This window comes from Chenopodium album, chromosome 3, assembly GCF_948465745.1.
Source record: "Chenopodium album chromosome 3, dcCheAlbu1.1, whole genome shotgun sequence".
Classification (NCBI taxonomy): Eukaryota; Viridiplantae; Streptophyta; class Magnoliopsida; order Caryophyllales; family Amaranthaceae; genus Chenopodium; species Chenopodium album.
This window is the reverse complement of record NC_137836.1, coordinates 81,766,147-81,885,773: the sequence shown is the minus strand read 5'-3', so window position 1 is coordinate 81,885,773 and position 119,627 is coordinate 81,766,147. Positions and strand designations below refer to the sequence as shown.

The 119,627-nt window shown below is 34.2% G+C and overlaps 14 protein-coding genes across 16 annotated transcripts; 7 read left to right on the top strand and 7 right to left on the bottom strand.

Moving 5' to 3' along the window:
* Positions 1-8,433: 8,433 nt before the first annotated feature.
* Positions 8,434-9,390, bottom strand: LOC145619675 (protein LIGHT-DEPENDENT SHORT HYPOCOTYLS 5-like). The gene has a single exon (XM_081674380.1). The coding sequence runs from the start codon at positions 9,349-9,351 to the stop codon at positions 8,590-8,592; it is 762 nt and encodes a 253-aa protein (XP_081530506.1). The 5' UTR covers positions 9,352-9,390; the 3' UTR covers positions 8,434-8,589.
* Positions 9,391-30,215: 20,825 nt separating this feature from the next.
* LOC145624499 (uncharacterized) lies at positions 30,216-43,067 on the bottom strand. 2 transcript variants are annotated; one of them, XM_081677544.1, is made up of 22 exons: positions 42,648-43,067; positions 42,497-42,540; positions 42,323-42,386; positions 41,997-42,111; positions 41,832-41,899; positions 41,630-41,727; positions 41,237-41,408; positions 40,927-41,152; positions 40,405-40,531; positions 39,848-39,957; positions 39,617-39,706; positions 37,405-37,533; positions 37,081-37,214; positions 36,871-36,960; positions 36,730-36,788; positions 33,947-34,106; positions 33,718-33,789; positions 32,813-32,852; positions 31,891-32,156; positions 31,463-31,640; positions 31,175-31,386; positions 30,216-30,686 (listed from the first exon to the last, which is right to left on the bottom strand). In XM_081677544.1, the coding sequence occupies exons 1-22, from the start codon at positions 42,690-42,692 to the stop codon at positions 30,390-30,392; spliced, it is 2,796 nt and encodes a 931-aa protein (XP_081533670.1). In that variant the 5' UTR covers positions 42,693-43,067; the 3' UTR covers positions 30,216-30,389. The 2 variants fall into 2 exon arrangements, with proteins under 2 accessions (XP_081533670.1, XP_081533671.1); XM_081677545.1 differs by having other exon boundaries at positions 40,927-41,137.
* A 1,455-nt stretch (positions 43,068-44,522) lies between these two features.
* On the top strand, positions 44,523-48,203 carry LOC145619666 (uncharacterized). Its single transcript, XM_081674373.1, has 3 exons — positions 44,523-45,079; positions 45,193-46,273; positions 47,626-48,203. The coding sequence occupies exons 1-3, from the start codon at positions 44,706-44,708 to the stop codon at positions 47,926-47,928; spliced, it is 1,758 nt and encodes a 585-aa protein (XP_081530499.1). The 5' UTR covers positions 44,523-44,705; the 3' UTR covers positions 47,929-48,203.
* A 2,093-nt stretch (positions 48,204-50,296) lies between these two features.
* On the top strand, positions 50,297-56,729 carry LOC145624494 (ubiquitin-activating enzyme E1 1-like). Its single transcript, XM_081677540.1, has 7 exons — positions 50,297-50,649; positions 50,931-51,280; positions 52,540-52,757; positions 53,026-53,820; positions 53,922-54,790; positions 54,865-55,297; positions 55,684-56,729. The coding sequence occupies exons 2-7, from the start codon at positions 50,944-50,946 to the stop codon at positions 56,278-56,280; spliced, it is 3,249 nt and encodes a 1,082-aa protein (XP_081533666.1). The 5' UTR covers positions 50,297-50,649; positions 50,931-50,943; the 3' UTR covers positions 56,281-56,729.
* Positions 56,730-57,195: 466 nt separating this feature from the next.
* On the bottom strand, positions 57,196-61,484 carry LOC145624498 (LRR repeats and ubiquitin-like domain-containing protein At2g30105). Its single transcript, XM_081677543.1, has 10 exons — positions 61,239-61,484; positions 61,067-61,161; positions 60,680-60,832; positions 59,397-59,519; positions 59,199-59,299; positions 58,662-58,799; positions 58,221-58,269; positions 57,920-57,985; positions 57,716-57,835; positions 57,196-57,637 (listed from the first exon to the last, which is right to left on the bottom strand). The coding sequence occupies exons 1-10, from the start codon at positions 61,384-61,386 to the stop codon at positions 57,527-57,529; spliced, it is 1,104 nt and encodes a 367-aa protein (XP_081533669.1). The 5' UTR covers positions 61,387-61,484; the 3' UTR covers positions 57,196-57,526.
* Positions 61,485-73,347: 11,863 nt separating this feature from the next.
* LOC145624495 (inactive receptor-like serine/threonine-protein kinase At2g40270) lies at positions 73,348-77,154 on the top strand. The gene is made up of 9 exons (XM_081677541.1): positions 73,348-73,744; positions 73,862-74,000; positions 74,367-74,438; positions 74,587-74,730; positions 74,858-74,998; positions 75,189-75,697; positions 75,779-75,969; positions 76,068-76,200; positions 76,313-77,154. Exons 1-9 carry the CDS (start codon positions 73,651-73,653, stop codon positions 76,909-76,911), a joined length of 2,022 nt encoding a protein of 673 aa, XP_081533667.1. The 5' UTR covers positions 73,348-73,650; the 3' UTR covers positions 76,912-77,154.
* Positions 77,155-78,246: 1,092 nt separating this feature from the next.
* Positions 78,247-81,081, bottom strand: LOC145624496 (pentatricopeptide repeat-containing protein At2g30100, chloroplastic-like). The gene is made up of 2 exons (XM_081677542.1): positions 79,920-81,081; positions 78,247-79,304 (listed from the first exon to the last, which is right to left on the bottom strand). The coding sequence occupies exons 1-2, from the start codon at positions 80,652-80,654 to the stop codon at positions 78,531-78,533; spliced, it is 1,509 nt and encodes a 502-aa protein (XP_081533668.1). The 5' UTR covers positions 80,655-81,081; the 3' UTR covers positions 78,247-78,530.
* Positions 81,082-85,160: 4,079 nt separating this feature from the next.
* LOC145624492 (mitochondrial hydrolase YKR070W-like) lies at positions 85,161-89,251 on the top strand. Of its 2 annotated transcripts, XM_081677538.1 has the most exons (12): positions 85,161-85,321; positions 85,407-85,510; positions 85,986-86,021; positions 86,302-86,375; positions 86,477-86,517; positions 86,680-86,751; positions 86,959-87,157; positions 87,277-87,372; positions 87,464-87,531; positions 88,043-88,235; positions 88,374-88,457; positions 88,962-89,251. In XM_081677538.1, exons 1-12 carry the CDS (start codon positions 85,221-85,223, stop codon positions 89,019-89,021), a joined length of 1,128 nt encoding a protein of 375 aa, XP_081533664.1. In that variant the 5' UTR covers positions 85,161-85,220; the 3' UTR covers positions 89,022-89,251. The 2 variants fall into 2 exon arrangements, 1 of the variants encoding a protein (XP_081533664.1); XR_014110435.1 differs by lacking the exon at positions 88,962-89,251 and having other exon boundaries at positions 88,026-88,235.
* Positions 89,252-89,776: 525 nt separating this feature from the next.
* Positions 89,777-93,425, bottom strand: LOC145624493 (enoyl-[acyl-carrier-protein] reductase, mitochondrial-like). The gene is made up of 10 exons (XM_081677539.1): positions 93,221-93,425; positions 93,037-93,134; positions 92,783-92,914; positions 92,107-92,250; positions 91,795-91,897; positions 91,618-91,717; positions 91,425-91,501; positions 91,264-91,342; positions 90,618-90,736; positions 89,777-90,129 (listed from the first exon to the last, which is right to left on the bottom strand). Exons 1-10 carry the CDS (start codon positions 93,397-93,399, stop codon positions 90,036-90,038), a joined length of 1,125 nt encoding a protein of 374 aa, XP_081533665.1. The 5' UTR covers positions 93,400-93,425; the 3' UTR covers positions 89,777-90,035.
* Positions 93,426-100,003: 6,578 nt separating this feature from the next.
* LOC145624490 (putative serine/threonine-protein kinase PBL7) lies at positions 100,004-104,037 on the top strand. The gene is made up of 5 exons (XM_081677536.1): positions 100,004-100,684; positions 101,391-101,671; positions 101,816-102,005; positions 102,114-102,505; positions 103,400-104,037. The coding sequence occupies exons 1-5, from the start codon at positions 100,552-100,554 to the stop codon at positions 103,715-103,717; spliced, it is 1,314 nt and encodes a 437-aa protein (XP_081533662.1). The 5' UTR covers positions 100,004-100,551; the 3' UTR covers positions 103,718-104,037.
* Positions 104,038-105,685: 1,648 nt separating this feature from the next.
* On the top strand, positions 105,686-111,274 carry LOC145624489 (uncharacterized). The gene is made up of 8 exons (XM_081677534.1): positions 105,686-105,843; positions 106,106-107,899; positions 107,996-108,185; positions 108,850-108,953; positions 109,050-109,152; positions 109,292-109,590; positions 110,157-110,462; positions 110,573-111,274. The coding sequence occupies exons 2-8, from the start codon at positions 106,115-106,117 to the stop codon at positions 111,014-111,016; spliced, it is 3,231 nt and encodes a 1,076-aa protein (XP_081533660.1). The 5' UTR covers positions 105,686-105,843; positions 106,106-106,114; the 3' UTR covers positions 111,017-111,274.
* Positions 111,275-111,566: 292 nt separating this feature from the next.
* Positions 111,567-113,541, top strand: LOC145624491 (uncharacterized). The gene is made up of 2 exons (XM_081677537.1): positions 111,567-112,169; positions 112,729-113,541. Exons 1-2 carry the CDS (start codon positions 111,809-111,811, stop codon positions 112,929-112,931), a joined length of 564 nt encoding a protein of 187 aa, XP_081533663.1. The 5' UTR covers positions 111,567-111,808; the 3' UTR covers positions 112,932-113,541.
* Positions 113,542-113,708: 167 nt separating this feature from the next.
* On the bottom strand, positions 113,709-115,854 carry LOC145625511 (uncharacterized). Its single transcript, XM_081678533.1, has 3 exons — positions 114,952-115,854; positions 114,036-114,581; positions 113,709-113,890 (listed from the first exon to the last, which is right to left on the bottom strand). Exons 1-3 carry the CDS (start codon positions 115,852-115,854, stop codon positions 113,786-113,788), a joined length of 1,554 nt encoding a protein of 517 aa, XP_081534659.1. The 3' UTR covers positions 113,709-113,785.
* A 1,222-nt stretch (positions 115,855-117,076) lies between these two features.
* LOC145619659 (glutathione S-transferase L3-like) lies at positions 117,077-119,254 on the bottom strand. The gene is made up of 10 exons (XM_081674367.1): positions 119,141-119,254; positions 118,973-119,047; positions 118,806-118,866; positions 118,529-118,612; positions 118,336-118,434; positions 118,111-118,216; positions 117,939-118,021; positions 117,680-117,787; positions 117,489-117,569; positions 117,077-117,390 (listed from the first exon to the last, which is right to left on the bottom strand). The coding sequence occupies exons 1-10, from the start codon at positions 119,149-119,151 to the stop codon at positions 117,379-117,381; spliced, it is 720 nt and encodes a 239-aa protein (XP_081530493.1). The 5' UTR covers positions 119,152-119,254; the 3' UTR covers positions 117,077-117,378.
* Positions 119,255-119,627: the final 373 nt, after the last annotated feature.

Here is a 119,627-nt window from a genome sequence, read left to right as displayed (position 1 = left end):
TAGTCTAATTTCATTGGTACATCTTCCGTTGTTTTGGGCTTTAATCCTCGAAGCTACCCTACGTTTTGGTCCCTGGACTAATTACTGTACGTATTTGATTTGCATCCATCAACTCCTTATCGAACAGAAGGCTGATAAGCTATGCCGTGTTTCACAAGGTGCGCCACCTTATGGTCTCGTTGAGATGCTCTTCTATTATGGGCCCAACCTCTTTTCCTATTAATTTCTCTTTTAATTGTCACATTACTCCTTCAAATTGATCCAAACCATAATAGACGGTATGTATTTTCCGTGTAAAATTTTGGTACGCATTAGAATTTGTTAGGACTTAGGAGCTATGCATATATTCAAATCATAACAAATTTGTGGTACGAATTGAACCGAAATGTGTACTCGTAACACTTTCACATTTCAAGCTTTTCTAGTCATTGGGTTAATGTCTCACTCGAACTCTATCCCTAACTCTTTTCATTCGAGCAGACCCTCTAGGACTATGATTGTTTCATAAAACTTTGTATTGTTTCATAAATCCTCTTCTTATAATTCGTGCTATTCTTTACGGAGTACGTTATTTTCTCGACTAGCCAATACATAAAATGTATAATACCCCCAAAGTTAAGAAAAAAAAAAAGTGGACGAAAATGTAGAAGCAAACAAAATAGTTTAATTGGAAGACCAAACGTCAATGACATAAGTGACAAGGCGAAAGAGAAGTTGGACATGACTACTCACTGCTCACTGCAGCTTATCCATTGCCCCACTGCTTCCTTCTTTGTCTCTTCTCTTTTTTCTATTTCTTAAACCTAATAGAGTATCTTATTAGTATTAACTTATAATACTAGGGATTTAGCCAATATAATACGGAGTTATTGTAATAATAATCCGTATTTTGTATTAAGGTTTTCAATTCCTACTAAGTTATTGCTATAATGATTGGACATATAGAAATTTCAATGTGTTTTTTTTTTTAAAAAAAAAAAATTCTTATTGATCTTAATAAATGAAATAGACCAATTACTTTGATTTTACCTTATAATAATAACAATGCATTAGAGCTAATTATCCGAAAAATGAAAGTGAATCGAACACATTCTTTCACTTATTAGAGTAAATAAATAAACTTGAAAAAAAAAAAAAAAGTGGTAACTAATAATGTTATTTGGCTGTAAAAAAAAATGTTATTTGTGTTCCAATGAAACTAAAACTATCTTAGAAAAGTTAAAGGGAATAATAGAGATTTGACACGTAGGTAATCCTAAAAATTGAAATAAGGTGTAAGAATTTCGACGTAGCTAAGGAACAATTTAGCCGTCAACCTTAAGATCCGTAAACAGCTAATGATTGGATCCCCAAAAATTACACCTAATTTAAAGCTACTCGTACTACCTAGAGTAGCTACTCCATCCAAATGTGGAGTACGACTAACATAATAAATAATCCACCGACAATTATTATTTAGCCACCCATTTAATTAAGTAACGAGTAGCCCGGGCGGTCGGGCGTTGCCTCGAGTTACTACTTTTATAGTTGTACAATTGCTAATTTTTAGAGCATCTAATAGTGTGTATGTAGTATGTGTCTTCAATTTCTTTATAGTATAATATTATTTATTGCGCAAGGTTAAAGCATAATTGACAATTAATCTAGATGGTTGAAGAATAACCTTTATTTAAATAGGTCAAGTGTTCGAACCTTCTCTTCCATATATTTTTTTTAATACAGTTGAGACGGCATAATAAGAAATTGAGTAAGTAACATGGCAAAATGAGGAAGTTTACGTGACACCTGGACGTTTTTAGTAACGTCTTTTAATATATTAGTATAGATAATATACATATACTTTTTGTCAAATTAAAAAATACATATAATAAGACTTTTGTTTAAAATCTTTAAATTAAGTTGTCTGCATTGAAGAATTCAGTGTTTCATTTCAGAAATGACTATAGTAATCTATTCGAGGTTCTAACATGCATATATAATTTGAAGATTTTTTTTTTTTTTTTTTTTTTTTTTTTTTTTTTTTTTACCATGCAATACTGCATATAAATATAAATAAAAAGACAGCAAAATTGTATTGATGAAGACAATGGAAATTCAAGTTTATCTAATACATTGCACAATTTACTCCTGCAATACTACCTCTGTAACAAATTATACGCAACTTTTGAATTTTTTATATCTCACAAATAATACTTAAAGGTTTCACATAATATGTAACGGTTGCAGTATACTGTAACAAATTATACGCAACTTTTGAATTTTTTATATCTCACAAATAATACTAAAAGGTTGCACATAATATGTAACGGATGCAGTATACTGTATACATGATTATGTTAGTTCTCAAACTAGTTTTCCACGTGTATAGTAGAATTGGGTTAATTGATGATAAGGGTATACGCCAACAATGGATATAGCCCATATAGATGCAAATTTGCTCCAATGCTCATGTCATACCAGTGATCAATATACATCCCATACACTATGAGCTTACTTAAAGTATTGCATACCCAATTTCCAAACAACAAAATCATAAAAATTTAAACACATTCCTATTATAATTACAATATTACTTTGCTTGCACAATTATTGCACAAAGATAGATAATGATATATTAGTGTGTGAAATTCACAATTTAATGATGATTTAACAATCTCCCGTCACACGTGAGACGCAATGTATAAGAATGTACGTACGTAGAATTATAGATTAGCCATTGTTGACTCTCTTGTAAAAAGGTACCAAAATAATGCATGCAAGTTAAAGGTGTATGAAAATAAAAGACCATGCATAACATGCCGAGTTTGCCGACCGCTCTGTATGTATGAGTGTATGACCATGCAAACATGTATGCGAACACTATAAAAAAAAAAAAAAATGTATTGATAATGTATTAGTACTTGTATATATTAAATTTTTAATCAAAATAATGCTCCATATACTTAACGTATTTTATTGTCGTTGTTAGTAGTAACACATTATGATTCTATGAATAACTTAGGTAAATACTTGTTTATACTTCGACTACGTAATCATAATTGAAATACTATACGGTAATTTGCGTTTTTCATGTTTTGCAAAATGTGATGGAAATGAAACTTTGATAAATGTGTAATAATCTATAAATGATTACAGTATATTAATAGTAATCCGTTTACTTGCATGTATATCATAATATCAAATTAGAATTTATTTCACCCAAACCACGTACAAGTCTACAATGTCACAATCTACTTAATAGAGGTCTCCTTAAACATTTAAAAATATATACGAAGTACTACATAATTTGTTATACTTAGCTAGTTTGGTTCAACATTTTAATATTATTTTTTTAATCATCAACACCAACAACATATTGATCTAGTAAAAAAAAAAAAGAAAAAAATGATTGTAAGATGAAACATTAATTAGGCTTATTACAAGTGGGCTAAATTTCCTCTTTTTTTTCAATGAATCCAGCCCAAACCTATTTTCAGTTATGAAGTCTATCACCATACTTTGTACAATCGTACCTAAGTGAAATCTATATCTATAATATTACCGCCATGTGTGATGGTCGCTTCAATATGATTTCACGTCACATAAACAGTATGTATCACCTTATGCGCCATCACTAATCACTATAACACTCTTCATATTGATCTATCTATAATATTATTAAAATTCAAAGTGACAATAATATTATTAAAATTCAAAGGGATAACTTCAATATAATTTGGCATCACATAAGCATTATGTGTCATCACTAATCACCCTAAAACTCTTCATATGTAAACTTCGTATTAAATTTTCCTATAAAATGTAATTCTTTAATAATTGCACAATAATCTACAATTCAATTTGTAAGACATTAATCACACACTAATGGTTTTTTATTCCTTGAATGCCACCCGTAATTTTCCAGATTTAATAATAGCCAAGCCATTATTAAAAGAAGAGAGCTAAATATATATTAAGACTAAATTAAAAACTTACACTGTTCTCAACTCTAGTGCCATACTTGTTTTTATTCCAATAATATTACAACAAGGATGAAATCATGCATCTCAAAACATATTTTATATGTTAAATATCTAATGTATAATTGTGTAACAGTAAAAATTATAAATATATTGACACTATATGAAAGTATTTTATAAGGAGAATATAACAAAACCCTACATGACTATATTTTGTTTAACATTTAAAACTTTAGATATAGATCATACTTCGTATTATAAGTTCAAATAAGGGTAATAAATAGTACAAAAATCTCACTGTTACAATATTATTGAAATGGAGAAAAAATATAATTTTAAAATACTACATATAATGAAACTTGTTAATGACGGGTGCAATCGAGACCCACACAATTCGTGCAATTCCCGTTTCTATATTGGGTGGAACAGAGACCCTGAATAAATAGAATCATGGACATAAGATCATTAAATTTAGAGCCTCCAATTTCAACTTTTTCATCACAAGTAGTAGGCAGCTAATACTACTAGGCTACTAGCATGGGGGAGGAGAGAGAAAGATAGCTTCTTCATGATACAGTACGACACTCACTACTCATCACTCAATACCACATTGAAGAAACCGCATTCATTCATTCATTCATTCACCAGATAATACAGTAATAATACAGCAATAGTACTAGTACGGTTTTTTTTTTTTTTTTTTTTTTTTTTTTTTTGTTTTTGTTTTTGGCATTTTCTTTGTCTCTCTTTCTATCTTGTTTTCAAGTATTTTTCTTGGTAATGTGCATAAAAATAAAGTGCATACGTGCAAGAAAACACTTGTATTGCTCATTTCCCTTGATTGTTATAAGGGTTAAAATAAACCAACAAAGTGAAATTTGGAAGCAACCTCAACTATTTAAATAATCTGTTTTATACTCCTTTTTTCCAACTTCGTTTTTTTTTTACCTTGTTTCATCACCATATATGGCTATGTGACAATTACTCCACCAACCCATCATTTTTAAAGATTAAAAATTGAAGAGGGAAATAAAAGGCTAATTATGCTTAGTGTATACTTCGTATGTAACTATGTAAGCTAACAAATTGCAAAAAACTTTTATGAGGCTATATTTGTATACAATTAACTTGTAAAGTGGAGGCTTGGAGAGAAATAAGGAGCTCAACCCCACAAGGAAACCTTAATAAAGCAGGATAAAACCAAGTTAATCGTGATACACCAACTAATATTTATAGATTTGCCATTGATTTCTCACAAATCTTTTTCGACGAGACATAATATTGGGCCTGAGTATACTAAGGATGAAACTATGACTATACGAGTGTTTATTTGTTTAAGTGGAGTATTATAGATGACTATTTATATATAATAATTAAATTAATTAAGGGTGATTTGATGCGTGTCACATCTTAGATTAATTGATAACAATATATCACTAGCTTTGTTATTTTTGATTGACATAAATTTAAAGATCGAAAAATGAATTAAAATAGAAAGATAATGACACGTACGTAGTATATGTATTAATGTATTATTCCTTATCTATGCTATGCTACTCCACTAATTTGTTTATTAATATAGCAACATTATTAATATTGCTATACCTATATAAATAGCTACTAACTACACATTATTGTACATTTTCGTAGAGAGGATAGTAGTACGAATAAGCAAAATAAATACCAATGATGCATGCATGATTTCATAGGAGATGAGGACTACTGAAGGGACAATTAATTATTAATTAATACTATAAGAAAATTAGTAATAAACATAGGGGATCTTTGGTGGGTCTTGCCACTAATCATTGTTGTATAAAATATTATGAACATAAAATCCATAAGATATTATTAACAGGAAAAATTCATAAAATTAAGCATATACTATTTGTAAGCAAACCAACGGTTGGCTATTGGTCCTTTTCAATGAGATGATGGTTTTCTCTCCTTTTTTTTTTTTTTTCTTTTTTCCACTAGAATAAATTTAAAGTAAGGACAAATAATCAAACGGAAAGATTATAATAAAATTAATTAATTAATTTATTTTCATTTATACTTTCTTTTTGTAAGTGCCTGCCCCTCTTTTGTTATCTTTCTCAGTTTCTCTTTAATTTCTTTGTGGTGTTGTTGTCATTGAAAAGATAGGGGGTAGGAAAGAGAAAGCAAATAGACTAGCGAGCAAATTCATATGCTATATTATACTATACCCTCTTGCACAAATTAAAGTGCCAAAAAGAAACCATTATCTTCACTCCAAACATGAGAAAACATAAATAACAATTGCTTTTGTTTTTATTGAAAGTCAATCATGTAAAAGAAATACCTCTTAATAAATTTTCAATCAAATTGAATGATGAACAAGAGTGTCCCCGGCCCATATTTCGTGTTAAAAACTTAAAACTAGTAAAATCTAAAACATGATTTTTTTTCTTTCTTTAACACTCAAACAAAAAAGGGTCCGTTAACTCAATTTCAAAGTCTTAGAGTGCTTACTAAGTTATCATTCCGACAATTTTAGGAAACTCAATTCTTGCAAATGATTAAAGGTTCAAAGGTAAAGATTTTCTTTTGCATCAATATTATTGTATACACCCAAAATTGTCTTTATAAAGTCATAAATTTTAAAACACCTGCAAAAGTAAAATTTGCACTCAATTACATGCCTAATGCACTAATCAAACACAGCGCCAATATTTGACAAATAAAGGAGAATCAAACTAGGTTAAGTTAAAAGGGAGATAAAAAGAAAAAACAAATCATCAAAAAAAAAAAAAAAAAAAAAGAGAGAGAAAAGAAAAGAAAAAAAGATGGCACCTGAAACTGAAGTAGTAGTAGTAAAGAGAGAAAAAATAAGCACACGTGTAGTAAATCATAGGAATTTTGGCATGAGCAAGTATTCCAATGGATGACTTTCTCACTCACTCACTCACTCACTTATTCACTCACTCATTCATCTGAAAATCTAATAACCTTGGGGACCATTTTCAAAGAAAGAGAAAGATTAATTAAGATGCTGAAAAAGGGGACATCTTTGATTTTAGATACACTCTAAAGCACCAACAAACACTAGATTTTTATACTTTCCTACTTACTAACTGTTTCCTCAACTTCCTTTCCTAGTTTATTCACTGTTTAGGAAATTTTAAACGTTTACGAGTTTATATATGTATGTTGTATACTTGTATGTAGTGTTAGGGCTCCCTCTTCTTTACGATAATTAAGTTGGGTTCGTCCTAGCTAATTCTAATATATTAAACGTAACAGTTGTTTTATCGATCATCTATATATGTGTATATTTTACGAGTATTTAATATATTTATATCATCCCACTTTAATGTTTGATCTAATTGCACACGGATCACTTCATGAGTTAAAGAGGCTAGGCAACAATTCACCTGCTGAAATTGACATTTGCTAAAAAGGGAAGACTTCAGGTTCTTCAAGTGATTACTCTTTTTTGGGTATGTCATGTAGCCTTAATTATCACTTATTTTACTCGTGTAAACTAACACTCCATCTATTTCTAACTACAACTAATCTTGTATACAAGTATATATATTCTTAATGGTCCATTTAATTACCTTTTACCAAACATATACGTAGTGTATATATATATATATATATTAAAAATAAAAAATAAAAAATAAAAAAAAAACCCTCAATTGTCAAGTTAATTTCTACTTCATACAATAAATCTATTACATTGCATTTCCAAGATCGACTATGGCCGGAAATTAAATAAAAGATACTGAGTACTTCGTAATAATATTAATAAATAAAAAATGAATCTAGCAACATAGGGAATTTTTTTTTATATATATGCAATATGAAAGTTGAATTATTGGTTTTGAGAATAAAATACAAGAAAGAAGACAAATACGGAGAAGTAATAGGTATATACTCTGTGTAACAGCAGTACATTTTTTATTGATTGACATAACAAGAAAAATAACAAGTTAGGAAATAATTGTATAATTATCATGTTTATTTATGGTAAATTGATAAGACTTACCGGGCACTCACGACGACAAAAGCTGCAAAATGTGAGAGAATTTCTTTGTCTAATGATAAAATAGAGCTTAATGACTCAGTTAATAACATACTAATAGCAGTAATTTAAAGAATTAATGGAATGATTTGGGTTTCTTGACGGCACCTAATTACTCTTTATTTTAACCATTACTTGCCTTAAATCACTGCTTAATAAAATAATGTTGCAAAACTTGTTGTTTAACATAATACAGTAAGAAATTAATTAGAAAACGCCTTCTTGATTAAATTAATTAACCCCCTAAATAATACAGTAATAAATAAAGGAAAACCCCCATAATACAAGTTATTAAGTGAACATGACTTGTTACCTGGATAATAAGATGATCATATGTTTGAATTTTGATGGAACTTCATCTTCTACAACAATGGTTGATCATAAAATAATAATAAGTATATACAATGATTAATTAATTAATTGATTAATATACGAGATTGGATTAGAAAATTAATATTATGCTTGCTTTCACATAATATATAATCACAATTTAATCCTCCAGCGTTGGACAATAATTGATCCTTGATAATAAAGTCAAATTAAAAATAATTATATATATAAAAAAAATAATAAAAATAAAAATTAGGTAGTAGTTGTAGGAGGACCTACACCAGCAGTACTAGCACCACCAGCGGCATCTCCACTTCCGCTACCACCATCCCCGGACCCACCAGTTCCGAGGACTCCACTACTACTGGCAGCTGCATCCACTGTTGTAGTGGCGGTGGGAGCGGAAGTGGAGGTAGTAGTGGTAGTAGAAGAAGAAGCACGTTTTCGCTTCTTCTTTTCGTAAGGGATACCACGGGCTTTAGCCTGGCTCTCCCTTACCTCACGAAGGTAAATCCTAACAGCGCGTGCACCAAACGGGTTGGATTCAGGTCGGCCACCATTCTCTTCGTAAGCAGCACGAAGACGGCCAATAAGAGCGTCGAGGCTACCCCAAGCCTGCTTAAGCGGGCAAGCACACGGGGCGGGTGGATTAGGGTGACCGAAATAAGGGCAACCAGTGATGTGTACCTTAGTTTTACCAAATTGGTCCAAATACTTGAGAAATTCTATTACATGTGCTCCACTGCACCTAGACAAAGATAAAGGAGGTTTGTGGTTTCTCAAGTATTGTAAGAAAGTATTCCAGTCTCGTCTTTTTTGCGACTCGTACCTGCTTGGTGGCGCTGCGGTTGTCGTTGATGTCGTAGTCGATACGACTAATTGAGACCCATCATCCACACCACCACCACCGCCGCCGCCGCCACTAGATGAGCCATGGGTGAGCTCTCCTCTTTGTCCTGATGATGATCCTTCGCCGCCTCCGGTTTCGGATGTTCCACCCCCAGTAGTATCCATAATAATATATGATCTATGTATAAATAATGGTTAATTTCCAATGATTTTAAATATTTGTGAAATTGGGGGTTTTTTTTTTTTTGGGGGGGGAGGGGGGGATTTATAAGTGATGGGACGTGAAAAGGAAGAAAAGATGAATGAATAAGACGAAGCTAAGTAGTAGTATGTCGTTGGCTCCGGAGAGAGAAAGAAAGAGCCAATCCCTAAAAGAGATGGATGCCACTATCAAGACTCTTGTGAGGAAGAAAAAGGAAAAAAAATTAAATTAAAATTATTTTATTTATTTTTATAAATTTAAAAATAAAATAAAAAGAAAAAAGGGAGGAATTTGAGAGAAAGAGAGGGAGGTAGGGAAGGTGAAGGAAAGAAGAAGAAAGAGAAGGGGGGTGGGATGAAGGGTGAGCTTATAAATCATCACGTGGCTTTGGCCCCCTCTAGAAGGGACATACCTATGCTCTGAACCTCTTTTTTTTTTTTTGGAAATTTTTTAAAAAACTAAATAAAAATTTACATCAATTTATTTTTGTGACAATTTTGAGTCTTGTGAGTGAGTTTTATTTTATTCATTGTCTTTTTATATGAAGTTTTACTAATTTAAGGAATGTATTTTGATTTGTTAGGTAAGGTAAGGATCTAATGGCTAATAGCTTACAAGGGTGATTGTCATCACTTTGTCTTGTGGAAATAAGGGGGTGTCAATATAGGAGTATTTGTAAGTGTAATAACAACTTGGGACTTTAATTTTCATGGTTGATTGAACTATGGAAGAGATTAGGTATAGGAAGGTGGTTGAGAATAGAGATGGTAGTGGGTTGTGTGTCGAGTTGATCAGATTAACGTGTTTTTTTAAGTTAATTTTGGTTTAAACTCAAACCATTTACACATCATCCAACCGTGACAATTATATCTTGTACTTAATTACTATGGCTTTTGTATCTCAACTATGGCCTAGTACTTCAATCATCATTGCATGAATGCATAAATTTTTTTTTAAATGAGAAATAATGTAGTTATTGAAATTTTTGAAATGTATGTGATGCTTAAACCATGAGGATTTTCTTGTGTATGTACTTGTGTGTATTGTTTGAGATAGGGTTTGTTCCAATTTACTGAAAACAACTGAACTGAACTAAAGGCCTATTCACTCCAGCTTAATTTCAGCTCAGTTTAGTTAAGCTCCTAATTTTTTTCTCTCATAAAATATTCATTTCAGCTCAGTTCAGTTCTAATCAGTTCAGTTCAGCTCAATTATATTAAGTAAATGTGATCGAACAAGCCTTCATTGGAGCTAAACTGAACCGAACGAAATAGAGCTGAAATGAATTGTTTATGAGAGAAGAACTTTAGAAACTGAATTGAATTGAACTGAACTGAACTGAAATTAAGCTTAGTATGTAGAACAAGCCCATAATCCTATGTCAATTATTATTGGCTTTGATTTTATTCAAGATACGTTAGAACTCTAATACTGTAGCATATTTATTTAGAAAATTAGTATAATCTTGTTTAATTTACATAATATATAGTTGTACATTTTATATGTTGATGAACAATCAAATATCTTTCATTAAATCAATCGAAACTCCAAACACATTTATTTCATTAAGATCAAAATGTCCTAATTTTTTTATTTTTTTTATTAGTAATATAAAAGGGTTGACATTGCTAACTTTGGTTCAACCATTGTATAACATTTAATCAATTCAACCTCATCTATCGCCCGTATGATGTATGCATGGCAATGTATCTCAATAAGAATTCCCTTCAACAAAGAAGCAAGTTTTTTTATTAGGCTATCAAACAGAAAGTGGAAAAGGCAAAGATTTAACACAAAATCTATTGTAAATAACTAAATATGTAATTCCTGTGCTCCAAAAATTTGTACAATACCTCAAGAAATTAAAATTTGCAAGTTCTTAATCTATACTCCGTACTTTATAGGATAAGTATCAAAATAAGATGATAACCTAATACGTAGTAATTAAGAATCCTCGAATTAATGTATAAGTAGGAACTTGTATAATTTAGAATTAAAGTTATTAGTACTAATTGATTCCTAGCTATAATTTCTATTGATGAGTTTTAAGAAGTGTGGAATTAAATTGTTTTGCCTATAATATATTTGGACCCACAATCAAAGCTGATGTGTCAAGATATTATTTGTTAAATGAAATTGTATGGCAAGTTGTCCCAATCTAATGCAAGTCTAAAAATGCCTCCCCCAGCCTCCAACCACTAAGTTTTATTTCTCCACTTATTTTATTTATTTTTGAAATGTCTACACTATTTAATCTAGAAGAACATCAATACTAGATTAGATTATATGTCTGACGTAGCATTGTTACTAGATTAATAATTCTAATTTATGGTTGCTTTTACAGGTTGATCGAGCATATACAATTATTCTTTTTCATTTTCCAGCAATGATAAATTATTGCTAAGTGATCAATGATATCATTATATTGTAAGTTGGTTATGCTTTTCAATTTTATTCAAATTTCTTTGAGTTGATTATGTACACTTTCTATTTAAAATATTACCAAGTATATGGTAAATAACTAAATATGTAACGCACTATTACACTTTTACTAGCTCAATTTTTACCTTATATGTAACGCTTTCTATTCTACTTTTCATCAAACTGTGTATTGTGATAATAGTAACTCAAAAGAATGGAGATTATAATCCGATCCCTCTATCTTTTAAAAGTTGTTTCCGTTTGTTTTTAGCACAAAAACTTCATTGCATACATAAATCGAAGCATTAGCAATTTAATATCTCAAATATCGGAATAAATTTAGAAATAGTTAACATTTGATAAGAACAATGTGAAAGAGGCTATAAAGAATGTATGATATGTGACAATTATCGTAACTTTGCTGAAATGATGTTTTTATTTGATATAATTGTCATGTATTTGTTTATTTTTTAGATATATATCTCTATGTAAATGTTGCATGCATGACTTTTTAATTTATGAATCAACCTTTATTTTTTATTTTTTTTTTTAAAAAAACACTTAGTTATATATTTTGATTTCTACTATATTTATATGTACAAAGTTTATGTACTGTATATATGTTCAAATGAAAATTTATTATTTCAACCAGTAACAATTTGAAGAAAAAGGAGGAGTAATGCTTTATGGAATATGACTATTGTCTTCTTTATAAAACAACCTCTTTCTAATTTTGTTCTTTATTTCTAGATCAACTAATCTATATGTTCTACTTCTCTTCACATCCTATTTTAAGCATGAAAAATTGTTATACGGAAGCTTGCTTATCGTTTTAAATTTTTTTAAAGAAGTTTGAAAAAAATACGAACTTTAGCCTTTTGTGTTTATTATAAATTGGGTAAGAATTAAAAAAAAAAAAAAAAAAAAAAAGGGGGGGGGGCATAAGGGCTGCGAAACCATTAGTATTTAGTACATGTTTTGAGTTTTCCCATTGTATCTTTAAATAGCCCAATAAACCAATAGAATGACCAAAAAGCCCTCCAAATAGGCTTAAACCCACTCCCCTCTCTTGATAAGTCCATTAAGACAACTACACTAATTTGATTAGTGGATTGATACAAGCATTAGAGAGAGTTTCCAACTCACCTCAACCTTTGTTTTTCCATGTGAGAACAAATTTGAATTTTTGATACATCAATTGCATTAGTCTATATTGTTTGACAAAATTACTTTTTCTTTTGATCTTATATTTTATATTGAAATCACACTTTTACCCGTATATACATAGATACACAAAACGAGCTAATAAAATAAGGGATGTAAAATTTTAAATTTTATGCTAGTGTTGTCAATTTTTTTTACTCTCGTGTGTCCAGCAGTTTGAACATTCTATTATCATTGCTTAGGTCATTGTGTGTTTAACGATTTTTCCTTGATAAACACGTTTCTCTGACTCCTCATAAAGTGATATGTAAAATTAAGGAAACAACAGTATTAAAATCAATAAACACAAATTAAAAACATGGACCAGCTAGTAATAACTAAGAAGGTTATAGTCAAAGGAAAAAGAATGGGTGATTGGGAACCCTCCGAGACTTTCGATCTTGTGCGCAAAATATAGGCCAGAAAAAGAATGGCCGTATAATTTGTACGTACATGCAAGCCACTATATGTTGTACTCATCATATTTATTGGCTTCATTCATGTGGTTTTCATTTGGAGTTTGACTAGATTGTCCACGTGGCACATCACCATTGGTTCATAGTAGAAATAGGGTGAAATTTTAATTTATTTTAAGGGACCTCTTCTCATTAATGTGTTGAAGCTATGGTCAAAAAAATTGTTTTGAGTTCTTTTGCACTTTGTTCTTTGGATGTGAGATGTCTAGTTCTTCATACAAAATCTAGATTCATAAACTATTTAGAAATTGTTAATTGTTGTAGTTGCGTATGAATTTGATAAACAATATTGTACGAAGTTTTTAATTTTTAATCAATAAGAGATATTGCATTGCTATCAAAGTGATTAATAGGAGAGAATATTACTATCTATATATAAGAGATTGTTATTGAAGATATTTTTATTGACAAATATAAATACTTTTAATAGACAAACAACAAACATCAAAAACATTATTTTTTATAATATGAGAAGTTAATATTTTTATCATCGATTGATTTTAGGATGGTACTTGTAGAACTGCCAAAAATTGGCCCGATCCGAAATACCACTCAAATCCGATTATTATCTGATCCGTCTGAACCCGAAAAAATGTTGACCCAAACCCAACCAACCCCGACCTGAAACCAACCCTAAACCTGAGTTGACCCGAGTATGTGAGACCCAAACCCGAACATGAACTGAACTAGAAAAAACCCGACCCGAATCTAACCCGTAAATTATTGACCTGAACCAAACCCGACTTGAACCGAAATTGACCCAAACCCATTTTACACCGTCAAAACCCGAATTTAACCCAACTTGTTACTAACCAAACCTGAGTTCAACCTGACCCGTTCCTAACCCGACCCGAATTTAACCCAACCTGTTACAAACCCGACCCGAAATCAACCCGACTAGTTATTGACCTGACCCAAATTCAACCCGCCTTGGTCTCAATATGACATATTGATTAAATAACAAGTCGGATTGAATTTGGGTCGGGTCAATAACAAGTCGGGTTGATTCGGGTCGGGTCTGTAACAGGTCGGGTTGAAATTCGAGTCGAGTTTGAAGCAGGTCGGGTTAAATTTGGGTCGGGTTGAATTTGGGTCAGGTTAGGAACAGGTCGGGTTGAATTCGGGTTTTAACGGGTTAAAACGGGTTTGGGTCAATTTCGGTTTAGGTCGGGTTCGGTTTAGGTCAATAATTTAAGGGTTACATTCGGGTCGGGTCGTCTCTAGGTCGGTTAATGTTCGGGTTCAGGTCTCAAATACTCGGGTCAACTCGGATATAGGGTTGGTTTTTGGTCGGGTTCGAATCACAATTTTTTTCGGGTTCAGACGGGTCAGTTAATAGGTTGGGCTAGGGTCAGTATTTCGAGTCGGGTCAGCTTTTGACAGCTCTATGTGAAACCATCCAATTTGCCTTTAAACGACCAATTTACCGTTTTACAACTTGCACTTAATTATTTCATTAACACAAGCCTACCACGAACATTTATGACAACAAATAATGATCATATATGGTTCCAAACGGCATTATATGATCCCGAGATATATCCCATAGAATTTCAAGACTTTTCGACACCGGGCCCAAAAACTCTAAAATTTCTCAACAAGTGTGGATATTAGCCTTCAAATTTGTTATTTTTTGACTTTTTTTCGCCCCGAAATAAAAATTGCTGAAATGTTTACCTTGGTTTCTTATACCCTCTGGGAGTCCAATTGGGTGGGTGGAACCATCCAATTTGCCTTTGAACGGCCAATTTACCAAATTACAACTTAGCTTGCACCGATTTCAATTCATTAATTCAAGCCTACCACGAAAATTTATGACAACATATAATGATCATATATGGTTCCAAACGGCATTATATGACCCCGAGATGTATCTCCTAAAATCTCCAGCCTTTTCAACACCGGGCCCCGAAACTTCAAAAATTTGTCAAAAAACGTTGATATTAGCCTTCAATTTTGGAATTTTTTGACTTTTATTCGCCCGAAAATAAAAATTGCCGAAATGTTTACCATGGCCCTTAACACCCTTTAGGAGTCCAATTGGGTGGGTGGAATATAATCATCCAATTTGCCTTTAAACAGCCAATTTACCGATTTATTACTTGCACCGATTGTATTCACTTAAGCATGCCACGAACATTTATGACAATATATAATGATCATTTATAGTTCCAAAAAGAATTATATGACACCGAGATGTATCTCTAAAATCTTATTTCTTTTCGACACCAAGACCCGAAACCTTCGAAATTTCTAAAAAAACATGGATATTAGCCTACAATTTTGGAAATTTTTGACTTTTTTTCGCATGGAAATTAAAATTGCTGAAATGTTTACCATGGTCCCTAATACCCCCCCCCCCCCCCCCGGGAGTCCAATTGGGTGGGTGGAACCATCCAATTTTCCTTTAAATGACAAATTTACCGGTTTACAACTTACACCGATTTCATTACCACGAACATTTATGACAACAAATAATGATCATATTTGGGTCCAAACAACATTATATGACCACGAGATGTATTCCCTAGAATTTCAAGACTTTTAGGCATCGGGCCTTGAAGACTCAAAAATTTCTCAAAAAACGTGGATATTAATCTTTAATTTTTGATTTTTTTTTTATTTTTTTCGTCCAAAAATAAAAATTGCCGAAAGGTTTACCATGGTTCCTAATACCCTCCGGGAGTCCAATTGGGTAGGTGGAACAAACCAATTTGCCTTTAAACAGCCAATTTACCGATTTACAACTTGCACCGATTTCATTAATTCAAGCCTACCATGAACATTTATGAAAACATATAATGATTATATATGGTTCCAAACGGAATAAATGACCCCGAGTTGTATCCCCTAAAATCTCGAGTCTTTTCGTGGGGGCACTGAAACCTCCAAAGTTTCTCAAAAAACGTGGATATTAGACTTCAATTTTGGAATTTTTTGACTTTTTTTCGCTCGGAAATAAAAATTAACAAAATGTATACCATGGTCCCTAATACCCTCCGAGAGTCCAATTGGGTGGGTGGAACCATCCAATTTGCATTTAAACGACCGGTTTACAACTTGCACCGATTTCATCAACTCAAGCCTACCACGAACATTTATGACAACAAATAATAATCATATATGGTTTCAAACGGCATTATATGATCCCGAGATATATCCCCTAGAATTTCAAGTCTTTTCGACACCGGGCCCCAAAACCTCTAAAATTTCTCAAAAAGTGTGGATATTAGACTTCATTTTTGGATTTTTTTGACTTTTTTCGCCCTGAAATAAAAATTGCTGAAATGTTTACCTTGGTCCCTTATAACCTCCGGGAGTCCAATTGGTGAATTGGGTGGTTGGAACCATCCAATTTGCCTTTAAACGGCCAATTTACCGAATTACAACTTGCACCGATTTCATTAACTCAAGCCTACCACGAACATTTATGACACCATATAATGATCATATATGGTTCTAAACGACATTATATGACCCCGAGATGTATCCCCTAAAATCTCAAGCCTTTTCAAAACCGGGCCCCGAATCTAAAAAAATTTGTCAAAAAGCGTGGATATTAGACTTCAATTTTGGAATTTTTTGACTTTTATTCGCCCAAAAATAAAAATTGCCGAAATGTTTACCATGGTCTCTAATACCCTCCAGGAGTCCAATTGGGTGTGTGGAATCATCCAATTTGCCTTTAAACGACCAATTGACTAGTTTTTTACTTGCACCGATTTCATTCACTCAAGCCTACCACGAACATTTATGACAATATATAATGATCATTTATGGTTCCAAATGGCATTATATGACACTGAGATGCATCTCTAAAATCTTATTTATTTTCGACACCGGGACCCGAAACCTTTGAAATTTCTAAAAAAGCATGGATATACTTGCAATTTTGGAATTTTTTGACTTTTTTTCGCACGGAAATAAAAATTGACAAAATGTTTACCATGGTCCCTAATATCCCCCAAAGTCCAATTGGGTGGGTGGTTCATCTAATTTTCCTTTAAACGACCAATTTACCGGTTTACAACTTGCACCGATTTCATTAAATCAAGCCTACCACGAACATTTATGATAGCAAATAATGATCATATGTGGGTCCAAACGACATTATATGACCACGAGATGTATTCCCTAGAATTTCAATACTTTTAGAGTAAAACTTGTACCGTACCGATTTCATTAATAGTTCAATCCTACCATGAACATTTATGACAACATATAATGATTATATATAGTTCCAAACGGCATAATATGACCCCAAGATGTATCCGCTAAAATCTCGAGTCTTTTCGTCAACGGGCCCCGAAACCTCCAAAATTTCTCAAAAAGTGTGGATATAAGACTTCAATTTTGGAATTTTTTTGACTTTTTTTCCGCTCGAAAATAAAAATTGACAAAATATTTACCGTGGTCCCCAATACCCTCCGAGAGTCCAATTGGGTGGGTGAAACCATCCAATTTGCATTTAAACGACAAATTTACCAGTTTACAACTTGCACCGATTTCATTAACTCAAGCCTACCACGAACATTTATGACAACAAATAATGATCATATATGGTTCCAAACGGCATTATATGATCCCTAGATATATCCCCTAAAATTTCAAGACTTTTCGACACTGGGCCCCAAAACCTCTAAAATTTCTGAAAAAGTGTGGATATTATACTTCAATTTTGGATTTTTTTGAATTTTTTTCTCCCCGAAATAAAAATTGCTGAAATGTTTACCTTGGTCTCTTATACCCTCTGGGAGTCCAATTGGATGGTTGGAACCATCCAATTTGCCTTTAAACGGCCAATTTATCGAATTACAACTTACACCGATTTCATTAACTCAAGCCTACCATGAACATTTATGACAACAAATAATGATCATGTATGGTTCCAAACGTCATTATATGACCCCGATATGTATTCCCTAAAATCTCAAGGCTTTTCGACACCGTGCCCTGAAACCTCCAAAATTTCTTAAAAAGCGTGGATATAAGCTTCAATTTTGGAAATTTTTGTCTTTCTTTTGGTGATAGGCCGTCGTCGAGCCTACCAAAGATAAAAACCTCACTTGGTCTCTCTAATGGGTAGAAAGGGCAAGTAAGGGTCGATCCCACAAGGACTAAGGGGAGCACTAACAAGTATCGATTTGTGATAAGTTAAGTCAAGTCTTTTTGGGTTTTGAGTTATAATGAAAAACTACAAACAATAATAAAAAGGATCTTGGGAAGGTATCCACCAATTAAGTCATTCACAAACTAAAATTTAACATACAAAACATAGCAATTTGGGGATAAATTAGGGGAAGTCATCTAAGGCACCCAACTACTCTCTCAAGCTAGAGGGATTACTTGAGTTATGAATACAACCTACTCTCGTGGTTACAAAGCATAAAACAAGTGTTAAAGCATTATCACGATGACATAAACATTCCCTTGACTGGAAATTCCTATTCTCATGGCATTTCAAGTCAATTAAGCATAAGGGAGCTAACTCAAGTTCATCTCTCGATCCTTCGTTGAGAAAGCTTAGATAAATAGTTCTAGCAATGGCCACTTACAAGAACTAACAATGAAACCACTTAAACTTAACTAATTAACATCCCACATTAGCTAAATCAACACATGCAAACAAGTATCTGTGAATTCATCAATGATTTCAACCATCCCAAGTAAATAAACTACTCACAAAACATTATAAATTCCAAAACTAAGGGAGTTAACAACTGAGAACATGAATTCAAACACTAATCTATCATAAACAAGTAATTAAACTAGAAAAGATGCAAAAATAAGTAATTAAAGCAATAAAATAAGAGAGAGAGAGTAAGAAATTCTCATTGATATTGCAAGAAATAATCAAATCTTCAAGTCTCCTTCCTTCAATTCTTCATATTCCAAGCATTCAACAAGTTTTTCTCACTTTCTCTCTCTAGAAAATGAGAGTTTCTCTCTCTAAAAACCCTAAACTAAGATAAAACTACTCTAAGAAGATCCCCCCTGGTTACAAATGAAGCGAAAGAGGTATTATATAATCCCCAAGTAAAAGGATGGAAAACACGAGGAAACGACCCGTCTACAGGTCGGCACGGACGTGCCAAAGGTTGCACGGACGTGCAGACCTAGCTACTGCCTGACCTTGCACGGACGTGCTTCATTTGGCACGGACGTGCAGAGACTTGCACGGACGTGCCACTTATTGGCACGGACGTGCAACTCTTTTCTGGAGAAACAACTTATTTTTGGAAGGTCATAACTTCTTCGTTACTCATCGGAATAAGGCATGTGACCAGTCGTTGGAAAGCTCTTGAGATGAACTTTATATCCAATTTGAATCACTTCAAAATGTTGAGTGGAAAAAAAGTTATGGTCAGTTGAAGTTGACCTTAGTGCAAAAATCCTTCCAAAACTTTCCAAAAGCTTTTCATTTCTCTTTAAGGCACTCATCCTTCTTCCTTAATTGCTCTATCAACCAAGCTTTCCCTTCTTCTTGTTCATTCATGCTTGATCACGTCCATATATAGTGCTAAAAATAGCTACATTACATCAAAAACACAAACAACCCGTGAAGCATGGATGGTACAAAATTTGTATAAAAATAGGATAAATAATGAACTTTGATGTCGAATAATCACGAAAACAAGGTTCAAAAGTACCCTAAAATCATACCAAATAACAAGATATCATTTGGCCAGATATTAAAAATTGCCGAAATTTTTATCATGGTCCCTAATACCCTCCGGGAGTCCAATTGGGTGGGTTAAACTATCCAATTTGCCTTTAAACGACCAATTTACTGGTTTAAAACTTGCACCGATTTCATTAAATCAAGCCTACCATGAACATTTATGCCAACATATAATGATCATAAATGCCTCCAAACGACATTATATGACCCTGAGATGTATCCCCTACAATTTCAAGGCTTTTCGATACCGTGTCCGAATCCTCCAAAATTTCTCAAAAAGCGTGGATAATAGACTTCAATTTTGGAATTTTTTTGACTTTTTTTCGCTCGGAAATAAAAATTGACAAAATGTTTACCATGGTCCCTAATACCATATGGGAGTCCCATTGGGTGGGTGGAACCATCCAATTTGTCTTTAAACGTCCAATTTACCGGTTTACAACTTGTACCGATTTCATTGACCCAAGCCTACCACGAACAATTATGACAACAAATAATGATCATATATGGTTCCAAACGGCATTATATGACCTCGAGATGTATCCCCTAGAATTTCAAGACTTTTAGACACCGGGACCCGAAACCTATAAAATTTCTTAAAAAGCGTGGATATTAGTCTTCAATTTTGGAATTTTTGACTTTTTTTCGTCCAGAAATAAAAATTGCTGAAATGTTACCATGGTCCGTAATATTCTCCGGAAGTCTGATTGGGTTGGTGGAACCATCTAATTTGCCTTTAAACGACCAATTTACCGGCTTACAACTAACTTGCACAGATTTCATTAACTCAAGCATACTACGAACATTTATGACAACATATAATGATCATATATGGTTCCAAACGACATTATATGACCCCAAGATGTATCCTCTAAAATATCAAAACTTTTCTACACCGGGCCCCTAATCCTCAAATTTTTTTCAAAAAATGTGGATATTAGCCTTCAATTTTGGAATTTTTTGACTTTTTTTTCGCCCGGAAATAAAAATTGCTAAAATGTTTACCATGGTCCCTAACACATTCCGGGTGTCCAATTGGGTGTGCGGAACCATCCAATTCGCTGTTAAACGACCAATTTACCGGTTTACAACTTGCACCGATTTCATTAATTCAAATTTACCACGAACATTTATGACAACAACTAATGATCATATATGGTTCCAAATGATATTATGTGACCCCGTGATGTATCCCATAGAATTTCAAGACTTTTTGACACCGGGCCCCGAAACCTCCAAAATTTCTCAAAACGCGTGGATATTAGCCTTTAATTTTGGAATTTTTTGACTTTTTTTGGCCCGGAAATAAAAATTGACGAAATGTTTACCATGGTCCTTAATATCCTACGGGAGTCCAATTGAACCATTCAATTTGCTGTTAAACGGCCAATTTACCGGTTTACAACTTGCACCGATTTACCGGTTTACAACAGCCAATTAAATTAACTTGCATCGAACCCGACTTGAACCGAAATTGACCCTTACCTGTTTAACCCGTCAAAACCCGAATTAACCCGACTTGTTACTAACCTGACCTGAATTCAGCCCGCTGACCCGAACCTAACCCGACCCGAATATAACCCAATCTGTTACAAACCCGACCCGAAATCAACCCGACTTGTTATTGACCTAACCCAGATTCAACCCAATCGAATTTTACCAGACTTATTACTTACCCGACCCAAAAATTCAACCCGATTTGTTACTAATTTGACTCGAAATTAACACGACTTGTTATTAACCCGACCTAAATTCAACCCAAATTGTTCCTGGCCCGATTTCAAATCACCTTAAAATACCGTACTTGTATTAAGCTTAGTTGTGTCGCATTCAAACTTTATTTCTTTCACATTAAATCATTAACTTAAACACCTAAAGTCCTAGACCCATGTATACATTAATAAAATACTTATCAATTAACAAAACTTGAAATTATAATTCAGGAATCTTTGTTGTTTGATATGATTCCGATTTCGTAAAGCTTAGTTTTTCTTATACTACGCCTATCACCATCATTAGTTATCAGCTTTTCTTTCTATCCTCCACTATAGTCCTTTTGATGCTGAATCAACTTCTTATTAACTTATTGTCATTTTTACTTGATTTGGTATCTCTTGCCCAAATTTTGAATGGTTATAGTAATTTCCCTCTTTCAAACGAATTTTCTATCTACACTTAGTTTGAGAAATAGAGCCCTCAACCAGATTTTATGACAAGTGTCTTTTTGTTGTTGTTTAATTTAACTATACTACTATAGTAAGAAAAGTTACGTTTTATTTTGTACTTTATTACTACGTGAAAAATACAAAATAAGACGAATAAACATCATAAATGTAGCTATATAATCAAATTTTATGATGATATTATTGTTTAATTTACTACTTTTACTATACATATATGAGTTTAATCTAGTACTTTTTTTTTTTTTTTTTTTTTTTTGAGGAAATTAGCTTTTACTATATATATGAGTTTTCAAATATCTCCCCCAAAAAAATTAATGAAGATCAGATATCTTTATTGCCGCTACTAATTACTTTTTTTAATTATTATTTTATTTTATTTTATTTTATTTTATTTATTTATTTATTTATTTATTTATTTATTTATTATTATTATTATTATTATTATTATTATTATTATTATTATTATTATTATTATTATTATTATTATTATTATATCTCAAAAATAGACAAAGTCAAAGTAGAGAAATAAAAAAAACCCTAGCCTCCTTTTCTCTCTTCTCTCTCCTAAACCTAGTCTCCATTGTTAATTTTAAGGGGCTTCCATCGGATTTCACCGGTGGAAAGCCCCAATCTTTATTTTCTTTTAAGCTTTTTAATTTGTTTTAGGTCACAATAATGTCTCCCTCGAAAGAAAGGGTTTATCTCCTTCGAAAGACAAGGTTTTTTCGATCTCCTTCGAAAGACAAGGTTTTTCGTACTCCTTCGAAAGACAAGGTTTTATTTGTGCTTAATTTGGTCTCCGGTTGTGCGGGGCTACTATTGATTGTGGCTCGGATTCGGGTTACGGAATCAACACAAGAATTTACTTTCTCACAAAATTGCGAAGCGACGACGGATCCACTCAAAAAGTTGTATAAGACAACGAATCGAGAATATGCCGAATTGTTATATTTATGTATTTGGATTCTTAGCCCTTCCCCGATTAATTCTTGTTTGATTTTGATAAATTCATTTTCATTATCATTCATTGTCAATTGTAGATGCCGTATGGCTTACATTAATGAAATTTAGTGTCCTTTTAGGACTTTTTTCAAAAAAAAAAAAAAAAATAGACAAAGTCATACAACCTACAAAAAATTAGTGGGAAGCCGAGATACAATCTAGGCCCCCACTCCTCTAGCTATCGCAAATCCTATCCTAGTGAAGATATGAGCTGCAGCACGTGCCCCAATGTCCTGAGTCTTCGAGAACTTCTGGATTCGCTTCAGCAATGCAATAGCCTCCTTTTCTAACTCCCCAAGAGAAGAGAAAGAGAAAGGAAGGAAGCCATATCCAATTGCTCGACAACTGGATTCGCACTTGACCCGCTTCCGATTGCCCGCATTAGTCACTGCTCGTCCAGGAACAAAGTCAAATAGCCCAGACTGTGTCAAAGGAGAAGACCCTGTCAAGTCAACGCAGGCATCGCGACCACGATCCCAGGAATAAAGTAACACATCTGCAGGTCTGAGGATCCCGTCGTTCCCTCCAGCAGATGTGTTACTTTATCCAATTTATTTATTAAGGAATTGGATAAAACTATTTTCTATGCTCTTTCATGGCCCACTGATTTTTACATTAAATAAATTTAATAAATGAACTATTTAAAAATTTTCTTAAACTATGTGTGTAACCCAACGTTTCATTATTGTTTCAATTATATTGAAACGGAGGGAGAAATACAATCGTTCAACTAACAACTAATTGCCAACAACAATAATTATAATACGAAGTACTTTGTATCAATTAAAATTAGTGCACTAATACTCAATAGCATTTTTTCTTTTATTATTATTATTATTATTATTTTTTTTTTTTTTAATTATTATTTTTTTTTTTGAAAAAAACCCTAATTTGATCCTATATAATGTCACTAGGGACCACCATTTTTTGTTTTCTCATTCCTATGGGGGCCTATGTATGAATCAAAAGGTAGCCAATAGCCTATTTATATATCTACCAAGTAAGACTAGTAATCAAGTGAAATATTGTTAATCTATACAATTAGTGCATGGTATGGTCGTAGGATATATAATTCAATTCGTAGAATAATTATAAAGTTAAACGACAATTTCTTTTGTTTTTTTATTATATTTATATGTATATTGTGTACGTATAAAGAACGAGCATCCAATGCTTCTTATCAGATTGCAAATTTTAGCTTCTTAAACCCCAAAATCAAGACAAAAATGTGTGTCCATTTCATCCTCACGATTATTTAATGTTGAGTATAATTGATGATAACTTAATTCATTATATAAATTATCTATATATTATTAAATATTAAATCAAGCTCGCTCCACCTTGTCCTTGTCTAGCTAACTCGCTCACCATTAATTAATAACGTTAATAATTCATCGTCAAGTAATTGCATCAAACATGCATGGAGTAAAAGAATATGCATTATCAAGCAAATGCACCAAGGACTTGATTGAGCTCTATTGGTTAATACATTTCACAACCCTTCTTATTGTACGGAGTATATATGAAGTATTATCACTTATACTGATATGCCAATAATACCATATGTACATACGACTATTTTTTATCTAATAATCTTCAATTCAAATTATTATTGAATGTGTACTGTATTTCTTATTTATACTCAATTATTTGTCAACAAAACACATATACAGAGTACATGAAAACATATACTTCCTCCGTTCTTTTTTTATTGCAACATAGGAGATTGGCACAAGATTTTTGGTAGAAGAAAAAAGGATGAGAGAGAAAGGTAAAAATACAAGATTGCCCATGTGATGGTATACATAAACTAAATAATCATGTGTTGAAAAGTAAGGGTATATTTGGTATTTGTAGTGTGAACACAAGAATTTATTTTCCTAAAATAGAAATGGTGCAATATTTGTGATACTTCCTTAAAAGGCAAGTGGTGCAATATTAAAAAAACGGAGGAAGTATATACAAACGTGTTTGAAGATAGTTATCATATAAGTACTTTATTAATTAGTTCCAATCTACTACGAACATTATTATTTATTTTTCTACTTCCCTCCAATTCCCTATCATCCTTGAGATGATCTACAATTCTAAACAATTGCACTGTCCAATTAGTTACCAATTAGGGTACTGTATTAATTTGTGGATAAACCTATTGTACGTATTATATTGGCCATGCATACATCTGATTGATGTCATTGATCTTCTAGGTGATTTTTTATACTAGTAATTATTTTGTGATGTGATATTTGGTATCTTTATTCTTTTGGCAAGTGCTTACAATGAGGATCTAATTCATTTTTGAATGACTACTTATAAGGTGATTGCAAGCAAAGGTTGTTGAAGAATCAAGAATATCATGAAAAAGACAATGAGGTGGTTGAGGAGCTGAAGGTGCAAACACAATATATACCATATACTATGCCTTTTATTTGATCACTAAGTAATAAGCACTTACTTGAATGAGTATTATTCATTTATTCTCTTGTGGTATATATTGTTATAATAATAAGCTTGCTTCCATATTATTGCTAATAAATTGATTGGTGTATTTTAATTTTTTTTAATGTAAAAAGGTTACAGCAGAGGATTAGGAATTAAGTTAATTAAGGCGTCTATTAATTCTTTATGTTACCCGGCCTTTTTATTTATTTTTTTAAAAGGTATATTTAGACCATTTTGATTTTGTCAACAATTTTTTTTTTTTTTTGAGGCAAATGATGATATTATTAACTTATGAATGCATATGATAATCAACTTTGATAGGCGTGTCGCGTACCTAACAAAAATAACCTAACAAGACCACTACTATGTAGACGGGCAAGTAAGGGTCGGATCCCAAGAGACTATAGTTCAACTAATTAATTAGACTCAAGTAACTACTAAGCAAGTAACCAAATCAAATAAGTGAGAATTAATAACTAACACTAGGTGAAAAAAGGCATTTGGCAGCGGTTCAAACCCGGTCTAAGGCACCGGTTTGAACCGCTGCCTATGTGAGGGGTGCCAAAAACCAAGTTTTTGGCACCGGTTCAAAACCGGTGCCATAGGGTGGAAAAGGCACCGGTTAACCGGTGCCAAAAAGGCCCACTTAAATTTTTTTCAAAGTTTTTGGCACCGGTTAACCGGTGCCAAAAAACCCCCAAAAATCATTTTTTTTTTTGTTTTTTTTGCTTAAAAATTAAATAAACTAAATTAAATAAAAACACAAAATATAAATCAAACATCACAATCAATATAAACGTCTAAACGATTCTGTTTAATATATAATCAATAAAATTTTACAACATAGATCAATAAAAAAAATTACTTATAAATCAAAAAAAATTACAACATATAAATAAAAAAAAAACTACAATATAAATAAAAAAAAAAAAAAATATTACAACATCACAATCTAAAAATCCCTATATTCTTGATTCTTGATTCTTGGATTATGTATACCTGCGCCAATTAAAACATCAAAAATAAATTGATTAAAATGAACAAGCTGCGAAAAAAATAAAAAAAACCCAGAAAAAAAATCGAATTAAAATCGATTAAATTAAAAACAAAATCGAAAAAAACCTAGAAATCAAAAAATCAAAACAAAATCGAAATAATAAAAACAAAATCCCAGAAAAAAAATGAAAAAACCCAGAAATCAATTAAAATAAAAACAAAAACAAAAAAAATTGAAATCGGAAAAACCCAGAAAAAATTGAAAATCAAAATCGAAAAACAAAAATCAAAATCAAAATAAGACAACGAAAGTAAAATCGAAACATAAAAATCAAAATCGAAAAAAAAGAAAAACAAAAATCAAAATCGAAAAACAAAAATCAAAAATCAAAATCAGACAACAAAAGTAAAAATCGAAACACAAAAATCAAAATCGATAGAAAATCAAAAATCAAAAATCAAAATCGAAAAACAAAAATAAAAAATTGAAAAACCCAGAAATCGAAAAAATAAAAACAAAAACGAACAAATAAAAAAACCCAGAAATCAATTAAAATAAAACAAAAACGAAAAAAAATTGAAATCGAAAAAACCCAGAAAAAATCGAAAATCAAAATCGAAAAACAAAATTCAAAAATCAAAAATCAAAATCACAAAACAAAAACCCAGAAATTGAGGGAGGAGGAGTGGTCTCCGTGGTGTTGTTGCATGTGCTTGCGGTGGTGTTCGTGGTGGTGTTCGTGGTGGTCTCCGTGGTGGTGTTCGTAGTGGTCTCCGTGGTGGTTTTCGTGGTGAGCTTGAAGGAGAAGGAGAACGAAGAAAGGGAAGGAGGAGATGAGAAGGAGGAGATGAGAAAGGGAAGGAGGTTAAGTGGAGTGAAAGAGGAGGAGAGGAGAAGAGGAGAGAGAAATAGTAGGAAAGAAGAGGAGAGGAGAAGCGGCGAGCTAGTGTAAGCAAAATAGGGTTTCATATAAATATGACCGTTTTTTTTTTTAACCGGTTTTTTTAAAGTAAGGAACGGTTCAATTGGCACCGGTTCAAACCGGTGCCCTTTTACTTTTTGGCACCGGTTTGGCCTGAGCCGGTGCCTTTTATATTTGTGTAAAATGGCGCCCAAATTTGGGCCGGTTTGGCCTGAACCGGTGCCTTTATGGGGGTGCCTTATTGTATTTTTCTACTAGTGTAAGAACAATATCAACTAATAAGCAATGAATAATAACACTATGGAATTAATCAAGAACTAAAAACATCTAAGATTAAGTATCCCCACTAATATGAATCAATGTAATAGAACAATCCTTTTCCCTCAATTAAATCAATAAACATTCCACAGGACATATGCTCCCTAAAACAATACTAAGAGTTTCTTTCGATCAACTAATAGCTTCCCTAACATGCAATCATACCTATTTTCATAGAATCATACATATTAAAGACATTGAGAACGGCATCCTATAAGTCCTAGCAAGAACAATTAGGTATTTTCATGCATAAAAGCTCTTACTTTTAATTAGGGTTCTAAAATCAATTAAGAATCAACTTTCGTTGTAAACCTAATCACATTCAACAATACTATTTCTAGTTAATCATTGATAATAAAACCAACCTTAACAAAGAGGAATTACAAATTAATTAACTTGGGAATTGGGAATCAAATAACACATCAATCCATATTAGGGTTCAACCTAACCCTAGATTATGAAACTACTCACACATGATAATAGAAATAACAAGACAAATAATTAAAGAAAACATAATAACAATAATAAATTAAAGAGATTAAGGTTGAAAGTGAAATACTTGATATTGAATTAAGATGAATGCTTCAATGGAGTTCTATGTGTTCTCTCACAAAACAACATAGAATGGAAAAAGCTATAATAAAAATTAGATGTTTTAAAATAGGGTTAAAACCCCTATTTATACTTTCCTAAAAATAAACATAAAATAATAAATAAAATAAATCTCCTGTGCACACGTACACGGCCGTGTGCTGATGGGTACACGGCCGTGTAGCTGACCATACTTGATCTTCAAATTTCATCATATACGTACACGGTTGTTTAGCTGAGAGGTACATGAGCGTGTAGGCGGACTTCATACGGAGATGGAATCACACGACCGTGTAGCTCGTGGTACACGACCGTGTAGCAAACACTCGAACTTGGAACCTTCGCATGGCCATGTAGTTAAGGGTACACGGCCATGTAGCATTATCATCAATCATCATCTAACACTCCAATACACTTCTCATGACTTGCAAATCTCTTTATAAAGCTCTCCAATCCACCTCAAAATGTCGTGGCATGCTCATAATCACTCCAAATGCTCCATTTCATCCGAAAGTCTTCATATGCCTACAAAAATCAATCAAATAGACCAAGCCACACTAGAAAAAGGATATTAGCGAGAAATAGCTCCGTAGAGCTTAGAAATCATACAAAAATAGCTATAAATCGAGGGTAAAATATGGTATAGAATGTCTACATCAAACTTATTTTTAAGTAAATAATAAAATAATATATGAATGAATTTTCGATTATGAATAATATAAAAAGAGAAATCTTTTACGAAGAAGCAAGAGTGATGGAGCCATGATAAGGGAAATTTGTCAATGCTCGCCAATCGTCTAGTAGCTAGAATTTAATGTTGCATGATGGTAGATATGAACTCTTAATTATACCCTACTACTTGACGTCAATAGATAGGATACTTTCTTGTCGCTTTATTCACTTTCATGTCTTGTCATTTGAGTCATCCTACCCAAATGAATTAATACACTTGATTCAGTGTTCAAACAATGCAAAATTCAGTGACTATGGATCTATCAGCTTTGCAAAATTATTACTTCGTATCATACACTCGAGATCACAATGTGCATCCTTTATCATAACTAATGCTCCGTATTGCAAAGAACTTGTTTCGAGAATGCTATCAAAATCTTGGATGGAAAGAAGCAGAGGACAAGTTCAAAGCTGCTAACAGGAATAGACGAATAGCTGTAATGAGTATTGACTATTAGGTAAACTGCTATTATTGTTGGCTTTTGCAATGTATGAAAACCTATCTACTTGAACAAAGTTGCTACTGACAATAGTGATTTTGTAAATATACGTAACTACTTCAAGCGTCCGCAATTTATTAAGAGCAACACAATTTATTAGACAAAATGTTACTGATAACTCGTTCCATGTATCAGCGCCACAGTTATCACTGAATTCAACACATTACTTGGACTTTTCGTCGGAGCAGAGCTTGTGAGGGGCTAGCTGGTACAATGCATAACTATCTCATATGATGTACGATGTATGTATCTAGAAAGAAATTCCAATGCAAGTAAAACTTTAAGCGGGCGTCTCTCATTAGTCATTATATATATAGTTCTCTACAATGTATCATACATCATCAAAGTTGATCAATAGTTTCAGAGCTAATTTTACCCCTCTTAACGGTATATAATTAAATATGCATTCTTTTGTTCGAATAGCTACAGAACTAGGTTCTCAATCGTTCATGGAAGCACATATAAATTAAGGGAGTGCTATGACTGCTAACATAAGTTACACAACTGTTCTACAGAATACTTACAGAAAGAATTAATCACATGAAACAACTGAGAGAGAAACACCTAAATCATTCGAGGTTCCTTCAATGTACATACGATAAGTTTCGATATCTTTTTGAGAACCTAGAGGATTATGGGTTGCATAATGGTGGTCACTAATATCATCACACATTTTAAAGATAATTTCTCTAAGCACGGGTTCATGGCCGTTAAGAAGATTCCCCATGCTTAGCACTTTTCTCCATGACTGGTTTGAGGTAGGTGGTATGAAAAGATCTGCTATGGCATTTCTTTCATCAATCCATACTAGCTGTCTTTGGTCAAACTCCTGAAGAGATGTACAGCAATGTTAGATCACATTTATTGTGTTTCTCATAAGTCATAACCACAGTAATCAGTAAGAAAAAATACCACAGATTTCACAACCCTTCTGCTAGAAGATCAACTGAAGTAATATGATGCCATGCAACTAATTTGAGTAATTTTTCTTAAATGATTCTAATCAACAACCATTTCTATCTCTTTTAGATGCAATATATGACAAAATTTGATCAAGAAAAATGTATATTATATTGGGATATAATGTATATATCATGGACAAGGGCACGGAACATTTCGCCTAAAAACTATATTCACTAGTCACTACCATATCATCAAGACCTTGTAGCAGACATCATATGTACCGAATGGATATCAGCTAAAATAAAAGCCTGAATTCAGATTTAAAAGTGACTGTGTACAAGGCATGAATACAAGTTACTGCTAGTCTGCTACACCCAAGTTTCAGATTATATGCAAGCTCTTGTCAAAATTTACCTTGTGAAAGTCGACTTCCACTTCACTTTTACCCATTCTGGGAAGGTAAAAGTTATAGTAATCACTAAATATCGCATTGAAAAGCCGTGGTGTAAGAATAAACTTTCGATAAAGGGAAACTGCCAGAACTGTCAATCTCTCTACATGTTCAAATATGACGCACAACCTTTTAAGATCTTCAAAAATGTCACTGTCCTGAGATAATTGATTTGCTGCATGCCAAGAAATTAAGAAATTATTTCCAATTCTGAAAACACAAGGAAGAAAAATAAAATATTTCAGAAGTACCTTGCAGAGGCCTAAGCATAGATGCCATGGTGAGGTAAAATTGATTGAGTTTGCTCTTCATCTGATTCAAGTCACCAAAGCTTGCCTGGTTTAAGGTGTCAGCTGATGCTCTGAATGCTGTACAAACCATCTGCTCAAGCAGTTGATGTGGTCGTAATGTCTCCAAGTAATGAAGAATCTACCAATGTCACCAATTTTGTTCAATATCAGGCAAAATATCTAGAAAGGGTAAAAGAATTACAAGTACAATTTATACATAATTCTGAAACCAATAACGCGATGGCAACAAAATAACTGCAGCAGGGCTCTGTATACATTTCTATCTCTAAATTGAAATTCTTATGCATCATACATACAAAAGAATTTTTATAGACCGGAAAGTGACTTCAAATAATATAAAACAGAAGAATATAATAAATGTATATTACCTTTTCTCCCTCTCGATTAGGGTCCAAAAGTGGTTTCTGCTCATAAGCTGCCAAAGCAGGTGCATCATTCCAAAGTTTCCGCCAAAAATTCCCATGATCAGACATTCTTTTTGAAAGTCTTCCCTTCGGAGGCCAATCACTACTCAATCGAGTTCCTGATATTTTGTTTCCCTCACTGTCATCATTTATCCAATCTCCTGGTGAATGCCATCGAATAAAGTCCTCAAACACAGCATCTGGATTTGCTGCTTTAAAAGCTGACATGTCTGCTTAATAGAGATAAATAACAGTTATCATAGTAGGATATGATGCAGATGACTTGCAACTTTTACAAAAATACATGAGCCAATTTATTCTAGCTAGACTAGGAAATATGATTAGTGAACACTTCAGCAATGTACTAGTTGAGGAAGATGCTGCATACTTTGGAATAGCAGAAAGTTAAGACAAATAGATCATTAAAATTTCAGCATTGCACCATATTATCATGGAGTTTGAAAAATGAGAAAGTATAGCTAGGTATCCTTGCTTCTCAATTATTTCCTTGAATATTCCAACAACGGAGCTATTTAGGGGTACTGCAGACTTGTAATTGATGTTGCAGACAAGGGATCAATAAAATATCTGCACTCTGCACCATATTCTGTCATGAAATACTCTCCATATGACCCCATCTCTAATAATTCAAAATATAGCAGAAAATGAGTTCTTTGTGTGGTCATATTTACTACATACAATGTGATACCCAAATCATGCAACATCTATCCTTACATCAATAGGAGGATGACTGACTATGGAATGTGTAACCAAGGAGTCTCAGTTGTTAATAATTGTTTGCTTGTTTGTTTGTGTGCGTGAGTGTGTGCAATTAGTGTAATAGTGAAAGAATTCCAAAGGAAAAATAAGTTATAAAGATCATTACCAGATGATAAGATCTCTTTCTCTAACTGGGCAGAAAAGCTCTGCAATAAAATCACATAATCTTTGATGAGTTCATGATGATTAATTTTGTTCACTATATAAAAACTTCTATAAATCATCTTATATTTGAGAGAAAGGGTTCTCTCTGAGGAAATACAGATTGATTTACATGCTACTATCAATAACATCAGCAATCATTTAAATATATCATTTGCAGCTCATATTCATAACCAAAGCTTTGCTGTGTTGTAGGCGTATAGCACATCAGCTTAATTGTAAGGAGATTGTAATGGAAGCTTCAACAGTTATCCAAATGGAAAAAAAAACATTCATCATTTTTGAAAGAATGAAGGGAAGGGGATAATATAGTACATCAACATATGGTTTCAGAAGATCAATTTACAAGGAAAGAGGGAACCTCGCCCCCCCCCCCCCCCCCCCACCCACACACACACACACACCTTTGAGACTAAAGTCACTAAACAAAGGTACAAAATATTGTCCAATTGGTCCAAAGAAGAAATCTGGTGAATCTACTAGTGTTTTCTTAACCAGAGTATAAGAAACATCATTAACTAGAGCTTCAACAGTCCACATTAAAGCCCGAAAACCATTACCCAGTCCATTCCCTTGAATGTTTTTCACTTTAAACTACTCCAAACATACAATAAAAATCATTCTCATTTGCATATTACAATGAAAAATCATTCTCATTTGCATATTGCTATGAAAAATCATTCTCATTTGCATTTTCAAATGACCAATGTGGGGCCAGTTGATTACAAGCCTATAGAAAATAACTGAATGTCAATATTATGAAAATTACAGCTGCTACTACTGAAATCATTGAATACCAGAATGGTTTAATGTATGTGATTGTATGTTGAAAAAAATAGTATTACTTACAAATGAATCACCGAATGCTGCAACAGCATTCAGCCTTTCATCATGAATGTCTTCTGTCATTGGTGGTGCATCCTATCACCAGTTCATAACAGGATTTAGAATATATATTACAGACTATATATAATAACCATGACGAAAACAAACATCTGCAAAAATATACGTAGTATACTCAATACTGTACATAAGAAGTAAAGAAACGCAGTACAAGCACATAGACAAGTCAGAAAACCTGAGTAAATGGAGCATGCATTTTTTGGCATGAACTCAACAGCGTCATTGATCCTGCAACACCAGCTGAGCCTCGCCTAATGCGATCAGATGCCACATCAAGGGCATTTAGGTCATTCACTGCTTCTTGAGTGTCATTCAAATCATCCTGTCTCTTCCTTCTGCATTCCTTCCCAACAGTTATTTATCAAGTAACCAATATGTTTTCAGTTTAAACATTTAAAACAAGATTCTTTAAATAAGTCAAAAGTCTCAAAACTAAATATTACAGGTTCCAAACCAATAATGATTAGGACAAAACACCTGGCTGAGAAACAACTTATCAAACTATAAGATCCCAGGATGTCACCAATTCTAATGAATATAATAATGGGAAGACCTTCTGAGTTTTGAAAGCCCATAAACAGCAATGTCACTGCTTTGCAGATTTTAATCTACATCATGCATAATGTTTGACATCAAGTCATTCAACACACATTCAGTGAAATAAACTCACTTGCTGCCACACGCTTCTCATGCACATCCTCACGCATGGCCTAACAAGTCCTCCTTACAAACCAGAAGCGCCAAAAAGAAAAAACTAAAGTGCCACATCATGCACAACTCTCTCTCTGTCCTTTTGCACGAAGATACTGAAGCCCTAGATAACTTCCATCAAAGACCACCTATTTCCATCAACAATAGTCATTATAATTCTAACCAGTGTCATCTAACCACCTAACTGCAAGGTCTGCAACCTTCCTATAGCCCCTAATCAGCAGTGTCAACTGTTAACACTCCAATCTCTAGGTTACTCGGTAGAGAAATAACTCTTACCCCCTCTGCTTCCAACTACAACCAGAAATTCCAACCATGGATCACATGTCTGCCAAACTTGAACAAAACTAAAGGCGTCATACCCCTCCCTAAAAACACTACCAATTATTGCCCATTCTAACCAGTTTTGGGCCTTTGGCCTTAACTCATCCAATAACTCTCTCAAATCAGTTCCTCTCAACACCCTAAAAAATTAAGAATTAAACACCATTTTCTTGCTCACTTTGGCATCGTACCTAGCCATCAAATTTTCACATGATCCCTTTTTTTATGATTTCAACAAACCGACACATCAAAGTTCCTTTGATATACAATATCTAGAGAGCCTATGGACCCCATATCACAGGCAGAGAGAGAGAGGACTTAACCTCTCAAATATTTTTTAAAGGATTTGAGAAAGAGGTTTAATTCCCAAATTCAATTGATATTAAAAGGAGTTACACTCTAAAGTCTAAACTAAGTATATATCAAATGAAACTTTACTCCCAAAAACCTGGTCGAAGAGGTAGCAAAAAGGTTCCCATTGAACTAAATTGAATATAAAAGTATATTCATAATGAGGGAGGATTATGTAATAGACTAATCTTGGGAGGGGTAATTTGGGAAGTCTAATATTATTAGGTTAGAGTCTTTAGCTTTAGTATTAATAGATATAGGAGGGAAAGTAGAAGGTAGGCAGAATTTTGGAGTGATTCCTTTGGAGAGTTGTGAACTTAAGTCACTGTTAGGAGAGTTGTGACCTCAAGCCACTAAAATGAGCTTTGTAGGCTAAACCTACTACCTTTTGTAAGAAATCATTAATCTGTTAACCAAATTTCCAAGCTTTCTTCCTTAAATTTCCTCTTAATCAGTAAAGTATACAAGTCAGATTCGCTGGTCTATAACACCTGGTATCAGAAATAATCTTGGGACTAGCCAATCTGACTTTAGAGGTAGTAACCTTTTAATTAAACTGTTTCCAATGAAGATCATAGAACAAATTCTTGCTCTACACGAATGGGTTTATTGAGGATGCAGATTTAAAGATTCAAGACTTAAGGAATTGAGTATATAGTTATCCAAGCAAAATATAAGCTCATTAGAGTAAACAAGATTAATTCAACTCAATTAATATCTAGCTGGAATCATTTTCCTACTATGATTTACTTCGTATAATGCATCATGTTGAAAATTTTTGAAATAACTATGAGTTTCTAATTCCCGTAACTGGGAGTATTGCAACAACCCCCAAACTTAGATTACTTCTGCTAAAAAATAAAATATTTAACATTAAAGAAAGGTTAATTTTTAAATTACCACCCAAAAATGTAACCATTTTCGAACTAACCACCCGTTTAATTTTTTATTTTAAATTACCACCCCTTAAATTAAATAAATGCTCAGATTACCACCCATTTAAAAAATCCGGTAGATTTTTCGTCTGTAGGCCCCACCTAACACTTATTTAAACCCTTTTGACTTATTTTTTCCCCGATTTTTTTCTTTAAAAACGCTCTCTATACTTTAATTCACATTTCCATCACCAAATTCAACCAAATTTCAAAGAGAAAAAATGTGAATTGAAGTTAGGAGCGCTTTTTTAAAGAGAAAAATTGGGGAAAAAATCAGTCAAAAGGGTCAAATAAGTGTTAGGTGGGGACGACAAACGAAAAATCCACCGGATTTTGGAAATGGGTGGTAATCTAAGCATTTATTTAATTTAAGGGGTGGTAATTTAAAATAAAAAATTTAATGGGTGGTTAGTTAAAAAATGGTTACATTTTTGGGTGGTAATTTAAAAATTTTCCTTAAAGAAAATGGATGGAATAAATAGAGAGTTACAGGATCGTAGCAATTCATTCCAAACTCCAGGATTAAATTTGAGCACAAGTGATTCCGAAATGATACAGAAATAGGTTGCTTATTTAAAAAAGAAACAATTCATGCCGAGAACATCCAAATAGCAATTTCATAGATTTTCTTGCTAACCTGTGAGTTTTCTTATCCATATTTCTAGTGAGATCTGGCTTATTGGAAGGCAAATCCTCCTACAGTTCCATTGACAGTGTGTTATCAAACAAAGAACATTGACAGGGTAGCTCAAGAGGTGCAAAGAGACAACATAACCACCTCAATGTAGCTAGGCACACTATCTTTGTCTTCTGTAGCATCAAAGAACTCTGCATTTGCTTCACGCTTCTTTTCAATACACATCGCAAGCTAGGTGATAAGAATTACATGCATAGTATACATTAACATATCAAAAATAGAAAAGAAAAAACAAAGTGCACAAAAGAGCTTCTTACAAAATCCAAAAATTTTGATCTTGGTAAAGCTTACCATCTGCAATTTCTGATGAATCAAGCAAGAGGAAAGATCGATGGTGTCATTGACAGGTATTCTCGGCAATGGTTGCGATTCTTCCCAGCACCAACGAACTTCTCGAACAAACTCAATCCAGAGCATGGCTATAGCTAAACAGACATGAGGAAAAAGAAAAAGTTTAGGAGAAAAGAAGGAATTGAAAACCAAGGGTATGTAATCACTTTTACCCTTTCTCTTCTTTTGCTTTTATTTTCCTTTATCTTTTTTTATATGAATGTTAAACAAGAGACACAATAAAGTGTTTGATATTTAATCACCAGATTCCCAGTTTGGAATTACCACGTATATTGCAGTTACCAAGCCACAGAGAATTTAAGCAAAACTGTGCAAATAATGACTCTGCTGGTGCCCCTTTAATTGCTCGAGAGCTTTTGTTCTCGCCTTTAGAAAGATCTAAAGCATCAACTCCTGCAAGAGTTTTTAAAAATTTAGCAACAGTGAACAGAATTAAATTACCTTGTAGATTGTCAAGAATGTCAACTATCAGAAAAAAATGACCCAAGATCACCGCCTAACAATTCTAAACCAAGGCTTTAGCAATCAAGATTGTATTAAGCCACACCAAGTTTTATCAGCTTCACATGCTAAGTTTGGGGTCAGCTACAAGAGTTTCCGCCCCTTAAGATAAAGCCAATTGACATACCAACTACCTAATCAATCCTATTCCTGTTCTATGTAGCACCATCTTAAGAATAAGTTAAGATTGTTGATAGACGAGTGATACACGCTACGTCGCTACCTCTGGGTTTGTTCGTTAATTATTGGAGAATGGCTACAAATTAGGCTAGTGGAGTTTGGAGGGGTGAAGGAAAAGAAATTGGTCTGGAGAAACGTAGTTTTGGTGGACCTTGTGGCTGAAGAGAAATTGTATTTTTGAGGGTGTGGCTGTTTCCTGTGGCTTAAGAACTCCCTTTAACCAAAGTGTAAGAAAAAGTGAGAACAAAACTACCTATCTTTGTAACACAATACAAACAATAGAAAAAAGCCATCATACACTGACACACACACAAGCACGCACCGACGCACGCACACGCACGCACACACACACAAAGAGGAAGAAGAAGAAAGAAAGATAAAAGAATCTAGGAATCCTTATAGAATATAGACTACAGATAAGCCACATCTCCCGATATTGAAAAATGGATGTTCTCTTGCTGAAGAACCTTTCCAAAACCTAACATTAGCATCATTAACCATCAAAAACTTCACCAAAAGAATGAACAATACCAAAACCTTTTGAAATAAACTTCTGTGCCCAGTACCTGCTACAGCTTTCCAGCAATTTTAATAACAACAAATTTACTTTTTGAACTAAGAGTGCTGAGAAGTCAAACTCAAATAAAAACCTCCACTAAAACTTTCCCACTTACTGACTTACCACATGTTCTTGGACAAAAGCATTCTCCTCCCTTAATTCTTGAACAACAAACCAAATTCCATGTTACAAATTGACCCAAGCTTGTTGATGGTTAAAAAAGAGGGACCCACAATCTTACAATCTTCGATACTCATATAATAACACCTTCTCCCATCAACCACCAACCAAATAGCCCACTTAATCCTTCATTTCTTAAGATCACTCCTGTCAATACCCAAACATCACAAAAGAATTTGACATTCCAATTCTTCAAACTTCCCAATAACATACTTCGGCTTCCTTGTAAACCTAAAACTGCTCTCCTAACCCACAACATCAACCTCATCAGTCATCCCACCACTTTAAGCTCCTTACCCTAAAATTTTGATAAGAAGTCCACATATATATAAACCTTAACTCAATATAAGATAGCCCTGCATAATGATCAAGAATGTGTCTAAAGCTAAAAATTTCAGAAAAATCAACTTCTATACTCCCCACAGAACAAAGATATATATCATACCTAGAAATAGCACTTCAATGTCCCCAACCAACCAACAAACCATAATGAGCTAAAAACCTTCATCAAATTCTTTAAGACATCCAACTACCCCAATCATTATACACATAAAATGATAACAGGCACAAACTCCTAAGATCCCTGTGACTTATTCGATACTTCCTAGACTAAACCCTCAAGGACACTCTAGCACCAGCAAATTCACCAGCAGGATCCAGTTGATTAACAAACAGTAAGGAAGGCTTGCAATTCTCGCTTGTTTCTTTCCTCCCCTAATGGAGCAGCAGGATAGGTTCTTTTAAAATTTCGCCTGCCACTTAATCATAATATCAACCTACCTGACTATTATATTTTCTTTACATTCTCAATAAAGTTTTGTTCCTTCAACTTTTAATCTCAAGTAATGGGCAGTATGTCAAAGATTACATACACCACATTATATGTTTGCTTTATAGTAATTTCACCAAATAATATCAATGAGAAATCGAAAGAATGACCAAAAAAAAAAAAAAAAAGTGAAAGCTGTGCAGCAGCCCAACAAACATTAGCTCCAAAAGACTGTTCGGATAGACTTGGAAAGAGAGTTAAGAGAACAGAAGAATGAAGATGAGCACCCTCATGAAACAGCTCTTTGAGTACACGAGCAATAACAGTTGGTGGAGGAATGGATGCTGAGGACCTCAGTTTTTCTGCACGGGAATCCACTGCCAGAATCCCAAAAAAAAAAAAAAAAAAAAAAAAAAAAAATCAATGCAATCATACAACCACCAGTACTGTGCCTATAGCTACTAAAAAGTAGTTGCAGCAAATAGGAAAGACAAAACATACACTGAAACCTTTCAAACCTGTCACAAAATCTTCCAAAAATTGAGCCTCAAATGACATCTCTAAGGCAACAACCAAGAGAGATAGTTGTGAAGCAAATCCAACTGTTTTGACTTTCTGACCATCATTTCTGAGTGCATGAAGAAAACCATGATGTTGTTACTTGATAAACGAATAACAGGAGGCAGAAGAAACGTTTACAGAAATATAATGTGTCAAAACTGACCGGATTGACTCAATTTTAGGAGGTATCATCCTCCTATGTGTCTAGAATTCCTTACAGTTTAATGGGAAACAGCAACAGGGCCATTTCATAGTCAGATATCTCATATGCTCACATAACTACACATTTAAATCACCAAGCCTCCATCCAGAATTACTAGGAGTAAATATAAGAGATTGAACACCTCCCACCCCACCCCCTGGGGATTTCAAAAGGGTGAACAGAAAGATGGGAAACAATCATGATTCAAACATGCAGAAGCCACAAAGTTAGCATGACAAGGCATCACCACTTATATCAGAACAACTATAAAATCAAAAGCAAAAAGAAGTAATCCTTTAATATAATACTTACGTAATATCCAAAATAATTGGAAGTAAATGCCACATTTTAGCTTCATGAGGTGAAGAATTTTCGATTTCAGCCATCTCAAGAGAGCTCTCAACGGTCCTATCTGACCATATTGTCACCAAATCAAATCCTGCATTAATTCAAGTTCATCAAGACAACTGCCAGTTATAACGCACAGCCTTGGAAGTCAAATCTGTTCAATATTTAAAATACAGATCTTGGAACTATCAGCTACTTTAATTTGTCACCATTTGATAAAAAGCATCCTATCACACTCATATTCAAACCTTTGATCAAATCATTGTATACAACAAAACACACATACATCAAAGCTTGAAAGTCTGAGACCTCTCAAACCCATCAATCAGATATCAAATAATTCACTGACAAGATTAGGAGTACTCATAAACATAGGGAGCCCACAAGGCTTTCTAATTTCTCTGACCAATCCACAGTAGCATGGTAACGTTCCTTATTTTGCTGAGTAACACAGTAAAATTCAGACGGATAAAAATAATGAAGTACCTTTTACTGGATCTTCAGCTGAGTACCATTCACTCCAAGGGCAATCATCATCCCATTGTGATCTTTGAACCAGTTCACCCTTGGCACCAGCACTAGATTCTGCGTTTTCGGCTTCAGCTTCACGCATATAATCATCATCATCATCATCATCACACGGAAGGGTTCTGTAGGTGAGCTTCATTGTAAACTGAACTTTGTACATAGTGAAGTCCTGTGTTGAGAAGGCCTTGCATATAGAAAATGTTAGTAAAAGTCTTGATATTAGTTTTTAAAAGTTGCATGCATTAATGCATATAAGGCGAAAACTCACAAATTTGGACACAAACAGCTCATATAACCCTTCCAAATGCATGAGCTTCACAGGAACCTGGCTCTTGATGCAGTCTGATTCAAACCTTCTAGTGAAAACAGTTCCCATATTTTGAATACCAATATGCGCTTTTCGAGAAGGGTCATGAACAGGGACAAAGGCTGGCCATAGACTGAGTTATGAAGTACAGAGACTTGTAGATCAATAGAAGGTAAAAAAAAATAACATACAAGAATTATCTCGTACTATTCGTAAATAAGATAAGCACAAGAGGCACCGGTAATGAAACACAATTACAAGATAACTGATTTCAAAGTGAGTCAATTAAGAATTTGAACTTATTATGCAGTCAAGTAGAATTGAGCATATATTTATGACAAGCTCAACTCATACCTGCAACAGTTCGACATAGCAATTGCAACTGCACTTAGAAGCTTGCTGGCCTCAGGGGAATTCAATACAACACCGCTAGCACTTTGTGGTGCAATTATCTGTTAAAAAAACCTCACACAAATGTTAAATAAATAATAAAAATAAAAAAGAATTTATCTGTTTAAAAATACTAGTCTTCAAACGTTCCAAGTGCAAATCTTACCAAAAACTCAGTTACTCCAAATGCTAGCTGCAAATGGTGCCATGTAGAGTCCCAGTTTGTGACTTTGCCTATTCAAAGCAAGAGAGCTTGACGAATAAACTAAGTAAGTGGAACTAAGGAACAGTCATAAACTATATATACAATGAAATTAATTCACCAGTATACCTTTACGCTTCTCTTTAAAGTAATACTCCATACAGTAGCTTTTCTTATCATATTTCAGCTCACAATTGGTCTTATACAGTTCATTAGAATTTCCTACAAGCACAGCACCTTTCTCCTGTGAGATCGAACAGACAGCGATTCAGATAGAGTATACAACAAACATAACAAGGTTACGAAAATCGTGTACTAAGACCTCATTCAAGAACAATTAAAATGTGACTAGTAAGCAATATTGAAAAATACATTGCTTCAACTATGATAATCAATCATTGTCATATATGTCAACAATCCTAAAAGATACTTTATCATCTCAAATACAAGCATACCAGCAAGTTCTTAGGGCCATCAGCCATCCAACGCCGACACACGGCTTCGATTTCTGAAATAAACCTGATAAAGGGAGTTCAAAATTATCACATAATTATACATTGTTCATCAAATTTCAAAATACAGGACAAAATCATCACAATAGGATCAGAGAACATTATAGAAACACATACCTTTCCCAAGAAGAAGCAAGCGTAAAATCATCAAAACGCTCAAACTTTATATACCACATGAAAATACAAATAACAAAAATTAGGTTTAATCAGCGTAATTCCTTTTCAAAATTAAACATGATCAACTAAAAAAAATGCAAAAAATGTATACCTCGTTAACTTCAGCTTCATCTTCATCGCTACTGCAATTCATCATGATTGTAATCTAATTCAATCTATTTCGTGTCAAATGAGGCGCCAAAAATGCTCTGATTTTGAATTGATTAATGAAATTCCTAATTTGCGACGCTTCAAATTCTGTCAAAGGACGAATTTTACAGATAAAAGAGTGAGAATTGCAGCAGAAGATCTTGGGAATCAACAATGGAGGTCGAGATTGATTGCAGATGAAGGTGGTGGTTGCTTTCAAGAAAAGCGAGCGAGAAATAAGGGTTTAAGATGAATTCGATCAATTTCGGACTAATTGGGTTCGATTGATGGCGTACAGGTTTTAATGGTGAATTGGTGATCTAATCTTACATGAGTTCCAACACAGGGCAATGAACGAGATTTTAGACCGTTTCGTTGCTGTTAAATGTAAATACAAGTTACAAGAGTTAAGCTTTGCCTTAAACAAAAAAATTAATAATAAATAAAAAAATATGTATAAGAAGCTAGCACCGATTTGCGTCTGATTTTGTCATTTAAGAAGTATATTAGGTGCTTTATTTATATATAGCCCTAAACATATATCACTACCCTTTCTTTTAACCATCGTCAATTTTTTTTTTGTTTTTTAAAAAATTAAAGATCTACTCCTTCATATCATTTTTTTTCATCATTTTGTACCATGCCTCACATGAGGGTTTTCTCCTTCTAAAAAACGACTCGTATTTAATGTACTTTTTTTACCAATCTTTACGCAAATAGAATTTTTTTTTATTTAACCGTTTGAGTTTAATTTATTTGAGATTTTGGTTGTTCAAACTTGCCTTTTCCTTGCTATTTTTCAAACTCGAGCTTGAATATAGCATAATTTGATAATAGAATTTAAAATTTTATTAAAAATACCATATTCGTTTATAGGGTATTAGTATGCCTACTCCCCATTTTTCAAGAGGTGATCAAAGGGCGGGTTGGGCTGGCAGGGATGGAAAAATCAACTACCTTGGTCGGGTCAGACCAAGCTTCAGGCCCAACAAAAAATATTCCCAAACCCAATATCGGGTTGAGCTGTCCATGATCATATGATCATGTCTATCATTTTATCTAACCTCAAAGTGACAAACTATCTAACCTCAAAGTGAGAAAATGAAATTGACAAAACATATTAGTCAAAGTGTCTGAGTGATTAAAAATGAGCCAAGCATTTTCTTACTCGTGTATGAAATAAAATATCTTATCTAGGTATATTAATTTCATGTCTTACAACTTTACTACATACCAAGTAAAGCTTAAGTTTGTTAAGCAAGCACATATCTAATTGGCTAGTTATGTATGATACACACCTAGCCACATGAAAATTCATGCACACAATATACATTTTGGAGCACCATTCTCATGTCTTTAGAGTTAGACCCTCCTTAATTGATTTTTGTTTACTCAATTTAGCAACACATATATGTCAAACCAAAGGTAACATTGAGTCTAATGCAATATTCTTATGGTTAGCTAATATTTTGTTAAATTCAATACATTACTCATCTATTCAATTATTAATTTTCATTTCAATCAATTTCAAGATAAAATTATATTATATCGAACGTAACTCGTCCCACATCTACAAGTTCCTCATGAATGTCATGATGCTAAACACAAACAAAACAAAGCACATACTGTAACAATTAACAAAGGTACCATGGACCCCATCAGCATCCCATGAATATAATCGCCAACTTCGCCATCAATAAATCCATAACTTCATCACATTATTTATCAATACTCCGTATCATCAGGACCATCATCCCTTTCCTCATCTCCTTAATTAATGCTCCAAATACAAATACTTCATTAATTTTTTATTCAAATATAAAAAAAATAAAAAAAAGTCACACTCTTTCTTCTCACTCTCTCTCTCTCCTTCCCTTGCTCCTCTTCCTACTGTCTGAAGATTTGCAGCTCAAAAAACTAAAAAAAAAATTATAGCCGAACTTCAAAATAACTTCAGAAAAAGAGTACCTGAACTTCTCTCGGAAACTCCGGCGACGTTTTCCGGCGAGAGGAGAGAGAAATGGCGGCGGCGTTGGAGTGCTGGTCGAGTAGAACGAGCACAGAAGAGGACACCGTTGAGCAAGTGTTAATGCGGTCCAATGACAGATCGGAGGGCTCTCCAGAAGCTTCTACGGCGGCGAAAGACCCTTCTTCGTCGGCGATGCAAAAGCGATTTCAACGACTCAGTCGAAACGTTTCTGAAGCGATCGCCTCGTTGAAGAACTCACTGAATCTTGACTCGGCACGTGACCCTCCTCCTTCCAAAATCGACGGTCACCGTAAGATTGTTTGGGGCAGTGTTGTTCGTAGTCTTACTCAGCTTTACCCGGGCAGCCAACTGCCCGAAAAACTCGTTTCTAATATTCGCAAGCATTATGATTCAATGCCATTGAGGTAAATACTAAATAGCTTGTGTTTGTTGCTAAATTTGATTTCAATTTTTGTTGTTGTTTTGTTTTTGAGAAATTATAGGAAGTTTTTAATTTTAATTGGGGTGATTAAAACAGTTATGCACAAGCTGGGTTTGATATGAAAGATGTGTTTGTTCATATTCGATTGATTGAGCAAGCATGTAGTGAGGATCAACCTGCTGTAATAATTCAAGAAATTTCTGAAAATGAAGTTCAGGGTGTTGTTTATAAGATTACATTTGCTTGTAATTCATCGATCTCGTGGCCGGCGGTGTCAGGAGCGTTAGAGAATGGTTCAATGTGTTGTAAGAAGATACAGATCTTTGAGAGGAAGAGTTCTACTTTAGGAATACTTCATGTATTAGTGCAGAGTGGGCAGGAAAAGAGTTTTAAGGGTCGAATTGAGAATGCGTTGAAGGCGGCTTCTAAGAAGCCGAAAATTAGTAATAGGAAGCTCCCATTTGGGCTTTGTGGGTGTCAGGAGGAGAATGGTAGAGGGAGGGATTTTGGGGAGATAGAGGAGGAGTTTGGGGATCATAGTTACAGGAATAGTGTTGAGTGTTCGAGTGAGAGTATTGAGCTTTCGATGCCTTTGTCGACTTCTTCCATTGTGGTATCGGTTGATGAATGGCAGACTGTGAGGGCAGGTGGGGATGAGATTGGGAAATGGTTGTTGAATATGGAGAGTGTTGAGTTTGGTGATCAGGTCGGAACGAGCTCTTTTAAGGGGGTTTATAAGGGTAAGAAGGTTGCTATTGAAAAACTAAAAGGATGTGATAAGGGGAATGCATATGACTTTGAGCTCCGGAGAAATTTATTAGAGCTTATGACTTGTGGGCATAAGAATGTTGTGCCGTTTTATGGTGTATGTGTAGACGAGAATCATGGGCTTTGTGTTGTTACTAGATTTATGGAAGGGGGATCAGTTCATGACTTGATGTTGAAGCACAAGAAGCTTCAAAACAAGGATATAATGAGGATTGCTGTTGATGTTGCAGAAGGTTTAAAGTTTATGAATGATCACGGTGTTGCATACCGGGACCTGAATTCCCAGAGAATCTTATTGGACCGCCAGGGCAGTGCTTATTTAGGGGACGTGGGAATAGTCACTGCATGCAAGAGCATTGGTGAGGCCATGGAATATGAGACTGATGGTTACCGGTGGCTTGCTCCTGAGGTATTTTCTCATTGCCAGCCTATGTTATGGACTTTATATCATCTAGCCTTGTTAACAAATGTGTGTTATTTCAATTTATTGTTAATAGATAAGCTGTTAATTTGTCCCTGCTATTGCTACTTAGCCAAAATCATAAATTATTTGTGGCGTTTACTGCACTGCAATTGATAAGTTGGTGTCATATTCCTGCCGAAACCCACCATTTCCCGTGACCACAACTATTATTGGTTACTCTTTGTAGTAATCAAGAATATGTATTTGTGGATTTTGTTCTAAAGTGTTATAAGGAAAGATAACATGTCCTTTTGTTTTTTATTGACTTTTATGATTTGTGAATTTCGGTTCATCATAACTTTATGCTTTTGCACATAGTAAATGATTAAATCAATAAAAGTTCCAGGTGAAACCTTTTTCCCTCAATTCCTTTTTTAATTTAGAACCTCAGCCACTTAATTGTGTTTATGATGATTCTGGGCAACGTGTGCTGATTATATTTACTGATTTGTTGAAGCCTTTGGTAATTATGCATTCGATAATCAATATACCTCAATCCATGGTAATAAATGAAAAACGGAGTGTTTTTTTTATCAAATATTTTGGTTATTCCTTCTTCAGTAATTATGCATTCGGATAAATAATCTGCTAGCCACTCAGCCACCGGGCAGTGAATGAGATATAAGTGTTTTTTTTTTTTTTTGCTTTCCTAGTTAAGATTATACCCTATAAGATCAACTATGAGCTTCCGTTAACCAAACTTTTTCTAAAGTTCTTTGAAATTTCTTGTTCATTTACTGTATATCTTATTAAGGCTCTCAAGTCTCAACATATTGAGTCATTGTAAGTAGCATCTGTCTTTTTTTTTTTGTTAAAGGATGGCTTTATGTCTTTTCAAATATCATTACTTTTATGAGCATGCAGAACATGTCTTTATAATTGTTCTGCATTATAGTGCTTTTAATTCTTGTTAACCTTTATCTGCCTTGGTAAAACACAATTTTCCTAGTGTAATTATGCAGTAGCACCACATTTTTCAATTTTGATGGTTATTGTCCTTATTGTTGAGAAAGAGCTTATTCCCCTTTTTCTAGTAAAATTATGATAAACTACTTAGGTTGGTTGTTTTTTTTAATAGTGAGAAGAAAGGGAGGGGGGGGGGGGGGGGGGGGGGGACAATGACTAATTGACTACTGAATCTATTTTCCACCAGTTTTGCTGTTCTTTTCCAGTTTGGTTTGGTTGATTATTATTCCAGTTGAACGAAATTTTTATGCTTATTTGGGCATCACTTGACTTTGTTGAACTTTGTCCTAGTCTATGACTCTGATTTTGTTGTTCATGTGTTTTTTGTTAAGATCATTGCAGCTGATCCTGAAAGCGTTAGTGAGACATGGATGAGTAACGTATACAGTTTTGGAATGATAATTTGGGAAATGGTGACTGGTGAGGCTGCCTACTCTGCATACTCACCTGTCCAGGCAGCTGTTGGAATTGCTGCTTGTGGCCTTAGACCTGAAATTCCTAAAGAATGCCCTCAAGTCTTGAAATCTCTCATGATGAAGTGCTGGAACAATTCACCTTCAAAGCGACCTCAGTTTTCTGAAATACTCTCTATACTACTGCGGCCTAACAACATTAGTACCATAAACAACAGGTGAAAGTACAATCTACCATGATAATTTAGTTTCTACATCTATTTTGCAAAATTTCATGTAAAAATGTGCCTGTTTGCGTAGTTACATCCCCTCATGGATGTAATGCAAGTTTGTATTCCTCAATGGTGAATGAAAATTATAGTTTTGTTCTGGCCACTCCACTTTATAACAGTCTGCTGTCAGTGTAAAATGGACATAGTTTTCTTGTGGATAGCATCATCATCGCTCATGTTACACATATAATTTGGACATGATGCTGAGATATCACATCATTTCTTCGTTTGTGCCCGTCGTTTTTTAAGGTTGCTGATTCCGTTTTTCTCATATAAGATATACTCCGTTTAAGAGTATAGAAAGAGGGGGAAAAAAAAAAAGAAAAAGGAATTGTGTACCTTGATGACCCTGCATGTTGGATGATCAATGTGACATTTGGCTTTGATTCCCTTTTATGCTTGTTTTGTGGCAAACGCAAGGGTCCCCAAAGAGTTTAATTGTTTAATTAAAGTATTCTTTCATTAATTCTTTGGCTGATAGGGACCTTTTCGCCTTTTCGACCACCCCACTCTCTCTTGAGGTAAACCAGGAAAGGTGGGTTGTTGAAGTTCCCTTGTCTTTGCACCATTTTTTGAATCCCACTATCACGACATGTCTGTTGCAGAATGTTTGTTATTACCATATCTTGTTCAGTAGACCTTATAGTTTTCTACATTATGAGTTCAGCAAATATATACTGCAAAATGAATCTTACTGGTCTTTTTCCAGGCTTGTTATTTTACAGGCCGCATTTGGCTGTTTAACTTAACCTACTGTGTTGCTATATGCCTGATTGCCTGTATGTACCTCCTTGAGGTCCTTGAGCAGTTGAACTTTCCCTTGTACTACCACTCTACTGATTAGCTAGAGTTGGCGGCTTGGTGCGCATGACTGCAACCTTGCGTTACAGGCTTGAATGCAGATTACCACCCTCTTTCACATACTAATTTCAGCATAGATAATAACTGTAGCTTAAATTTATTAATTTTAACTGCTGATTTCAGACTAATAGTGGCACAAACCCAAAAAACGGTTTGTGTCATGTGATACAGTGATAGTAATCATTGTATTGACCTTTTCCATTTACCAAGAGAAATAAAAAAATATATCATCGAAGTTGAAGAACACATGAAATGATGGAAGATTGTAGTTCAACGATGTATGTATCAATTATGTCTGCGATTAATTTGCTGCTTAATCTACATTGTCACGTTCTAGTTTGTATAAAATTTTCCGTTATTATGGTTCTATAATAGACACAAAAAAGTTGCTAAACACTCCCATGTGAGTTTACCAACAAACATGTTTCATTTCACGTTTAAGTTCTCCGATCCTCTCGTCTATTAATTAACTATGGAAATTTAACAACCTTTTTCCTTGTCCATTTAATTGCATAATGCTGTTATCAACTTATTTAACCCAGCTTGACCCATTTTGTCGATCCAGTGTGGTGGCCTATCGTATATCTTATATAAGCCATGATAGGAAGTATTTTTTGAAGCCTTGAAGGATCATCATGATTAATAAGAGTATAAAAGACGTTTTTCATGGACGGTGCTTTAAATTACCTGGATAATTATCCAATGTTACTCTTTACTTGATAGACTAGACTTAACTTTATTTACTTCGTAATATTATCCCTAAATTAAACTTCATTTGTGATTAACTGATTAACATTTACATATTGAGTTGTTTTGCTGATCACATAGTAACATTAACTTTGTATTTTCTTATATGCTCAGTGTTTCTTTCTAAGAAAAATATTGTGTGAGTTCGTTTTATCATGAGTCGAAGGCTGTTTAACCATTCAATAGATAACTTTAAAAAAATACTCCGTAATATATATCCAATAACTTGTATGGAACTTTCAAATACTTATAATGTTTTTAAATTTCAAAAGGCGAGATGCTCAAAAACTTGTATTCCATATAAAAAGGACGGTAAAATAATTTATCGTACAAACAAAAATTTGACTTTTCATATACGTAACTTTTAACTACTTCAAAATTATATGTTGAGAAATACTAGTCAAATACGGAGTATCAAAATCAAACTTTAAGGAAAACAAGAAAGTACATGGAGTACATTACCGTAATTAGGAAGCTTTTATTTACGATATGAAATACGGAGACCCAGAAAAGTATCTATATTGGGCCTAGTACAAAATGAAACCCAGCCCAGTAGGCCAGTACCACAAATACCCGAAATAGAAAACAAAGGAAAACAAAGACTGTCTTCAAAAAAAAAAACAAAAAAAAAAAAAAAAAAAAAGGAAAACAAAGACGATGGAAAACGACGTCGGCCTGTGGAAAAGCTGACTTTATCCAGGAACTACTGTCATCTCGCATCTTCGTACTAAACACGCTCATTTTCTCTCTCCTGCAACACCAACATCATCATCACCAAAACCAAAGGAGAGAGAAACCTAAAATGGAGTGAGCCCCTCAGAAAATGGGGTTTCATTTTCATTTGTCTGTTTTTTTCACTCGTAAACCCTAATTTTGTTAATTGTCTATTTTACCCTTTCCCCATTACACTCACTCTTCTTCTCTATCTAACTTCTTCTTCAGTACTCTAGCTACCAATATAAACTCAATAAACAACAATCCGTTTTCTCTCTCTTCTCCATTTTCTCTCTCTAACCTTCGATTCGATTCCATACTTCCTTCGTCGGCATTCTCAGAGATATAGGTATGTTGTTCTTCGCTTTTACTTTGTTTTTCGTATAATTTCATCTTTTAATTGCTTGTTTACTTTGATTTCGAATCGAATCGAATCTGAACTGTTGATATATCTTCAGAAATGAGGTTTTTCTGGTGTAAATTAGGGTTAGGATTTCTGATTTTGGCACCGATCATCAGAAATTGTTATAGTAGAGCTAAATCGTCGTCATATCTGACGTTGTTATTATTTGAATTAATATTGTTTTTGTTGACTTTTCCGATGGTTCGTGGACGGCGATTTTTGACCAGTTGTTTGCTCTATATGCTTCCAAGGAAGAGAGCTGCTGGTGAAGGTGAGGTAGTTGACGATACAACAACTTCTTCTTCGTCTTTTAAAAAGTCTCGCATCGAAGGATCCGCCTCCGCTTCCAATTCCGTCAATTCGACATTGAATAACTCGAATTCTGATAGTAGGTTTACAGTTGAGAACAACGATACCGAAGTTACGATCACCATGGCTATAGGCGATGGTAATCCGCAGGAAATTGATGAGGATCTGCATAGTAGGCAGCTGGCTGTGTATGGGCGTGAGACTATGAGGCGCCTTTTCGCCTCCAATGTTCTCGTCTCGGGGATGCAAGGCCTCGGAGCTGAAATCGGTACAATTATTTTTGCTATGTTTTCGTTGTTATGATGTTTATGTTAGTTTGATTGTGGTTATCTTGCTAATAGTTTGATTTTGCGGTTTTTGAAATTATGTGAGCTCTTGATCATTGATTCGTCTTTTATAATGACAATATGGAGCTATATTGAATTAATGCTATTGTTGAGCTAGACGGGTTAGGGAGTAAATAAAATGATCATCCATGAGAAAATACTGCATATTTCTGAATTGTAATGTATTCTGGTAGTTGTATTGAAAATTGAAATTAGTATCTGTTGATGTTTTTTCTGTAGTTATGTAATTTCAAATAAGTAGTCTTAGATTCTCAATGTCCGTCTTCCATGTATGCTATGTAGCGAGATCCTATATTTATCTCTTTGACATTGGTAATTAACCAGCACTGGTTCTGCGTTGTTTACTTTGCGTCACAGTTTGTTGTCAACCATTTGTGAAAATACCTGATAATATCACATAATTTCGATTATTGATGTTAGGGTCTGTTTGGCCAAGTTTCTAAAAACCAATTTCTGTTGAATTCTCAGAAGTAGTTCTCCTGAAACACTTTGGAGAAATAATTGTATTTGGCCATAAAATTTAAAAGTACTTTTAAGAAACCAAATCAGTTTTTACATTGTTTGGCCCAATATATATGATACTCCATATAACTCTAGCCAGCTAAAGTAATTAACCAGCACTGGTTCTGCGTTGTTTACTTTGTGTCACAGTTTGTTGTCTTCCATTTGTGAAAATACTTGTGAAAATACCTGATAATATCACATTATTTCGATTATTGATGTAACTAGTTTGTAAGTTTAAGGTTTGTGGATTTGTAATACTTATCCTAGACAAGGGAGCAGTTTAGTACTTCTTTCTTGAATCTTATAACTTCTTCCTCCCATACCTGTTCTGGTTCTCATTCTTGACATGGTCTACGGATTTAGCATTGTGGTGTTAGTTTCAAATGTTACCTTAAAGGGGTTTTACTGTTTTGATAATCTCAAATAGGATACATACGAGTTGGTCTTCTGACTAATGCTTGAGATTGACTAGCTGCCATTTGGTAGCTAAAGGACTCTATAATGATGTGAATGTCAACATATCACTATATATGATATTACCCATGAACTGAGGACCTAGGATCATATAGTCTTCTTGTATCTTGTGTTTGTAATCCTCCAATTCTGGTTTGAGACTTTCTTGATCTTGACAATTAAAACATTTTTTTCCCCCTTTTTCTTTTAAAAAAATTTACAGCAAAGAATCTTATCCTTGCTGGTGTCAAGTCTGTCACCCTGCATGATGAAGGAGCAGTGGAGCTATGGGATTTGTCAGGCAATTTTCTTTTCTCTGAAGATGATGTTGGGAAAAACAGAGCGCTTGCTAGTGTGCAAAAGTTGCAAGAACTGAATAATGCAGTGCTTGTTACAACTTTGACAACTAAACTGACAAAGGAACAGCTTTCTGACTTCCAGGTACTGCCACACCTATGTCGTCCATATATGTATCGAACTACTGTTGAGGAAAAAAAATAGAATATAAATATTTCTTTTAATGGAAAAAATTGGGAATGTTGATTTCTATAGTTCTATCAGATATATTTACTAGATGAAAGTCCCTTGTTTGTGGATGATGTTTGTTGGTTGATATTGTGTTTGACATTTTTAGAATATCAAGCGGCTATTTATGGTTTCATGTTCTTGCTATATTATAATGAGCTTGGTCTGTTTTTCTTTTCTTTAGGCTGTTGTATTTACTGATATCAGTTTGGACAAAGCTATCGAGTTCAATGATTACTGCCACAGTCATCAACCGTCTATTGCTTTCATTAAAGCTGAAGTTAGGGGCCTTTTTGGCAATATGTTTTGCGACTTTGGACCTGAGTTTACTGTTGTTGATGTGGATGGTGAGGAACCACACACTGGTATAATTGCTTCTATCAGCAATGACAACCCTGCTCTTGTATCATGTGTGGATGATGAAAGACTGGAGTTTCAGGATGGTGATCTTGTTGTGTTCTCTGAAATTCACGGGATGCCAGAACTAAATGATGGAAAGCCAAGAAAGATTAAAAATGCGAGGCCCTATTCATTCACTCTTGAGGAGGACACCACAAATTACGGTGTATACCTGAAGGGGGGTATTGTGACACAAGTCAAACAGCCAAAGCTTCTGCATTTTAAGCCTTTGAGAGAGGCACTAAGTGATCCGGGTGACTTTCTTTTGAGTGATTTTTCAAAGTTTGACCGCCCACCTCTGCTGCATTTGGCATTTCAAGCTTTAGACAAACTTGTGTGTGAGCTAGGACGATTTCCTAGTCCTGGTTCTGAAGATGATGCACAGAAGTTAATATCTTTAGCTAGTAAAATTAATGAGGGCTTAGGTGATGGCAGGCTGGAAGACATCAACCCTAAACTTCTACGCCACTTCGCTTTTGGGGCTAGGGCTGTACTGAATCCTATGGCTGCCATGTTTGGTGGTATTGTTGGACAGGAAGTCATGAAGGCTTGCTCTGGAAAGTTCCATCCTCTCTTTCAGGTTATTACTGGTCCCGATCTTTTTTTTGCTAAATATGTATTTTCAATTTGTTGGAACTTTATATATTTTATTTATATATTTGATTTATTTTTGCTTTGTAGTTCTTCTACTTTGATTCAGTTGAGTCACTTCCTACTGAGCCCTTGGATCTCTCTGATTTTGCTCCAAGAAATTGCCGCTATGATGGTCAAATTTCTGTTTTTGGATGGAAACTCCAGAAGAAGCTAGAAGATGCTAAAACATTCATTGTTGGATCTGGTGCTCTTGGGTGCGAATTCTTGAAGAATTTGGCTTTGATGGGTGTTTCTTGTGGTAGCCAAGGGAAGCTTACAGTTACTGATGATGATGTTATTGAGAAAAGTAATCTCAGTAGGCAATTTTTGTTCCGTGATTGGAACATTGGGCAGGCTAAGTCCACTGTTGCTGCTGCTGCTGCCTTAGCAATAAATCCACAGTTCCATGTTGAAGCCTTGCAGAATCGTGTTGGTTCTGAAACTGAAAATGTGTTTGATGACACTTTTTGGGAAAATCTAAGTGTTGTAGTCAATGCACTGGACAATGTGAATGCTAGACTGTACGTAGATCAGAGATGCTTGTATTTCCAGAAGCCTCTCCTTGAATCAGGAACTTTGGGTGCCAAATGCAACACACAAATGGTCATTCCTCATCTTACTGAAAATTATGGCGCTTCACGAGATCCACCTGAGAAGCAAGCTCCTATGTGCACAGTGCATTCTTTTCCACACAACATTGACCATTGTCTGACCTGGGCTCGCTCTGAATTTGAGGGACTACTTGAGAAAACACCAGCTGAAGTGAATGCATATCTTTCAAATCCTAGTGAATACACTTCATCTATGAGGAATGCTGGTGATGCTCAGGCTAGGGACACTTTGGAACGTGTTCTTGAATGCCTTGAAAAGGAAAGATGCAAGACATTTGAGGACTGTGTTGCTTGGGCTAGGCTTAAGTATGTCTCACTTGCTAATCAAATGATGTGTGTATAGTTTATGCATCACTCTAACTCTTGGTTTTCATAAACAGGTTTGAAGACTACTATACCAACCGTGTGAAGCAGCTGACGTATACATTCCCTGAAGATGCTGCAACCAGTACAGGAGCTCCATTTTGGTCAGCCCCAAAGAGATTTCCTCGTCCCTTGCAATTTTCATCTTCTGATCCTTCACATCTGCATTTTATTATGTCTACTTCTATATTACGAGCTGAAACGTTTGGGATCCCCATCCCTGATTGGGCAAAACATCCTAAGAAATTGGCTGAGGCTGTTGATAAAGTCAAGGTCCCCGACTTTCAGCCAAAAAAAGATGCCAAAATTGTTACAGATGAGAAGGTTACTAGCCTTTCCTCTTCTTCTATAGACGATGGAGCAGTCATTGATGAACTTATAAGTAAGTTGGAGCACATTCGCAGCAATTTATTGCCGGATTTCAGGATGAAACCAATCCAATTTGAGAAGGTAAATTTTCATTTCATTTTTGATGATTGCGTTACTGGTGACTGTTGAATTGAATGTTGGTGTTAAGGATTAAGGTATGATGTAAGAGATTATTTTCTGTGCTCCCATGTCATTGTATATAATCCTACATAAAATTTCAGTTGTGGTACTAGAAGTATAAAATTAATTAACCATAAGGAAGAAGATGAGATTGCAGTGGGGTGGGTGTTTTGCATTTGATCTTATCCTTCTGTTTTCATCTCTAATTTTTGCATTTCTGGTCTGGCAATCCTGCTCCGTTTTACTGGAGAAAGAGAAACTAGAGAGTACGGAATTTTGTTAGCTTTTTCCATTATCCTTGACTGGGACTTAACTCACTTTCTGAGTCACTTTCAACACTGATGCAGGATGATGACACAAACTATCATATGGACCTCATAGCTGCTCTTGCCAATATGAGGGCAAGGAACTACAGCATTCCTGAAGTCGACAAATTGAAGGCCAAGTTTATTGCCGGAAGGATCATTCCTGCTATTGCAACCTCAACCGCAATGGCCACTGGTTTGGTGTGCCTGGAGCTTTACAAGGCTTTGGATGGAGGGCATAAGCTGGAGGATTACCGAAATACATTCGCTAATCTGGCATTGCCTCTGTTTTCCATGGCTGAACCAGTCCCTCCAAAGGTTTTTAAGCATCGCGACATGAGCTGGACTGTTTGGGACCGATGGGTATTGAAGGGCAACCCTACCCTCAATGAACTTATACAGTGGCTCAAGGACAAGGGTCTGAATGCTTACAGTATCTCTTGTGGAAGTTGCTTGCTTTTCAATAGTATGTTCCCTCGCCACAGAGAAAGGATGGACAAGAAGGTTGTGGACCTTGCCACAGAAGTGGCGAAGATAGAAATTCCTCCTTATCGCCGCCACTTGGATGTCGTTGTGGCTTGTGAGGATGACGATGATAACGATATTGACATCCCACTGGTCTCTGTATATTTCAGATGAGCTTTGCTATGATTATGCTAAAGACATCCCCATCATCTTTATACATTCTCTAGGCCATAATATATGCGTTGTATCTCTTAGCCTGTATGAGGTTATGCAACACATGTTCTTGATTCGGAGTGGACATTTTCTTCTGTAGCGTTTATGTACTGGATATCTGTTCACGCACATCCACATGTAATATAGAGCCTAACTTCAGTTACATGAAATATGAGCTTCTTTCTGTATCGGCATTGTGTATGCAGTATGCTGTATGCTGTATGCATAATATTTAGGCAATGTCACAATGTGAAGGTCACACAATACTTCATTGTAAGACCGAGGTAATTTTTACTTAATTTAGGGGTAACTTTTTAATTCCTTTTGTGTAACGCCCTGCAAATAAATGGACTGAGATGGTCTCGTTCAAGACTATTATTTGGAATGTTATTCTTTGCAGTTATTGCTTAGTAATCTGAGTGATGCGAGCATGTTTGAGAGTTTTATCCCTTCTTTTCAGGGGTGATCTTAATATGGTGATTTGTTTATTGTGAAAGTTGGCTGAAGTGTAATTGTGTAAATCTGTAAATCCTTGAGCTAGGATCAAATGTTGAAAGTGTCAAAAGATGACAATTAAAAAATAAAGTTGTAAATTATTTCGGATTCAAATCACAATCACAAGAAGTTCGACCAATGAATGCAAATATTAAGCTTCAGATAGTTAATATAAACTGGTAGCCATGAATTGCTACCTAAAATAAAACTACAATATATCGTGAAGCTGAAGATTAATTGCAACAATAGCTACAAAATCTTCCAAAAGATCTGCAGCTGATTTTTTATGCGCTTTTTGCAATGGTGTGGTTACAACGAAATGCGTTTATCCATCAATTTACAAGTGCAGAAATATCGGCCAAAACTTACCAAAAAAAAACAAAAAAAACTACAGATTGTTCAATTAATTGTATGCGGAGAATAATGGGTTCGCTTGCACCAGGAAAATCTCACTGGAGGTATGCAATTCTATGCATAACAATTACTCCGTATCAATTACAAGATAGATCCCCATTAGTTCCCTCCATATAGGCATATATTTCCAAGTTACAGCAACTCCATGATCCACAAGGAACACCACTACTAGACAATACAGTTCTGTGGATTTCAATTTTAAACCCTACTACCAAAAAGAACAACAGAACAGAGCAAGTCCTGAAAAATATGTTCCTCAGATAGCAGCACTCTTCCAATATTTATTTGTATTTGGAGATCAGTTTTTATCAGCACCTTCGTCAAAGTCAGCAGAGTCAACAGTGCGACATTCCAGTTTCTTATTCTGTTTCAAGACTCTCCTTTTATCAAAATCTTCCCATCCCTCAATCTGGAAAAGAGATTTAATAGATTCATATCCTTGGAACATAAAGCATCAATCAATATAGTGAAGTAAAAAGCAGTATACCTGCCGAAGCTCATAAACTGCTATTTGTGTATTTGTAACATCGAGAGTTGAAAGCTTGACACAATTTTTCAATAGAGTAGATGGCAGTGATTTAAGTGGATTATTTTGAAGATGCAACGCCTATTGCAGAAAAAAAAAAAAAAAAAAAATGGTTACGTATTGAAGCAACAGACATGGTAGCACTAATAATGTATGGAATTCAACCTGCAACTTTTGTAGTTTGCCAAGTGTCTCAGGTAACTCTTTCAGAAGATTAAAGGATATATTGACCTGGCCATACAAAACAAATTCAGTAAGGAAACTGACCGACACCATAAAATACGTTGATTATAGCTTAAAGAAGGTATAACTTGAGTTCAAAGAAAGTACTCCGTAATATAGCATCTGTATTTCTGTTGCCAACTCAAAAATTTCCTTTTATCCCCAGAAAAAATATTTATTATAAACCCTGGGGATGGATAAAAACATATAACACTGTTTAAATCTCAGTGCTAGAATTATATACCTCAATTAAAGCATTGCAGTCGCCTATATGAGAGGGTACCGCACTTAAACTGGCAAATAAAAGTAAGAATCAAGTCAATATGATTCTGAGGCAGAAATATCAAATTGACATAGAATATATGCAAATTATATGCAATAAGTTTTTCAAAGAAAAATGTTAAGCTCATAACTTTCAATCCAGATATAGGAAGATAATAACCAACTCACAAATAAGCCTCACAAACTTCTATAGTTCACTTAGTCATAAAAACTATTTGAAGTCTACAGCACACATATACTAACATCAAGAACTTTAACTTCATAGTCCTTGTGTATCTCAAGCTAAGATAACACATATTGTCAGATTTACCCTAGACATGCTGGGCTATAGATTTAATGATCTAGGGTTGCATATCATAAATCAAAATGAAATTATCAAATGTTGGATAGAGTGACTACACACCTGTTGTTGTTAACTTTAAAAATCTCTAGCCGAGTCAAAAGACCAAGTTCTACTGGTAGGCTTTCCAGTTTGTTGCCTGCAACGTGCAGCTGCTCCAGGGAAGTAAGTTCACCCAAAGAAGAAGGTAGATAAGTCAACCTACAAAAGATACAGCGTTTAAAATTAATTAGTATGGGATTGCACCTGAAAATTCTCACTAAGTAATCAGAATACAGAATTGGGGTTTGGGGGAGGGGGATGAACGAGCCATAATTACAATGCATGTCTATACACCTAAGCTCTCTTTATGGAAATTGTTTTGAAAGTAAGTGTTCTTCACACAAATTTCCTTTTACTATAATTTCTCAACCATTGCCAGTCCCAAAATCACAGTGATAACTTGCAAAAACTCTCCTCAAAACAGTTATGACTTATGACTGATTACCTCAGGGACATGCAATCAGTCTTTTCTTTCAATTAATTATATACGGGTACAATTTTTTTTTTTTTTAAAATCCAAACATGGGAGGCAAGTCTTATTATATCTAGAGAACTTACTGGTTTTGATCCAAAGAAAGATAGTTCAAATACTTCAACTGAGTTAGGCCTTCCCAACTTATTGAATCATCTGAGAGATCATTCGCATTCAACATCAACTTCTACAAAACCAGAATACAGAAGCACAATGTTTATAACAACTTTCTAACAGCAAAGTAATAGAAATGAAGGGTAATCACTTTAGTTTTAGTTCCTTACCTTGATAGATGTCAAGCAGCTAATTTTGGAGGGTATGTCACGAATATAGTTGTTGCTGAGATCAAGCACTTTAGGACAAGAGCCTGAAGACGATCCACATTCCCATACTTCATCAGGTATAGCCTTTAGATTTTTCAATATACAAAAATATACATCAATTGGATACATAAAAGAACACATTCATGGAAATAATCCCAGGAACTATGTGAAGAGATACTACACCAATGCAACATCAAAGAGTCTCCCGCCTTCGAAGGGGTGGGAAGGGAGGTATGGGGTATAGATAGAAGTATAGAAGCTTATCCTTGACCCTTGACCAATGTGCAACAACAATAATTAAAAGGAAAATTTGTCAAAAACAACCTTTTAAATTTTTTTTTGCAATTTAAGACCACATTATAAATTTTTTTTATCAAAGACAACCAAATGTTACTTTCCGGCGTTGACTCAATTTTTGCCGATGTTGACCACGAGTGTGCGAGTCACGTGACCTCCTACATTGCTTAATACACCCCTTTTTCCTCCAATTAACTCCTATTAAAACCTATGCTTCTCTTTCATCCCTCTTTTAGTACGAGTGAATTGGAGTGAAAATTGGTGTATTAAGCAATATACGAGTTCATGTGCGTTGCACACTAGTGGTTAACATCGGGACAAATAGAGTCAAACGCCGGAAAGTAGCATTTGGTTGTCTTTGATAAAAAAAATTTATAATGTGGTCTGAAATTGCAAAAAAAAATTTAAAAGGTTGTTTTAAATAAAGTGGACACTTTAAAAGGTTGTTTCTGACAAATTTTCCTAATTAAAAATAAAATAAACAATTATAGTTAATTTATATTTTATAATATTTTTTCCAACATTTCTAAAGCAAGAACCCACCCTCTTCTACACATAAGAATCACAGTGATGCAAACACTTTTCAACAATCATCCAAACCTCTAACCCTCCTTTTTTTTACGATTTCAAGTTTAAATCTTAGAAATTAGATCCTTCCCTCTCTCCTCCTCCTATACCTTCAAAATCCACATCGGAATGCATTATAACAATAGTTTACCATCGGTTGAAAGTAATAATTCCCATAATCCGGGGACATGACTAAACCAAGGAAAATAGAGCCAACACTAAAACGAAAAATACGAATAACATACACACAATCTATGTTCTTTGTCACAAATTACACAACATCTCAACACTCAACCAAAATTGCACAAAATGCCAAAATATAAAACTTGAATAAACTATGCCACATTATGAAACTTGCAATAAAAGAGTATGGGTTTTACCTTCAAATTAGACTCAGCAAGACCAATTACCCTAAACATCTTCCACCGATCAACACTAGACTTAAGTATGTTGGTCTCTTTAACAGGTGCAGAATTGAGGGATCGATCCTCATTCATAATCTTCTGATAAGTCGGTACCACAGGTGATTTGCCCTAAAATCAACACCAAATCAATCAATTCTATAAATAATCCAAACCCCATATTCAACCAGCAACAAAATACCTTAAATCAACATCAAAATCATCGATTATTTAAAAATTCATTCAAACCCAAAATTAAACAGCTAAAACATCCTATAATTAACATCAAACTGATCAGTTCTTCATATAATTTAAACCCAAAAACTAATGTCATCCAAAAAAAGGGAAGTAAGAAGAAATTAATACCCCTTGAAATTTACCACCAGAAGCCGTGAGCATGATTTTAGACTTATTAACAATACCCGAATCCCTCAATGTTTTAGAATCAACCAATTTAGCTCCTACAAATAAAAATCAAAATGAAAATTAATACTTTAATTGAAACAATGATTACGCCATGATCAAGATTGAAGAAAACCTTTGTGAATGAGCTGCTGGCCTTTAGGGAGGACATTAGTGGAGTCCATGAGTTGTTGTTTGAGTTCAAAAACGGTGGAATTAATGTCAATTGAAAGTGGAAATCTTTCGCTTCCGAATTGGATCTTCAACTCCACCATTTCCGACATTTTTTGGTTATTCAGTTTAGCGCTGGTGTTTCTGTGAAACTCTTCTCTCTTTCTTTTGCAGGAATTCTACTAGACTTTGTTCTGCGCATCTACATACATACATATATACTCCCTCCGTCCTTTTAGGGAAATACCATTTTACTTAAGTCGAGTGTAAAAATATACTCCCTCCGTCCTACATAAAAATAACAATACTTAACCACTCTGCCATAATTTTTTACAGCATTGTAATTTTTAGACATCATATTAGTTATAATCAGCAAGTTAAATATGTTTAAGGGGGTCGGATCCTTACTTGCCCTAACCAAGATCCGCCCCTGTCCGGACCAACAAGTGTTAAATAAGAATTCTTTTCAACTTAACCACAGAGCACTTGTTAATTATCGTCTATTTATAGTAAGTGCTTGTCAATTATCAACACCTTACTCTTGATTGCTTTGATTTCATAATGTTAGCTTGCGCATCACCCAAGCCCATACCGTGTTGAACTTGTTGACCTGAGCCAAAGTTACTGATTTTGGCGTACTTTTTTATGTCAAAACAAATTATGCCTTATCATGCTTCTCAAAAACAAAAATGCCTAAACCCAGCCCACGACATGGCACACAAAGTAACGTGTCGTGTTATGTTTCATGTTGGACCGACCCGGAGCCATCTTTGCTAGCCCTACCTATAATAAAACAGATCATCGGATTTATCACCAATTACTTCCTCATGCATGAAATTAACATATAATGAGTTTGCAAGCCAGTCCGTTAGGAACAAACAGGCCGCTCTGGATGGGCTTAAGACACAAATGAGATCCAAAAAAGTAGGGGCCATGACCTGAAAAATGGAGAAGATGAAAGGAAAAAAAAGTAGAACACAAAAGAAAGTTGGTCATCCTAAAAATGAAAAGAAAATGGTTAAAAATGGAGGGACCATAAGAAGCATGCATATGCATGTGAATTTATCTCATCTGCTAAAATGAGTACCATATAATCAATCTACCCTTTTTCAGAACCCACTTTGCCCCAATCAATTACCCCATTTCACTAACAATTTTCCTTTTTCTTATTTCAAGTTACACCACATGACCTCAATAATGTTTCCTCTTTTTATGTATCCTCTACAATAATGCCTTTCAATTTTGAGTCAAGTAGAATTTTATTATACCTCACCATCTATATATAGTAATCCCTCCGCCCCTAAATTACATTCCTATTTCTAGCATTTATATTTGATAAACAAAATTTATATATTGCTTGTAGATTTTATTTTTTCACGGTTGATATATTTTGTATCTGTGGTAATATATTTTGATTGTTTTATACCTTCCAATATGTTTTGATTGTAGATTGTTTTATACCTTCCAATATGTTTTGATTGTTTTTTCCATCATTAATATTATCCTAGGATTCTTGAAGGTGAGAACAATACTCCATTAATTTCAATTCAAAAACTACAGACATGTACATATTACTATTACAATAAATGACTCAACTAGCTTTAGCAAACAAATCTCATAAATTGACACAAATAAGCATTGGACCTACTGTACTATATAGCTCACTAGATCAATACAGTTTCTTAATTACTTAATACTCCAATTTAAAGACACATTAAAGCATAATTTATAGAAAATAGAATAAAATTAATTTATGAATAAACTACTCTAGTTATGACTTATGATCATTATTCAGCTCTCGTGGCCTGTTAAAGGCTTCAGAATGATAGTTATTCACAAAAGATTTTGGTTTGGAATTAATCATAACATATAAATATATAATCCTCTTCATAAAACAAAAAGAACAAATTAAAAAAATACAGAGTAATTAACATGACATAATCATTAAGAAGCATGAACATGATTATTATTATACTCGCAATTAGTATATTAGGTCTATCTTAACAGAGATCCACATGTGATTAATAGATGATGAAAAGTATATGGCTCCCACGAGGAGAGGAGCACATTTCACATCAAAGATTTGACCCGGTCTAATGTCCTTTTTAGCTATTTAATGCCTTTCATTTGTTAGGATTTGTAGTAATCATTTTTTAATTGATTAATTAACCAGCTGGGATGGAACTAACCAAAAAAGAAATTGGCATCTAATCCAAAATTGCCTCTACCTAATGACAATCTCTTCCTTCCAAACATATAGATACGATTTCCACCATTCTTATCCTTAGAGTATTCACAAATGGGACCTCATAGTCCTCATTAATCTCATTATCTAGTTTAATTGATTTAAGTTTTGCATGAGTGGTACAACTAAAAAAAATCGGAGATAAAAAATAAATAAAAAAAATAAAAACATTTATGTTGAAACTAATGGTCTTTTGAGAGTAGAAAATTTAAAAAGTTATTTCATAGTGTGTAGTTTTAAAATCAAAATTAAGTTAATATCTCGTTAATTAGAGTTCAATATAGTATCAATTAGTGATAACAATGTTTTTCTCCTATTTTCATTAGTTGAATTTTTCAAAGTGTAACTCGATCTATAAATGTGAAAAATCCTTTGTGGTTTTGTAGCATTTTATCACAAATAGGTCATTTGTTTGTTCGCTTTATATAGAACAATTAACTTGTGACAATAGCTATGCATAAGTTTAAGTTGGTTTAAATAAGCTAAGCCAAGTTCAAGCAAGTATAGTTAAGTGGAAATCAAATGACTATATACAACAATATATTAGTCATAATTCATAATTTTATAAAAAAAATAATGGAATACTTTGAAGGGGATTGATGTTTGTTTATATCATTAGTCTACTATGACCATTTATTATTTGTTTTCTCTTTACATGACTATTCAACACCTATAATTCATCAAGCAATCCAAAATGAACAAATAATTCAACAATACAATATAAGTGCGTTAAAGAAAAGGCAGTATATGACAAGTATAACAACCAAAATCGATTTAGAAATCAAGAGAGTACATATTAACATATATATTGTTAAACATAAGTTTGTTTTTTATTTTTATTTTTTTTAAAAAAAGATTGTTAAACATAAGTTTAAACGTTTAACAACATTGAATCATTAAAGAAAAATCTAGACAATCTTTTATGGAAGGAAAAAATCACAATACTTTTAGCATTATTTTACATTCCTTAAACACAAACCCTCATCAACAATTATTTAGAAATCGTAATAATTGTAACACCTTTTTGTTAAACCATATCAACAATATATATTTCCCTTAAGCCTTTACCCCTATATATAAATTTATATTCCCATTTTTTAAAAATTTTTAAAAATTAAAAAAGTTTCCCCAATCCAACCAACTTAACCACCTCGAAACCTAATTAGCCTTAAATTTTCTCTCTCCTGTTTTTCTCTCTTCTCAAATTCCCTCTCTTTCATTTTTACATCTCCTTCTTCCCTTTACGTTACTCCCCATAACACAACCAATTGCACATTTGCACTGCACCACCACCACCATCATTTTCTCTCTCCTCAACCCCAAATCTCCACTTAATTAATGCTTTGATTTTCTTTTCTGGGTTTCCCGGGTCGGGTCAATGTGGCCGTCTTCGTGGGTTAAATCATCATCATCTTCTTCTTCATCCCCAAAAAAATCCAATAATAATACTCCTAAACACAAATTCAATTCCTCCAATTTCCGATGTTCTTCCTTTAAAGACATCGAAAATCTCTGCAACATCCAAGATTTCGATTCCCCCCTTAAACGCCAACCCTCTGCTCCGACCCAAACCCGAACCGTCCGCTCCGTTTTCCACCGCGTTCGCACCGCTAACTCCCTCCTTCAACAATGGGCCAACAGATCCGACCCAACAACACCAACAACAACAATACCCGGCCCAAAAGAAGACGGCCCAAAACCACCCTCCTCGGAGGCCCGAATCGTGGTTTACTACACCAGTCTCCGGGTAATCCGGCCCACATTCGAAGCATGCCGGTCAGTTATAGCAATACTACAAGGGTTCCAGGTGGTAATAGATGAACGTGACATATCAATGGATTTTGGCTTTATGTCGGAGCTCCGGGAACTACTCGGGTTAAAACCCGCCGAACAGCTGTCATTACCTCGAGTTTTCATTGGTGGAAGATACATTGGTGGGGCCGAGGAAGTTAAATATCTTAACGAAATCGGTGAACTCAAGAAGCTTGTTTCTGGGATACCACCGAAAAAGCCCGGCACGTGCGTCACGTGTGGTGGGTATAGATTTATCCTCTGCGCCGATTGTAGCGGTAGTCATAAAATTTTCTCGGAAAAAATTGGGTTTCGATCTTGTTTGGTGTGCAATGAGAACGGTCTGATTAGATGTCCTGATTGTTCTTCGCCTCCTATCTACCGTCCGATTTTAGCTCCGATTAACGCCTGCTCATTTTCATAGACAGGTCCATTTTTAATTTTTTTGATTTTGGGTTTTTAGTTTTGGGTTTGTTTAGGCCCATTAGGGCCCAATTAGGTCCAAGAGAAATTTGACATTTTTGTTTGGATTTGGTTGTGTTTTTGTTATCTATGTGTTGTGTAAAGTTGATGATGACATAAATGGGAAAAAAGGAGTAGGATTTTTTGTTTTTTGAGATAAACTTTATATTATAATGTTTTTTTTAATGGTATTTATATTATAATAATGATAATGATGATGGAAAATTGGAAATAATGGTGGTTAGAATTAGGCAGGTTTGACAAATGTAGCTAGTATCTTAAGAAGGTTGTATTCTACTTGGTGTTGTTATTGATGGAACTGTGTTTGGTTGATAGTTAATGTTTGCACATTATGTATGAAAAAAGACTTAAGCTGGGTTAGAGTTGTCCCTTTCATAACCATGAGTTACTTGATGATAATGAATCATGTTGTGTGTTTTGTACTAGTACTACATGCATAACAATGATGTGTTGATCCATTTTTGACTTTTGTGGAGGTCATTATTCAATGAGGTGCCTACTCTTTGTCATTTTATCTTTCGGGGTATTCGAAAATAGTTGTCGCATTGTCCCTACTATTAAAGGAAATACTCGTATGACACGAGCTATCTAAAAGATTACTTGTAACTAGCTTACTAGCGTTTTAATGTGACAATTTTTTCCAGACATAATGAATCACTTCATATGATCTATGATTATTGTTTCGGGATGTAGGAAGTAGTTTTTTGCTAGATTAAAGCTGTGTCTATTAATCACATAACGATGTTTAGCAGATTATTGTGTTCTTTCTCTTCTTAGTGACTTGGGTATGCGTGCTTTTGAGTATCTTGGTGATTTTAAGTGTGTTAGTTTTGTGTTCTCTTTATGGGATCATTAAGTTTTTTTTTTCAAGTGTATGAGCCTCAGCTCCACATCTATGTTTGAAGCTTTGATTTGTTCCATCTTGTAAAAACGGATTCGATTTCATCCCAAGCCATTGTATTCTGTGGTAGATCTTTTTGAGACAGCATAATAGCTTTGAATGTCTATAGGCTGTTGAGAGGATGCACTGAAACAGAATACGGTAATGTCTGCTTTCAACTGATACATTAGAATTGATTTCAACAGAGTTTACTATAAAATGCTTCATTTGACAGTGTTGTGCTGCTCCTACCACATTGCGGTTTCATTTGGTAATTTTACTGTGCTATTTGGGATGGCTATGAATTCACAGGTTACCTGGATACTGATGTAATGATTAGAGATCAACAATCGTAGATGAGCGATGAGGGGTTGGGTGATTATTGATGTACTGATTACTGAATAGTGGTTGATGAGTGTAGGCAACACTACTACTGTAAGAGTGGTGGTTATGCTTGCATTTGCTTATTCCTAAAGATTCAATGATGTGAACAGAATGTGGTAGTGTAGTAGACCAGAATTTCTACTCCAAAGTTAGAATGAAGAGATCAAATAACTTTTATTTACTCTATGAATGTTAAAATGTTCATTGTTCGGTCAATGTATGAAAGCATAAGCTGATGGAGTTAGCTTCAACAATGTAGGAATTTACAGACAGAATGTGATTTAATTGTAATTACACCTCCTCTAGCTTCCCCTCCCTTCCTTGTTATTCCGTGTTCAAAACTTATAAATGAACAAGCTTATAAATGAACTTCAACGAGTTGTTCACAAGCAATATCGAGTCAAACATGTTGTTTGCGCTTTATTCATTTATTTAATGAGATTGAGTTTTTTTTTTTTTTTTTTTTTTTCAAGTTTTTTCTTTAAGCTTAAGATCTATTTAAGGTGAATATATACCTAATTCATTTTTATTGAAAAACTTATTATCACTCTGTTACATGACAGTTATAGCTGCAAGCATAGATTCTTTCTGAAATATGACTAGACTCGAAGGTGTGTTCTGTAACCGATCTAGGACCCAACAACACATTCATGGATTAGACATTCTCATGTAAGATTGCAGGCACACAGTCATGGTGCAAATAAGCAAGTGAATGAGCCCAATGAAGGAGAAAGCTGAAGCTCCCATTTAGGAGGTAACCATAGAATACGAATTTGAGGTCTTGTTGAATCCCCACCCCAAAAGCCGGACTATGTCAAATGCCCCTTAGCTTTGGACTCTCTACAAAAAGCCGCATAGCTACCGTGTACACAACTCCAGAGCTCCTTGTTTCTACATTAGCAGAAGTCAAATTGTTGATGACATCTTCTATTGAGGATTCCATCTTTTTGTAGAGTGTCAATTCCCAAGTGTCATCTTTAATCGAATTTCGATAAGCTAACCTGCAGATTAAAGATGTTGAATAAGGTTTTGTAGGCTTTGCCAGGATATCCAAGCTGCCGGTGATCTTGTTATGAGAAAGGTCAAGAACTTCTAGTCTAGCCCAGAGAATTGGGGTGGAAATGTGGCTTTAGTCCTGTTAATTGGTTTTAGCTTGTAGCTAAGGTTTAAAGAATTCTCCAATGCTAGGAAATTGACCCCATTATTTCCTAGGTCCAACAATTGTATTTTTGTTGCAAGACAAAATTTCAGCAATAATTTGAACAGATATCAAATTGTAACAAAGATTAGACTTGGTCAACTCATTCATAGAGACAATAGGAGGTGACAATGTAACATCAAAATGTTTTGTTCTGCACACTGAAAGACTACCTTTCAAAGATGAAAAACAGAAAATTACTGCAGGCCTCCTCATGGTACAATAGTTTCAAGCAGTTTAAGAACAAGTAATCAATGTAGCATATCAATTCATCATCTTCCCTCATTATAATACTTGTACGTAGTATTTAATGCTGGTGCTATATACTTGCGACGTGTGCAATAGTTTAAAAATCTATTTATTTTTAAATACATGTGTTATGAATTCGTCACGCATATAGAATGGAAAAAAAAAATGGTAAAGATAAAAATATTATATGAAGATAAATACGGTATATTCCTTCGTGAATATGAAAGGAGGAAGGTAGACAGTTAGGTTTGTTACCTCGACTAAAAGTTAGGTTAGTCCCTCTGTTTGATCAATTTTAGGTAGTGGTATGTTCACAGGAACATCTCAAGTTAAAATTACTGTAAATGGTTATTCCTATTTCATCAAACTTGACAGTATTTTGTGTGTGGTCTATCCATTGATCCAAACAGATTAAGCTATTAAGGTCTGATAATTTATTTTATGTTAAGAGATAGGCAAGCAAAGATCTTCGTTTTATGTGACCCACAATTTTAGTTGCCACTAGACAGCCCATGGGAGGCAAGAAAAAGCCCAATATATAGCCCAACTGTCAATACATAGCCCAATACTTTTCCACAATGTTTTACAATTTTAGACTAAGGGACCGTTTGGTTTGGGTATTTATCAAAGGAAATGAAAATCAACTGTTCTGCATTTCCTTTGTTATTGTTTGTTTGGCTTTTTTCCAATTCCCTTTACTCTCTCTATTTCCTTTAATCCTTCCAAGTTGATTGTGGCTTAGGGTTTCGGGAGTAGGGGGAGTGTCGGCTGACTGTTTTACGGGGAGGGGTAGGGTTTTATTTTATTATTTTAATGTTTTTGTGGGAGTGGAGAAAGGGTTTCAAGGGAGGAGATTGCTGGAGAGGGGAGGGGCGGCGAGTGGGGGAGTGGCTAGGTGGTGGTTGGAGAAGGTGATCTGAGAAAGTTAAAGAAAATAAGGAGCGGTGTGGTGGTTGGATGACCGGAGAAGGTGGCTTATATCCCTTTGTTTTTTAAAACACAAAGATGGCCCCCATCGTGTCCCTCATTTTAGATGGCATATACAAGTCTTTGTGTTGTCAATAGGACTTTCGGAATCTGTATGCGCTTACGTTTATTATAGACCTGGGGGAATTTGGGTTGGGGTTTTTTTTTTTTATTCCATTCTCTTTATTTCTCTTTGTTCCCTCCATTCAATTTACCCCGTGCAAACCAAACGACCCCTAAATTACACTAGGTATTATACTTATATAATAAGTCGTTTTCTTGGTGGATCTAACCTAGATGGCATATATGATTATTTTTTTCTCTTAGTTCAACGTCTAATATCATATGATGATTCATAGCACATGGAGACTATGTTATAGAATATTAGAATCTATGGGAATGACACATTGCAACTTTTTGGACATTGCACCTTTCATTTGATTAACTAAATAAGTAAATAGTAGTTGGTAGCTAGTCTTGGTATTAGATATATGGATATGAAATACTTCATTTAGTCATAACTATCCTTTTTTTAAAATAAAAAACCTATAACTTGACTTTCGTTTTTCTAAGAGTTATGTATTGAGGTGATATGCAGTTTTGATCTTTAATATGTGGAGTAATAAATAAAGTAAAGAACAATTGTGAAATCAAAATGATAAACAAGTCTGGGCCACATCCGTCATAAGTGTCCATTTTAAACGACTAGGGAGGTTCCACCTTAATACCATACCGGAATTAACTATCGATGAATATGTACCCTACACGCCGACTCGTGTTACATACCGGACTATAATGACATGTTTATAGAGGAACAAGCTCATTATTATAAGGTCACTATATAATGAACGGGGCAGCAATTTTCGATCAAAATGTAGCCAAGCTTAAAGTTCACTCATATCTTTTTGATGAAGTGCAAGACAATCAAGCTTATTAAGGTCACACCACCGCTTGTCATCTTCATAAGTAAGATAACATTTTCACTTCAAATTAATCACTCAACACATCAATAATGTCGACCCCATTTCTAACAAAAAAAAAAAACGTAAGTTGGCAAATATAGATTAAATGCATTTATATATACTTCACCTTTTCTACCATACGAAATTAAATCAACCTCTGTTCCAAGGAACATTCACGTGGATTTGGCAATATAAGTGGGTCTCTAACGTAAATGTACAAATTACTACTTGTAAAGTTGTATTACAATTGCCTCTGTAATATACATGTAGGAATGTACTCTGTTATACGAGTATATATTACCTCCAAAAAAACACTACTCACATACTTTCTTTATTTGATCGTATTTTGTGGTTTATATATATTGAAAAATATAGTCACATGAGTTCTTGTTAAATTCGTCACGACATATATTTTTAAAATATCAAATTTTATAATTTTTGTTGTCGATAATTAAAGATATTAGTAGTTGAATTTGTACATTGACAAACATAATTAAGGAAACGTGTGGGAGGAATATACTACTTTGTATAGTAGTGAGTAGGTCCAAAACTCCAATAGATATATAATGCTGTAGCAATAGATTTATATAATAATGGGATCATAATTATGTGTAACAAATATATCTATCCTTTTTGTTTTAGTATTCTTGACTCTTGAGTGCTTGGCTGATGGAGTGATGGTCCATGCACATTACTCCTATATGATTGTCTTGGTGTGGCTTTTAATTTTGAAATATAATATAATACTTATTTAAACATTTCTTATGTACAAAGCAAATTTATTATTGGACTTTTATATTTTAAAAAACCCTTTGTTGATTCAATATTAAATGTCTACTTAGCTTAACAAAATTACAAAATACTTCTATTCAAAAAAATTACAAATACTTCATGTCTTTTATTATACTCAATTCATGTCATTTTAATACTAAGGGTCTGTTCACATTTATTGAACTGGAGCTAAACTGAACTGAATTGAATAGAGCAAAAATGAATATTTTATGAGAGAAGGAAATTAGGAGCTGAACTGGACTAAAATTAAGCCGAAGTGAACAATTCAGTTTAGTTTACTTTAACTCCAATCATTTCAGTTCAATTTCTAATTTTCTTTTTTTCATAAACAGTTCAGTTCAGCTCCAATTAGTTCAGTTCAGTTCAATTTAGTAAATAAGAACAGACTCTAAAGTTAAAGACCATAATATATCTCTAATTTTGGGCCTATTCTCATACGTTGAAATTCAGTTCAGTTCAGCTCAGCTCAGTTCAGTTTGGTTCAGTTCAACTCCTAATTTCCTTCTCTTATAAAATATTCATTTCAGTTCAGTTCAGTTCAGCTCAGCTCAGCTCTGTTCAGTTCAGTTCAGTTCAGTTCTATTCAGCCGAGTTCAGTCAATGAGAACAGACCCTTAATGGCAGCAAGAAAGGAGTAATTCAAATGTATGGAATTTATAGCTTAAAAAAGTTAAAACTAAATACACCAATGTAGTCAAAAGTTGGTAGATTATAGCGTCAAAATGAGGCCCAAATAACAAATTAAGGAAAGAGTTATGGTAATGCTGGATCATGTGTTTTGTGGAGGGGAAAATTGTTAGTCGGCGCAAAACATGGAAATATACGTCAACGGACTTTGCTCAGAATCGAACTTGGACCATTTTTATAATTAAGGCGGCAACCGGCTTTTTAAAACTATATTTAACCAAACATTCCTTTTTTTCAATCATTTTAATTACCCGGTTAATCATGTTTAGACCTACAACATCTAACTCAAATATCATAATTAAGGTCATAATTACACATATAAACTGCTTAGGGACAATAATTCATTTAGCAAATATACTCCATAGTAAATAAATATGGAATATTTCTTAGATCTTACGGGGTAACTCTTTCCTGCTACAATAATTCATTTAATTTAGTGGACGTAGGTTTCATAGTAATATTGTGTTAATAAGATAATAGTATGACTCAAGTGATGCCAACATAATTCAAGGAAGATTATTATTATCTCCTAGTATGTAGTCCATAATATGGAGAATGTTAACAAGAAAAGAGATGTGAGTGAATTTTTCATCTAAATTTCTTATCAAATATCAATAATGCATTAATTGATGGTCAAAGTTCGACTTTTAAAGATGCATTGATGTTTACATCCAAAAATGTGTTAAATGTCTATTCTAAATAAATGTTATACAATCTTGGTTTATAAACTTTGACCTAATATAGAGTAATATTATATGAAAACACATTACTTTAAAATGTGCAAGTAACATTAATTATCTATTTCATACCAGTATAAAGTATTTTACACAATAGTTGTTACTCAATAGACATACAAAATTTATAGAACACTACACATAATATCAATGTTATAATTCATTGGAATACTACTTGATAGATTAAGTTACGGAGTAGTTTGAAATGGTCAATTCACTATCGGATACGTCACACGGATGAGCTAATAACAAAATGTGGAGCGTACAATTGGACTTATAGTGTAGATGGCGGCTTCAATAAGGTGCCAAAGATGGGGTTAGGCTGACTAGTCGTCGCCAAACCAACACCCCTTGATTGCTGATTCAGACAAATGAACTCAACTGCTCTTACTCAGTCTTCCTATTTATTCACCTTCTCAGCCACCAAGTAATTCAATTCGGTAAACTCAGTAAATAACCATCAACTTTCTGAATGCTTTTCAAACCAATTAATTAATTTTATTTTTAAAAACCAGCTAACAATTTAGCATAAGAATCAAAATTACGCGGATTAATGACACAAAAAAAGGGTTAAAATTTCTTTGTAAGTTTCTTCCTGTTTTCTTTTTTCCCAATTTTTCATACTCCGTATTTGTTCAATTCAAAAATTAAAATCATTATTACTATTAGACCCACTTTTGAAAATTTGTTTATTTCCCAGAACCCAAAAATTAAAAAAACTCAGAAAATGAAAGTACTTAAACTAGTCAAAATGCTAACCCCTCATTCATGGTGAACGCGTTTCTTCTTGTTCTTCCTCTCATCCTTAATCTCTTTCCTCCCAACTTCAAATTTCAAGAATTCTGGTGAACATTTGAAAAGATCTATTCTTTATTAGTTCATCGAATTAAAGATTGAATTTTGCTACTTTTTTTTTGGAAGTATATGATTAAACTGAAACTGCATTCTTTGGCTGAATTAAACCTAGAATTTCTGAAGATTTCTGCTGTTTTTTAAGTGATTGAAGATGAGAAGTAATTTGTGGGTGTTTTATGGGGTGAATTTGGTATTCTTATTTCATCTCCAGCTTCTTCTTCCCTGTTCATCCCTTAATTCTGAAGGTAAAATTCTGCTTCTTTAAATCATATAATTTGATTTTATTTTCTGGGTTTTTCTGGGAGTAAGCTGAAATGAATTGGGTGTGAATAATTTTTTAATTTTTTTAATTTATTTTACAGGGTTGGCTTTGTTGAAGTTTAAAGAAAAGGTGGTGAGAGATCCCTTTAATGCCCTTTCTAATTGGAGTGATAAAGATGGTGATTTGGATCATTGTTCCTGGTTTGGAGTTTCTTGTTCTGAAGGCAATGTTGTAATTCTGTATGTCCTTATCTCTCTATAATTTTTTTCCTGCAATTTTTTCTCAATTTTTAATAATTTTTCTGCATTTTGATTTTAATTATGTTAATATTTTGTTACTCAAATTGGTTAATTTTGTATTAATTTCCCGTGGTTTATTTTTAGTAAGTGAATTGGTTATTAGGGTTATTGCACTTATTGGATTCTGAATTGTCTAATGATCTCCCATGATACTCGATTACTCATGTTTTGGTTATTCGAATTGGCTAATGTTCTAATGCTTGTGATTTATAGTATTTTTTTTTTAGTATTTCATATCCCAAATTCCTTTACTTTGATGAATTTAAACCCTTAAAGGCTTACAATCCAGTTATTTTCGACTCGCAGGAATCTGAAGGATCTTTGTCTTGGAGGAACACTAGCATCTGAACTTGGAAATCTATATCATATCAAATCCATGTAAGAGCATAAGTAGTAGAGTTTTTATTATGTTAGTGAAATACTGGAATTATCTTTTCAATGTTCTAGCTTAAGTGTCATTTTATCTTGTTATCATCTGTTCCTCTTACTGATGGTTTTGGTTGGCTTTTTTACTTCTCATTCTCAGTATATTGCGCAACAATTCCTTTGATGGGATCATTGCTAGTGAGATAGCTGACCTGAAAGAACTGGAAATGCTAGATTTGGGTTACAACAATTTTAGTGGACCGATCCCTTCTAACCTAGGGAACAACTTTTCGCTGTCGATTCTGTGAGTAGATCCTTTATTATTATGCTCAAGATTATCACATGCTATAATAGTCATTCTTTATCCGTTTTTCTCTTTAGGGACCTTCTGTTAATCCTTTGTTTATGTCTCTCATTTGCATCTGATACAGTCTGCTGGACAACAACAATAATCTTGGTAGTTTATCTCCAGAGCTTAATCAGCTTCAGATGCAATCTGAACATCAGGTGGATGAGGAATACCTACGTACTGTTTCTGCCAGGGCAAGCTGTAACAGTAAATCTTTTTCTTGGTGAGAACCTGTGAAATGACTTCATGCTAAATTTACCTGTTTTGCTATTGTTGAATTAGTAAATTGGGCACATGATTGATTAAAAGTATAGTGCTTTTCAGCCAACAGCATAATAAACGTTCGCTCCTTTTCTTCAGGTCTTGGGAGATTACTTTGTTCAATTATAACCCGTCTCTTGCTTCTTTATCAGGTATACTACCCGGCCGGATAATTTTGTTGGGAGAAGCTTGCTGCAAGTGCCAGGCTTTCCATTTCGGAGACTTAGAGACAGAAGGCCTGCTTCACCGACCCCATCAACTCATGCGCCATCTCCCTCTAAATCTCATTCGGACTCGCCATCTCCATCCCGATCTCCTATCTCACCATCATCACCATCTCCATCGCCATCACGTGCCATCTCCTCACCGGTGCCTGCTCCTGCTCCTGCTCCTGTGATTGCAGATCCCCCTTCTCCAACACCATCAAATCCCCCTGTTGTTTCAGTATCACCGGCGGCACAGGCTGCTCAAGTCCCAGATAACACTAAAAGATCCGGCTCAAAGCAGCTTAAGGTTATTATTTTGGCCTCCGTTGCTGGTGGCTTGACACTTCTGATTATATCAGCAGCTGCCATTATTGTCTGCAGAAGCAGTAAGATAGGTACTGTGAAACCATGGGCCACAGGGCTAAGTGGACAGCTTCAAAGAGCATTTGTTTCAGGTATGATGCTTCATCACCTACACATGAATAGCTAACTATCACTGTTGTAGCATGTTTCTTACTGATATTTTTACTCTCTAGGTGTGCCAAAGCTTAAGAGAGCTGAACTTGAAACAGCCTGTGAAGATTTCAGCAACATAATTGGCACTTTGAATGATGGGACTGTATATAAAGGTACTCTTTCTAGTGGCATTGAAATTGCTGTTGTAGCAACTTCAGTGAAGTCTTCTGAGGAATGGTCAAGAAAATTGGAAGCCCAGTTTCGGAAGAAGGTATTAATACTGTGCAATTGACATAGTTAAACCTGCTATTAGCTGTATTAGGTGAATCTAATTTTAATTTTATTTATTATTTTTGCTTTTGTTTACAGATAGAAACATTGTCCAAAGTGAACCACAAGAATTTTGTGAACCTTATTGGATTTTGTGAAGAGGAGAAGCCTTTTACTAGGATGATGGTTTTTGAATATGCACCAAATGGAACTCTCTTTGAACATCTACACAGTGAGTATCTTATCCAACCTCAATCTCATTTTCAAACTTGGAAGTGAAAAAAAAATATATTAGCACTTTGCTTTCTCGGCTTGTTTGTAACAAGTGAGCTCCTTATTTGCAGTCAAAGAAGCTGAACGCTTGGACTGGAAGATGCGCCTACGTGTAATAATGGGTATGGCTTATTGCCTTGAACATATGCACCAGCTGAACCCACCCATACCTCACAGGGACCTGCAGTCTTCGTCCATGTACCTATCAGAAGATTATGCGACCAAAGTATCAGATTTTAGCTTCTGGACTGTGGGAACGGTATCTAAAATGAGATCACCTTCCATGCATCTTTTGGAGGCAGCACTGACAGACATAGAGGGCAATGTCTACAACTTTGGGATGGTTTTGTTAGAAATCATAACCGGTAGGATGCCTTACATGGAGGATAATCGCACTGTAGCAGATTGGGTTTTCTACTGCTTGGAAAAAGATTACTTACCACAAGATATCATAGATCCAACGTTAAGTTCGTTTAAAGCCGAGGAGGTCCAGAGATTGTTTTGGATCATAAAAGATTGTGTACAACCTGATCCGCAAGAGAGACCAACTATGAAAACCATTGCTGCACGTTTAAGAGAGATTACAGGGATGGGGCCTGATGGGGCAACTCCGAGGTTATCTCCTCTGTGGTGGGCAGAGCTTGAAGTTATGTCTATGGATGGAAGTTAGTAGGGTTTACTCCTGTAAGTAAAAGCCTAGAGCTATGTTTTTTTTTTTTTTTTTTTAAATTTTTTTTTTTGCATGGTTATGGCTTTTATCTCAAAGCCATGTTCATAGCCTAGAATATGATTGGAGTATAAAACCAATACTGGAGCAGAGCTTTCTGAGACAGGTTGTTAGAAGGACGTTACGCGTGTGATTTTCTGTACATAAATGAGAAAAATGAGCTCTTTAGTTGGCTGCTTGGCCAGATCTGTGTCTCACTTTTTTTTAGACAATGTTTCCTTTTTTTTTTTTTTCCAATATAAGCACATTCTTTGATTCCTCTACTAGATTTCTTTCTTGAACATGTGCTCTGAACTCAGACGGATTCGCGTTTACAACAGTTTGAGACAAGCTCTTAAAGCAAACTTTTAACTAAGCTGAGTGTGCAATGAACATTGTAAACTGAGTGTAAAGTTATCCTGAACACAAGCTTTGCAGATCGTTTAAGATCCAAAAGAGCCCTCGCGAAGGACCTTTACAAATACATCTATGTATTACGGAGTAATATGCCACTGCTGACATACAATTTGCGCTACTTGTATGCTCCATATCACCATAACAAACTAGGAAAATGGAGACTTATTCTGTGTTATGTATGTAAGAGATGCAGGTCAAAGTATGACTATTACAAATGTGATGTAATATCTAATGTTGCCAAATATTCAAGCTAAGGGGTAATTAAATATGGAACCCAAATCAGAAGGGTTCTGTCAATTTGACCTTATCTTTTTGCCAGTTGAGGACTTTGTCATGGTAATTGATTAATCCATGAACTTTGGTTAATTTGGTGGATGCTTCATCAATTTCGTCTGACAGATTAATTATATCTTAAGCAAGATTATTTGGTGGTTGATTAAAAGAGGGTTTGTATATAGAGTAAAGTGACAAATTGCACTATAATAATGTAAAGTGACTAAAACAAAGTTGCAGGGTTTACACTTCGCATTAAAAAATTAGTACTCTACCAACTTATCAGACTAAGGAATTAAATATGACAATGAAGTGTTTACACACAAAAAGTATGACAATGAATAATCACCGCCACTGAACAACCTAATCCAATGCATTATATCTCACGAGAAGGGTATGGGGCAAACTCAATGAGACAACCGAAACATGAGAAATCGAGCAAAATTAGAATTGATTACGGACCAGGGCTAGGCTACAGCAAAGGAAAGTTAGCTAGTTTCGGCCAAGGCATCAGGTCGAACCACAATTCAGGCCAAAAAAAGAACGACGACTTGATTTAGTTTAGTTTATAATAAAGCTAGTAAAATCACCGGAAGGAAGATTAACATGTAAATACAAGTAGTCTATTCTTTTCCATCTTTCTTTAACACATAAGCACAGGTAACATAACTTGGTATTGTCAAGAACAATGATGATATACACACACATATATATACACATATATTGATATACATCTAATTTACACACATAACATTCTAGGCATTGAAATTACACTTTGTACCTTGATTCTAAAGTAATTCCTGCACTCCTGGAACTCTCAGGTCATAGGATTCGACATAGGCAAAATTTGCAAACACAAACATTTTGCGAGCAACTCCTCTACCATACACTACCTAAATCATCTTCACAATCCAAAGCTTATACTTCTTTATGTACATATATACGAGACAAGGTCCAATCAAGTCGGCATCTGACAGGCGCTTGCAAAGCCTTAGATAGATCTCTGCAGTCCCAGGTTGGTGCATCTTTTTCCTGAGACTCTGCAGAACAGCAATTCTGTCCAATAAATCTGGATGCAATCCAGAATCAAGCATTCTGGCTAATGTTTCTGCAGCATCCACATAATTGCCACCTTTGATATAGCCTCGAAGCAACCATGTTAAAGTTTTCTTTTTAGATGAAGAGCTTGTAGCTTCCAATGTAGTCAGCAATCTAGAAACAGCTCCATCTTCTCTTTGAGAGGCACAGATAGCTAAAACTATGTCATAGAAGTACCTCTCAACCTCCTTACCTAAAAGCTTCATTTCCCACAACTGTTTTTCGGCATCAAGCCCACGACCAGCACAAATATACATAGCAAGAAGCTTTTCATGAACTGAACTAAGCACTGAAGTATTTCCCTCCTTGATCAACCAACTTGAGAGTAGGATCCCTTCATCCAGAAGATCAGACTGATGCTTCTCAACAAGCCTAATATTTTCTTCATCTAACTCAGCAACTAGACCAGCCCTAGAAAAACCCTTCAACTTACGCAATGCTTTTGCAACTTCATTCAACTCTTTCACCACAGCTGTCATTGCAATGAGATAGCTGTACATTTCAGGATTCAATTCACTTTCCTTCAAGCGAATCACCAATCTAACAGCATCTCTGTAATCTCCTTTCTCCTAGAAGATTAAAAACAGATCATCATCAAGAGAGTTACAATAAACATGTATACTTGGTTTAAGGATTTACAGACACATACTAAAGAGTTGGTTGTTGTTTTGTTGGTATATTTGAGTACTCCGTAACAAATAATTATGGCACTGGTATATCCTGCTAGTATTCTATGATAACAGGAAACATGAATCTAAGAATAAAAGAAGGGTGAAGCAGCAAGTAATTTGACACAGTGAGAGCAATCAATCACAGGAATAAAGCCTTATAGACCATGATACCCAAGCCTTGTATTATAGACAATATAACCAAGAAAATACTTGATTTATGGCAGCAATTTTCAACTAAACAGGATAGTATGAAGGTGATTTGATCACATAATGTTACCCCCAATAATTACAGAGCACGTAATTACATAATATCCGTTTATTTTTAGCAGCTAGACAATCACATATACTTGCATAAAACATCAATATGCAATGATAGTCTGACAGTTGCAAAGTGATGATCTTACTTATTATGCCAAGCCTTGAAAATTACAAATACTACATAGTTCTCAATATGACAAATGATTAATGAAGTTGAATATTAGAATGAAGTTGAATATTGGAAGAAAATCTTACCATCATCTTCCAAGCAAGATAGCCAGCAGGGCCTCCCCTGTGTATATCATCCACACCATCCTCTAAAGACAGGATTCTGCGTCTCAGAACCTCCTCGACAAAAGAAACTGCTTGATCTGACTTCCCCGAATCCCAGTACACAGAAATGGCCTTCTCCATCATGCTAAAATTGGGTTTCAGACCAACACAATCCATGTCAACCAAAAGATCAACCACTTCCCCAACTTCCTTTTCAGCTTCAATCATATTCTTAATCCACCCACACATGATTGACACCATCAACTCCATCATCTCCTTATCAACGCGATTCTCTTTCTTCAACCACTCAAACACCTCTAATGCACACCAAGAATCCCTCCCCTCTTGTGAAAAGTACACCAGCATCAGCTGCAGCTCTCGGGCCGATAGCCGGTCATTCATTTCTTCAAGAACATCAGACGGTTCTCGGGCCATCCGTTCTAATTCTTCTATTGCCTCAAAGAACCCTTCACTCATTTCATCCTCATCCACACTAGTCAAAACCCGGTCCAACTCGACCGAGTTAAAAAGCCTAAACTCTCTGGCTTTACTCCGAATCGGGACTATGTATTTTAGCTTTTTATCACTAGTTTGAGTAATTGAAACCCTAGAACATGCTTCAATCCTCAATTTTTTAAATGCAACAAGGTCTTGCCACCTAGGGTAAGATGATTCTATTCCATAGCTTAATGGAGCAAACCCAATAGCATTCACCATTTCCACAATTTCAAGAAAACCCAGATAACAACCAGAAAAAAAATTGATAACCCAGAAAATTACATACAGAAAAATTCAAACTTGGAGAATTATGGGCAAGAAGCTAGAATTCTATTAAAAACCCAGTTGAAGATTGATGAACATTAAAATAAATCATACAAATATGATAATTGCACATAAAATTATGCAAAAATTATCTAATAAAGTGACATATTTTAGATAATAATGAAACACCACCGACCGAAAAATATAAAATTATATGAAGACATAAATAAAAGAAATGAAGAACATACCAACCATAAAAAATGGTGAAGGATGAATTCAATCAGTTAATCTAATCACAAAAACTCCAATTTTTATGCCCATCAACTTCCGGCAAGAGTCAAAAGAGTGGAAATTGAAGAAATTAAAATTAGATAATGGTACTGTTGTTTTCTACGATTATATTATGCGGTTTGGTTTTGTTTTTTAGTCCGTTATTATTGGTAGAATGTATGTAGACCGTAAACGTGGGCTAATTGGAGCTTACTATATCCCTACTTGCCTACTTGGTAATGGATTTTTTTTCCTTGAAGAGTTGAAGTAGACCTTAAAACATGAATTGTGTGTGTTGTTGCAACTTACAACCCAAACCAAACTTGAGCTAAAACGTCTTACGAGTACAATTTTTCTATTTGGTAAAGTCTTAAACAAACTAAATTAAGAATGAAAAACGTCTAAATAAGACTGAATTATCATCATACGACTCCTTTGGTGAATAACATGTGATTTTATTTCAATTTTTCTTTCTCTTTACTCAGACTCGTCTATTAGATGGTCTTAGACAATCTTATCTAAAAAGTTAATTCGTACAATTAAGATCTTCGTTATTTGCACCTTAACTTGGAAGTCAATAGCTGGAGAAATTTACATCTTGATAGCAATGAAGTAGTCTTGCTCTCACTGACATTTTCATCAATGGTTCATACATGATTGAGTTCTAAACTAAATAAGAAAATTTGAAAGGACTCTTGCAATCCACTTTGATTGTTTTTATGTCACATTTTTTTTAGTTGTAGAGAGATTCACAAAAGTAAATGATTTAGATGAGATTTGATCTCAAAAGTTTTTAGTACCATCCCTCAATACTTTAAATAACTAAGCTAGTTGATAATCCATGATTGTTTCTATCACTATGATTGTGAGACCTAGGGTTTTGTTGGTCAGGGATTGTGGTGGGGAGGGGGGGGTGGAGGGAGAAGGTGTCGGGGTTTATAATTTATTAGTTTAACTCATAACCTAGAGGCTTTACATATCCAACATCTTACCCATCGAATTCAACTTTGGAACTAAATAAAGCATAATTAAAAGGGTGATGGAACTATATTATGTATAAGTACAAAAAGGCACTTAAACTACTCATTGCAAAAACTATGACAGTTTAGTTATAAAGTATTCTTCGTTAGAATTACAACAAGTATGAACCTCTTCTATAACAACTAGTTTTGTGCCTGTGCGATGCCCGGGTTGTTTATTAAATTTAAAGATATATTTTAATATATATGTCAAATTTTAAAACATATCATTGATACAAAATTAGTTAGGAATCAATCGTTGGTTTATACACCCGGGTGTACCATGAGCATGGTACACCTGGATCACAGCAGAAAGAACATAGCTTACAGTTGTAAAGAACATCACTAATTTATAAAAGAACACAACATTGATATATAAAGAACACAATAAATTCGGAGAATTAGTTTCAAAAAAGGTAAAAGATAATTATTAATTGATTTTTATCACGTAATAATGTTAAATTATTTCAAAATATTCAGTTTCTATCTACAATTATCTTCTCAAAAAAATAATTCGAGGTTTTGTTTTCAGATTTCAAAAATTAAAAATTTAAAACTTTCATTTTCAAAATTTTAGTTTTCAAATGAACATAAAAGAACAAACTATTCAAGTAAAAAGAACATATCTTGTATTATTAAAAATCATCTTAAATAATATAAATAAATTGAATTGTAATGAACATATAATTCAGACCCAAAAAACATATTAATTAAAATCAATGAACATTCCAATTAAAAAAATGAATATGGATCCAAAACATGGTAAAAGAACATTCATCATAAGTTAAAGAACATCTTCTTCAACCTTTGAAAATACACAAAATGAAGGAAAAAAAAAAAGTAAAATTAATCGATAAATTGAAAAGTACTTTTCTCCTAAACAACGAATTCGTCAATTACATCTTTCTATTACAAGATTCATTGAAACAACTCCATAATAATATTAAATCACTTTGAAATTCATAATTTTCCATTATTTCTCTCTCTATGTAAAACCACTTTCTCTCTCCATACAAAGAAATGAAAGTTTTTTTAACCAATAGTAATTTATAAGATGGAATGTAAATAATAAATCAAATTTTGGAATATAAGTAACAAATCAATACATTAGATCAAGGGAGGAAATGTTTTGAACTTTTTTTCCTCATGTACTTTATGTTAATATAAAATGTTCTTTATATTAATATACAATGTTCTTTCCGTGTTTTTTACAAGTCTTGTATTTTGACCGGGTGTATGATAAAATTTTCAGTTAGGAATTGACATGTTTTTGTGACGATTTAAACTTGTAGAGATGTAATGACAAATAATAAATTTTTTTAATTATTTGTAGAGATGTAGTGATTAATAATAATAAATAATAAAAAAATGTAGAGATGTAATGACAAATAATAAAAAATAAAACTCTAAATTAACAATTTTATCCTAAAATTCTATCCAAATTTGATTGAAAAAAAAAATTCTAAACTACCTTTTTTATCCTACAAATTGAATTCTATATAGCTCTATCCTACGTGGCACGTCACTTGGCGAAAAGTTGGAACGCCAAGTGTCGCTGTCTCGTCGCCTGGCTAAAAGTTTAGCTTTCGGGTTGTTTATGGACTTTTAAGATAAAATTATATTATGATTCGATTTAATTGAAAATAGAATTCTAAAATAACTTTTTGTTTTGCTACAAAGTCTATCTATATTTATCCAACGTGGTACGACACTTGGTGCGTGAAAAATTAAAACGCTAAATGATGTTGTCTTGTGGCCTAATTATATGTTTATTATTTGGTATTTTATCGAAAATAAAACTCTAAGGGCTTGTTTGGCATCAGTTTTGGTTTTCAGTTTTCTGTTTTTTTAAAAACCAAAAACAAATACAGGAAACAAGAAAAAGATGTGTTCCACTTTTCTGTTGTCAGTTTTCAAAATTATTATAATTTTAATAAGTTTATATAATTTTTTATTCATTATGGGACTCACATTATATACTTTTAGAAAACAAAAACCAAAAAACAGAAAACCACAACAATGCCAAACGAACCCTAAACTAACAATCTTATTCTAAACTTAACTTTTTATCTTACGAAGTCTATCCAAGGTGGTGCAACACTTGGCAATTTTTATGTATGAAGTCTATTAAAATATATCCAATGTGGCGTGACACTTGGCGAAAAGTTGGAATGCCAAGTGTCGCTGTCTCGTCGCCTGACTAAAAGTTTAGCTTTATATATTAGTTACTAGTTTTTTGCCCCGGGCGATGCCCGGGTTGTTTATTGAATTATAAAATAAATTTTTAATCTTTATACGATTTGCTAGATTGTGAAGTATATTATTCTAACCGATTATTATATATTATAAATGTATGTTTTACGCTTTGAACTATTTCCTTTGTCTAAAAAATATTATGATACAAAAAATAATTTATTAATTTTTAAGAATTATAATCTAATAATTTTTTTAATAAAATTATAATTGAATTTGTACATTTGAAATATTGGTATTTTATCGAAAATAAAACTAATTTTATCCTAAAATTATATCCAAATAGAATTCTAAATTAACTTTTTTTATCTTATGAGGTCTATTTAAATCTATCCAACGTGGCGCGACACTTGGCAAAAAGTTGGAACGCCAAGTGTCGTTGTCTCGTCACCTGGCTAAAAGTTTAGCTTTATATATTAGTTACTAGTTTCGATAAAATACCAATATTCCATATGTACAAATTATAATTATAATTTGTATCAATGATATATTTTAAAATTTGATATATAGATTAAAAATTTATCTTACAATTCAATAAACAACCCGGGCATTGCACGGAGTACAAAACTAGTATATATAATAATAATAATAATAATAATAATAATAATAATAATAATAATAATAATAATAATAATAATAATAATAATAATAATAATAATAATAATAATAATAATAATAATAATAATAATAATAATAATAATAAATAAATAAATAAATAAATAAAATACAAGTAATTAAAAAAAAACAAATCTTTCTTTCAGAAAAAAAAAAAATTTGTACAAACCAATGGTTAATCATGAACTAAACTCTCAACAATGTTAATTGCACTTAAGCTAAATAGTTTGACTTTTGACTAGTATCTATAATAATTATTCTGCTTCTTCTTTTTTGACACATATAATTATTCTGCTTCTTCAACTCCACTTTCCCTTCAATCTCACCGGAGAGAGAAGCGCAAGGAAGAAAGAGGAGAATAAGAATGTATAGAATCGTCAGTAAATTATCAACATCAGTATTACAGAGAGATAAACAAGCTTCATCTTTTTTCTGGCGTTCTTTCTCTCATTCTTCTTCTTCTGGGTTCCTTTCTTCATCTCTATTCTCTCTATTTTTCTGCCCCCTTTTTAATTTTTTCAATTTTCTGATGAATTGGGAAATTTGACAGGAATCCGTTTGGCATTGCTTTTGATATTGATGGTGTCCTTCTTCGGGGTAATTCCACCATTGGAGGCTCCCCTCAAGCTCTTAGTAAACTTTATCATCCCCAAGGTCCGTTCTTTTTGGTTTTTGGGTATTTAATTTGTAAGTTTATTGGAGGAATTTATGTGAAAAAAACCCTTAGTTTTTAATTTAATTAGATAAATTGTATAATTTGATCGGTGCCCATTAATTTATAACAACTTTACATGAGAACAAATAACTTGATTTGTCACAATTGTCATTGGTATGCCAATCTACTATGTTGGAGATGTGTGATGAAGTTATACCATCTCGATTTGATAGTCACGTTGATTGTGTAATTTGAACCGGTAATGTGACAACTACTTCGGACTGGGAGTAGTAGTTGTTAATATCAGAGGGTTGCTCCTCTTGCCCCAATTGGTTTTAGGATGACATCTCGAGATAAGTCTCTTTCAAACATACTTTGATTGACTTGAGTAAAAGTGAGGAAATATGTTAGCGTTTGTTTTTCCATTATTGGTTCGTGATTTTCGCTAATCTGATTTGATGATGGTGAATGTAGGTTCCTTGAAGGTCCCCTATGTCTTTTTAACTAATGGTAAGTTTTTGTTACATTGTCAGTTCATACTTCATGGCCTCATAACATGTTTTTAGTTAATGAATCGTAGTAAAGCATTAGAGCATGCATTAATGTACACCACATTATCGACGATGATTGTTGAATTTGAGGATGACATACACCACATTGTTGTTAGTTTTGTTGTTTAGGACTTTACGTTAAAGTTGGGGAGATCTTGATCTCCCCTGGTTTTGGTAGTTGTAAGTGCTTTCAACTTTTTCATTGTCAAGTAACTAGTTTGGCATATTATGTCTGCTAGGGGGTGGAGTTCGTGAATCCAAGAGGGCTATTGAGTTGAGTAAACTCTTTGGTGTAGAAGTTTCATCTTCACAAGTAAGTTTTTATGTTACTCAGCTAAGGCATATATGCTGGTGGCTTTCAAATATCACCTACAACTACAACACCTCTTACCTTACTTTGCATCATTATTACAGGTTTTGCATGGACATTCGCCGTTCAAACAACTGGCACACAGGTATCTGCAGACATTGTTGTGATGTAATATATCTATTTTGCATAGCTGTTTCATAAATTCTCTGAAGCATGCAAAATTTTAGAAATCATCGCAATTCCTTTTCTTGGTAGAATTTAAGACTTATTTCTCATCTCCTAATTTCATGTTGTTGACTAAATGCAGGTTTGAGAATGATTTTGTTGTTGCTGTTGGCAAAGGTGAACCTGCTGCAGTGCTGTCTGAATATGGATTCAAGTATGGTCATTATCTACTTTTCTGACATATTCCTTCCATCCTTCAATAACTACCATGATAAAACTAATGGATGCTAACAAAGGATACATACACTTATAATTGGCCACTTATTACAAGGGTGAAGACTGAAAGAGAGTATAATTTACATGACTGTTCACCAAGTTCTGTACTGCTACAACTTCTCATGCGCTTGTTCCATTTTTCCAGAAATGTTATTTCTATAGATGACTATGCATTGTGCTTTGACAACATTGATCCTTTGGCACCTCATAAAAAATGGACACTGAATAGTTCAGAACAGAGCAAAGGTTTCCCTTCAGCGGAGCTAAAGGAATATGTTTGCTCTCAGAGGGTCCAAGCAGTATTTGTCGTGAGTGACTCTGTTGATTGGAGCAGGGACGTTCAGGTTGTTTGCATAACTCAATTTAAAGTCTACGCTATTCCAACTTGTTCTTTAAAATATATTTATATTCATGGCACATTGTAAATGGTTTATTCCTAGTCACTAATTAACTGTAGTCTTAGGTTCTCTGTGACATATTGAGAACTGGAGGCCTTCCTGGAGGAGAAATTGGAACTCAACCTCCTCTATACTTTGCTCATGATGATCTGAAATACCAAGTGAGTTTACTTTCAGATTGGATTTCTGTAAGTCACATTTTAAAGTGCTTTGTTTATCTGTTATTTACTGATGTGTTATCACCGAAGATAGGGTGCATTCCCCACTGAACGATTTGGGATGGGTGCCTTTAGGATTTCATTGCAATCTGTCTTCAACAGGTAAGGTTTTTGAGATCTCTTTAACAAAGAGCACTAGAGTATATTCTGTTGATATATCATCTGCAAATTGCTTAATCTTCGATCATGTATTTGCTGTTAATTTTTGTAGAATTGTTACCCCATAATAACCTAATTTTTTCTTCGCTCTTGGTTGGGTTTGTTTGTAAATGCACCTAGTAGGCTAGCACACCAATTAATCATGAAAAAAAAATGTTCTGGAGTGTCTAATTTATTAATTTTGATTGTTAATTGTCGAAAAGTGATATTGTTTAAATGCTGAACCACCTGCGCTTGTGATCAGGGGTAATATTTTCAACCTCAAGTACTATTGATAAAAAATAAGCATATGGTCTACTGTTCCCTTGGGTGTTTCTTGGATTGACCACTCGATTGAGATTAATATTTTGGCATTTTTGACTGTAGCATCTTTAACCATATGATAAGTTGTCTAGTTTGGTTCTTAAAATTGATGTACTGCTCTGATAGACTTATAGTGTGATTAATTGTGTAGTATTCACCCTCATCCTTTGCAATATTCGGCTGTTGGTAAGCCAAATCCACTTGCTTTCAAAAATGCCGAAAATACTCTTCAGCAACTTCATAACCAACTGACTGCCAATCAAGACCTTGGTGGCATTAGTCCTTTTGAAACCCTATACATGATTGGAGACAACCCTTCAGTTGACATTAAAGGTGCACAACAGGTGAGTCTCATAGCTTGTTCGGCTGTTTGCATTAGTAATTTCTGGTGACTACATCTCATTAAGCAGCTTGAAACATACATATATATACTCTGATGTCATACTGACATTACAATACTTGCAAAATATTGTTTATTTCAGGCAGGACGTCCTTGGTTCTCTATTTTAACTAGGACTGGAGTTTTTAGAGGAAAAGAAAATGATCCTGAATGTCCGGCAGATATGGTATGTAATTACTGAACACTTGTGAGAATTGGTTGTCATGCATTGGTATTTGACATATTTTTGTGCATTTATTTTTCTTTGTAATATATTGAAGTCTGAACACTTATGAGAATTGCTTTCATGAACTTATATTACATGTTTCGAGTGTAGTACTCTCTCTGTTTCTAAAATTTGGCCATGTGACTGAATGTTGTAAGCTAATGTTGATTTTTTCTTATATTATCTTAAATTCCTAATAAATCGCTCAACTAAATTACTAAAATTTTAAGGAAAGACTACACATCAAACTAGTACTCTATAGGGAATTATGTCAAGAGTTAATTGGAGGCCAAGCTGACATTACTTTAAATTGACCCTATTAAAGCTTATCACAGACTATCTTTTCATCTTAAAGAAACTATGGAAAAGTCTAACAATGTTCCAAGCGCAGGCTCTACCTACTAGCATGTCCGCTTATTCGTTATGTTTATCAAGCTATGTTTGTCTTTTGTGTTATTTCTGTAGGTTGTTGACACTGTGGAAGATGCTGTGAACTATATATTGGACAAGGAAAACGTTAGCTGAAAATTGGTTGGCGGCATATATATTTGAAGTTTTGTGTTGGATTGAGCTACAATTGTCATTCTACCGTATAAGATTCATTGGGAAGATGCTCCAGTTATCTTCAATGATAAACTTCGATCATCTCTTTAATTTTTGATTCATTCTGCTGCTGTTGTGTATAGGCCAGAATACATTTTCAAAACTGTTTAAAGTAGCAATTTTTTGATAAAATCACATGTTTGTAATTATTACTCCATAGTTGTTTATATTTCCACAACTCGCAGACTAACAGTCTCCACTGAAGCCTGAAGATGAAATTATTGGTGCTACATAGCAATTTGCAAGGCATGATAAACCGATCTCTGGATCTGGACACCAATGGCAGGGTTTTCTTTAATAAGAGGGGGGCAATGTAAAAAAAAAAAAAAAAAAAAAAATTCACCCAAATTGGATAATCTTTCCTGGAGAGCAGGCAAAATGATCTACTGATGCTGCACGCATACTAGTATTTGCTTCATGCACAACAATAGTTGTCTGCATTTTTGGGCAAAAATTGTGTTCCGGTAATTACTGGCAATACATAAGAATCGACCTGGCTGAAAAATTAAGAACGGTAGGTAAATTATCCAACATATGTAATATTCAAACATATCTTATTATCAGTAATACAGTTAAAAATGTGTCTTATATTGTATATTAGTTTATCCATAAAATCTGGATATCAAACATTAAAAGTTAAAACTTTGTATAATTTAGGTTGCTTTGGTATCAAAACATTTGACCTTGAAGTCCCCTTTTCATTTCACACAGAATAAAGACATTACTTTATTGATGGACAAGTTAAGCAATTGATATAAACTTAGAATTGTAGTATACTAAGAAGGGAGGGTTGACATATCAACAAGTATGCAAGATTTACAGTGCTAATTTAAAGATTCGCTCAACTTTCATGTAACTGCCGCTGTCACTGAACTTCTCCAACAATTATTCTTGGATTAAATAACACTGTAACAGCACAAGCCAGCATCACCACAATCAAAAAATGAGGACTTGTTTAGGGTTGCTCCCCTGTTTACCAAGCGCCTTATCCAGAGCAATATGAAAATCTTTGAAAGGAACAAGTTCCATGCTGCAAGCAACAGATGCAAACAGGCGTAAGAAGCATATAATCTAGAACAAGCGCAATTAAGCAGGATTGAATAATCCTAAAATCTCCCTCTACTCCGTATTATTAAATACCAAAATTAGATTATCCAAAATTATCCTAGGGACATGGGGCCAAGTTGTGACTAGGGAATAGTATCCAAATTAAGTTGGTTTTATCAAAGTAAGACAAGCAAACTTAGGAGTTATTCCTGTAAAATTCTCAGACAATTTATTTGCTCTTCGTGATAGCAGATAGAATTAGAAGAAAGAAAAGGACAAACAGCCAGCTTAAATGTCTAACATTTGCAGCAACTAGAGTTCGTAACAAGGGGGCAAAAATAGAGTAGTATGGAAAGGTTAAGCTATCCAACTAAAACTTCTAACATCGTATGTATAATGCAGCATAGATAATTTCACATTCAAAAACATTGAAAATTTATAACGTATATAATTCTGCAAAAGAAAACTTACTCATATTTTATCTTTCCATCACGCATCAGACCTAAAAGTTGATCAATCATATCTCTGCATTCATCAGCTTTATCTGAACTCATCCATTTCTGAAGCCAGAATCCCCTCAAAGAAAGATCCTAGAAATCCATGGAACAAAGGATATCATCAGCTAACAATATACCACATATTAGAAACTCAACATTGGTGATAAGGTGCATGATTAACATTTACTACCTCTATTTCATATTATTTGCAACAAATAAGTTTGCACGTACTCCTAGGCAAAATTTGCTCATGAGTGTTAAATGGAGAGGGAAAGATAGAGATGCATGTGATGAGGAGAAGATAGGGAGAAATAACAACTTAAAAAAATAAAATAAAATAAAAACACAAACATTTGTTGTAAATATAAAGCATCCATTTTTGACAAATGTTACATATAATATGAAACGGAGATAGTATTTAGCAGCAACAAATGTCACTTTTTTAAAAAAAAAACAAAATGATTGGCAAACAGCAAAGATCAATGAAAAGTAGTTAAATGCAGATGATTCATTCAGACAGACTATATACTTAATACAATCACCTAACCAACTAAATTGGATCCTCACTTCTCACAACTCTGTCTCTGTGATGCACAACAACATCATAACCACAAGTATACCTTGAAGATGAATGATGAAGTAGACACAGTAACAGGCTTTTTAGACATTCCGCCATATGTCACCATAGTTCCTCCACTCCTGACAAACAGAAAATGTTGTAAATATCATCATAAGAGCAGAGAGACTTAACATTACAAAGAATCAAGTTGAATATTGAAACCTCAAAAATTTGAGAACCAAAGTAGCAGCATTTCCACCAACACAATTAAAACCCAAAGCTGGTTCAGGCAAAGATCCCTAGAAAGTTCAAATTCTTATAATTAAGAAGCAGATATAATTGATGAAGAAGATCTTCAAACCGACACGCATGAGGATCCAGTAACTATAAAGATTTTGATAGTGACATAAATTACCAGCAATTCCTTCACTTTTTTCACGTCTAATTGACTTTCAGTAAATACTTCATCTGCCCCAAGCTTCTTGAGATTTTCCTTTACTTCATCTGCCCCAGCCCTGAAGCAAGTGAAAGATGCGTGAAATTAAAACCAAACAGCATCATTTCAACACCGATCAATCTTTCACACTAGCACCTGTCTCTAATAATGTTGATGCTATGGACACCTTGAATTTGTGCAAGCTGAATGATGCACTGCCCGACCATGCTTGTTGCTCCGTTTTGCACAATTGCATCACCTGTTGATAATTCAGCAAGATAAATAAAGTACTTCTAATTTGGAAAGTGAATAAACTGCAGGTATTAATCATCACTAATTATATCTAAGGCTGCAGAGCTGCATACATCCAAACCATCCTAGACAAGTGACAAAAATTGTATAATTACTGAGTAGTGATATTTTAAATGCAAGATAATTACAAAAAAAAAAAAAAAAAGGTCAGGTTACCTGGATTCAGTTGGATGAAGTCTTTAAGCATTCTAAAAGCGGTCAGAGGATTGACAGTGACTGTGGCAGCATACTCCATAGGTGTGTCTTTGTTAATTCTGTGCCATACACTTTGCTCTTGTACGATATAGGATTGCCATGTTCCTGAGTAAAGCAACCAATGCAGCATAAGCTAAATGCCTTAGCATGAGAAAAATAAAGCAATTAGCCAATTACACTTTCTCCCACAGCATTGCAAGAAAGATCAGGTCAATAATTCTAGAATCATAATGTTGTAGTAGTTTTCATCTCCTCAGGTACTTCCCAACTTTAACAAATCAATATCATATACGCCATTCTTAATAGCACACGTAAAGCACATTGGAAAAGCACCTTGATAAGGGATCATACCAAGATAAAGTATGTTGGATAATAAAGCAAAATATACTATAACCATGCTATTGAGAAACTAACAATGTCATTATTCGGATCCTCATGATGATGCTAGGTCCATTGTAAACACGGATTCCAGGATAAGATGGGCAATATACGATAAAACATTCCTATTGGAAGTTGCCTCATATCTTACATTATACGAAAGTCCTACACTCATATTAACTAACTATACTGCAATGCAAACCATGAAATACAAATTACAACCAAAAAAAAATAGATAATAAGTTTGAAAGTTGAATACCAAAGGAAGGGGGAGAAGGAATAACCCAATCACCAGGGGAAAGACCCTTAACACCAGACCCGACCGCGTAAACTTCTCCAACACCTTCATAACCTCCAACTGCCGGCGGCACAGGCCTTACTGGATAAACCCCTGTATAAAACATTCAAACAATTGCACAAAAACTCATTCAAAACCCTAAAACAACCAAAACTAAACCAATCAAAATTCACAAAATTACATCACAATATAATGCAGCAAGAATTTATATATACCTTCAATTCGATTAATATCAGAAGGATTGATGGGAGCAGCAAGCATTTTAACACAAACATCATTTGCTTTGATTTCAACCGGCGGAAATTCCACTAATCTGCAAATTTAAACCCTAGAAATGTTTATGAGATGAATTTGAGAAAGTGCAATGTAGTGAGGAGAGAGAAAGAGAGGAGGTGGGACCTGGTGAGTTGGTCAGGTGGGCCGTGCTGATCGTAAACCACCGCCATTGACGGCGGAGACATGATCGCTGCTGAGAAAGCGCGGACATAGTTTCGACGAAGAGGAAGTTGGTGTGAACCAAAGTGAAACGACGCAGTTTTGAAAGCTGATCTTAGAGCAAGTTGCTTCATTGCCGCCATTTTTCTTCACCTTTTTTTTTCTGAAGGTGGATTGCTGGAGTATAGCACTACAGCTCTAGAAGACACGAGACTTATCAGTAAGACGACACGGTGTCGTTTTTCTTACCAGGGGAAGTGAGAGTTTTTTTGTTTTTGTATTTTTTTTTTCAAAAAATAAAAGTTTATTTATGTTAACCAATTTCAAATCATTTATGGAATTTAGGTCTTGTTGTTCTTGTTTATTGTTTTGCTCATTAGCTTTTCGCTTTTGATTTGTTATCTTGGTCATACAGTTTAAAAAAATTAATCAATTAAATGTTATTAAAAGCGAATCTAAGGGGACAATTAACAATGCATTATTAAAAAATTTCCCGACAAAACTACTTTCTATATAAAAAAAAATATATATATTATATTTAAAAAAAGGTTGCATTTAAATTATGACTTTTATTTTATACGGAGTATAAAATCTAAAGCAAACTTGCTAAAATAACAACTTGCACATTTTATTTACTTTGTATTATATATTTAAATATTAATACGAAATAATATATATCATGGGGCTTAATATTGATCAATTGATTCATTTTTTTTTAATATAAATATATAATTATTACATTTTTATTATAACTATTCAACATTCGTGTATGGTTTGGGATTCAACCTAGTTGTTTGATAAATAACTTTTTTAGCTAGCTGCTTTCCACCAAATTTATTTATTTATTTTTTTTTTTGAAAAAAAAAACCTAGTACTTCCTCCATCCCATAATATAGTTACTGTTTTCCTATTTTGGAGATCCAAAATGTTGTTTTATGTTTCCATTTATGAATAGTATGTAAAGACTATTATATTCATTACACTTCCTAATTTACACTTGAATTTTGCACATGCTTGGTATTTTTTTCACTTTATCTCTCTAAGTTTTATCTACGATCGTATTTTTCACTTTTATTAATGTACTTTATTCACTTTCTCCTCCTATTTTTTAAATACCATGAAAATCCACAATTCCACAAACAAGAACTATATTATGGGACGGCGGGAGTATAATGACTTTTGGCTTTTCTTATCCTTAATTTTAACTAACAATTAATAATTTTTTTTATTACTATGGATTATAAAAATTATGTATATTACAAAGATAATAAGATACACCAATGTTGTTTCAACAAAAAAATACACCAATGTCATTTTCAGATAAAACAAAAGGTGGCTAATGCCCAACTTTGTTAATATAAATTTTTGCGAATTAATTTAATTAATGTCCTCATCTAGCAATTCACAATTTTGTCTCACCCAAACTAATTCATAATTTCATTTTTTTTTTTTTTTTTTTTTGAAAGAACATAGTTTCAAAATTTTAAGATATTATTCCGTGTAATATTATGTAACCCCCTTATCACAACAAGATAAGTGGAAATAAAAAATCATTCAAGAGTGTCAAAATAAGAAAAGAGAAATACAAATTTAAAATATCCCACAAATCCACAATATAGATTTGAGAATAAAATTGGAATATATATAGAACTATTGAAGCTTGTTTTATTACAAAGAGGTCACATCATTGGTGTGACCACTATTTTATGCATTAAAATGGTCGGTGGCCGGCGGCCATCCTATACCACCGATAGCCACTATTATTTGACATCGGCAAACATTTGACTATAATTTTACACAATTAATTACTTGTATGTTCCTTAATTGGTGGTCCTCATTTCTGTTCGATTTCTTGAAAAATGCAAATTATTGGTTTGGGCCCACAAATTACAATATGAACCTAGGTTGGTGAATGTTTCACTTGGAACTTTGACCCATACATTTTTATTAGTATGTCTATAATTCTATATGACCATAAATCTATGTCTAGGCCCATTTCTTTATACACAGATTTATGAATGTATATTTTTGGAGTAATAAAGAAAGAAATTAAGTTTTTTTTTTTTTACAAAAATTAAGTATGAGTTCTTTCAATAGTATTTTCTTTTCTTTTTTTTATAATAAGGAAAGATAAACAAGAAGTTAGGATACTATTTAATTCTTATACTTTGATAATATTCCTAGAATCCTAAGTCCCTAAGGAGTAAGGAGTAGCCGAGTAAGGATCAATATATATTTATATTTACATTTACATTCACAACTCATAAAAAAACACTATAATGAATAATAAAAACTATTAGAGCACTAGCAACAACGAGGATTTGTATCCTTTTAGCTCACTTTTTTGTTGGCTAAAAGGATCCTCATTGATGTGAAATAGGGGGAAAGGATCCTCTTAAGAAGAGGAAAAGGTGGTTTCCTCTTAATGGAAAGGATTCTTTTCCTTGGCTCTTGTGCCAAAAGCTTTATTATTTTTAGTTTTTATTTTTTATTTAAAACTATTATATTAATAAATAATTATATAAATAAGAGATAAAATATATAGTGGGGTATATGTAAATAGGAGATTGAAAATGGGAAAGGATCCTTATTGATGTTGAAAATATTAGAGAAGGAGAATGAGAAAAAGGATGGAGATAGTGGGAAGTGATGTGGAAGAAAAAGAATACGATGTGTCGATTACAGAAAAAAAAAAAAAAAAAAAAAAAAGGGAAAGGATATATTTATCCTCACCATTGTTGATGCTCTTAGTAAGATTACCGTTATAAATACTTTGTATGTATTTTATTTGCTTTCTTTTTATAAGAGTAATTTTTTTTTTAAAAAGGAGCCCTTGGTTTTATTGGTAGCATAGGGCCTCCAAAATGCTTAAGTCAACCTTAATATCATTTTGACCAAGTAAAAGTAAACCTTAGTATCGTTTTACTGGTGAACAAATTACAACTCAATATTATATATTTTATAGTAAATGTTAATCGAAAGAAATAAAACACAATTCAACTTTGTTTTTCAACTCTAATAATGATGATAATTATGAAAGCCAATAAAGATATTAAATTAACGTTTTAGTTTAGACGATGAACTAATTAATGATATTCCATTTGATTTGCAACAATCAAAACCCATTAGAAAGCGTGAATTGCTTGCAGAACTTAGCTTAGCTTGTCCCTTTCACAAATACAACATTGAAACGAATATGACAAAGGTATATTCAAAAATCGATCAATGCCTTATAAAGTCATCCACTATTTATTTGATTTTAACGAATTTACACATTGACTACATATTATATATATGCTTCACCACTAATCCTGAGATAATGATACAAAGATTAATTAAATTATCATTAATTAATGTCACTTCTAGCTAATGTTACATACTATTTCTTGCTTATGTGTGTGCATCACAAAACTGAAAAAACGGCCGACCAATTTTTTTAGTGGCAAACTTTGATTAGTTATTAGCTCAACTAATCCTAAGTTTATCATGAGAAATTATATGATAGGAGTATGAGTCATTTCTAAAGCTATCGACTTTCGACACGTGTAAAGTAGAGTGAGCTAATGTTATGATCAATAAATCTAAACCGTCCATATGTTGAAACCTTGGAATATAATTTCTAGATTCCTTGTTAAACTTCATTTCACGTAAAGTAAAATTAATTAATTAAGGTACTTTATAATAGCATGAGCTCGGCAAACTGCATGGTAATATTGTAGAAAATAAATGGTGAATTGGGTTATTGACACATGGCAAAATTAGGTGGTCAAAAAATTGGGGTTTTAATTTAAAAAGCTTAAATTTGTTTGAGTTGTTTCTTTCCAAACAAATCTAATCCGTAGCTTACAAGTTGGTGCACGATTGTTTGAGTGCTAATTAGTTAACCACGCCTATTGGATTTGATAAGGATTCTTTTAGTTTTCATTTGGTTTGTGACTTTAATTTGAGGGAAAAATATTTAATGATTCATTCAAATAATAAATGGGGTATTTACTTATGTTAATTACGTGGTTGTCTAGTCATACGTAGGAAATATCACAATTCACAAGTCACAACTAGTGATGAAGTTGAAATTTTCAAAAAGTTTTCACCTATGTTGTAAAAACTAGAGGTTAGTTGTTGTTATACGGAGTACAATTTAGTCAAGTAAACATTTCTTATTTACTCCACATTTTATGTCAACCAATTCCAAAAAAAAACAACGGATTATTACTAAATTTAATTAGTAACGTGTCTTACTATTAGTTGATATAATGGCGTGTTAAATTGGCATTATAGAAAAACAATGAAATTAGACTCAAAAGATAAAGATATTACTACAATAATGCATGTATGTGTATATATATATACACATGCATTATTGTAGTAATTTTACTCTAATATTTGTACTTTAATTCTCTTATCTAACGCCTCGCGGGCGCTCATTAACTTTTGCCTATATATATATATAGTCTTCAAAAAAAAAAAAAAAACATATATTGATATATGTTAACTAATTTATAACAATGAGGTTACTTCTAATGAATTGATAGTTTTGAGTTAGTAATTATTCTATAAGTTAAAAACTTATAATGTTATCAGTATATATACACATTTTGATAGAAGAAGATTGATGATATTGAAATTTGAATATGTCAGTTGCACTGACAATTGAATATGTGTAGCAAGTCGATCCGACAAAAGACTAGCTGAACAATCATCATGTACACCAAGGATTTTTGTTTCTTAATCCACGCTATTTTCTTACAAACATAACGGTATCCAAGTAAGGATAATTTATCTTTGAGGATTGACAACTATTTTAAGAATAATTACGATGTCTATGCATGTGAAAGTAGTCATCCACTATATCACAAAGATCAAATCGACTTTGTGTAATCCACATCAACATGCCTTCAAAACCAATCTAATTACACAATTTAAATTAATTATTCTATACAATATTAATTTATGTGTATCAATTAATAAATTTTAATAAATTGACCTTCAATATTTTTAAAAATCGATATTTCTATATAAAAAAAATCTTATCCAAACCATCTCAGATTTCAAATATTCAAAATTAACAAAATGGAAAATCCAAAATAATAAATGGATTGCATTTTACACATTATCTTACTCAGCACCACATCATACTATTTGGTTTATAGGTAGACAAATAGTCATGACATAATTAAATTATATAGATGCAAAAAAATTACAGCTGTTAAAAGTGGAAAACAGCTTGAATTCAAAGAACATGAATATAAATTTACCGATCCAAAATTAAAAGCAATGAAAATGTGGAAAACAGCTTCTTTATACGAGTAGTTATGTAAATGTTGGTCCAATTCCAACAACCCATAAGCTACAACCCTCACCGCGTTATTCAGAAATTAAGAGCTGGAGTAGTGGAGCTCACTACCCCAAACAGGGTTTTATTTTTGTTATTACGGAGAAACCTCTTCTTAATTGAATTTACCTTTTTATCCTTCCCTATTTCTAGTACGAAACGTGGCACGCAACCAGCGGGGCTACCAAACTCAACCGTGTGGCTTCTGTAGGAGAACTCAGTCAAAGTGTCCAAATTTTAGATTTCTTTTTCTCAGGAAAATGCTATTTTTAATTATTATTGTAATTTATACAAAAATGGTTCCACCCTCATTAAATGACAAAAGTGACTTTTTTTTTTAAAGCATGATGAATATTAACCACTTAATATTAATATATGAAGTACGGAGTTTTTCATAAAAATAATTTCCTAATATATTTTTGAAATGCATAAATATTTAAGTATGTTAGAAATATATCATACTTCACTCGAGCAATTTTCATAAATAATGCTAAAATAAATAATATTTCCGTGTGTATGTTGCTTTAAAAAATATTTCCCACCATACCATCCACGTAGGCTCGGATTTTTGTTTTTTTTTTTTAGCTATTAATAAACCGCTAATAAAAATTGCGGTTCTACACAAATTAGAACCGCTAATGGTATTAGAGGTTCTATTTGAAAAACCTATAATGGTTAGAGGTTCTTTAAATAAAACCTCTAATACCATTAGCGGTTCTATTTGAAAAACCTATAATGGTTAGAGGATCTTTAAATAGAACCTCTAATGGTATTAGCGGTTCTAGTTGAACAACCTCTAATACCATTAGCGGGTCTATTTGAAGAACCTAAACATAAAGCGTAATAAGTTACTGAGTATTTTAAGTATAAACCGCTAATGACATTAGCAGTTTTAATAAATAAACCGCTAATGACATTAGCGATTCTTTTTTAAAATCCGCTATTGTTATTAGCTGTTTATAGCCTCGGATTTTACAACCCTACACTAATCCTACGTGTACGGTATGTCGGTACCATGAGAAATAGTTTTAAAACTGACATATATACTGAATTATTTTTTATTTTAGCATTATTTACGGAAATCGCTCTATTTCACTCTGTTCATAAAATAAATTTTTTTATAGGATAAAAAGACAATAACGTATGGAAGAAGAAAATACATAGTAAATTATTTTTTTAAAAAAATATAGACGTTAATTATTCACACAAAATGCAATTACTATTAATTATAATGTAACATTTTTATTTTGTGTGGAGAATAGTATTTTACAACACATAATGATAGATGATTTTTCATACTTGTTTTATTCAAGTACTTTTCGTTTTGTTTTTTTAGTTGAATCTATCAAAATTTGTCGTCCTTTTTTTTTTTTAAAGGAAATTTGTGGTAAATTGTATTCATATAATTCTATTTTTTTTTCTTTTCAAAACTTATTTTTGGTAAAACAATAAAGGGAACAGAATACACACTTTATAAAATATTGCACTATAATTTTTATAATGTTAATTAATTACGAAATATTACGTGATTATTAAGTGGAAAAAAACCAATAGGAGTTTTAAAAATGATAACCATTTCAAAATTTGAAAATATGTTTACATTATTACACCCTAAATATAAATATTTTTATGTGTCAAAAATGAAATATTTGTCTACTGTACATTACCAAACCCCAACACTCTCTGCCTTGTCTCACACCCAAAAAATTAAAATCAAAAACAAAAATAAAAAAGGAAAGCAAAACACAGATAAAAAGAAAAGGAGAGAGAAAAAGAAAGAGAAAAATTGTCAATTTATTTTTTTCATTTTTGAACAACTGAAGAGGGGCGGGTGCTTTGCTTGTTGTTAGTCACCCTCCTCTAAATTTTTTCCCCAAATTTTCTCAGAATTTTTTGATTGGGTTGTTTGTTTCTTGTAAATTTGACAAAAGAACAGAGAAACAAAGAACAAAGGAAGAAGAAGATGGGTTGTTTTTTTGGGTGTTCTGGAAATTCTAACAAGAAAAAGCGATCAGAAAACCCTAATCATAATCCTAAAGATTTTGTCAATTCTAATTTTAAGAATAAAGCCCAGGATCGTACATCTTCTACTGCAGGTAATCTAACTTTCCCAAATAAATAATTTAAAAAGTTTATGGGTTTTTGAGTTTTTGTTTAATTTTCTGGGACACATTGATTAATTTCGTTGAATTTTGATCATTTAATGTGAACCCATCTTTTCTTTTCATCAGAATTTACATCAATTGTACTTCAATCAACTGAAATGGGTTTGAATTTTGGGTGAATTTCATCCTTATTTACAGGGGAATTTGATGTTGTATTCTTTTATCAATTTGTTGATTCATGTTGATTTTCTGCAAAATGTAACAACACAAATTCACTTTTCATTTTCGAAATTTCAAGTTTTCAAATTTTCGTTCTTTCTTTTATAGTGAATAGTTTGGTGGTTGAATTTAATTAATTTTCCGAGTTTGTATTATTTAATTCTGGGTATGTTCATGTTTATAATAATCTGATGTTGATTTTTTGTACCTGATCATGCATGCTTAATTCTTTCATGATGATTGTCATGTCAATACGTAGTCTTTCATGCCCATGTTCTTACAGTCTAATACGTCTCTTATTGCTCATTTCTTTGACTTTTACCCCTCAATTTATCATTAATCTTTTTACTAAATTATTAGGCTATAATAATTACCTTAAAGAATTTTTCACTTTTCATTTTGTTTTTTAATGCATGTTAAATTTCACACTATTTGGTGTTATTGTCTAGTAGTACTTAGTTTTGATGTGGTTTTATAGACGAATCAGCTGCTAAGCAACAATTGGACTCCAGAAGGGATGTTAATGCAAGGAGGGAGGAGGCTAGGGAAGTGACTGTTCCGTCTTCGGATGCTAGACCGACGGATGGTAGGGTGTCGGGTGTGACGGATGTTACAGTCCAAGGTGACCCTAGTAGGTCCAAGGCGCGGACATTTACGTACCAAGAGCTTGTGGATGCAACCAATAATTTTCGATCAGGCTTCCTAGGCGAGGGTGGCTTTGGCAAAGTGTATAAAGGGAAATTATTGGATACTAGTGAGGTCGCTTTGTTAATCTTGTTCTTTGGATACTAATTTTTGTATTTTTTTTGTAAGCTCTGATTCATTTTAAACTGCTGTTTATATGCCTGAAATGGTGGATGATGGTAGTTTCTTGGAGTAACATATATGCCTTTTCTGATGCAGGTGGTTGCCATCAAGCAACTTGATCGTAATGGAGTACAGGGCATCAGGGAATTTGTTGTTGAAGTGGTGACACTTAGTCTAGCTGATCACCCTAATCTTGTGAAATTAATTGGGTACTGTGCTGAGGGTAATCAGAGGCTATTGGTGTATGAGTACATGCCACTAGGATCCTTGGAAAGCCATCTACACGGTACATAGGCGCCTTTGTGTGTTTTTTTGCTACAAGTAGACCTTCTCTAGCAATTTTTTTTCATATCCTAATGCATTTTTTGTATTGCCTTGATAATGAATGCTGCAGACCTCCGAAATAAGCAGAAGGCTCTTGATTGGAACACAAGGATGAAAATAGCTGCTGGGGCGGCTAGGGGCTTAGAATATTTGCATGACAAGATGCAGCCACCTGTAATATACCGTGATTTGAAATGCTCAAATATCTTGCTTGGCGAGGGCTATCATGCTAAACTGTCGGATTTTGGGCTGGCCAAAGTAGGTCCAGTTGGAGACAATACTCATGTATCGACTCGGGTGATGGGTACATATGGTTATTGTGCACCAGATTATGCAATGACGGGTCAGCTGACTTTTAAATCAGATATATACAGTTTTGGTGTTGTTTTATTGGAGCTTATCACAGGAAGAAAAGCAATTGATAGCACAAAAGACGGGCGTGAACAGAATCTTGTTGCTTGGGTAAGATTGCTGTTTCATATGTTAGATTGGTCTATTGTTACTTGAGCCTTTTGTTGCTTTCATGTGATTTTGTTTTTGTTAGAGATGTTGCTTGACTGTGAAGTATTACCTTCTTGCTAACTTTAGTTGCATCTGATTTGGGCTGACCTTTGTCTAAATTGGCTGATTATATTGATTATGTTTACATCAGCTTACTACTTGCCCTGAGGTTCGATATCTTAGAGTTTGAGAGCAAAGTTAGTGATTATAATTAAAATCTTAGTCCAAATTCGCTTACTAAATATGGAGTGTTATAATTAGAAGTTCCATGTCTTTTAGAGGTTAATACTTTCCTTTAAATCCATTAATTATTGTCCATGATTCTATTCTATGTCAGGGTCCTGCTTTTACTGTCAAATCATGTGTTGTTTGAATCAGGGCTTATCTCAAACTATGGGCTGCTAGTGTCTGGCTTATTGAATATGGAAATAACAATTAAGCTTTGATAAATTTCCTTGAATTTTTGTGCATCTCTAGTAATTAGGTTGTATATTTACAATTATAGGTCACATGGCTGCTGTTCTGAAGCTCTTTGGTAATTTACTAAGGTGCCCAAAGGGCTTACCCAACCCGCTTCCCTGTTTGGTTCTAGGAAATTTTGGAAATTCTTCTCTGTTGCTTAGTCAACACTCAATACTTATCTCTTTTATCAGCACAATTGGAATTGTTGTTTATTTTTGTTCGAAATACTGGATGTGCTAGGATAATGCCTGGTTGCAGATTTTTTAAAGACTAAGCTTCACCATACAAGGAGTGAGATAACTGTTCTAAGTTAATTTGTTGACACTGCTTTATATCTATCTGGCCTGGACTTTGGCGCTTCTAGTTGGCTAACATATTCTGTGTTGCTTGCAGGCAAGACCATTGTTCAAAGACAGAAAGAAATTTCCTCAAATGGCAGACCCAGCCCTTCTAGGCCAATTTCCCTCGAGAGGATTGTATCAAGCTCTTGCAATCGCTGCAATGTGTGTTCAAGAGGAACCTTCTAAAAGGCCTTCTGTATATGATGTGGTCACTGCTTTAAATTACATTGCTTCTCAGAAGTATGATCTTGAGGTACATACTCCCCACCATCGAAGAACCCCATCTTCCTCCAACAATAAAAAAGATTACAGTGATAGTAAGATGCCTGAAGCTGAAGACAGCCGAAATGAGAATGATTCAGAAGACTAGAAGATGGAATAATTAAATGACGTATATCCAGTAATCCAGTATAGTTCTTGCATATTGAAAGATTTTTTGTTTTTTGATATTGATCATACAAGTGGGTGCTCTGTTATCGAATTTTGTAACGCTCAGATAACAGGTGTGACTTCAACCATATTGACAGGACCGGAGTTTCTCCACCTCATCCGCTCTGCTGTGTACATGTGAGATGTGGATCGTTCTTTTTCTCTTCAGTTTTTTGTATGTAAGAATTAAGATACCTATACCGCAGGTAGTTGTCTTAGAGAAAAAATAGTCATCATCAATAATAATGATTGTACTTCTTACATCATGTTACTCCTTTGTTTTGTCATCTGAAGTCCAGTACTGGATTAAATGTCCCATCTAGTAACTAGTACTTCCTGATATTGGCATCTGCATATGTAAGTGAATGGTGATTTGAATAATAGGTGATGGAGTATAAGACGGGATCCATAATACTGTAATATGGAGAAGTACATAAATTGGAGCAGTAATGCAGTTTGAAGGGTCGCGACCCTTAACATGTTCAGATTCATGAGAAGGATGGTAATAGCGGAAGTTTTTGTACTGTTATAGTGGAAGTTTTTTTACATTGTAAATTTGTAAGTGAAAGTTATGGATGGTAATTGCACTGTAATTGTGGAAGTTTTTTGCATCCTCATTGAAAGTTCTTAGGAGTGATGTTTGTTGCATACTTGGCGCGTACCAGGTTCTGATTAGACGTCAGTTTTTTCTGCTTGGATGCATCGCTTAAAATATCTAAGGACAGAGGTCTGAAGGTCTCCAGGCTTATTATCTTTCATACTACTAGTCTACTACGTACCTTAATTATTTTATGATCATGATTATGTGTATTGTGTTTAACATTGCAAGGCTTAGCCCAATAACAATGATAAGCATTTGAGAGTGAAGGATAGCTCAAGTGGTTAGAGCTTTTCTCCCGATTCTAGGAGGTCTTGGGATCGATTCTCACCCTGCCCTCGTGGCTCTCTAAACACCAAAAAAAAAAATGATAAGCATTTACAAAAGTTTTCACTATTTTTTTTTAAAGACTTGCAACATTTGTTACTTGTATTAGTTGGTACTCCTTCCATTTCGTCTCCAAATACTTGTCTAACACGGAGTAATACGGAGTATTAATTTTATATGGACTACTTTGTTAACTTTTGGTTAGTGAAATTGATAAGAGACATAAGTAATGAGTAAAGATGTGACTCTCATGAAAAAAAAAAAAAAATAGCAATGAAATACAAGCAATCTTTTAAGGATAAATTTAAATAGAATTCAGACAAATAATAAGAGACAAAAGGACTACGGAGTAGGGATGACAACGGGTCGGACTCGGAGCGGATTATGCTAAATTCGACTCCGACCCGACAGGAAGTCGGAGGTTAAATCTAACTCCGACTCTGACATCCGACTCCGACTTCAATATCCGACCTCCGACTCCGACTCCGAGTTTTTTTTCTCGGAATTTTTTTAGGATCCGACTCCGACCCTCCTCTGACTTGGAGTCGGATTATTTTAACAGAGTCGAACTCGGATTACTTTTTTCTTGGACTCGGAGCGGATATTTTACCTCGGATCGGGGCGGAGTAGGGTCGGATCCGGACTAGATTGCCATCCCTACTACGGAGTAATTAGTAGTACCAAATAAATGATAATTAATTTTTTTTTTTACCATACTTTTCTTTCATTTGTTGTAAACTCAGTCCAATTAATGTAATTTCAGCCGTTTTCAAAATAAAAAAATAAAAATCCAGAAAAACTTACAAACAAATTATACAAGCTTTGGTGAGTGAAGATAGTATTTGGGAAATGGGAGTGTAAAGAAACTAATACTCATTACTTTGTAAAATAGGTTTACTCTAAACACTTAAAGGTCTGTTCCCATAAATCCATAATTGGACGATACGAGTTGTATAAAGACTCAACCCATTTATTTATAAGACGGATCTAACCCATTAATAACTGTGGCGGGTCATAGGGATCCAAGGCGTCCAACCCATTGAATTGCTCTGTTGAAGCACATTCAACGTTCTCCATTGAAGCGCAGTTGCCGTTCTCCGTTGAATCTAGTTCTTGTATCCCCGATTGAAGCAGCTTCTGAGGTAAGTTGTTTGTATTTGTTATCATCATATCAATTTCACAATCTAGGGTTTATATTTGATTTAATCTAATTTAATTATCAGTGCTTTAAGTTTAGGGTTCGTAAATATATTGGTTCTAAATTCTTAGATTACGAAGCATCATAACCAAAAGATAATTGAATATCCCTAAAATTGTGAGATAATTGAATCGAATATCCCTAAATTTATGAGATAATTGAATCAAATTTGGTTGCTAATGTATTGCACAACACTTAAATGTTAGGGTTCAACTATGAAATCAGAGCTGTTTTCCGCTCATGTTAGGCATGTCAGTGAGAATGATGGGGGAGATGAGTATAGGGAGAGGAGGAGAGGAAGTGAGAGGCGAGAGCGGGGGCAGGAGCAACCGCGGAGATGGATGGAGGAGGAAGGAGATGGGAATAGGAAGAGACGGGATGAAAGAGAAAGGAATGAATTTGGAGGGAGTGATTTAGAGAATTCTGATAAAGAGAGGGATAGGAAGAGAAGTGAGAGGCGAGAGGAACCGAAGAGAAGGGTGGAGGAGGATGGAGATGGAAATAGGAAGAGAAGAGATGAAAGAAATAGGAATGGACGTGGAGGGAGTGATTTAGAGAGCTTTGATGAAGATAGGGATAGGAAGAGAAGTGAGAGGCGAGAGGAACCGAAGAGGAGGGTGGAGGAGGATGGAGATAGGAAGAGAAGAGATGAAAGAAATAGGAATGGACGTGGAGGGAGTGATTTAGAGAGCTTTGATGAAGATAGGGATAAGAAGAGAAGTCAGAGGCAAGAGCTGGAGCAGGATCGACCCAGCAGAAGGGTGGAGGAGGATGGAGATGGAGATAGGAAGAGAAGGGATGGTAGAGAAAGGAGTGGGCATGGAGGGAGTGATTTAGAGGGTTCTGATAAAGAGCAAGATAGGAAGAGAAGTGAGAGGCGAGAGAGGGAGCAACCTAGGAAGAGATCCGATGTGGAAGAAGATGGTGACGAGGAGATTATAAAGGAAAGAGATAGCAGGGAGAAGAATAGGAGCCTAGAGAATGATTCAGAAAGTTCTGGTGACGAGAGGAATTGGAAGAGAAGTGTGAAACGAGAGCAAGAGAAGCCTAGGAAAAGGTTGGATGATGATGAAGCTGGTGATGGGAAGAGAAGTGATAATAATGGACGTCAAGAGAATGATTCAGGGAATTCTGACGAAGAGAGGGATAGGAAGAAAAGTGAGAAACGAGAAAAGGAGCAACATAGGAAGATGTTGGATGACAAAGAAAAAGATGACAAGGAAATAGTCATTCAAGGCAGGCATGGTAGAAGAAAGAATGAAAGAAGCAGCAGGATTGGGCGTCAAGGGAGTGACTCAGAAAGCTCTGGTGGGGATAGACGACGGGATAGGGAGAGACGCAGACGTGAAAGAGAGAGGAGAAGGCACCGATATGACTCGGATGATTCTTCGGATTCTGATGGGCGTAGAAAGAGGCATAGCATGCGGAGGAGTGATCGAAGAGAGGATAGGACTAGCAAACAAACCCATGATTTTGAGGAAGGGGAAATAAGATCTAGGAGGGAAAGGAATGAGAAAGTGTTTGAGTCAAAGCAAGACGGCAGGAATGTGATTGGAGAAGAGCCTGCAAAACCACAAACACAGTCTACTGCAGCAAATATGAATCCAGGTGGTGATCTTAGTACCCTTGGCAGGACTGGAGGAGTTTACATCCCACCATTTAAGTTGGCTCGAATGATGAAGGAAATTGAGGACAAAAGCAGTGTGGAATATCAGCGTTTGACATGGGATGCCCTTAGGAAGAGTATCAATGGTTTGGTAAACAAAGTGAATGCCATTAATATCAAGAACATTATTCCAGAATTGCTTGGTGAGAATCTGATCAGGGGAAGGGGACTGTTTTGTCGATCATGCATGAAGTCCCAAATGGCATCACCTGGTTTTACTGATGTATTTGCTGCTCTGGTTGCTGTGGTCAATACCAAGTTCCCTGAAATCGGGGATCTTCTTTTAAGGAGGATTATTCTACAGCTAAAGAGAGCTTACAAGCGCAATGATAAGGTTTGTATGATTATTACCTCTTTCCAATGCCATTTTTAATTAATTGTTTTCACTGCTCATTTATAGAGTTCTAATCTGCTGAAAATCCATTTACAGCCTCAACTGATGGCTGCTGTTAAATTCATAGCTCATCTTGTGAACCAGCAAGTTGCTCATGAGCTTGTTGCTTTGGAATTGCTCACCATTCTGTTGGAGCAGCCTACTGATGATAGTGTTGAGGTTGCAGTTGATTTTGTCAAAGAATGTGGCTCCATTCTTCAAGACCTTTGTCCCAAGGGTCTTCATGGTTAGTTTACTTGTGCCTTGTTTTTTGAAATTTTCGTTGTTTTCAACATGATTTATTTTTCTGTATCCTTCCATATTGCTTCTTTTTTTTTTTTTTTTAAAGCTTAGAATCTCATAGCTGCCATATAGTTAAATTAGTACCTAAAAGAGTATATGAGTGGGAGTTGAGTACCTGAGTACCCATTTTTGATACTCAAGACCTTTGTCCCAAGGGTCTTCATGGTTAGTTTACTTGTGAGTATGTGACACTACCTCTGTTTTTTGAAATGTTCGTTGTTTTGAACATGCTTCATTTTTCTGTATCCTTCGATTTTGCTTCTTTTGTTTGTTGCACTTAGAATCTCATAGCTGCCATATAGTTAAATTAGTACCTAAAAGAGTATTTGAGTGGGAGTTGAGTACCTGAGTACCCATTTTTGATACTTAAGACAGTAAAGCATTTCTCATGATGTTAATTCCTATTCATCTGTTTTGCTATGTTTAAGTCAGATGAACGTTGTATGGTTTGTCCAAAGTGGAAAAATGCACAAAATCATTTTTTAAGCAAAGTTTGTAATTGACTAATTGTGCATCTTCTTTGGGTCTGACTTTTCAATTACTCTGCTTTGCCAATTTTTCTTCGGTCTTCACACTGTCCCATCTCATTTATTTGTTTGAATCCTCAGGTATTTTTGAACGTTTTCGAGGAATTCTTCATGAAGGAGAGATTGACAAAAGGGTTCAGTTTCTGATTGAAGGCCTATTTGCCATTAGAAAGGCTAAATTCCAGGTCTGGTATTGTATAACTTATGATGGCATGTTTACTTGTTTGAATTATCAATAATGCTGGAGTAGTGAAGCTTTTGGGGTTTTTTTGGATCTGCAGGGGCATCCAGCTGTGCGGCCAGAACTGGATCTTGTGGACCCAGAAGATCAGCTTACTCATGAGATGTCACTGGAAGACGAGATAGATCCTGAGACTGGTCTTGGTATTTGAACTATTCTCGCTATAATTATTCATGATTTCTGCATGTATTAACTTGTATTAACTTAAACTAAATTGATTAGCAATGTATCATTCTTGTTAGCGATTCTTAGTACTGTTATCTTGTTTATATGCAATTTCAGACATTTTCAAACAAGACCCTAATTTCGTGGAAAATGAGAAAAAGTACGAAGAGTTGAAGAAATCCATACTAGGAGATGAGTCAGAGGACGACGATGGATCTGATGCTGGGTCTGATGATGATGAGGACGATGAAGAGGAGGATGAAGACGAAGAAGAGCAGCAGATGCAGATAAAAGATGAAACCGAAACCAACCTTATAAATCTTCGAAGAACTATATATTTAACAATAATGTCCAGTGTAGATTTTGAAGAAGCTGGCCACAAGCTGTTAAAAATCAAACTTGAGCCTGGGCAAGAGGTATGCAATTCTTCTCTTTAAATTCCTCTACCAGATTTTCGTACTGCGTTGAATTTTGCTCCATTGCGTCAGACTCTGCTTTTGGAACTTGATCTAAAATTTTGTTTCTCTGATAGTTTTGGAAGATCCTTTTCTTTGTACCCTTTCAACATTTCACATATTTTGTGTAATTTCCCCTGAAACATTATTTGCACACCCTATCAGAGATATTCTCGAGACCCTCTACTTGTTATTTTACTCAGGCTCTAATGTATTCTTCGTGCTGCTCCAAATGCCAATGATGCATGTTATTTTGTTACGCAGTCAGTATTATATCTGAATTTCCCTTTGTTTGCCGTTCTGAATCTGTCAATGAAGTTTAATTTCCTGCTGCTCTTGCCTTTATGCTGTGGGCTTTTGGCTACCATTTTAAAAAAGGTTTTTGGGTTGCATGTAGCACTTCCTTTTTCTTTATGCTGGTTTTATTTGCCTGTGGCATCTGTCTTTGGTACTTCTGCTTCTGTGTGCTCTTAGCTCTTTGTTGTAAGCTGTTACTATGTGAAACTTATCTCAAATTGTTGCTGCAGATGGAGTTGAATATAATGTTACTGGAGTGCTGCAGCCAAGAGAGGACATATCTCAGATATTATGGTCTTTTGGGCCAACGGTTTTGTATGCTTAACAAAGTGTATCAGGAAAATTTTGACAAATGCTTTGTTCAGCAATACTCCATGATACATCGACTTGAGACAAACAAATTACGTAATGTGGCCAAATTCTTTGCTCATTTGCTGGGCACTGATGCTCTTCCTTGGCATGTTTTAGCTTACATTCGTCTGACTGAAGAGGACACAACTTCTTCATCTCGTATCTTCATCAAAATCCTTTTCCAGGTATCGTAATATATGACTTATTTCTTACAAAAGAGTTATAGTATTTTGTTCTCTATGGATGTACTTCTGCTTGATTGTTCAAGTAATCATAAAAAAATCATTTATTGCAGGAATTGTCTGAGCACCTTGGTATCCGGTTACTCAATGAACGGCTAAATGACCCAGCAATGCAGGACTCCTTTGATTCAATTTTCCCTAAAGATAATCCCAGAAACACACGTTTTGCAATCAACTTCTTCACATCCATTGGGCTTGGAGGAATAACTGAGAACTTGAGAGAGTACCTGAAGAACATGCCACGATTGATAATGCAACAACAGAATCCAGAGCCGGAAGTGCCAGAAGATGAATCTGATTCTGGTTCTGGTTCCGATTCCGGTTCTGGTTCAGGTTCAAGTTCAAGTTCAAGTTCATCAGGCTCGGAGTCGTCCTCTGCTGAATCTGATTCTAGTTCCGACGCAAGTTCATCAAGCTCAGACGATGATAGGCGTAATAAAAGGAAGAAGAATGACAGTGGTGGTGGTAGACATAGGAAACGGAGGAAGGGAGACTAGGAAACACAGTGAAACCTCCTCTTCCCTCTCAGGTCTTCTTGCATCGGAGAAACAAGTTTTATGTCTTTTCCTTAGTCTCCGTCAAATGTAGGTGATACTATGTAAAAATGGAAACAGAATTTCTACTTGCATAGCTGATAAATTTTATTGAAGGTTTTGTAATTGCTTGGTCCAATTTGTCTCAATTTTTTGTTGTTGAAATTTCATGTTATTTATTTATTTTTGACACTATATTTTAGGTTTCTTTCTTTCTTTTTATTCCCCAACCTGAAGGACCTTTCTTTTTTTTTTTTTTTTTTTTTTTTTTTTTTTTTGGTGTGTGTGTGTGTGGGAAGATAAGAGATCAATAAAAGTAGTTAGCAAAATTATTTGAGATAATTAAATATTGTACAAAATAACATTGGTTAATGTGTTTCAAAAAATAAATAAAAATATTAGTTAATAATATTGTATGTCATCTCTCCACTAATTTTCTGTAAAATTTTCACTCTTGTATTCTCTAACTTTTTTTTTTTTTTTTTAAAAAATTTTTTTACAGCTCTTAACTAATATCTTAGATGCAGATAAAGCTTGGAGTGGGCAGATGCAGTAAATTCCGAGTGAAAACCAAGGTAAACTTTTCCCGCCAAAAATCTGTTGCGAAATGTAACCAACTAAAACCCACTCTAACCAACTAACTCACTTTAGCTCCTCCACCTTTTTTCTTTCTCTCTCCTCCATTTCTGAGTTCACAGCAAAAACCCATTTTCTCTCTCTAAAATCAACCCAGTCTCTCTCTCAAAATCGGAAGCCATGGAAAGGAAAGCTTTGAGAGGAGGAAATTCATCACCAAATTCAGAGGAGCACATCATCCAAATCCCAAATCTTGATGCTGAACAAACAGAGGAACAACATTCGCCATTGTTGTCTCAGTCTCAGATTCTGCAGCTGCCTCATACTCCTCCGAGACGAAGGGTTCTTCCTAATTCCAATTTCGATACTAACCCCACCAACCTTCCTCCTGCCTTCATCAACAACCACCATCACCGCAACAACTACCGCCGTCTCTGGGCTTTTCGTCTTCGTCGTTTCTTCGGCTCTTCCTGGGTTCTCCATTCTATTCCTGTCATCATCATCCTCTGTTTTTTCCTCCTCTGGTGGTTCTCCAACCCAGGTATGTTCAACTTTTGGTTTCTATTTTTGCAGAAATTCAATTGCTCTGTTTTTCTGGGTTTTCTTGATGAATTCTGGGTTTGTTATTTCTGGTCTTTGTTGTTTGTTGATTGTTAGTTCTTTAAATTGCTCAATTATCCGATTCTTGTTTCATCTTTCATATCTCTGTTGATTTTTTTTTTATTTTTATTTTTTGATCAATTATCTTTTATGTTTTCTTGATTATTATGGCATCTTTTCTGTAAATTTCTGGGTATAAATGGGAGTGATTATATGAATTTTGATTCCAATTTTCAGTAATGCCAATTAGCTAGACAGCCAAAAGTGAAAAGAAATCAATTAATGGGTGATTTTTGCACTTTGAATTCTACTTTTCCTTGTTCATATATTAATTCATGGATATAAATTATTTTTCCATTGTTTGAAATTATTAAAATACCACATTTCCAGTCTCATGTTTAGTTAATTGGTTTGTTAAAGCAGTCGAAATTCTAGTGATATTTCATCTTGTTTGGATTTAGAAAAATCTGACAAGTATGATATTGTTTGGATCAATGTAGTGAATTTGGCAATCAGGGATGGCAGATTCATGCAAGAACATTCCTCTACTGTAAGGCCTTTTTCTCTGAATGACACTGACCTTAATCTGAGCCGGATGACTATGTTGGCAGTAGCTACTTTGCCAGATCCCAACATTGAGCTCATGCTGTCGGTGATCGATAAGGCAGGTGATGGTGCATCTCCATTGAGCAGCAGTAACTGAAGCGTGCCCTCTTCTGATATCTGTAATGTGCACTTATCTTCGAAGATTTATCATTGCTTAAGACTATCCTGGCTTCATAGCAGTTCATTTTAGTTTAAATGTTCTAGTTTCAATAATAAAAAACTCTATATGGAGTACTAAGTAGGTCAATAAGGTGGATGATGGTACAATCTCCCATTGAGCAATAGCAGTTGAAGTGCACACTCTTCTGATCTGTGTCATGTGTACTTCATTGCTCGGCACTATCCTAGCTACATAGCAGTTTATTTTAGTTAGTGTTTTAGTTCCAATAATACAAAACTCTATGGTGTAGTACTAAGTAGGCTGATAAGGCAGATGATGGTGTAATGTACACTTATCTTTGAAGATTTTCAATGCAAGACAGTAGACACTATCCTAGATCCGCAGCAGTTCGATTATTTGCTGTTTTGTTTCAATAATATGAGATTGCATGATGTATTACTGAGTAGGCTGCTCTGTGTTATGAAGTTTATGCTGTACTGGAAGTATTGTCTCCAACTTTTTGGAGTAAGATACAATAGCTATGATGGTACTGCTCGTATGTAAAACTTACATTTCAATGAATTCTGCTTGAGACATCAAACCCTTACATACTTCAGAGTAGCCAATGAATGTAAATGTTACAATATTCAAAATGTTACATAATTTGCCTTGAATTTCTGAAATGCAAATTTACTTCTTACAGTTGTGTCCTTTGATGTTTGTGGGTTCTTCTTGGTATGAGTCCCCTTCTAATTTTTCTTTTCTTTTCTCTTCTGTGCCTCCAATAGATCCCTTTAGTGTGGTTGATCCACCTTTTAGCATCGCCTTTTGTATGTTTGGAACTCGATTAGCTATTTCAGTTCACTGACCTCACCAAGTCGACAATTGCCCACCCATACGTATAATACTGAGCGTTTCTTCGAATTTACCACCCTACAACAATCCCTCCTGGGTGACTGTTACAAAAAAGAAATAAGTATTACCTTTGTTCTGTAGCTGAGATGATTTAGAGATTGGGAAATGAAGAGATGGATATTTCCAAATAAATAGTCGATGAATTGCATATTTTAGAAGTAGATAGAAGGAACTGAAGCTGCATACCTTTTGCCAACGGAGGTTATCTGGCCTCTTAAGCACCACAACAGAGTCAATTTTTTCAGGATTTTCCATCTTCCACCGGCAGAAAGGGTGCTTATACCTATCATGAGCCCGATAAATTCCAATTGTTTGCTTGCTGCCGCGATCATACCTTGTTCTGCTCATATAGAAAATGAAGGGAGACTGACAAGGGTGTCTGGTGACTGGTCTGGTATTGAAGGAATATCCTGTGTAATCAGCTCTCTTGTACCAATTTAGGAAGGTTCGGGTGGGCATTTCAAGCTCTCTTGGAGAGACTACTCCCCTAATAATCTGAACCACATAGCCCCAGGAGACACTGATGGACCAGAATCTTTTCTTGTCATAGCATATGGATTGCTGCATTATACTGGCTGAATCCTGGCTGACCGACTCAAACAGGTGACGAATTGCTTGGGGCCGTGTCATGCCTGGAAATATGGGCTCTACCACATCAAGGTGGTGGATTGAGACTAGTGGTGTAACTGGATGCGCTGCTAGTAGCCCCAATAAGTCTCCATACACATCATACTGCATTTAGCAATTTGCATCAGAGATTGAACTTTAGTTGGCATAATGTGTCATATACCAAGTATACTTAGTTGCCTCATTGCAATGTTACCATTTTATTGCCAACAATAAAAAGTTTTCATGTTACATTATAATTTTAGATTCAATCAGATCAATTGTGATAAAACTCTTCTTTTGTTTGTCTTTTTAGGCTATATGAAAAACGGAGTGCCAACATGACTATATGAGAAAGAACTGTATTAAACCTTAATGAAATCCACTGGATTCCAGAAACATCCCCTGTGATAAGCATGTTAAACTTATTACAGCAAAAGTCTTGGCAAAACATATTCTACAAGTAGTACTTAATAAGAAGAATGATTAAAATTACCTGATGAAATCCAAGTTCTTTAGTAAGGGGGACTCCTAACTCGGCCATACAAGCTTGTATCCTGTCATCACTACCATACAAAGCAGGATAACGCTGGATGCAGCGATCCTGCATTTTCGCTAACTCCTTAGCAAGAGGATAGCTGATGGCAAAACCACCACCTCCATAAGCCATAGCATAAGAGAAAATAATATTTTGGACATGACTTTCTGAGTTACTCCCAATGTAATAGTATTGATTATGATCATACTTTTCTAAGATCCTAACAACATTATCAACCACGAAAACGGTGTCATCATCTCCCATGACAAACCACCTGACATCCTTCAACCCAAGATTAAGGGTCTCAGACACCACCCTGGAAATCCTCAATGCAGATCTGCTTCCAAGTCTGTTGGTATACCTTAACTTACTGGTGTCTTCAGAGATGCGTATTTCAGGCAGATTCTCATTCTTGTATGTTTTAACATTTCCGTCGAGCCAAACAACTCCTCGGGTTTGATTAGGCCTCCACCAATGCTTGATATACTCCTTCCTTTTGTCCCACAAAAAGGAAGAGGCCGCGATCCCAAACACAATGTGTTTCAGCTGCGTAGGCTCTTCCTTTTCCTCTTCATCTTGTGATCCACTTGTTTCGGGTTTTGTCAATGCTAGGTGACCGCCGCTAGTTGAAGCAGATCGTTGATCATATTCCTCCTTGTCATCAGGAGAGCTGATGTTTTCATGTTGTGGGGTGGAATGATTAGAGAAAGAGAGGGAAGTCTCTAAGTTTCCAAGCTCAGAGATGTTAGAAATCGCGGTTGTTGTAGGACATTCAGGGTGGTGATATACAATTTGGTTGAATGTATACAAGAAACAAATGGCTGATGTTATGATGATGATCCAAGATATGAGCTTAATCATTGGTGCTAGCTAAATACTAAATGACTAATGATATGATTAATGTCTAATAATTTTCGTCGAATTTTGTCTAGGTAAAGATTATTGCCATGGATTGATGATTAGTTCGAGTTGCAAATGAGAGAGAGATACAGAGGAAACAGAGGAGATTGAAATTAGTTGTGGATTAACGAAGGTGAAGCCTATTCTTTCTCCTTTTGCCATCTCAAGTGTGGGGTGCTCAATTCTACCGCCCTTAAAGTTGTTGCCTCTTTTGTAAGCTCTTTTCCCTTCTATTACTATATTTATTTATTGTTAATTTTTTTCAACAACAAAAGAGCTGATTTTTAGGCTTTTAGCTCATTCATTTTTTTCTTTTCTTGAATGCTTCTCATAAAAACAATCATTAATTATGAGAATCTATGATCTACGGAATGTTTGTTATGTCTGTTGTTCGCTTAACAAGAATGGTTGTTATGTTATACGTATATAACATATAACAAAATAAAGAGATTTATTCTGAACAATAGCTAATTATGAGAATGTATGCAATATCCAATGTTTGTTATGTATGTCTAACGTTAGTATTTAGTAATGTACCTTTTTTTCATTTTAATTCTCAAAATCTCAAAATGTAAGAATATTTTATAGCATGCGGATAAAAGGAATGTACGGAATTCTTTGTATGTACTTTTTTTTTTTTTTTTTTTTTTTTGAGGGCATTCTTTGTATGTACTAGGAGTATTATATTTCATGATGAAAATTTTATTCTCCAGATAAATTATTTTAGGACCTCCTTTTTCTTTATCGAATGAAATGATAGGATATGATAGTTGCAGTCTTTTTTTTTTTTTTTTTTTTATGCCACTTTAATTTGAAGGTACTCCACTTCACCAAGTCACCAACCCACTTCCCAACTAATTTTTTCAGGCATAGATGTTCTAGTCATTGAAGGTAATAATTTGCTAGTCATCTTCGTTTTGAAAATTTTCAGCAAAATCGCTGAAAAAATGGCTACTTATAGTTAAAGATATCGAAAACTCTCCATTACTAATATTTAATAAATCCGATGATTTGCACATCTATTTCTAGAACAAGCAAATAGAGCAATGGATCATAGGAAGGAAAGCAACTTTTGATAGCTTTTTATCCTTTTGACATAAGAAAAATGTAATGTCTAAAATTGCAAGCTTGCAGATTATGTGTTATTGAGAATTTAGTAATAGAGAACAGATACGCGTACTAATTAGAATTATAATAATGAGTAATTTTTTTATAATTACGAATGGAACACCCTTATACAAATGAAGTATGTACTAAAAGACGTATACAAAATACATTATAAATTAAATCCTACTACATTGGCAACTGACAATGTTCATGTAGCAAGTATAGGTAAAAACAGCAAATAAAAAGAGAGATTCTTTATTCAAGAGCAAGAGCATGTTTTAGAGAGCACTAGTAGAAATTTTCGACGAATGATCTGAGCTGGTAAGGTGCAGTGTTAAGTGCACAGACAGGACCATCAGCAATTGCGTAGTTCAGACTTCAGACTATCCCCTGAGGAATAAATCAAACAAAGATCAAGTTAGTGACCATTAAAAAAGGTTCCAAATGTCCTGAATTTAGTCCCTTTTATAGAAGTTTAGCCGGTTTACCAAGTTTCGCCTTTTGTAGATCTTTAAGTTGAGTTCTTCATCCCATTTGGTTTCTAAGCAAGCCTCAACTGTGTCCAATGCCTGCACCATATACATGTCATTAGTCGTCGTACTGATTGTCACAATCTAATATGAATTACATTATTCTTTATTGATGTGTTACAGACTAAGTTATAAGAGGTGTGCTATACCTTGAGCCAAGCAGCAAGCTTTGGCCTCCCTTCAGTAATATCGTATTTGTGCAAATCTGTAAACAAGTAATAGTATCTTTGTACAAATGGAGCATATGCAACATCGGCCTGATCACAAAATAACAGCAAATATTTTGTCAGAGAAAAATTAGCAGGATGAAAAATATCTGACAATGTAAATATTCTCTGCAACATGTTCATAGATGTTGCAATTGATATTATTAACAGGAGTTTATATGAATGAATTAGTCTGACTGACCGCGCTGAATTGGGCACCAAGGAGGAAAGGCCCTTCATGGTTGTATTTTGAAAAATATTCTTCCAATGTGTCAAAAGCAGTTACTATAAAAAGCAGAGAAATGCACATTGTTACTTACAAATGAATAGCAATAGATAGTCTAAATTAATGAAATCGCGCTTCTGATGCATACTCATTTCATCATCTGATTTAGTTCCTTTAAGGTAGAAGAAAAGAGTTGGGTTCCACTTGTTACTATAGTCAAACAACTCATCTGTAAACTCTTTCTTAGCAGGATCCTGCAGAATTTCATACAACCAAATTAAATTAGTTTTATCATAAGAAATGTCAGACCAAAGTTTTACAGCATATTATGAGATTAAATTAGAATTTATGTAAACTTAGACTTAATAACTACCTCAGGGAAAAGTGAGGGTCCTTCGAAATGGGCATCGATGTATTTGATCAAGTCGAGACTCTCTCCGATGATCTTGTTGTTGTGCTCTAAAGCAGGTACCTATGATCAACAAATCATCAGCATTCTGAGTTTTTATAAAAATGGAATGAAAAAGGGAGAAGAAATGGAAAACTGAATTCGACAAATTAATCACCTTGTTTTCTGGGTAGACCTCTTTGTACCAAGCTGGTCTATCATCTAGATCAATTGGAACTAATTGGATTGTATCATGTAATCCCTGAAAGTTGCAAAAAGAAACTTTAATATTCAATCTTAATCTTTTGATTGAGAGAATTAACTTTAAAACGTTAGCAATATTGTACAAACTCCCAAGTATTTTATCAATTAAGCTAGTTGGTATCCAAATAACAAGGCGAAAGTTGACAAATGAGAGAAGGTGGTGCATGGAACGTAAAGTTATGATGTCAAACCTTGTAATTTCGCGCTAACCAGGCACGTTGGGCAAAAGGGCAGTAATAGGTTGTGTACAACCTGTTAATTTTTTTTAAAAAAAAAATGTTAGGATTAAAATCAGAAGATCATTTTGAAATTGCATAATTAAATGCTTAAAAACCTTAATTAAGAAGTATATATCAACCTGGTGGTTCCGTCGAAGACAGAAGGTGGTTCAGAGTTGGAACCTAGGAATGGTGGAAGAATTTCTTGAGTTAACCTGCAAATTATACAACAATTCATTATAAACATCAAACAAATTTAATTAAGATAATCCTACCAAAGAAAGTTGCATAAAGGTCATTATTATTACTGTGTAGCCATTGATTGAAGATGAAATTGAACTTAAGAATTATCTTTGATGTGGATCAGAAAGTTTTGAGATGGAGAAAGAGTACTTAGATTTGAAGATATGATTCCAATATTAGCCCCTTCTTATACTTATTTTTATGATAAACTTTGACCAAAATTCAATTTTATAAAAATAGTAGTATATTTTTGATCTTATTTGACCAGGGAATTAAATTATTTTCTATGATTTTCTTCTAAAATCTTCAATTTAAATATTGATTTTTTTCTATGATTTTCTTCTAAAATCTTCAATTTAAATATTGATTTTTTCAATAATACTATCTATTATCAACACTTCTTTTCACACTTTAGATTTTTTCCATTCTTTATTATAATTCCCGTTAAAATTATAATTGCATGATTTGCATAAAAGTGAATGTTATAATAAGATATAGTGTATATTTAAGCGAATGGATGATTTTACACTCCGTGAGTATGATGGACACTTT

What these genes read in the sequence shown, in the direction of transcription:
- LOC145619675 (XM_081674380.1), bottom strand. Translation starts at nt 9,351, where the DNA reads ATGGATACTACTGGGGGTGGAACATCCGAAACCGGAGGCGGCGAAGGA.
- LOC145624499 (XM_081677544.1), bottom strand. Translation starts at nt 42,692, where the DNA reads ATGATGAATTGCAGTAGCGATGAAGATGAAGCTGAAGTTAACGAG. An exon ending in AGCTGTTTGTGTCCAAATTT is followed by an intron (nt 41,153 to 41,236) that starts GTGAGTTTTCGC and finishes TCTATATGCAAG; the next exon opens with GCCTTCTCAACACAGGACTT. An exon ending in TGGAAGTCGACTTTCACAAG is followed by an intron (nt 30,687 to 31,174) that starts GTAAATTTTGAC and finishes ACATCTCTTCAG; the next exon opens with GAGTTTGACCAAAGACAGCT.
- LOC145619666 (XM_081674373.1), top strand. Translation starts at nt 44,706, where the DNA reads ATGGCGGCGGCGTTGGAGTGCTGGTCGAGTAGAACGAGCACAGAAGAG. An exon ending in TATGATTCAATGCCATTGAG is followed by an intron (nt 45,080 to 45,192) that starts GTAAATACTAAA and finishes TGATTAAAACAG; the next exon opens with TTATGCACAAGCTGGGTTTG. An exon ending in ACCGGTGGCTTGCTCCTGAG is followed by an intron (nt 46,274 to 47,625) that starts GTATTTTCTCAT and finishes TTTTTTGTTAAG; the next exon opens with ATCATTGCAGCTGATCCTGA.
- LOC145624494 (XM_081677540.1), top strand. Translation starts at nt 50,944, where the DNA reads ATGCTTCCAAGGAAGAGAGCTGCTGGTGAAGGTGAGGTAGTTGACGAT. An exon ending in AACAGCTTTCTGACTTCCAG is followed by an intron (nt 52,758 to 53,025) that starts GTACTGCCACAC and finishes TCTTTTCTTTAG; the next exon opens with GCTGTTGTATTTACTGATAT. An exon ending in AGTTCCATCCTCTCTTTCAG is followed by an intron (nt 53,821 to 53,921) that starts GTTATTACTGGT and finishes TTTGCTTTGTAG; the next exon opens with TTCTTCTACTTTGATTCAGT.
- LOC145624498 (XM_081677543.1), bottom strand. Translation starts at nt 61,386, where the DNA reads ATGTCGGAAATGGTGGAGTTGAAGATCCAATTCGGAAGCGAAAGATTT. An exon ending in CCAGCAGCTCATTCACAAAG is followed by an intron (nt 61,162 to 61,238) that starts GTTTTCTTCAAT and finishes TTTTATTTGTAG; the next exon opens with GAGCTAAATTGGTTGATTCT. An exon ending in CTGGTGGTAAATTTCAAGGG is followed by an intron (nt 60,833 to 61,066) that starts GTATTAATTTCT and finishes TGTTGATTTTAG; the next exon opens with GGCAAATCACCTGTGGTACC.
- LOC145624495 (XM_081677541.1), top strand. Translation starts at nt 73,651, where the DNA reads ATGAGAAGTAATTTGTGGGTGTTTTATGGGGTGAATTTGGTATTCTTA. An exon ending in GAAGGCAATGTTGTAATTCT is followed by an intron (nt 74,001 to 74,366) that starts GTATGTCCTTAT and finishes TTCGACTCGCAG; the next exon opens with GAATCTGAAGGATCTTTGTC. An exon ending in CTATATCATATCAAATCCAT is followed by an intron (nt 74,439 to 74,586) that starts GTAAGAGCATAA and finishes TCTCATTCTCAG; the next exon opens with TATATTGCGCAACAATTCCT.
- LOC145624496 (XM_081677542.1), bottom strand. Translation starts at nt 80,654, where the DNA reads ATGGTGAATGCTATTGGGTTTGCTCCATTAAGCTATGGAATAGAATCA. An exon ending in ATCTTGCTTGGAAGATGATG is followed by an intron (nt 79,305 to 79,919) that starts GTAAGATTTTCT and finishes TTAATCTTCTAG; the next exon opens with GAGAAAGGAGATTACAGAGA.
- LOC145624492 (XM_081677538.1), top strand. Translation starts at nt 85,221, where the DNA reads ATGTATAGAATCGTCAGTAAATTATCAACATCAGTATTACAGAGAGAT. An exon ending in TTGCAATCTGTCTTCAACAG is followed by an intron (nt 87,532 to 88,042) that starts GTAAGGTTTTTG and finishes TTAATTGTGTAG; the next exon opens with TATTCACCCTCATCCTTTGC. An exon ending in CTGAATGTCCGGCAGATATG is followed by an intron (nt 88,458 to 88,961) that starts GTATGTAATTAC and finishes TTATTTCTGTAG; the next exon opens with GTTGTTGACACTGTGGAAGA.
- LOC145624493 (XM_081677539.1), bottom strand. Translation starts at nt 93,399, where the DNA reads ATGGCGGCAATGAAGCAACTTGCTCTAAGATCAGCTTTCAAAACTGCG. An exon ending in CCACCTGACCAACTCACCAG is followed by an intron (nt 93,135 to 93,220) that starts GTCCCACCTCCT and finishes TTAAATTTGCAG; the next exon opens with ATTAGTGGAATTTCCGCCGG. An exon ending in ATCAACATTATTAGAGACAG is followed by an intron (nt 91,718 to 91,794) that starts GTGCTAGTGTGA and finishes CACTTGCTTCAG; the next exon opens with GGCTGGGGCAGATGAAGTAA.
- LOC145624490 (XM_081677536.1), top strand. Translation starts at nt 100,552, where the DNA reads ATGGGTTGTTTTTTTGGGTGTTCTGGAAATTCTAACAAGAAAAAGCGA. An exon ending in TCGTACATCTTCTACTGCAG is followed by an intron (nt 100,685 to 101,390) that starts GTAATCTAACTT and finishes GTGGTTTTATAG; the next exon opens with ACGAATCAGCTGCTAAGCAA. An exon ending in AACAGAATCTTGTTGCTTGG is followed by an intron (nt 102,506 to 103,399) that starts GTAAGATTGCTG and finishes TGTTGCTTGCAG; the next exon opens with GCAAGACCATTGTTCAAAGA.
- LOC145624489 (XM_081677534.1), top strand. Translation starts at nt 106,115, where the DNA reads ATGAAATCAGAGCTGTTTTCCGCTCATGTTAGGCATGTCAGTGAGAAT. An exon ending in CTTACAAGCGCAATGATAAG is followed by an intron (nt 107,900 to 107,995) that starts GTTTGTATGATT and finishes ATCCATTTACAG; the next exon opens with CCTCAACTGATGGCTGCTGT. An exon ending in AACTTGAGCCTGGGCAAGAG is followed by an intron (nt 109,591 to 110,156) that starts GTATGCAATTCT and finishes TTGTTGCTGCAG; the next exon opens with ATGGAGTTGAATATAATGTT.
- LOC145624491 (XM_081677537.1), top strand. Translation starts at nt 111,809, where the DNA reads ATGGAAAGGAAAGCTTTGAGAGGAGGAAATTCATCACCAAATTCAGAG. An exon ending in CTGGTGGTTCTCCAACCCAG is followed by an intron (nt 112,170 to 112,728) that starts GTATGTTCAACT and finishes GGATCAATGTAG; the next exon opens with TGAATTTGGCAATCAGGGAT.
- LOC145625511 (XM_081678533.1), bottom strand. Translation starts at nt 115,854, where the DNA reads ATGATTAAGCTCATATCTTGGATCATCATCATAACATCAGCCATTTGT. An exon ending in AAGAACTTGGATTTCATCAG is followed by an intron (nt 114,582 to 114,951) that starts GTAATTTTAATC and finishes TGCTAAATGCAG; the next exon opens with TATGATGTGTATGGAGACTT. An exon ending in ATAACCTCCGTTGGCAAAAG is followed by an intron (nt 113,891 to 114,035) that starts GTATGCAGCTTC and finishes TTTTTGTAACAG; the next exon opens with TCACCCAGGAGGGATTGTTG.
- LOC145619659 (XM_081674367.1), bottom strand. An exon ending in TTGGTGCCCAATTCAGCGCG is followed by an intron (nt 117,788 to 117,938) that starts GTCAGTCAGACT and finishes TTTTGTGATCAG; the next exon opens with GCCGATGTTGCATATGCTCC. An exon ending in AGCTTGCTGCTTGGCTCAAG is followed by an intron (nt 117,570 to 117,679) that starts GTATAGCACACC and finishes TATATGGTGCAG; the next exon opens with GCATTGGACACAGTTGAGGC.